The sequence below is a fragment of the Megascapheus bottae genome, chromosome 2, assembly GCF_031878675.1.
Source record: "Megascapheus bottae isolate mThoBot1 chromosome 2, mThoBot2.hap1, whole genome shotgun sequence".
Classification (NCBI taxonomy): domain Eukaryota; kingdom Metazoa; phylum Chordata; class Mammalia; order Rodentia; family Geomyidae; genus Megascapheus; species Megascapheus bottae.
The window spans coordinates 334,518-475,525 of NC_143510.1; the positions used below are offsets into that span (position 1 = coordinate 334,518).

The 141,008-nt window shown below is 42.8% G+C and overlaps 2 protein-coding genes across 4 annotated transcripts; one reads left to right on the forward strand and one right to left on the reverse strand.

Annotated features, from left to right (window-relative positions):
• The first annotated feature begins 8,095 nt into the window (after positions 1-8,095).
• On the forward strand, positions 8,096-51,163 carry Ergic2 (ERGIC and golgi 2). Its single transcript, XM_090319019.1, has 14 exons — positions 8,096-8,201; positions 18,046-18,188; positions 20,447-20,555; positions 22,497-22,543; positions 24,365-24,435; positions 27,681-27,721; positions 31,411-31,512; positions 32,458-32,553; positions 36,965-37,020; positions 42,626-42,724; positions 45,314-45,411; positions 48,689-48,851; positions 50,516-50,598; positions 50,694-51,163. Exons 2-14 carry the CDS (start codon positions 18,083-18,085, stop codon positions 50,754-50,756), a joined length of 1,134 nt encoding a protein of 377 aa, XP_090175145.1. The 5' UTR covers positions 8,096-8,201; positions 18,046-18,082; the 3' UTR covers positions 50,757-51,163.
• A 7,516-nt stretch (positions 51,164-58,679) lies between these two features.
• Far2 (fatty acyl-CoA reductase 2) lies at positions 58,680-121,429 on the reverse strand. Of its 3 annotated transcripts, none has more exons than XM_090319036.1 (12): positions 121,326-121,429; positions 75,989-76,215; positions 73,267-73,442; positions 72,002-72,181; positions 71,651-71,828; positions 71,110-71,154; positions 69,470-69,588; positions 67,834-67,901; positions 66,087-66,258; positions 63,920-64,049; positions 60,360-60,487; positions 58,680-59,015 (listed from the first exon to the last, which is right to left on the reverse strand). In XM_090319036.1, the coding sequence occupies exons 2-12, from the start codon at positions 76,175-76,177 to the stop codon at positions 58,853-58,855; spliced, it is 1,548 nt and encodes a 515-aa protein (XP_090175162.1). In that variant the 5' UTR covers positions 76,178-76,215; positions 121,326-121,429; the 3' UTR covers positions 58,680-58,852. The 3 variants fall into 3 exon arrangements, with proteins under 3 accessions (XP_090175162.1, XP_090175172.1, XP_090175155.1); XM_090319046.1 differs by lacking the exon at positions 121,326-121,429 and adding an exon at positions 80,004-80,086; XM_090319029.1 differs by lacking the exon at positions 121,326-121,429 and adding an exon at positions 79,495-79,869.
• Positions 121,430-141,008: the final 19,579 nt, after the last annotated feature.

Here is a 141,008-nt window from a genome sequence, read left to right on the forward strand (position 1 = left end):
TCATTGTCTGAGTTCAAAATCTTGGCCATTCTTGTTGGGGTAAGGTGGTATCTTAGGGTTGTTTTTATTTGCATTTCCTTTATGACCATAGATGATGAACATTTTCTCATATGCTTTTCTGCCATTTTAATCTCTTCTTCTGATAAGTCTCTCTTTAGTTCCCATGCCCATTAAGTGAATGGTTTGTTGGATTTGTGGGGGATTCGTTTCTTGAGTTCCCTGTAGATACTGGATATTAAGCATTTGTCTGATGCATTATTGGTAAATATCTTTTCCCAGTTGGTTGGTTATCTCTCTACTTTTGTGACTATGCTTTTATCTGTACAGGAATTTTTTATTTTTAGGTCATCCCATTTATCGAGTTTCTCTCCAATCTGTTGAGACCCTGGGATTCTGTTCAGGAATCTTTTGCCTGTGCCTATGAATTCCAGTGTCTCTCCTAGTTTATCATGTAGCAGTTTCACGGTTTCCAGTCTGACAGTGAGGTCTTTGATCCACTTTGAGTTAATGCTTGTGCATGGCGAAAGGCTAGGGTCAATTTTTAGTTTTCTGCATGTGGCTGTCCAGTTTTGCCAGCACCAATAATTGAATTGGACCTGGGCTCTTTTTGGTTGGCACTTCACTGATGGCTTCCGCTATCTCATTGTATGAAATTGGTTTGTTCAGTTGGCTTATCAGTTGGGTAGCCTATGTTTATTTCAAAAATCATCCATTCCTATTAAATTTTCCTATTTCTTTAAATATAGGCCCTGGAAGTAGTTATTCATAATGGACTGATTTTTTTGAATGTCAGTTATGATTGTTCCCATAGGATCTTTAATCTTGTTTATTTGAGGCACACCTGTCCTTTTTTTGATTAATCTTGCCAGGGGTCTGTCAATTTTGTTGATTCTTTCAAAGAACCAATTTTTGGTTTATTAATTGTATATATAGTAGATCTTATTTCAATCTATATTTCCAATTTTATTTTTGTTATTTTTGTCCTTGTTATTGGAGTTAAGTTTTTCTTGCTCCTCTAGTTGCTTCAATTGCTTGTTTAGGTTGTTTACCAGCTTCTTCTGTCTTTTTAACATGTGCTCCTAGTTTGATAAATTTTCCCCTTAAGACTGCTTTTGCTTTGTCCCATAAGTTCTTTTGTGATGTACCTTGTTATTACATTCAAGAAAGTTTTGGATTTCTTCTTTGATTTGTTCTGTAACCCAGGAGTTATTCAAAAGTGTGTTGTTCAGCTTCCAAGTGTTTGAATATTTGTTACCCTTTACTATGTTGTTTAGAACTAGTCTGATTCCACTGTGATCAGATAGAATGCAGGGGATTGTATCAGTCCTCTTGTATCTGCTTAGGTTCTTTGTGTAAACTATTATATGATCTATTCTGGCCTATGTTCCATGGGATACTGAGAGAATGTATAGTGTTTTGCCATTTGGTGAAAGACTCTGTGTATGTCTGTTAAGCCCAGTTGGGCTATGGTGTTGTTTAACTCAGAGGTGTCTTTGCTTATATTTTTGCTGATATGATCTGTCTTTTGGTGAGAGTGGTATATTGAATTCTCCCACTATGACTGTGTTTGAGTCTGTCTTGCCCTGTAACCCTATGAGAGTTTGCTTGACATACTTAAGTGCTCCCATATTGGGGGGTAGATGTTTATATGAATTGACTCCTTTACTAATATGTAGTGGCCATCTTTATCTTTATATGCTGATTTTACCAAGAACTTAATTTTGTCAGAGATTAAGATGGCTACTTTTGCTTTTTTTGCATGGTGCATTGGAGTGGAAAATTCTTTTCCATCTTTTCATTTGGCAGTGAGGTGGGTCTCTTGGAGACAGCAAAGTGGTGTGTTTCCTAAGCCAGTCTGCTGTTCTGTGACTTTTGATTGGAAATTTTGGGAAATTATAGAGAAGCGGTTAACATCCTTTGTCATAACTTATTTTTCCTTCTGTTTCTCTTTCTCTTTTTTTCCCCTTTGTGTTTATTGATTTATAGGTGATAGTTTCTTGATGGGGGTTCTTGCTGTTCTGCTCTTTGTTCTTGATTTTTAAATATTTTTTGTAACGTTGGTTTAATGTACATAAATTCATATAGCTTTTCTTTGGAATGAAATATTCTTGTTTCTCCCTTAAATGTAAATGCTAGTTTCACTGGACATATCAATCTGGGTTGGCAGTTGTTGGTCTTCAGGGCATGAATGGTATTTTTCCAAGCTTTTCTTGCATTTAGGGTTTGCGTGGAAAGGTTTGCAGTGATGCCTATTTTTTTCCATTGTATTATAGGTCTTCCTTTGTTTTTGCAGCATTAAGGATCAGCTCCTTACTATTCGGGTCTAATGTTTTTACTATGATGTGTCTGGGAGAGTTCCTTCTGGAGTCCTGCTTATTGGCTGTTCTGAAGCCTTGAATAATGTGAGATTTTTCCCTTTTGAGGCTGGGGAAGTTCTCTGTTATAATCTTGGTGAATAAGTGTTGCATTCCCTTGGTTTGAAACTCCTCCCCTTTATCAATTTCTATTGTACAAAGATTAGATTTCTTGGCTGCATCTGTCAATTCTTGGACTTCTTTGGTGAATTCTGACTGGTTTTTTCCAGATTGATGACTCTCTGTTCCAGCTCTTGTGCTTTATATTCCATTCCTGGAATCTTATTCTTCATCTTAGTCAATCTGTTGCCTAGCACTTCCATTTTAGTTGGCATTGTGGACATTGAGTTCATCATGTCTGCTCTGAGGGTATTCATCTTTCCATCTAAGGAAGTATAAACTTTGTCTATTTTGGTCTCCACTTCCCTTTTAAAATTGATGAACTCCTTGGTAATTTCCTGCTTATATTCCCGGAATTGTTTTTGGAGTTCTGCTTTAATCTCTTTAGTCTTGTCCTCAATCATCTACTTGAGCAGAGGCATGTCTCGAGTCTCTCCAGGTGCCATTTCTTTGGATGGTGTCTTCTCTCTCATTCCTTCACTCTTGTTTCCCTTTGGGATTTGTGTAGTGATTTGTCTCTGTGATTTCCTCATTGGGAGTTCAGGGCTTGTTAATTACTGTTGTAAGTTTGCTCTATGGTCAATAGGTGGCGGCCTTTACTTGGTTTGGGGCTGGTGGTTCTCTGGGTATCTGTATATGTGTGGTTCTCAGTCCAGTTAATTCTGTTGCTGACTTCAGGTAGGTAAATCCAGGTGTGGATGTGCACTTTTGGTGTTTCTGGGGTCAGGAGGAGTGTACAGATGATTTGCCATAGTGGCTCACAGTTATCTGCATGAGTATTTGGGATTCAGCTGGATAAAGCCATTGTTGGGGCTTGTCCACCAGGGAGTAGCTGTTGATATGAACCTTTGGTTCTTTTGTGGGGCGGGGGTAGGGGAGGGGAGCACCCAGCTGATTCCCGGTATGGTTGGGTAGCTGTAGTTGGCATGCCTGACTGTGCCTGTTCTGAATGGTGAATGGCACCTGCCTTTTGGTTGCCTGTTTGGATCTCAGCTGGGTAGCACAGCTGTGGTTGTCTTGTACACCTGGTAACCAGCAGAAGGGCCCAGCTGTAGGTGCTCTCTCTTGGTTTTTCTGCCCTTAGGTGGGTGTGTCCTCAATTTCCCATAGGAGTGAGGGCTATTGCTGACACACCCACTGGATCCCAGCTCTGCTGTAGTGGGGTGGAGTGTACTCCTGATTCTGGGTCTGAGTGTGCAGCCTTTGGTGATGTGCCCACAAGTTTCCAAAGTTTGCTGGCCCTGTTCCCAGGGGTGGGGCCCCGCGGTAGAGGAGAGCTGTGTCTTTCCAGTTCTCAGAGTGCAAGCTCGGCCTTTGCAGGTCTGCCCTCCAGTTCCCTGCTGTGTTTTGGGGTTGCTCTCCCTGCTATTGGTTTTTCCCTGATAGGGCGGAGCACATTCCTGGTTTCTGCAGGAGGTACACGGCTGTTTTGGGCTGTGCATCTTTCTGTGTCTCCGTTGGGTGATCCCACTGGTGCTGGCTTACCAGAAGCTCCCAGCTGGAGGGCGCCCCACTAGGTTTTGGCTCCCACATGCACTCACCCCCACCTGCTGTTGGGACACTGGGTCTTAGTGCCCCTCAGTCTCCAATCTCAGTGGTCTGGGGGAGGAGGCCATCAGGCAGGTGAGAGCAGGGTCACCTCCACATTCCCACTGTTGCAGTACTGGGTCTTAGTGCCAGGCTGTCAGTCTCCAATCTCAGTGGCCTGGGGGAGAGGGCCATTGGGGGGGAGGAGCTGGATTCCGAGTTCCTTGTCCCCCTTTCCCCCCCAGTGCTTGCTGAGTGAGAGGGGTCTGGGCTAAGTTCTGTAGCTTGCCACAAGCTCTGCTTTCCCAAGGCGGGAATCCCGGTGGGCTACTTACTCATCAAGAGTCTGGCTGTGAGCTGTTCCATGGTGGTAGAGGGTAGTTCACCTCCCTTCTGGTCTCAGCTGCTGTCTGTGCTGTCCTGTGTCCGGGCTGTGTCATTCCTGTATCTGGATTCTGCAACTTGCTGGAGTTCAGGGCATCTTGGCCTTTAGTGACTCAAAGACATTGTTGTGAGGGGCGGGGGAGGGGTCCTGCTATTTCCAATTCTTTGAGAACGATGGTTATAAGCTTTATCTATGTTTTTTTTCCCATTTGTATACTTCTCCATTGCTTCTTAAATTTGCAGTTGTTGAATGCTGTAAAAGGAGGCCTAACTCCTGGCCCAGTGCTCATTCCCTGGTCTTGGGACCGCACCTGGCTGAGATGGTGCCTGCCGCCTGGTTGGAAGGCTGGCTGTGGTTTGTAAGGCAACCTCTGGGATGGAACCCTTTCGCCCTCTGGGACAGCACATGCATCCTACTTGCTCAATGAGTGTATCGTATGTTAGTTAAATGTCCTCAATGAGAGAACCTCCCCCGCCCTGCCCACCTTTGTGCTGATAGGCTCCTGCATCCTATATTAGCTGAATAGATTTCCGCAATTATCGAGTTCCTGCCTTGACAGGTCTCCCTGACATGTCTGATTGTCCTCTGGTGAGGGAGGGCTGGGTGCCGGTGGTTTGTCGGCCCTCTCCTTTCTCAGTTCGTCCTGGTCAGGGCGTGTTCTCTCTTTCCCTCCTGTGGGTCGGGAGGAACCAAGGACTAAAAACTCTGACAGTTGACTCCTGGGATTCCTCAATTCTCTCTTTTTGTGGGAGAGAGCTAGGCTGGCTCCTTATTGTTTTGGTGCCATCTTCTTTCTCCTCCTCTACCTTCTTAAACAACTTCTCAGATCTATTGCCCCTCCCCCCCTTTAACTTACTGTTGATTAAACCTGAGGGAATGTATTGCCTAGTACAGAACTTGCGCAGTATTAATGCCGTCATTCTTCCTATTCATTAAGTAGTGCCTAACCCATCTGCTCTCCTTTCCCAAAGGCCTTTCTTCATGGGAAATCGTTATGAGCATAAAAATGTGAAGATAGAACAAAAGGTAATGATGTGGAAATACTAAGATAATGAATATGATGTGAAAATACTAGAATAATGGATATGAAAATACTAAATGAATATGATCGGAAAATACTAATAATTAGAATGAAAAACAATAGGATGAAATACAGCTAAAATATTTAAAGAAATATATTGCCAATACAAACTTGTAGCTAACGGCATGTGGACATGGGACATAAAACAGATGCAAGGACACATATGACTGTAATCACAGGAGCCTTCAGGAACATGGTTTACAAGATAGAGTAATTATAAAATACCTAAGAGCCCAGACACCTGGGCATAGGAGAGCAATAGCTACAGTAAAAGACCAACACATCTCTGGGCACCACCAACCAAAGAAAGAACCAATCCAAATCAAGCAAGGAGGAGTTTGGGCCAGAGAGGAACAGCCAAGAACCAATATAAGCAAATGACCCAGAATGAGGGACAGCACTTCTGCTGGCCTTAACCGAGACTGTGGTTCCAGGATCTTTGGCCTGCAGAAGCTGCTCCTTGTCCAAGAGGACCAACAAGGACTAAAACTCATTGTGTGGCACTAGAGTTCACACCATGACAGGACAGGGAACTGCGTCTAACAACTGACCAGCAGGCCTGGTCAACTTCCTGGTCCAGAAGAGATGTCAGAGAGGTGAGTCCAGTAGGTGTGCCGAATAGGCAGGATAGAATTAGACACGTTAGGCCTAGAAGATAGGAACTAGAATATAGTGTTCACTCTGCTAAGCTATGTTAAATCAATAAACTATGTTGCATCATATTACCTGCTTATTGATGAATTACTTTGCCTGCTCATGACAGAAATTTTCCTACTAATGATCCAAGATCCAAAGATTCCACTAACAGACTATCTTCCTGTCCTAACTTTCCTTAGACATATGTTATGCCAACATGCTGATCAATGCTCCCCACAGGCTCATTAAAGTCCTTTCCCTCCTTCCCCCCCCCCAATTTTGCCTCGGGATCAAGTCTTTATCAAGACCCTTAACCTGCCTGGCTTACATCCTAAGTGGACAGGCCCTCCCCAGGTTCTGCTGACCACTCCCACTGCAGTTAAGCTCAATGGATAGCCATCGTAGATTCACCTGTCAAGAGTTTCTTCTGCTCCTGCCCTTCTATACCATGGTGATTACAAGGTATACTTGCTCTTTCTGACTTACCAAACCACTGCCTTGTAAGACTTCTTTCATATTTCATCCAAACATTCATACATGTATTCACTACCAAGGAACTGTTACCACTGCCTTCTCCTAGACCTGGACAACATCTCTTGCTTCTATCTCTAATGTCAGCAGGAAGTAGCTAGAAAGAGTTGTGCCTCCTTACTCCTTAAATTCTTGCTCAACACGCCTTCATCTTGTGCAGGAAGAAGCCTGCATGCTCTCTCTCTCTCTCTCTCTCTCTCTCTCTCTCTCTCTCTCTCTCTCTCTCTCTCTCTCTCTCTCTCTCTCTCTCTCTCTCTCCCTCTCTCTCCCTCTCTCTCCCTCTCTCTCCCCCTCTCCCCCTCCCCCCCCCTCTCTCTCTCTCTCTCTCTCTCTCTCTCTGTCTCTCTGTCTCTCTCTGTCTCTCTCTCTCTCTCTCTCTTTTCCCCTGAACCACATGGGAGTTTCCCTTTGACAACCCTTACACACCTTTCTCTTCAGTCTTTTTCCCATCACCTTTACCCCTTTTGTGATTTTTTTTTGAGGACCTTTCAAACTCAGTATCCTTCATTAAGAAAACATGAGGTCAGTTGCGTGTGGTTCATATTCGTAGCCTTAACTATGTGGGAATCTGATAATCAAGCATCATGGATTGAGGCCTGCCTAGGAAGATTTTTGTTGTTGACAATTGGTCTTGAATTTAGGGTTTGGGTGCTCCACCACTTTTAGCTACAATGTAACATCCCAACCATTTTGGCCCTCCCCCAACATCCAACAATAGAACTACCAGCACTCAGTGAAACGAGCTAGAAGTCAATTTAATGGCTACTCTCCACCTTCCCGATGATAGAGAGCAGCCCCAACCTTCCGTGGGGCTGAGCTTTTACAGGAGCACGCCACACAGGTGGTCCTGTTCGCCAGGAAAACACCACACAGGTGGCCAAGTAGTTTAAGGTTTATTTGTTTATTGTCGGTAGTGGGACTTGATCTCTGGGCCTAGGCACTATCCCTGAGATCTTTAGCTCAAGGCTACCACCCTGGAGCCATGGTCCCATTTCTGGTTTTCTAGTAGTTGATTGGAGATAACAGTCTCACGGACTTTAGTGCCTGGGCTGGCTTTGAACCGTGGTCCTTAGATCTCTGAGTAGCTAGGACTACAGGTGTGAGCCACTGGAACCTGGCTGCGTTCTTGAGAGGTAAAAGTGAGATGGCAAAGGTAAAGGACCCAGTCCACTCAAGGAGACAGGGGTGCTGGCTGGAGGTGCCAATTCTGTGCCCAAAGCTCTCACCAGTTGGGAGTTGAGCTTCATTACACTCGTTCCGTTCATTGTCAAGGGGAGGAAACCTTCCATCCCCGCATCTGTGTGATCCTCATCCAAGCGGTAACATCACTGCCACTCGGCCACGCCCCTTCCACCACAGGCCCCGCCCTTTCACAACGGACCACGCCCACCTCTACATGGCCCCGCCTCTGGCTCAGTAACTCTTACGGCAGCACAGAAAATCTCGCGAGAGTTATTCCTCTTCTCCGTGACAGCCTCTTCATTCTCGCGAGATTTCCAGGTACACGGGAGCCCTGGCGACCCGGGCTCCTCTGAAACATGGCGGTCGGCTGGGGCCGCACCACAAGGTAAGAGGACTGGAGCCCTTGTTAAGCGCTGTCCAGGTTCTTCCGGAGCTCTTGGGGCGGGGAGTGGCGGAGCCGGCGCCCGTCCCACCGCGGGCCGGAGCGGCGGCGACCGAGGAGCGCGGGGCTCCGCCTTTGCCGGCAGCGAGTACCGGCGGGGAGGGCTGCGCGGCCTCGGCCCGGCCTCGGGTCTCTGGCCCACTGGTCCCCGAGGTGCCCCAGGCTTCCTCCTTCATCCGGTGTCCGGGGACCCAGGTGTCTGGACCCGGGTCTGGCCTCGGACGGACTGGGACGGACACGGCCGTGTGGAAGAGCCGCGCTCTGCTTTGCAGGAAGACCCGGCCCTGGCTGGGGAGATCCCGGGCGGAGGTAGCGGGGACCGCCGGCCCCGGCCAGGGCTGGGGAGATCCAGGAGGTCCGCCGGCCCCGGCCAGGGCTGGGGAGATCCCGGGGGTCCGCCGGCCTCCGCCAGGGCTGGGGAGATCCAGGAGGTCCGCCGGCCCCGCCAGGGCTGGGGAGATCCCGGGGGTCCGCCGGCCTCGGCCAGGGCTGGGGAGATCCAGGAGGTCCGCCGGCCTCCGCCAGGGCTGGGGAGATCCCGGGGGTCCGCCGGCCCCGGCCCCCCGCCTCGCAGCGCACGCGCTGCCTCGGCCGCCGTCGTGCACGGAGACGTGTGTTTGCCTGAGCTGTGTAACACTGTGCGGGTGGGTGTGGGTGGGCGCTTGCCGGTCCCGGGGCTAGCGCTCCACCACTGGAGACCCAGCGCCACTTGTTTTTGAAGTCAAGAATCTCTCGGACTTTCCGCCCCAGCTGGCTTTGCATCGCGACCCTCAGGCGTCAGCCTCCCGAGCAGCTAGGATTACAGATGTCGTTTATCCTTCACATTTGGGCTATAATGCTCTTGGAGACGGAAGACCAAGTGACATACCTTGTCATGCGGCCAGACGGGCTTTCAGGAGCAAAGATACAGTTACAAGTACAGTTTCTTGATTGAAGTTGTTCATCTGCTCAGTCTGCTGTTTAGCTTCTTCACTGAAGGAAGTCTTACAGTTATTTACTTTGTGTTTGACAGCCTTGGAGTTAATGTCTTCCAACTGTGATAAGAGGAAATCGAAATGAAATCACATACTAATGGTTTGTGAGGGGTTTTTTGTTTTTTTGGTCAGTTTTGGCTCACGACTAAGTTGTAATGACAGTGTCTTCATGGTATAAATTCTGGGGCTTGAACTAGAGCTCTACCACTTGAGCCACTGCGCCAATTTCAGCTTTTTTTTTTTTGCCAGTTGTGGGGCTTGAGCTCAGGGCCTGAGCACTGTCCTTGCACTTTCTCAAGGCTAGCACTCTACCACTTGAACCACAGCACCACTTCCAACTTTTTTCATGTATGTGGTACCAAGGAATTGAACCCGGGTCTTCATGCATGCTAGGCGAGCAGTTTACCATTAGGCCAAACTCCCAGCCCCATGGTACAATTTTTTTTACTTTTTTTAAATTGTATTTTATTGTTGGGGTAACAATACGTCCAGCAGTATTGTTGAGGTTACAGTTACATTCGTCAGGTACTAGGTACCTTACTTCTTGAACGTTGATACCTGTTTTTTTTTCCCCCCACTTTCCCTCCTGCTCCCCTTCACAATCATCTTGTCTTTCAAATAAGTAAACATATCCAACATACCAGGTGAGGCTCTGTCATGAAATGAGTTTGCACTGATATTCCCATGGTACAAATTCTTTTTGAAATATTTTTATTGTTATTATTAAAGTGTTAGAGAGGTTACCATTTCATAAGTCAGGCAATGAGTACATTTTAGACAAAGTTATCCCCTTCCTATACTTTCCCCAGGCTTCTCCCCTCTGACTCTGCCCACCTGTTGCACAGTTCAGTTTCTACAAGGCTATACTGAATACTAATTCTTACATAATGTTACAAATGTCTACTTAGTTATGTATATTTATTTTGCTGATACTTAGGCTTGAAGTAAGGTCTTCATGCATTTGATTCTTTCTTTGCTCAAGACTGGCACTCTACTACTTGAACCACACTTCAACTTCTGGCTTTTTGCAGTTAAAGGGAGATAGTCACCTGGATTTATCTTCTCAGGCTGGATTCAAACCAGGATCCTCAGGTTTAGCCTCTTGAGAACCTAAGGTTACAGGTGTGAGTCATTGGCACCAGAATTTAAAAGATGTGCAGAAGAAAATTAGACCTTGTGTGGAACCAAAACAGCCACAGGCATCTTTTCCTCACCTCACCATTTTTCCCCTCCTCTGGGGTTATTTTTTCGTATTTGTTCTGTCATGAGGCTTGAACTCCTTGAACTTTTTCAATAAAGGTTCGTAGTCTACCACTTTTAGCCATTTCTGGTTTTCAGGTGGTTAATTGGAGGTAAGAGTTTCATGGACTTTTTTTTTTTTTTTTTTTTTTTTTTGCCAGTCCTGGGCTTGAGCTCAGGGCCCGAGCACTGTCCTTGGACTTTCTCAAGGTTAGAGCTCTACCACTTGAGCCTCAGCACCACTTCCGGCTTTTTTCAAGCACTTTAACCACTAGGCCAAACTCCCGGCCTCATGGACGTTCTTGCCTGGGCTAGTTTTGAACTGCAATCCTTGGATCTCAGCCTCCTCGAGTCAGGATTATAGGCCTGAGTCACCAGTGCCCAGCTTTTTGCTAATTTAAATTGAAGAAATGATGAAATTTATTTTTAATAGAAATCATTTCCAGTCAGTTTTTGTGATATATTCTAATAGTTATTTAATATTTATTTCAGTTCTTCCCTTTAATATCACAGTGGGCAATTATTGAATATTTTTGTGCCTTTGCTCCCTCATTTTTAATAATTATAAAATAATACAATAATAGTTATCTCTCAGATAGGTTGTAAGATTAGATGCTTTAAAACATATGAAGCATTTAGTGCTGTGCCTGCTAGTAAACACTGGTAGAGTGTTAGTGCTGGCTACTTTTTCATTTTCCCTTTTTAACGTATGTAGTTGCAGTTGTTTCTCTGGTGCTTAGTCATAAACTAGACCAAAGATATACCAAAGAATAGACTTCTTGACACTCCCTCCCAACTGATTAATACTCTGTTTGTTAGTATGACCTTCACCTTTATCTTTAGTTGCTTGCTGGGCTTTGGGCTTAACTGTTCTGTTTGTGACTAAGGCAGCATTTCTTTTTCCTTTTAAAATATAAAGGTGATGAGCAGGGGTGGGGTTTAATCTTACAGAAGTAACGAGTACATTTCTTTTTAAACATGCACCCTTTCCTCATTTTTCTCCTGCTTACCCCTTCTTACTCCCTTCTCCCCAGGTTATATAGTTCATTTCCTATGTGAATATCCTTGTTGCATTAGTTCATCCTTTGTATTGCTGTTTCTACTTCATGGATAGTCTTGTTTTAGAGTCAGTTCTCTGGCTCTCTGCGCCTTATTAGCTCATGTTACTGCTTTTGAAAACATGCTTTCTAGTGTAAATATAGCTTCCACACCAGCAACAGTTTTTCTCTCTCTTGCTGATACTAGGGCTTGAATTTAGGACCTCATACTCTCACTTTGCTTTAATTCTCAAGGCTTGTGGCACACCTCTACTTTCAGGTTTTTACTGCTTAATTGAAGATAGGAGTCTTAGGGATTTTCCTGCCCTGGCTGGTTTTGAACTGTGATCCTGAGATCTCAGCCTCCTCAGTAGGTAGGGTGACATACATCAGTTATTGGTGCCTAGCCCTCTTATTTAATGGCCCACTTTTAGTTTTCAGGGGTAACCTTAACAAATTGTCACAAACCTCCAAAACCAGGGTGCAGGCTTGGCCTGCATAACTCCAGGAAAGCCCCATTCTGCTGCTTCTTTCTGGGCTCTGTAGATACAGGCCCCACCTCTGTCTTCACTTGGGGGACTCACCCTGATCTCATAAGGATCCAGAAAATCCCCTAAAACACAATAATCCAGTAGAATTCCATCATAACTAATTAATTTGTGTAGGCCTACAGTTGCAAGTAAGGCCCATTCACATACACCGGGGGTTAGAGCTTCAGTGTTATATTTTACTTTACCCTACATCATGGCATAGATCAAATATCGTCATGGCCAGATATATAAGTAGAAGTTGATTTCATAAACTTACGTAGTAGATGGTAGATTGTATTTTTTTGGGGGGTGCCAATTCTGAGTGCTGTCTCTGAGCTTTTTGACTCAGAGTCTGATTGTACCTCTTGAGCCATGGTGCCACTTCCAGCTTTTTGGTGGTTAATTGGAAATAAGAATCTCAGGCTCCTGAGAAGCTAGGATTACAGGTGTTAAGCTACCAGTGCTGCTAATTGTGTCCTTTTTCATTGGTGAGGTAATTAAACTTAATTGAGCAGCCTGTAAAAGTACATTTCCAGATTGTGTATTTTAATTTTGTAAAGACTTTTGCAGTCTCATTATATTTAAACTGGATATATAAAATAGAGGCTACATGACACTGCATACATTCAGTGTTAATTTTTTTTTTTTTTTGACCTGTCATGGGGCTTGGACTCTAGGCCTGGGTGCTATCTCTGAGCTCTTCAGCTCAAGGCTACTGCCCTACCCTTGTGCCATAGAACTACTTCTGGTTTTCTGGTGATTCACTGGAGATAAGAGTCTCATAGACTTTTCAGTACCTGGGCTGGCTTTGAACCATGATCCTCAGAACTCAGCCTCCTGAGTAGCTAGGATTACAGGTCTGAGCTATCACACCTAGCGAAAGTTTATTTTTATGCATTTTTTAATGTATTGTTTTGTCTCCTGTGTTATCAGTGACTTTCTGCTGTTTGTCTGTTTCTGCATGTATATAACACATAAAAGAGATTGCCAAAGAATATATTAGAAGAAAGCAGGGCAAAAGGGCAGCAGTTGAAGACTGACATAAAATTGCAATATTTAATTTTGCAAAGTAAGAATATTTTCAAAGCAAAATACTGTTGTCTGCTTTTTTAGTGTGTGTGCATGCACGTGCTAGTGCTTGAACTCAGGGCTCCCTAGTCTTACTTGGCTTTTTTTACTCAAGGCTGTCTTTCTACTGTTTGAGCCACACCTCCACTTCTAGCTTCTTTCTGGTTAATTGGAGATGAGTCTTTTGGATTTTTCTTTGCCAGGTGTCTTCAAGGCATGTTCCTCAGATTTCAGCTTTCTGATCTCGCTTGTGAGTGCTGTTGTATAGATTTAAGGTAAATGTCACTATGACAGAAGAACTGTTAGCTGTAAGTGAAAGGAGTGAGTATGAACAAATGCCATAGGATCATGAGTTCAAGAGATGATTATCGAAGCTGGTTACTGGGTCTCGTGTCTCTAACCGCAGCTGTTCAAGGAATTTGAGATCTGAGGATTCTGGTTCAAAGTCAGCCTCAGTGGGACAGTCTGTGAGACTCTTATCTCCAGTTAACTAGCCAAAAGGCAGCAGCGATGATTCAAGCGATGAGTATCATCTTTTAGCAAAAATGCTAAAGGACAGCACCCTGGCCCTGACAGGTTCAAGCCTCAGTACTGGAGCTTGAAAAAAATAGATAAGGCAGAAGAGAAGCGTCCGGGTGCTCCCAAGTGCTGAAGTGATTAAAGAAGTTGCCAGTACATCCAGATGTCAGTGGAGGATGGTAGTAAGAGCTGTGTGTGCTTTGGATCCAACTCTCCCTACTAGATATGCAGCTCTAGGAAAATGACTTGACTGTTTTTGCCCATACATGGGAATGAATATAGCATGTACTGCATGGAGAGGCAACATAGAAATTGCTTTCTATGTCATACACGTGTTAGCTGTTACTAGGAAAAAGCATTCTTGCAAAGGGAAGAAATGGTTGAGAAATATGCCCCAGATACAGTACTTTTTTTTTTTCCCCCAGTCCTGGGCTTGAGTCCAGAGCCTGAGCACTGTCTTTGGGTATTTTCCAGGCTAGAGCTCCACCACTGAAACCACAGCACCACTTCTGGCTTTTTTCTATGTATGTGGTACCGAGGAATCGAACCTGAGTCTTCATGCATGCTAGGCAAGCACTCTACCACTAGGCCAAACTCCTGGCCAGATAAAGTACTTTTTAACTCGGTGCATCTCAAAAGCAAAACAATAATTGGAAGGGAATGACATCTGGGCAATAAACTTCATAAAGAAAGTAGGTATGATGCTGAGTGCCAGCTGTAATCCTAGCTGCTCATGAGGGAGGCAAAGATCTGAGAATTGGGGTTCAAAGCCAGCCCAGGCAGGAAAGTCCATGAGACTGTTTATCTTCAGTTAACCGCTGTAAAGCTAAAAGTAGAGCTGTGGCTTAATGGTTGAGTGCCGTGAGCAATAAAAGCTCAGGGACGTTACCCAGACGCTGAGTTCTAGCCCATGACCAGCACTAAATATAAGTAACGTAGGGACTGGTTTTTAGAAAATCTCTCAAGTTAGCCAGGTATGGGGCATACATCCATATTCCTAAGCTACGAAAGATGCGGAGACCCGAGATCACTGTTTGAAGTCAGCGTAGGCAGGAAAGTCTGTGAGGCTCTTCAGTTCACCACTGAAAAACTTCCCCCCTCAGTGGAAGTGTGAAAAAGGCAAAGTATAGTACTGGCTAAAGAAAAGGCATGGGGGAGGGGCGGGAGGAAAGAGGAGAAAGAAAAGTTAGATGCTATTGAGTTCATACTGAAAACAGTGGCTTCATACACTGGCATGTGCCAGAGATGGACTGAAGTAATTGCAGGTCAGTTAATGAACTCACAGGAGTGGGACAGGACTATTAGCGTAACATGGGAGGATACGTCACTTCAGAGTGATAGCCGTGGAAAGGCAAGCTAGAAGTGTAGCTAAGTAGAGTAGTCAGACTGGGCTTTCCACAGGAGTGCTGGTACACTGGATTTGTTCTAAGGAAGTTTCTAAAACTAATTTCTTGCCATGCTTACATATTAAGTTAAAATATTTTTTTAATGCCCATAAGGAAAATTAACGACATCTTAGAAATAGAATTCAGTATTTTTATTATTTATTTGTTGTGTCAGTGCTGGGGCTTGACCTTAGGGCCTTACGTTCTTTCTTGACTTTTGCACTCAAGGCTAATCCTGTCAGATGAGTCACACTTTCACTACTGACTTTTTGCTGGTTCATTGGAGATAAGAGTCTCATGAGCTTTTTTTTCCTGCTCTGGCTTGAACGTTTGTCCTCAGATCTTAGTCTTCAGACTAGCTAGCCAGACGTGAGCCACTAGGGCCTGGCTCACTATTTTATTTCTTAGCAGTGCTAGTCAAACTGTATCCGTCAGTGTCTCCATGCTTGGATATTGTTGTGAGTAGACAGAATACTCTTGCGGAACTTGTGTGTTTACTTATGGTAGCATGAAACTGCTGTGTGTTTCTGGGGACATTTCCTATCCTCAGTAAACGTTTGTTGAATACTTGCTGTGCCAGATATTGGGGACACAAAGATCAAGGTAGACATAGTTCCCACCTACCAATCTAGTGGAGAAAATAAAAAGTGAAACAAATGATAAGAAATAGTATGATAAGATGGGCTGGTGGCTCACGCCTGTAATCCTAGCTCCTCAAGAGGCTAAGATCTGAGGATTGTGGCTTGAAGCCAGCTCAGGCAGGAAACTGAGACGCATCTCCAGTCAATCATAAGAAAACCGGAAGTGGAGCTGTGGCCCAAAGTGGCTGACTGCTAGCCTTGAATGAAAAAGATCAGGGACAGCACCCAGGCTCTGCATTCAAGCCCCATGACAGATGGTTAGACAGACAGACAGACAGAAACACACACACACACACACACACACACACACACACACACACACACACACACCGAGTGTAAAAAAGGTACAGTGTTTCAGTAGCAAATGGATTTTTGAGTGTTAAAGCCCCTTACACACAATAAGGCAGAGCTAGGGGGACAAGAGTACTAGAAGACAATCAGGATTAAATGAGAAAAAAGAAAGTGAGTAGAAAATAAAGTTGAGGGAGGAGAAATATTTTCTCTTTAGCCAAGTAGAAAATATTTCTGGCATAGTGAAAAATGCTGAGGTGTTCTTTCGTGTGGTTCCCCCCGCCCTCCCCCATTCTGGGGTTTGAGCTCCGGGCCTTGCTCTCTCTGCCTTCTTTGCTCAAGGCTGGTGATTTCTATTTGAGCCACAGTGCTACTTCTGGCTTTCTGATGCTTAACTGGAGATTAGCCATCTCACTATTTTCTTTTTTAAAACCTAAATCTGGCTTTGAACAATGATCTCAGTCTCCCCAATAGTTAGGATTACAGGCATGAGACAAGTGCGTGGCAGAGGACCAGTTTTCATAGTTGAAGTATTCAGCTTTGGACATGGTGAATTTAAATTTGTCTTTGGATTGTCTAAATGGGTTAGAAACAAGGAGATAAATGTTTGCAGAGATGTGGGTTGACTCTGTATATTTGGGAGAAATCCATGTATAGATATAAGCTGAATGAAGTGAGAACTGCTTGGAGAGAGAAGGCTGATAGGAGGGTGAGTATGCAATCTGAGAGCAGGTGAATCTACAGAGAAGGAGGGTCTTAGAGGTAGGAGAAGTACACTACAGGTTGAAAAGTTCTTACATGAATGTTTGGGACCAGAAGTTTTAGATACAGATTTTCTAGTTTTGATATACTTGTGTAGGCTTTAATGGTTGATTGAGCATTTCTAATTGGAAAGTCCAAAATACAAAACTTGAGCATTATATCTAAGCTCAGAAGTTTTAGACTTAAAGCTTTAAAAATATATAATTTTGGGGGGAGGGAAATGGGGACCAAGACATGAGAAAGGGTATCAATGTTTGTGAATTAATGCACCTTCTATCTGGTGAATATAATGTAACTCTTCTATTAATTACAATAAAAATATGTGGAAAATATGGAATTTTATTGTCATTAAGGTGTTATATAGAGGGGTTTCTGTTTTATAAGTCAGGTAATGAGTACATTTCTTTTTGGACAATGTTGTACTTTATCTTCTCTTCTCCCCTCCTGTCCCTGCCTACAAGTTTCATAATTCATTTTCACATAGTGTTTACTGAGTTCCATGCTGCATCTGTTCATCTTTCCTCTCTCCATTCTTAACCGCTAATAAGGCTTGAACTCAGGGCTTGGATCCTGTCAGTTCAAGGCTGGCACTCTATCACTTGAACCACAGCACTACTTCTTTCTTTTTGCTGGCTAACTGGAGATAAGAATGCACAGACTTCAAACTCTGCCCAGGCTGTGTTTGAACTTGAATCTTCAGATCTCAGCCTCTTGAATATCTAGGATGACAGGCAAGAGCCACCAGTGCCTAGCATATATTCTGTTTTTGTTAGACTATTTTACTTGTTTGTTGTCCACCATTGGCAGTGTATAATTGGCAGTCATCAACTACATAAGACAAAAATCACATTGTTTTTAGTTTGCATGCTTAAATATTTAAAATGTGATTGTCTCTTTGTTTTTGTTTTGTTTTGCTGTAAAATGTGTGCATGCGCCAATTACCTTTTTTTTTTTTGTCGGTCATGGGACTTGAACTCTGGGCCTGAGCGCTGTCCCTGAGCTTTTCAGCTCAAGGCTACTTACTACCTTATCCCTTGAGCCAAAACACCACTTCTTGGTTTTCTGATGGTTAATTGGAGATAAAAGTCTCACGGACTTTAGAGCCCAGGCTGGCTTTGAGCCGGTATCTTCAGATCTCAGCCTCCAGAATACAAATTACCTTGTTGTCAGGGTGGAAATGGGGAAAGGAAAAATGTAGCTGTGCGTCTTGTGTTGTTTTGCTTGTCCTTTCAGGGAACCTTGGGAACACCCAGTCATTCTAAGGGAGTTTTTCAGTTCTCTTAAAAGAAACATTCTATCTCTTTGGCAGATTTATTTATGCTTGACTTATCTATTCCTTAGCATGACTATATGAAGGAAGAGGAAGGTTTTCCTGAAGATGAGGCGACTGAATCGGAAAAAAACCTTAAATTTGGTGAAGGAATTGGATGCTTTTCCGAAGGTTCCCGAGAGCTATGTGGAGACCTCAGCCAGTGGGGGTACAGGTGAGCTGGTATTAAAATTTGTAAGCGGTGCTACCAACTGCCATCAGTGGCTTGTGCAGTCACGGTTTTTTAAGTTTATTTGGTATCATTTCTTTGTGTTTGGGCAGTCCTAGGGCTTGCACTCAGGACCTGTGTACTGTCCCTTAGCTTTTTCACTCGACGCTGATGCTCTACCACTTGAGCCACACCTCTGCTTCCAGCTTTTTGATGATTCATTGGGTAAATAAGAGTCTCCTGTACTTTCTTGCCCCAGTTGGCTTCAAACTGTGATCCCGAGTACCTGGGGTTATAGATGTAAGCTACCAGTACCTGGTGTTCGCAGTCACTTTGTAGGCAGTCTTTCTCTGTGTCAAGATTTGCCCTGGTTTCATTCATACTTCTCCATGGCATCCAATACAAGGCTGTCTGCCGTCAGCAGTGCTTAAAGATGGGAGTGCAGTTTTATTGTGCTGAAACTCTAGTATAATTACCTTAAAAGATTGCCAAATGTAAGCAGAATTGAGTTTAGATTTTAGATCCAGTCTTGGATTTAGATCCTGCTTCTCTTTGATCCGAGGAAATTACTCCAGTCTGTCTATTGAATCTCTTCTGTGAAATGAGGACATCTTTATTTGCTTTTTTTTTTTTTTTTTTTTTTAACACCAATGCTGGGCTTGAGCTCAGGGGCCGAGCAGTGTCCTTGGACTTTCTCAAGGCTAGAGCTCCACCACTTAAGCCTCAGCACCACTTCTGGCTTTTTTCTATGTATGTGGTACCGAGGAATCGAACCCGGGTCTTCATGCATGCTGGGCAAGTACTCTACCACTAAGCCAAAATCCTGGCCACCTTTGTTGGCTTTCTAGGGACACTGTATCTATGAAATACTTGGATGCAAGATGTTTAGAATGGTTTCTGGTACAGATAGAAATATTTGTTAAAGTATTCTTCAAAGACAATGGTGATATTTCATGTATTTCTAGAGAAGACTGACATTTGTTGGATAAAATAACGGTATGCTTATTACTTCCAGTCCCTAGTGATTGTTTTCTTAATGAATACAATGAAAATTATTTTGCAAAAACATTTTCAGTGAAGCCAATGGCTTGTCATAATATATGAGCATTTCTTTTTCTTCCTTTTTTTTTTTTGGCCAGTCCTGGGGCTTGGACTCGGGTCCTGGGCACTGTCCTTGGGCTTTCTCGAGGCTAGAGCTCTACCACTCTGTCACCTAAGCCACAGTGCCATTTTCAGCTTTTTCTATGTATGTGGTACTGAGGAATAGAATTCAGGGTTTTGTGCATGCTAGGCAAGCACTCTACCACCAGGCTATGCCCTGACTATTTCTGTTTTTGATCAATGTTTTTTGGTTTCAATTTGTGAATGAGGTAACATATATAGGAGATGGCAAAGTAAGAGGATGTTTTGGATTTGGGACTATTTTAGTTTCTGGCATACAAATTATTGTGCTTTTCAGGATCTTAGAGTATAGGTTAATGCTTTTTAGATTATGAATATGGTGTGTTTTTTTGTTGGTGGTGGATGTTTTCTTTTTTGTTTGCCAGTACTAGGGCTTAAATGCAGGGCCTAGGCATTTTTGCTCAAGGCTGGTTCTCTACCACTTGAGCCTTAGCTCTACTTTCAGCTTTTTTGGTGGTTGATTGGAGTTAGGAGTCTCATGGGCTTGCTTCATTAGCCTTTGAATTTGGCATAAGACAGTGGCACCCTGGTTGCTGCTGCTGTTGTTTTTTTCCTAAATAATGAAATATTTTCAGTTTGTAAAACATGTTTACTTTCATCATTTATCATGTCTGACACTGCTGTGTTTAAGAAAGTAGAAAACTTTTGTTTTGTAAAATTTTTGCCAATCTATTTAGTGAGATACCCTTAAAACTGGAGAAATACAATTGTTTCTCATTTCATTTCATTTTTTATTTATTTTTTTGGTGAGTCGGGCGCTGTCCCTGAGCTCTTCAGCTCAAGGCTACCGCCCTACCCTTGAGCCAAGCCCCATTTCCCATTTTCTGGAGGTTAATTGGAGATAAGTGTCTCAGGTCTTTTTGTGCCTGCTCTGGCTTTGAACCTTGATCCTTAGATCTCAGCCTCCTGAGTAGCTAGGATTACATGTGTGAGTCACCACGCCCAGCTTGTAATACAATATTTGATGGGAAAATTTACTGTTTGAAGTAGCAATTGTAGTAGATTTTTTTTGCTAATTTTAACTTAAAAGAATTTGTGGTTTAATTTTTCTATTGTTTTAATCTTATTTTTTTGTTTTTCAGTTTCTCTGATAGCATTTACTACTATGGCTTTGCTAACAATAATGGAATTCTCCGTATATCAAGATACATGGATGAAGTATGAATATGAAGTAGACAAAGATTTTTCTAGGTAACTTGCCTAAGCTCTACTTTTGTTGTGTTATTTTAGTTATGACAAATTCTCATTTTGTGCATTGAAACACTTTTTTTTTTTTTTTTTTTAAATCAGTTGTGCAGCTTGAACTCTGGGCCTTGGCACTGACCTTAAGCTCTTCAGATCAAGACTAGTGCTCTACCTGTAGAGCCACAGAGCCATTTCTGGTTTTCTGGTTGTTAACTGTAGATAAGAGTTTCATGGACTTTATGCCTGGGCGGGCTTTGAATTGCAATACTTAAATATATGTGAGCCACCAACACCTGACTTGAAAAATTTTTAATAATTTAAATTCTATTTAAATTATGAAGCAGATTCTCAAATATAATATGTACTTACCTTTCCATGGATACTGTAGCAAAGTTTGACATAGTTACTTGTTAAACCTCTGGATGAGCTTAAAAGCAAAGAAGATAATTCTGGGGCCGGGAGTTTAGCCTAGTGGTAGAGTGCTTGCCTAGCATGCACGAAGACTCGGGTTTGATTTCTTGGTACCATATATATATATATATATATATATATATATAAGCCAGAAGTGGGGCTGTGGCTTGAGTGGTAGAGCTCTGGCCTTGAGAAAGCCCAAGGACAGTGCTCAGGCCCTGAGTTCAAGACCCAGGACTGGCCAAGAAAAAAAAAAAGATAATTCTATAAATTATATCTAAGCTAAGCTAATATTTGGTATGAATGGCTTCACGTGCAAACTCTTGAAAAGTGATTAGGAGATAAAATTTGCATTTATTCATTCTATTGTAGTTTTGAAATTTTTTTTTTTTTTGTGGCAGGTCACAGGTTTACAATATTAGGCTTGTGGTAGGTAGTTTTAGCTGTGCATTCAGTCCCAGCTCTGCCTTTTTACCTGCTCTGTGACTTTAGGGAAGTTAGTAACAACAAATGTGTTTCATATCTGCATCTATTCCATAAGACAGAAATAAAAATGGTATGGCAGGGTGTTTCCCCCCACCTGGGACTTAGCGGTTAAATCAACATTTATAGATTGCTGTGTATCCTTGGGCAAATCATATATAGGATTAGGTCCTTAGTTCCGTCATCCATAACATGACTATGTTTCTAGATTGCGTTAATTATTGGGGACTGGTTGCACTAGTTATTGGGGACTGGTTGCACTAGTTATTTCATTTGTTTTTCTTTAGCACTTGTAAAAATCTTTTTACATTTTTCCAAATATGGTCTTAGGTAGTTATCTATGTCAGCACATGAATATGGATCCATACTTAGAAGCCTTCTTTTCTGCCTCTTACAGATGTCCTGAAAGTGCACACTGTGGTTGAGTACAGTGTGAATTGTAGGCAACTTTAAAGACAATTAAGCCCTTAATTTTTGAGGGCTTAACAGAAGCCCCAGGGCTTTGTGCATGTTAGGTGAGCACTCTACCACTAGGCTACACTCCCAGCCCTTGATTTGCTATTCTTAAGGTAGATGTTTAGATATTGTTGAATTTCTCAGAATTTTTGACTATAGAGCTGCTACCCTGAGGTTAAAAGGTAAAGTGTTAAAAATGTGAGAAGCTAACAAGATTTGAAAAATAATCGACAGGGCCGTGTGTTTGGCTAGTGATAGAGTGCTTGCTTAGCATGCACGAAGACCCGAGTTTGATTCCTTGGTACCACAAACATAGAAAAAGCCAGAAATGGTGCTGTGGCTCAAGTGGTAGAACTCTAACCTTGAGAAAGCCCAAGGACAGTGCTCAGCCCTGAGTTCAAGCCCTGGGATTGGCAAAAAAAAAAAAAAAAAAACTCAAATAGAAATTTTTAGAAATGCCTCTGTTTTTACTATAACAAAGGTAATGTGAGTTCTATTTAGTACTTTTTTTCTTTGAAATCCAAGACTTCCATAGATAGACTGATTTATATTGCTTATTAATTGCCAGGTACTAATGTTTACTTTTTTGTCTTTTAGTAAATTGAGAATCAATATAGACATTACTGTTGCCATGAAGTGTCAGTGTAAGTAAACCGTAAGCTTGGCCTATTTCTATATGGTACTGTGGAACTTCAAAACCACTGTCTGTAATGTGACATTTTTTCCTTTAGAATATTTTAAATATTTTATCAGGTTGTTTAATAGTACATTTGTTTCACTTCAGTTTCGGTCAGTAAATTTCTTAAGCCATAAAGGAAGATTTAGCTGGATGCCGGTGGCTCATCCTGCAATCCGAACTTCTTAGGAGGCTGAAATCTGAGGATTGTGGTTTGAAGCCATCTGGGCGGAGAAATCCTTCAGTTTCTTATATTTGATTTAACCACCAGAAACCTGGAAGTGGTACTGTGGCTCAGAGTAGTAGAGTGCTAGCCTTGAGTAAAGAAGCTCAGGGACAGCACCTAGGCCCTGAGTTCAAGTCCCATGACAAAGAAAACAATAAAAGGAACGTTTAGCTGGGTGCTGGTAACTCATGCTGGTAATCCTAGCTACTTGGAGGCTGAGATCTGAAGATCAAGGTTCAAAGCCAACTAGGGCAAGAAATTGTCCATGAAACTATTCTGTTTAATTAAGCAGCAAATAGCTGGAAGTGGTGCAGCTTAGGTGGTAGAGCTAGCCTTGGATGAAAAAAAAAACAGGAGAATGAAAGGACATGAGTTCAAGCTCCAAAACTGGCACTAGGAGAGACAGGAGAGACAGAGGAGAGAGACAGAGAAACAGAAAGAAATAGTTTTACCCAATTAAGGTAATTTGTTTCTAATATATCTCATCACATAGCATTTATAGCTCTTCCTTTTACTTATTCTTCTTTCTGTTAGTAGTTTTAAGAAAATTGGTATTACCTTAATATTTAAATTTTGAATTCATACTAGTGGCAAATAAATCATGTTGTCTTATTTGGATATTTGAATGACATTACAGTGTTAGCCTTTTCAAAGTCTTGGTGTGTGCGTGTGTTCATGCATGCATGCATGCACGTATGCGCGCATGGTGTGCGTGTGCGCGCCGTTTCTGGGTCTTATACTCAAGACCTTGACCTCTCACTTGGCTGAAGGCTGGCTCTCTACCACTTGAGCCATGCCTCCACTTGCAGCTCATTGGTGGCTAATTGGAGATGAGGGTGTAAGGCTGGCTTTAACTGCCGTCCTCAGATGTCAGCTAGGATTATTTGTATAGACATGAGCTACGCTATTTAGCTTGACTTATTTTGAAAAAACATCAGCTTAATCAGCTTTTAATCTCTGAAAATAACTTCCGTAGCTAATATTTTGTTCAGCCATTTAGTACTTATGATTAGGTTTTTGCCAATTTTTACGAAATCTCCCATCCTCCCTTCTTCCTGCGTGGAGCTTGAACTCTGGGCCTGAACATTGTCCCTGAGCTCTTGATCTCAAGGCTGTCTCTCTACCACTTTGAACCACAGCGCCACTTCCAGTTTTCTGGTGGTTAATTGGAGATAAGAGTCTCAGGGATGTTTGTACCTGTGCTGCCTCTGAATGGCGATTCTCAGATCTTAGCCTCCCGAGTAGCTAGAATTACAGGTGTGAGCCTCCTCACCCGTCAAAGTTTAATTCAGTTAAAATTGTGCTTTTTACCCTGGGACTCCCTGTCATTTATTTTTCAGAGCAAGAAATTGAAAAACCAAAACATTTTTTAACTTTCAGAATACTATTTGTCGAAGCTACATAATGCTACTATTTTAATTTTGAACAAATAAGCAGTATATAAATGTGATACTACACACTTTTTTCTATTGTGTTAATTTGTTTAATATGAGATTTAGTTTTGATCTGCATAGGTTGTGAAATGTTTGTGTTTTTTTTTGTTTTTTGGTTTTTTTTTTGCAGATGTTGGAGCAGATGTATTGGATTTAGCAGAAACAATGGTTGCTTCTGCCGATGGTCTTATTTATGAACCAGTAAGTTTGATTTAGTGTTTAAAATATATGCTTTAGGAATTGAACCCTTGGAATCACTTTGAATTGGCTAGTAGTTGGTTATCTTTATTACAAATATTTTTTCCTATTTCAAAAGTAATCCATATTCTGTGGAAAATTTAGGTGGGAACAGGGTTGAGCATTGAGACTGAAATGAAAAAAAAAATGACTATTAACATTTTAGAAATACAAGAAATAACTATTAACATTTTAGATAAATACTGAATTCTTTTATATTCATATTCATTTTTTTTATTTTCTTTTGTGCTGATACTAGGACTGGAAGTTAGAGCCTTGGGTTCTCTCTTGTCTTTTTCATTGAGGGCCTTACCAGTTGAACTACATTTCCGCATTCAGCTTTTTGCTGGTTAATTGCAGATAAGAGTCTTATGGATTTTGCTTCTTCGGCTGGCTTTGAACCAGGATCCTAAGATCTCGCCTTCCTTAGAAGCTAGGATTACAGGTGTGAATCACTGGCTTCTGGTTTGCTTTACTATTATTGTATGGTTTTCATTTTCTTTTTGAGCTTTCTAATAGTTTCCAGTTTCTCTTTTTTTAGTTGTCACAGTGGTGAAATTTTTGTTTTTCTAGGAATTTGGAAATGTATCTTACACTGCTTCTACCAAATTGAAAGATTGTTTAAAAATACTTGAGTTGTGGCTGGGAGTTTGGCCTAGTGGTAGAGTGTTTGCCTAGCATGCATGAAGACCTGGGTTCGATTCTTTGGTACCACATGCATAGAAAAAGCTAGAAGTGGTGCTGTGGCTCAAGTGGTAGAGCTCTAGCCTTGAGAAAAAAAAAGTCCAAGAACAGTGCTCAGGCCCTGAGTTCAAGCCCAGGATTGGCAAAAATAAAAATAAAATGCTTGAGTTGTAATGTTTGACACACTCAATTTAACATTTTAAGGTACTCCAGAATGGGCAGGCTGGCTGACCTCCCTCCCTCCCTCCCTCCCTCCCTCCCTCCCTCCCTCCCTCCCTCCCTCCCTCCTTTCCTTTTGTGCCAATCCTGGGGCTTGAACTTAGGACCCAAGCACTGTCTCTGAGCTTTTTCTCTCAAGGTTAGTGTACTATTTAAGCCACAGCTCCATTTCAGGTTGTTTTGAAATAGATATTTCTATAGAAAAATAATTATTGACATTCTAACCCTGTCTTTCTGACATGGTTTCCCCCCTAGCAAATTTGATTTTATAATAATTTTTCATATGAAGCTAGTCACTTCTAAATTTATATAAAATGTTATAACAATTGTACTATTATCTGGAATTTTACATCTAGTAGCTGATTATTAGGTAAACATATTAAAAATAATTGAGCTGGGCACTGGTGGCCTACACCTCCCTTCCTACTTACTCAGAAGGCTGAGCTCTTAGGATCCTAGGCCAGAAAGTCCATGAGACTCCCAATTAACCACCAAAAAGCAGAAGTGGGGCTGTGGCTCAGGTGATAGAGCATCAATTTTAGTGAAAAAGATGTGCAACAATACCCAAGCTCAAGCCTCAGTACTACCACACACAAAAAAAAGAAAAATAGTTGACTTTTAACACTGTATTATTGTTTCCATTTCCTTCCGTTTCCTAACATTCTTAGGTTTTTTTAATCACTTTGTGGAGTGACTTAACATTTTTTTCGTTTTGGCCAGTCCTGGGCTTGAACTCAGGGCCTGAGCACTGTCCTTGCACTTTCTCAAGGCTAGAGCTCTACTACTTGAACCACAGTACCATATTCAGCTTTTTCTATGTATGTAGTATTGAGGAATTGAACCTGGGTCTTTGTGCATGGTAGGCAAACACTCTACCACTAGGTCAAACTTCTGCGCCCCCTACCCTTTTTTTTTGTTGGTTGTAGGGCTTGGACTCTGGGCTTGGGCGCTATCGCTGAGCTCTTTAGCTCAAGGCTACTGCCCTACCCCTTGAGCCACAGAGCCATTTCTGTTTTTCAAGTGGTTAATTGGAGATGAGTTTCATGTTCTTTAGTGCCTGGGCTGGATCGAACAACGATCCTCAGATCTCAGCTTCCTGAGTAGCTAGGATTACAGGCATGAGCCACTGTGCCTGACCCAGCCATTTTTTTTTTTTTAACAAAAATATATGGGTTGTGATTTATAGACTTCTACCATGACTGCCCCTGTGGCTCATGGGAAACCTGCTTGCCATGCAAATGCAAGTTTGGCCAAGGAAAGGATTCTTTCGTGCTGCTTCTTATCAAGAATCAGGGCTTTTAGTTGCTTGGATTTCATACTTGGTTTTTCTCTTCAGCTTTCTCTCATAGTAATGATGATAGCATCAGTTAGATGATTTTTAAATCCTAAAATACTATTTTGCACATGCAGCAGATTATTAACTTGCATTTGTTCTAATAATGGTAAATAACTGATCAGGGAATCATACATGCTTGGTATAATTTGTTATTTTTAAGTAAAGTTCCATTAAAGGGGCGGGAGTTTGGCCTAGTGGTAGAGTGCTTGCCTAGCATGCATGAAGACTGAGGTTCTATTCCTTGGTACCACATACATAGAAAAAGCCAGAAGTGGTGCTTTGGCTCAAGTGGTATAGCTCTAGCCTTGAGAAAACCCAAGGATAATGTTCAGGCCCTGAGTTCAAGCCCCAGGACTGGCATCCCCCCCCCCCCCCAAAAAAAAACCCAAAACCCAACCAAACAGAAACAGATTTGATCTGTACAGTTTGATCAGTAGAAGATGAATACTAATCAGGTGTGTCATTTTAGTAACGCTCTGCATTGCTCTTCCCTCTGCTAACTATTCAGGTTGAGGCCTGACAATGGAGGTTCTCGAAGCCAGGCCCTGAGTTCAATCCTCATGATCAATACACACATACGCGCACACACACGAGTTTTAGGTTTATCTTTGTGATTGTTGTTCTTAACGTACTATGTGAAGCTATTTCTTTTCTCTTCTTTCCCCTTATGGTTTATTTCATGTTGTTACTGTATCTGACTTTGTTACTGGGTATATTGTATATACATTTACTTTTTTATTTGAAAAAGGGAAGGTAAGGGAAAAACAAACTGAGTGGGGGGGGAGGTGCAGGGAGGGAAAGTGGGAGAAAAACATGGGAAGGGGTAACAGTGTTCAAGAAGTAATGTACCCACTACCTGATGAATATAACTATAAGCTCTCTGTACCTCACTCCGATAATTAAAAAAAAATTGTGATGTGTGCAAACCCAAGGAGATTTGACAGTGCTACTGTATTTTCTTTCGTTTCAGGTAATATTTGAACTTTCACCACAGCAAAAAGAGTGGCAGAGGTAAAGCTAAACTATTAGCATCTGTAGAAATCTAAATCTTGGATCTTGTTTTGTCTATTATAAACTTTTTATTGCTTAGCATGGTTCTCTGGTTGAATTATCAAAAATTGAAAACTATCAGATATTAGGAAAGTCATACATCTTTTTCCCTAATTTGTATCATAAATTTTAAAGTGAACTATTGATATATAATATTTTTCTGTTTGTTTGAAAATATACTTATCTTTTTTCTTAATACTAGTATGTAGATTGAAAGTCCATTTTATAGATTGACTAGATTAATTGTATTCTTATTGGTGGACATTTAGATTGCATCCACAAGTCTAATGTTCAAATCGATACCAGTAAACATTTGAATCCAATTACATTTTTTATGTTTATTTATTTATTTCTTTTTTCTTGGCAGTACTAGAGATTAACTTGAGGCCTTGAGCTTGCCAGGCAGGCCTTTGAGCCACACCCCTAGCCCTTGTAATTTATATTTTGGATGCAGACTTGCAGTTCAGTTCGGGGCTAGTCTTACATCCTGTGATTATCACTGGATCTCGGGCTGACTCCCCACCACCAGGCTTGTTTGTTAAGAGGAGATCTTGCTGACTTTTTGCTTGTGCTGACCTTGAACTCATTCTCTCAAGCCCTGCTTTCCAAGTCACTAGGATTCCAGGTGTGGGCCATTGTAGTCAGTCTCTGAATTTCAGACTGTGTACATAGTGTTCTAAATATGTAAGTGGGGGAAATTCCTAGAAATAGGCATTTCTGTTTCAGATGATCGCTAACGTAATATTGTCATACATGATACATATATTCTTCCAAATATTTTTTTTACTTATATAGCTTAAAGCCATGTGAGCCCACAATGAGTATAACTAAATTGGAAAGTCTGTTTTTGCAGTGAAATGGGTGAAAATTAATCATTGAATTTAGTGTTTATGAATCAGTTGAAGATCTTCTAAGCTCCCCCATTGGGATTTAGTTCTTATAAAAGTACTTGATCTTGCTGTATATTGGTTGTTTTCTTCTTTATTTTTTATTATTATTATTTTATTTATTTATTTATTTATTTTTTTGCAGTTCCTGGGGCTTGGATTCAGGGCCTGAGCACTGACCTTGGGCTTTCCTTAAGGCTAGCACTCTACTACTTGAGCCACAGTACCACTTCCGGCTTTTCTATGTATTGGTACCGAGGAATTGAACCCCGGTCTTCATGTATGCTAGGCAAGCACGCTACCACTAGGCCAAACTCCTGGCTCTTGTTCTTTATTTGTAAAAACCTTTTGTGTTTAAAAGTACATATGTTTGTCAAGTGTGCTGGCTCATGCCTATAATCCCAGCAGTTTAGTGGGCTGAGATATATGGATCTTGAAGCCAGCCCAGGCAGAAACACTGGAAGTGCAGGTGTGGCTCAAGTGGTATAGAGTACCAGCTTTGAGTGAAAAAGCTAAAGGACCTTGTCCAGGCCCTGAGTCCAGTACCAGCACCAAAGATGACTTTCTAACTTAAATTCATAATATAAATTTAAAAAATTTAAATAGGTCTGTTTTACCTGTGAACTAATTGTGTGTGTGGCATATATATATTTTATTTCCTACTTACATTTCTACAAAACTCTTAATGTCTAATTTTTTCCAAGTGTGTGTGTGTGTGTGTGTGTGTGTGTGTGTGTGTGTGTTGCTACGTTCTTTTATATAGTTTGCAGCAGAATTGAACTTTTAGAAAGTAGGGTTCTCCTCATTATACTATAGCAAAATCCATAGAGCTCATTCTTGGTGTGATATGTCTTGTGAGTTGACACACATATAACATGTGTCTGCTGGTAGCATCTCATCAGCAATAGTTACTGCCCTGATTTCTCTGTTCACTGTATACATTTTACAATTAAAGATACATAATTCAATGATACACTATTAAATGGGGATTGACAGATCAAGGGAAGAGATGAATTTGATTGGGGTACTTTATGTATGTGTGGAAATATCATAATAAATATTCCCTTCCCACATGTACAACTATTGGATTCTCATAAATATCTTTATTTATTTTATTAAAGAGTTTATTAACATTGATTTTTACATCATATTTCAAATGACATATTTAACAAACAAGTATTCAAGAAGGGAATCTATACAATCACTGGCACTTAGATTTTAGAACATAATTAAAATTAGGCCAAGGGTTTGTATGTCATATATACATACTAATCTATGTAATAAAACATTATGTCTATACTGTCATAAATTTTTATGTGTGTGTAGTTGTGTTTATATTTCCAGTACCATGTCCATAGCATTGGGTATGCAAATATTGAGTCCTCACTCTTGTACTGTTTGGATCTAATAGCCACATATTAAGGATACCATGCGCCTTTTGTTCCTTTGGTCTTGACTTGTCTCACTCAACATGATTCGCTTTAGATTCATCCACTTCCCCGCGAATGCCATTATTTTATCTTGTGTGTTGGCTATGTAGAATTCCATTGTGTATGTGTGTGTGTGTATGTATATGTGTGTGTGTGTGTGTGTGTGTGTGTGTGTGTGTATGTATGTATTCTCTCTATATATATCACATTTTCTGCAGTTGTTCATCTTCAATAGGGCATCTGGATTGTTTGTTTCCATCGCTTGGCTATTGTGAATAGTGCAGAGATGAACATAGCTGAGCAGGTGTCCTTATCATATCCTCGTTTATGGTGTTCAGGATAGATGCCCAGGAGGGGTATGGCGGGATCATAGGGAAGGTCTATTTTCAGTTCTTCAAGAAACCTCCACACTGCTTTCCAGAGTGGCTGAACTAGTTTACAATCCCACCAGCAATGCAGTAGGGTTCCTTTTTCTCCACAACCCTGCCAGCATCTGTCATTGTCATCTTGGCCATTCTTGTTGGGGTAAGGTGGTATCTTAGGGTTGTTTTTATTTGCATTTCCTTTATGACCATGGATGATGAGCATTTTCTCATATGCTTTTCTGCCATATTAACCTCTTCTTTTGATAAGTCTCTTTAGTTCCCTTGCCCATTTAGTGAAGAGTTTGTTGGGTTTGGGGAGATTAGTTTCTTGAGTTCTCTGTAGATACTGGATATTAAGCATTTGTCTGATGTATTCTTGGTAAATATCTTTTCCCAGTTGGTTGGCTGTCTCTCTACTTTAGTGGCTATGCTTTTATCTGTGCAGAAACTTTTTATTTTTAGGTAGTCCCATTTATTGAGTCTCTCTCCAATCTGTTGTGACCCTGGGATTCTGTTCAGGAATCTTTTGCCTGTGCCTATGAGTTCCACTGTCTCTCCAACTCTTACTGTGTAGCAATTTCAATGTTTCCGGTCTGACATTGAGGTCTTTGATCCATTTTGAGTTAATGCTTGTGCGTGGCGAAAGGCTAGGGTCAATTTTTAGTTTTCTGCATGTGGTTGCCCAGTTTTGCCAGCACCAATAATTGAATAGGCTGTGTTTGTTCCACTGTATATTTTTGGCTCTTTTGTCAAATACAAGTTGACTATACGTATGTGGTCCACCCTTCTCTTTTCCTGCTTTCGTGGTAATGACCAGAGAAAACTGGATACACTTACTTTTGGAATAAAATCCTATAATAAAAAGCATACTTTTTCAACCAAAGCAGCTAATCGTTGTGTTTGAATCAATTTCAGCTGTCTCTGGATGCCTTGCTATTTTTCTGAATTATGGTTTATGTCAAATTTAGGATGCTGCAGCTGATTCAGAGTAGGCTACAAGAAGAACATTCTCTTCAGGATGTGATATTCAAAAGTGCTTTTAAAAGTTCATCCACTGCTCTTCCGCCCAGGTGAAGTATCATGGAATTATTACGAATTTCCTAAAAACTAGTCCTATTTGTTGTAATGTTAAATGTAAACTAGTCTACTTGATTAATTTTATCAGTATTTTTCTTTGAAGGAGAAAATAGATTCGTCTTGTACCATGACAGTGGTTTAGTTAATAAATTTTGGGATTTTTTTTAAAACTCTGGATTATTTTGAGTATATTCTTTCATTTTTATTTGATTAACTTTTTTTTTTCAGTGTCAATACAATACTGAGGATTGAACTCGGGGCCTGAATGTCATCCCTTAACTTTTTGCTCAAGGCTGGAGCTCTTCCCCTTGAGTCACAGCTCCACTCTCAGCTTTTTTGGAGGGTAATTGGAGATAGGAGTCTCATAGACTTTCCTGCCTGGGCTGGCGGTGAACAATAATCCTCATATCTCTGCCTCCTGAGTAACACAGGTTATGGGCCTGAACTATCAGCACCCAGTCAGAATTACTGTTTTGTGTGTTATCATTCTTCCCTTGGGCTTAGGCCTTTGGTTAGATTCAGATTTGTGTTAAGTACTTGTGTAGATGTGTAATTATGATATAAAGTCTGGACATTTTGTAGAGGTATGATTCTAATAACTGTGAAGTTTAGGCAGTGGCTGCCCTACTGCTGTCTTTCCTTGTCTAATAGGTACTTTTTTTTTTTTTTTTTTTTTTGCCAGTCCTGGGGCCTGAGCAGTGTCCTTGGGTTTTCTTAAGGCCAGAGCTTTACCACTTGGGCCACAGCACCACTTCCAGCTTTTTCTATGTATGTGGTACTGAGGAATCGAACCCAGGTCTTCGTGCATGCTGGGCGAGCACTCTACCACTAGGCCAAACTCCGGGCCTGGATTTATAGTACTTTTTATCTTCTGTGGTGTTTGCAGCATAGAATGGTAACCTTTGGATGTATTCAAGCATCATAACTCTGTCTTGTAGGGAAGATGACTTGTCCCAGTCTCCAGATGCATGCAGAATCCGAGGACATCTCAACGTTAATAAAGTAGCAGGAAATTTTCACATAACCGTGGGCAAGTATGTCCTTTTCCCTTATGAAAGTTCCTTAGACAAGGATGCAGCTTCATTAAAAGCACATTCTCTCCTAAACAGATAACATACAGCTAACTACTAAATGCCTGCCTAAACTGATGTGTTTTTCTGATGTCTGAAGATTGAGATTTGGAATGTCAGGTTATTTTGTATATTAAAGTAATGATCTGCATCACATATGAATTAAAATCTGTTCCTTGGTAAGTTTTAAAAGTAGCCAGAGATCTCTTACCTCAATATTTCATTAATGTGTTCATTGACTTATGTTATTAGGCATTTTAAAATTACATCTTTTACTTTAGAATTTGGTTTTATCTAACTTTCTTGTTTATATCAAACTACTACAGTGGCTGGCTAGCTTTAGAAGAATATTTTGATATAGTTAGAAATTATTAGTGTCTAGTATAAAGTTGAATTAGGTAAAAGTTATGGAAAAATTATGAAACACTGTGCTCTCTCTTTCCCTAGTACTGGGGATTGAAATCTGGACCTTATACATGCTAGACAATGCTATCTACCATTTGATCCACATATTACAGGCCTCTCCTGTTTGTTTGTTTGTTTTTGTGGGTCATACGGCTTGAACTTAGCCTCGACACTTTCCCTGAGCTCTTCAGTTCAAGGCTACTGCCTTACCCTTGAGCCAAGCTCTACTTCCGTTTTCTAGAGGTCAATTGGAGATAAGTCTCCGGTCTCTGCCAAGCTCTGCCAAGCTCGGTGGCTCACTCCTGTAATCCTAGCTACTCAGGAGGCTGAGATCTGAGGATCAAGTTCAAAGCCAGCCTGGCACCAAAGGACCTGAGACTCTTATCTTCAATTAACCTCTAGAATATGAAAAGTGGGGCTTGGCTCAAGGGTGGGGTGGTAGCCTTGAGCTGAAGAGCTCAAGGACAGCGCTCAGGCCAAGTTCAAGCCCCAAGACCCCACCTCGCACAAATCCCCCCACCAAAAAAAAGTCTCAGGTCCTTTGTGCCTGGGCTGGCTTTGAACCTTGATCCTCGGATCTCAGCCTCCTGAGTAGCTAGGATTACAGCCATGAGCCACCCTGCCCAGCTCCTGTTGGTTTGTTCTTGAGCTAGAGTCTTGTTAACTTTACCTGGGATGGATTTGAACTTGTCATTTTCCTGCTTCTCAAGTATGTGGGATTGCAGGCATAAATAACACTTGTGGCTCAAACCCTTTATTTTATTTTATATTTTCCCTGTCCCTAGGCTTGAATTGATGCCTATGTACTGTCCCTTAGCTTTTTCAGTGAATATTTTGCTCTACCGCTTGATCCACACCTCCTCTTGTATTTTGTTTGTTTGTTTGTTGTTGTTGTTTTGGGGTTTTTTTTGGAGGTCAGTTGGGGATAACAATCTTATGGACTTCCTTTCCTGGGCTGGCTTTGAACCATGAGCCTCAGATGGCTGCCTCCCAATAGCTAGGATGACAGGCGTGAGCCACTGCGCCCCTCTCTTCCTATATCAGTTCTCAGAGCAGCCTGTTCTCCACTGAACATTCCCTGGGACTGGATTTCCAGTCTGATGGGTTAACAATGCAATGTGCCAGAAACTGTCTAGATGAATTCATTTGACTTCATCCTGAAGGATATTAACAAGTGTCAGAACTACTAGAGAGTGACCTAATTTGAATTGTAACTTAATTTTTTGAGAGAGTTAATTTTTTGAGATACTTATTTATGCTGCTATTTTCAATTTTTTTTTTCTATTACTGGGGCTTGAACTCGGGATCTGGGTGCTGTCCTTGCACCTTTTTGTGCTCAAAGGTGGTACTTGAACCACAGGTCTACCTTCAGCTTTTTGGTGGTTAACTGGAGATGAATCTCATGGACTGTTCTACATGGGTTGCTTTGAAGCATGATCCTGAGATCTCAGCCTCCTGAGTTGCTAGAACTGAAAGTGTCAGCTACCAGCATGTGGCTGTTTCCAAAAGCTCTAAGGATGTCTTTGAACAAGAAAAAGGGTAAAGTAGTTATTTATTTCTCTCTGGTTAAAAGGGAAGCCATTGAAGTCATATATAATGTTGCAATTTGATGATTTAGAAAAGATTGCGAGTTATGGATTCCTGGGTATGTTGCTTTTCTGAAGCAGAAGCAGGATCCTGGGGAATGAGGATCTCAATAGAGACCGGGATTACCTGGGACAGGGTATTCTTGCTAGTAGTGAGTCTGAGGTCATAGGGGTTGTCTGGAGCACAGATGACTGTACTGGACTTTAGAGGACTTTGGATGGAAGTGCACTTCTCTAATTTTACATGTTTACACTAAGGTTTTCTTTTTGTTGTTGTTTTGATGCCTCTATTGGGCCTTGGCATTTTTGCTCAAGGTGAGTGCGTTACCATTCTACTTCTAGCTTTTGGTAGTTTCTGGAAAATGAGGGTCTCTCTGACCTGCCTGGGTTGGCTTTGAACTGTGATCCTCAGATCTCAGCCTCCTGAGTAGTTAGAATTGCAGGTGTGAGCCACCAGTGCCTGATCATAGCTTTTTTGGGGGGGGGATTATTTTTAAGTGCTTGCACAATATGAGTCGTTAAGGTCTACTAGGAGAAACACACTATAAAATGTAGCAGTTGGCAATTAGAAAACATGGCAGACAGTAGATTGTATCCCTTAATTTAGGCAGAACTCAAATTCTGTACAGGCAGCAATGAAATTAACCATGATGGACTCTACCTGATGCCAGGAAAGAAGGTTTGCTTGAACAAAAGTCCAAGCTTTGTGAAAATAGGAAGTGTTTAAAGCCTGTGGATATTCATTCTTTATTAGCAGTAGTTTGCAGTAAGTATTTAAATGTATTATATGTTTTTAAGTAGGACCAGGAATTTCATTTGCTATCAGACTTATTGTCATGTCCATAAACCTTGGTGAAAAATGTAATTTGGGTAATCCAAAGTTGCCAGCCCCATGATAGATATTTTTCTGGATAAGGAAAGCATAAACCACTGTTAGTAAACACTGATACCTTTGGAAATTTAAGTTTTGTACATTCTTAATAGTGTTTCTGAATGAATTTGGCCTAACATTATGAGACAAACAAAGGCTGTGTTTATGACTGAAACTCGGAGGGCCAGGAGTTTGGCCTAATGGTAGAATGCTTGCCTAGCATGCACGAAGACCCTGGTTCAATTCCTCAGTACCATATACTTAGAAAAAAGCCAAAAATGGTGCTGAGGCAAGTGGTAGAGCCCTAACCTTGAGAAAAAGAACCCAAGGACAGTGCTCAGGCCCTGAGACCAAGCCGAGGATTGGCCAAAAAATTTAAAGAAACAAAAAGAATGAAACTCGGTGTTTGAGTAATTTCACTAACTGTTAAGTGACAGTTTTTTGGGGTTTTTTTGACCAGCCCTGGGGCTGGCCTGCGCACTGTCCTTGGACACTTTTGCTCAAGGCTAGCACTCTGCCACTTGAGCCACAGCACCACTTCTGGCTTTTTCCTGTATATGTGATACCAAGGAATCAAACCTAGGTCTTCGGGTATACTAGGCAAGCACTCTACCACTAGGCTATGCTCCCAGTCCCAGTGACAGTTTTATGTTGTGTGATTTTTGGACCTGGAATCTGGTACAAATGAAATCTTCTTTCCTAACTCATTAACAATGTAATTTAAGAAGTTCTGCCTTTGCTAAGAGTTAAATTTGTACTGTAATGACTTCATTAATGGAGAGTATAAGAAAGGCTCTGTAGACTTGAAATATCTTTGAAGCAGTGAATGTGTTTAAATCAAACATGCACAGATTTAATTTTTCAAAGATGATACATGTAAGATTTCATTAGTGATCACCACTAAACAGATAATAATTAAAGATGACTTTTTTTGTTGTTGCAGTCGGGCACTGTCCTTGGACACTTTTTGCTCAAAGCTAGCACTTTACCAATTGAGCCACAGTGCCACTTCTAGTCTTTTCTGTATATGTGGTACTGAAGAGTCAAACCCAGGGCTTCTTGCATGCTAGGTGAGCACTCTACCACTAGGCCATGCCCCTGGCCCTCGAGGTCACTTTTGAAAGCAGAAATTCTTAGCTCTGAACCTCAGTAAGCCAAATGTACTTTTTCTGCAAAACTGATGGACTGTGTATTGACTATTGTCAACACAGTTGTCAGTTATTGGATTTTCAATTTCTTCAATAGAAATTTGTGAAATCTGTATTGTTCTTAGGAAACTATAGTAGCCTTGATTTTGCATCTTGGCCCACAAAGCTTTGGAATAGTGACTAGCTGGCTCTCCATTAAAAAAAAATTCCGGTCCCTATTTTAGGATATTGCTGAAATGACAGGAAGGACATGCCATGTGGGCATTACATTATGTTGTACTCCAAACAGTGCATCTTAGGATGCAAATCCTAAGTTACTTGTGAATTTTAATGTTATTACTTTAAAATCCTTTTCCTTCTTTCAGGGCAATTCCACATCCTCGAGGGCATGCACACTTGGCAGCACTGGTCAACCATGACTGTAAGCACTCGTGAAATGCTTCTTTCAGTGTGGATAGCTGAGTGTGTGTGTGTGTGTGTGTGTGTGTGTGTGTGTGTGTGTGTTGCTACTGTGGAGTAACACGGGTATGGGGAGGGACACCCGGGGCCAGCCTGAAGTCCCCTGGAACCGAGCGAGATGGTAAGTATCCATGACCCAGCCCTCCCCCAATTACCAGGGAGAAAACAACACTGAGCCAGGAGCTGTGTTAGCCATGAAAGCGCAGCAGATCTCAGGTTTATTGCGTCAGGCACTTAGTTATATACTGTTGGGGAAAGAGAAGGTGGGAACTGGGAAGCTAGCCAATAGGAAGAGGGCCACCGTGCTATCACTAAGGGTCCGGTCCGGGGCAAACTTTTAGGTACTAGGCGGGACCAGTGCAGGAAAGCGTGTGAGACCTGCGCTGCTGGGGTGGGGGCTCTTACACAGAGATGCCTTAAGAGAGGTATGCAAGGAACTCGAGCAATGCCTGGCCAAAGCCCTTTAATGGCCCCTGAGCCGGAATGATGAACAGGCCTCAGAGATGAAGGTCAGGCCCCAACATGTGTGTGTACACAAGCGTGCATAGACATAAAGCTATAAAAGTGAGCTGTTTAAAAACAACTTTATTTCCTTAGATTCTTTTTATTTCCTGTTGGTTGTGGGGCTTGAACTGAGTCTGGGCGCTGTCTCTGAACAGCTCAAGGCTACCACCCTACCCCTTGAGCCACAGTACCATTTTGGGTTTTCTAGTGTTTAATTGGAGATAAAAGTCTCATGGGCTTTAGTGCCTGGGCTGGCTTTGAATGGCAATCCTTAGATCTCAGCCTCCTGAGTAACTAGGATTATGGGCGTGAACCACTGCCTGGCACCTCTTCGATTCTTTAAGCTACCTATATTCGCATTTAATTTTAGCTCCAACTTGCAAAGATTAGGAAAGAAAATATTGATTCTCCCTTGTGGATGATGCAGTCTATTTTTGTAGGTAATGAAGAGAATGTATCAGAGTTTTATTTCTGCTGGTAAGCCTAAATGTACATATTCCCATACACACATGAAGTTATTTTGGTATAATGATGGTCCCAATTTTTTATATTAATGAAGAAAATGTGTCCGAGGTTTACTTTAGTTTATGACCCTAAATGTGGACATATTGCCATGTACAAATAAAGTTGTTTTGATGTAATAATAGTTATAAATCTTATGAAAATTTACTTTAGAAAATGAAAATAATAAATTTTATGAAAAATCACTTTGGTCATAGGGATAGTGTCTTTTGAAAATCTATGTGGCTACATTTCTGGTTCTATTCCACTGTTTTTTATGCTGTCCTTGGGCTTTTTCAAGGCTAGAGCTCTAGCTCTTGAGCCACAGCACCATTTCCAGCTTTTTCTATGTATGTGGTACCGAGGAATTTGAACCAGGGTTTTCTTCATGTGTGCTAGGCAAGCACTCTACCTACTACTAGGCCAAACTCCCTGCCCTCCATTGTTTTTAGTATTTATTTTTCAACCAGTGCTGTTGCTTTTTGTTACCGTGGAATTTAAAGTCTAGCATTATGATACTTCTAACATTGTTCTTTCAGCTCAGGATTATTTTGGGGACTTGAGCTCCTTTTTTTTTGCCATGTGAATTTTAGAACTAATTTTCCTATTTTGAAAAGAATTGACTTTAAGATTTTGAATCTGTAGATTGCTTTTAGTCATCTGCCCGTTTTCATGGTATTGATGGCAATCTGAGCATGAGAGATCTTTTAACCTCCTGGGGTCTTCTCTAATTCCTTTAAGATTTTGTGGACTCTTATTGTAGAGGTCTTTTACCACTGTAGTCAAGTTTATGTAGGGTTTTTTTTTATTTTTTTAGGCTATTATGAATGGAATGTTCTCATTTCTTTCTTAGCCTGTTCAGTGTTCGTAAGTTACTGACTTCTATATGTTGATTTTATATCTTTTTTTTTGAGGACCTAGGAAATTTGGGGTGGATCTTTTTTTTTTTTTTTTTTCTTGCCAGTCCTGGGGCATAAACTCAGGGCTTGGATACTTTTTGCTCAAAGACAGCACTCTGCTACCACTTGAGCCACAGGGCCACTTCCAGCTTTTTCTGTGTATGTGGTTCTAGGGAATCAAACCCAGGACTTTGTGCATACTAGGCAAGCATACTACCTTTAGGCCACACACCTGGCCCTTGAGGATCTTTTTAGAACAACATTATATTATCTGAGAATGGGGATAGTTCTACTTCTTTCTTGTTTGAGTCTGTTTTAAGTTTTCATTTTTTTTTTTATACCTCTGACTAGGAATTTTAGTACTCTTAAGAGTGAGAAGAGGGCTGGGAGCATAGCCTAGTGGTAGATTGCTTGCCTAGCATGCACAAAACCCTGGGTTTGATTCACTGGTACCACATACTCAGAAAAGGCCAGAAGTGGTGCTGTGGCTCAAGTGGCAGGACACTAGCTTTGAGCAAAAAGTGTCTAAGGAAATGCCTAGGCCCTGAGTTCAAGCCCCAGGGCTGACAAAGAAAAAGTGATAAGAGTGGACATTTGTATCTTGTTCCTGACTTTAGAGAAAATGATTTTGGATATTTCCCATTTAGTATGATGTTGGCTATAAGTTTGTCTTAAATAGTCTTTATTATACTGAGAGATTCTATTCTTAGGGGTTTTTTTTCTAAGCTTTTATAATAAAAGGATATCAAGGGTTGGTGTTGTTGTTGTTGTTGTTGTTGTTTTTCCTTACAGTTCTAGGGTTTGAACTCAGGGCCTGAGCACTATTCTTGGGTTTTGGTTTGTTTTGTCAATTGTGGGGCTTGATCTCTGGGCCTGGGCATTGTTCCTGAGCTCTTTAGCTCAAGGCTACTGTCCTACCCCCTGAATTCTTGTGGTTAATTGGAGATGTCTCCCCACTTTAGTGCCTGGGCTGGCTTTGAACTGCGATCCTCAGAGCATAGTCTCCTGAGTAGTTAGGATTACAGGCATGAGCCATGTGCCTGGCTTGTTCTTGGGTTTTCTCCAGGTTAGAGCTCTACCACTTAAGCCTCAGCACCACTTTCAGCTTTTTCTATGTATGTGATACCAAGGAATCCATTGAACCCACATTTTGTGCATGCTAGGCAAGCACTCTTACCACTAGGCAAAACTCCCAGCTCAGGATACTGAGTTTTGTCAAAGGCTTTTTTTTTTTTTAACATGTGAGATGCTCAGAGATCTTTGTCCTTAGTTGTCCATGTGCCATGTTGCATTTATTGATGTATATATGTTGAAAAAGTGAACTAAAAATTTCAGAAATGAAAAACTCAATACCAAAAACTCAATTGAAGGCCAAAACAAAAGAATGGAACAAGTTAAAGAAAGAGTATCAGGGATTGAAGTAAAATAAAAATTAGCTATATCAGGCAAAAGACAATCTTTAGTGTATCCAGCAAAACTTGAAGGGATCTTACATGAAAAAAAGACAAAGAAAGTAGAAAATAAGGAAAAAATAAACTCTGCTAGTTGAGCACATTAGCCAAGGAGGAATAGGGAAGAAATTGGCCTCTTACAAATTGATGAAATATAATGTAATTTTCAATATTAAACTCTACTATTCAAAGGCATAGAACAGCAGATTAGATTAAAAATAAACAAGATGCAAGCTGGACATGGTGGCTCAAGCTTCTGGAGGCTGAGATCTGAGGATGGAGTGTCAAAGCCAGCTTGGGCAATAAAGTCCATGAGACTCTTATCTCCAGTTAATCTCTAGAAAAGGGGAACTGGCGCTATGGCTCAAGAGGTAGGGCAGTAGCCTTGAGCTGAAGAGCTCAGGGACAGCACCCAGGCCCGGAGTTCAAGCCCCATGACCTACCAAAAAAAGGAAAGAATCCACAAATGGGGGAATAACAATTGTTAACATATATACACCAAATACTGGCCCACCTAAGCTCATTAAGCAGACTTTTCTGGACTTACCAGAAGATTTAAATGCCCTCTTTCACCAACAGATAGACTTACCCAGAGTCACCAAGAATCCTTGGCACGAAATGATATTCTATATACCAGGTCTTTAAAAAATATATATATATATGTAAATTTTATTTGTTTGTTTGTTTGTTTATTGCTTGCGAGTCCTGGGCCTTGAACTCAGGGCCTGAACACTGTCCTTGGGCTTTTTCCTCAAGGCTAACATTCTACCACTTGAGCCACAGCACCACTTCCAGCTTGTTTCTATTTATGTGGTACTGAGGAATCGAACCTGGGTCTTCATGCGTGCTAGGCAAGCTCTCAGCCAAACTCCCAGCCCACTAGATGGTCTTAGTAGACTTCTGCAGACTGTTTTATTCAGCAGCTGCACAGTGAACATTCTCAGTAGCTCATTGGGCACTTTTCTAATCTATTTTAGCACACACAACAAGTCTTATCAAACGAAAGTTAAAATAACTCCTTTTCTATCAGATCTTAATGGAATTAACTAGAATTCTACAACAAAAGGTACTGTAATGTCTATATACCTGTATATATCTATGTAGAGTATAGGTATATCTAGATAGATGAGAAGCTATGGATAAACCCAGAAAGTGTATAGATAACTCCGGGTATATTCAAATGCATATCAACTGGAAAAATATAATGTTGCGTGAGTAACACACAAATGTTTTAGAATGTGATGAAAATGAAAACACAAGCTATCAGAGCCCTCGGGGTTCAGCAATGGTGTGGTCTCCAGTGGTCAGTTTAGGCTTTGGGCTCGGGGCTGCTGTTTGGTGGAGGTAGAGCAGGTCGCTGTCTACCAAGAGCCTTTGATGGGCATGTGTTTACTTGTACCCACAGGACTGGGTAGTGATCTTTGGGGGTCTGGCAGTCGCCAGGACATGTGCCAGTCATACAGGCTGTGTGCTCAGCTTCTTTTCTCCTGGGCCACACCAGGGTAACAGCTGCTGACTGTTTTTCTCCAACTCCTATATGGTCCCAGCTGTGGGGCCCTTGGTTGGCTTATTCTGCCCCAAAGTCCCTTGTGGATACCTGTTTGCCAGTACCTGCTAGGCTGGGTTCTACACTCTTGGGGAAATTTGTTCAGTTCTTGAACTGCGCCTGAGGCTCAGCTCCGACTGGGTTTCCCCAACCCTAGATGTGGCCTGAGTGTGCAGAGTTTTGGCCAGCTCGCTCTGCTGGTGGGCAGCTGTTTTAACTTGTATCCAGTGCCCTGGGTAGGAATCATAGGTCATAGGAAAGTGCCCTGTCCCCCCTCTTCTGTGCCATCCTGGTGACGTAGCCAAGGAGCTGCTTTGTTATTTCTTTTGTAGATTTAAGGTTTCGTCATGCATCTAGATCATTATTGTGCCAATGCATAATGTGTACCTTTCTGTGTAGCCAGGTGTCTAAGCATTTACTTCTGCCACATAGGGAACTGAAATGGAGTGTAATCCTCAGTATTTTCACAACTTGTTTCTTTGGAATTAACTTATACTCATCCATTTCTTATTTATATGCATTTCTGTCAACATAATGCTTGAAGTACTTTATTACTATATGTGCAGATGTAAATGCTTTCACTTCAGAACACATGAATTTAATCTGATTTGTAACAGGTACTTTTGAATAATGAAATTTCTCAGTTGTCTTGTTTTTGCTTCTTAGCTTACAACTTTTCTCACAGAATAGATCACCTGTCTTTTGGAGAGGTTGTTCCAGGAATTATTAATCCTCTGGATGGAACTGAAAAAATTGCTGTAGATCGTAAGTATGAACTGGGAAATTGCACTCAGAACCTTGATATTAGTACATTTTAGACACTATTCTTCCTTTTAATGCCCTTGTAAATTGAATCTTAAATGACCAGTTAATGAGTTCTGTGTGTAGAGAGAAGAAATTGAAATGTGTATATTAAATGTGTATATTATAATCCTGATTACTCCAGAGACTGAGATGTAAGGATCTGCTCCAAGCCAGCCTGGGCAGGAAAGTCCCTGAGACTCCTTATCTCCAGTTAACTACCGAAAGTTTGAAGTGGCGCTGCCCCTCAAGGTGGTAGAGCATTAGGCCTGAGCACAAAAGCTCAGGGACAGTGCCCAGGCCCTGAGTTCAAGCCCTAGAACTGACACCAAAAGATGCAAGTTACCCTATTTACTCAGGAGGCTGAGATTTGGGGATCATGATTTCAAGACAACTGAGGCAGGAAAGTCTGAGACTCTTTACTCCATTTAACCAAAAGCAAAAGCCAGAAGTAGAGCTATGGCTCAAGTGGTAGAGTGCTACCCTTGAGGGAAAAAAGTTCAGGTTTATAGGCCCTGAGTTAAAGGGCCAGGAAGAGCAAAAAAAGCCAGTATTTTGAATTAGTGATTACACAATTCTCATAAATATTTAATATACAATAACTTGTATTTAAGAAGCAAATTTAGTATATATCTTTGACGCAATGAAATTTGTACATTAGAAATCAAGTCATAGAACAGAGTAAAAAAATTAGAAGTAAAGGCAGGCAAGAGCAAGAGAATATGAAAAATTGGGCTCAAGTGGTAGAGTGCTTACATAGCAAGCGGAGTTCAGTCCCCTGTACCACCATGCATAAATGAATGTTCTCAATATATGAAAAATGTATATGTTCAGTGCTTTGTACTGCCATAATAAATGAGTAAAAGAAGTAAACAAAATATTCTAACTACATGAAAAGTTGATGTATTAATGGAACATAATGGTACCTCCAAATAATCAAAAAATGAACAAAAGAGTATCAACATAGTAAGAAAATTGTTCATTCTTGTTACAGGTTAAATGTCAAAATGCATCTGTGGTATTTTAAAAACTTCTTTAAGCATGAGCCCATCTGCTTCAGAATCGTTGTTGTTGACAGAATTGCATCTTCGTAGCCAGCCTGCCCATTTGAGATAGATTGCTTTGAGGGAAAGACCCCAGAGTTTTAATTTAAAGAAGCTGCTTAGGTGATTAAAAACAAAACAAAAATCAACAAAAAAAAGCAAAACTACTGTCACATCCTCTACTATGTGTTTGAGATTAAAAATAGTGAGGCCTCCTTGCTTAGATGAAAACTGAACATTTAGAATATAGACTTAGAGAAAACAGATTTTCTCTTATATGAGCTCTTATTGGTAACTTACTGGTGTTTATAAGTTCTAACAGATGCCTAATGGCTATAAAAGACATTAGTTTTGATCACCTAGTACTCCTTGAATGACTTGTTCTGTTAGTACCTATTCCTCATATGTATTCAGTGTCTGGGTAGTTCAGTTTTGGTTTACTTGTGGAAGTTGAAAACTGTGGTTACTGGGTACTGGAGGCTCGTGCCTCTCAGGAGGTTGAGATCTGAAGATTCTGGTTTGAAGCTAGCCCATGCAGGGAAGTCTGTAATACTCTTATCTCCAGTTAACTAGCCAAAAGCCAGAATTGGAGGTGTGGCTCAAGCTGTAGAACACTAGCTTTGGGGAAAAAAAGCCAAGTGCGACTGTGACAATCTGAGTTTAAGCCCCAGTATAAGCAAACATTTTTAAAAATTTGTGATATCCATCACAAATTTATTTATCTTTTTATTTTTTATACTGTAAAGAAACATTCCTTTTATTTTTCCACAAAAAATAAGTTAATGAGGGGGCCAGGAGTTTGGCCTAGTGGTAGAGTGCTTACCTAGCATGCATGAAGGCCCAGGTTCGATTCCTCGGTACCACATACATAGAAAAAAAGCTGGAAGTGGTGCTGTGGCTTATGTGGTAGAGCTCTAGCCTTGAAAAAAGTCCAAGGATGGCACTCAGGCCCTGAGTTCAAACCCCACGACTGACAAAAAAAAAAATAATAAATAATGATGTAAGGTTAAGCAAACTGAACCACTGGCTCATTTTTAACATTCTGTGTGTGTATGTGTGTGCACACATCCACAGGTGCATTTCTATTTTATACTGCCTAGCACCTTGTTTTACCAAGTGTAATTATATCACTGTTATACATTCTTTTTCCCTTTTTTTTTTTAGTGTGGTTACTGGGCTTGAACACAGGCCCTTGGGGCTTTCCTATAGCGTTTTCCCTCAAGGCTAGTGTACTGCCACTGGATCCGCAGCTCCATGTCTGGCTTTTTGATGCTTAATTGGAGTTAGAGTTAGCAACTCCTCATTCTTTCCTACCCAGGCTGCTTTGATCTTGTCACCTGAAAAGCAAGAATTACAGGTGTGAGCCACAGGTACCTGCTTTTGTTTTTTTAATCTGACATTAAGTGAAATATAATATAAAATATCAGGTTTAACTTATTGGCAAAGGATATATTTGGCAGTACTATTGTTGATAAAGGACTGATGAAAAAAATTTTTTTTCTTATTTTAGACAACCAGATGTTCCAATATTTTATTACAGTTGTGCCAACAAAACTCCAGACATATAAAATTTCAGCAGAAACACATCAGTTTTCTGTCACAGAAAGGGTAAGTGAGGTCAACTGATAAAACAATTTTTATTAGCATGTTATAGCTGTTCAGTTATAAGATAAAGTTGGACTTTGGAGAGGTGTTGTCATCCTTCATTTAAAATCAAGAAGTCTTGCTGGGCGTGGTGGCTCACAGCTGTAATCCTAGCTACTCAGGAAGCTGAGATCTGAGGATTGAGGTTCAAAGCTAGCCCAGACACTAAAGAACCTGGGACTCTTGTCTCCGGTTAATCTCAAGAAGAGGGGAAGTGGGACTGTGGCTCCAGGGGTAGGGTGGTAGCCTTGAGCTGAAGAGCTCAAAGACAGTACCTAGGCCCAGAGTTCAAGCCCCATGACCCATCCCCCCCCCCAAAAAAAATTGAGAATTCTTGAAATGAATTGACATTTTTTTAAGTAGAAAAAATAAATATTTGTATGTTCTAGGGCAAAAAAAATTTTTTTTAAATCCGAAGGGTTCCAATTCACTTAGGACTTAAAATTGTGCAATTATGATTATATCAGTGATCTTATTAGCCTCATAATCTGTAATTTTTTGGGTGCCTGTACTGGGACTTGAACCTGGCCTTGCACTGTCTCTTGGCTTTTTTACTCAAGACTAACACTCTACTTGAATTTGAGGGGCCTGAGCACTGGTCCTTGGGCTTTCTCAAGTCTAAAGTTCTACCACCAGAGCTGGCTTTTCTATGTATATGACACTAAGGAATCGAACCCGGGTCTTCATGCATGCTAGGCAAGCACTCTACCACTAGGCCAAACTCCCAGCCCTAACACTCTGTTTTGAGCCACAGCTCCACTTCCAGTTTTTCTGGAGTCAACTGGAGATAAAAGTCTTGCAGACAGTTCTACCCAGGCTGCCTTAGAACCATGGTCCTCACATGTCAGCCTCCCGAGTTATCTAGGGTCACAGGCATGAGCCAGTGGCACCGTGTCATGGATTTTATCGCATTCTTTGTCTTAAATTACAGCAGATTTTTCTCATGTCTGTGTTATCTGTGTTGCAGCTAATGTTCCTACTCTGGACCACATGAGGTTGTTGAAGATCACATAGCACCCCAGTTCATGCTGAACATTGTTTGATAGACAGGAAGAGAGTTTACAACCTCACAGAAGACAGGCAGATCAGTCAATTGTCAGTCAAAGACAAGAGTTTTTGAGTTAGATGGTTAATAGATCTCTCATCTCTTCTGAGTTTTCTTTCTCTCTTTTTTTGTTTTTATTTTTGGTTTATTTAAGACTGATAAATAACCACCAGTATCTAGAATTCCAGGACACATTTTAAGTTTTTTGATTTTTTTATGTGTGTGTGTGTGTGTGTGTGTGTGTTAACTGCTTTCTTCCATATGTAGGTTTCTTGTACTACTGTTATAACTTATTATGATTAAGTTCTCAGTTATCATAGAATTTTCCTTGTTCTTCTGAAATTAGGTGCCATTTTGAGGATATACTACAAAATGACTAACTTTCCATATGGTTTGAGAAGTAAAAACTAAGTAGATAATTGTGCATGTATGTGTATGAGTATACACACGTGTATGCAGAAGCTAGGTCACACATATGCATACTATGCTCTTTAACATTTCTGAGAAGTTAGAGAGACATCATCTCTCTTCTGTAAGTTGACCAGCACTTGAAAGATAGCATGTTCAGAACACATCTCTTATAGAGACTTGGCAGCATCTGGAAAGGGATAGCACATTCACCATTGACCCCGTGGTCTCTATCCTAGGGCATCTTTCCCAAGATACAATGTGATAAGTACAAAAAATGGGGTAACTATTATTACTTACAATGGTAGGAGACTAGAAATATTCCACATTATGTATCTACAAAGGAAGAACAAGAATGAGGAATTACGTGGTATTATAGCCATGACTTATTTGACAGTATAAAAAAAGATAGAAGTTAGCTTGACTCCAGTGGCTCACAACTGTAATTCTGCCTACCCAGGCAGTTGAGATCCAAGGATCACGGTTTGAAGCCAGTTTGAGCAGGAAAGTCCATGAGACTTTAATGATCAGTTAACCAGCAAAAAGTCAGAAGTAGAGCTGTAGCTAAAGTGGTACTAACCATGGTTGAAAAAGCTAAAGGAGAGAGTAGTCCTGAGTTCAACTCCTAGTACTTGCATAGCAACCACAACAAAAGAAGTAGCACAGTTTTAGGGTATTTACCTTTAAGGCAAGGCAGATGTTTGTGCTGATAAATAACTAAGACAGTTATGCTTTATTTATGAAAGAAATGGAAAATTGATTTCATACAGTGAAGGGTAAGGAGGTATGGAGGCAAGGGCTGCTCTTTACAAAACTCTCAGTACCCTAAGTAAGCCATTATTAGTCTGCTTTAGATGTGCAGTACAGTCATAACTTGCAGGTTTGAGCATGTCAAGAGGCAGAGTGGAACCTATTGTACTAATAGTAGGGGAATAGGTTTTTTAGTACATTCCATGAAAACATTATAGTGTTCTTTTAGTAGTTAAAAACTAGTAAATTTACTGTTTGTATTCCTGACACTTGTACTTTCGTTATAGCTTTGTCAAATTAATTAGACTCGGGCTCAAAAGTTGCAATTGCGTTGTAGTTTGGATCTGTAGTAGCAATTTATCAGAAAGTTTGGGAATTCGATTATTGAAGTATAAAGAGGATAGAATGAAATAAAATTGCTTTTCATCCATGTGGAATTCATTACATTTTTTTTTCTTTAAAACTAGTAGCTCAAACATGGATATCTTCCAACTTAGTGCATTAGGTTTTTTTTTTTCTATCTTGTATGTCATATAGTTTAAACAAGAGATAGTGAAATTAGTTGTTTTAAAATCCAATCACTTAAGTAACAAAAATCATTACTATTTTGTAAATTCCTAAAAGAGTCAAAAATTTATCAGAATACTAGTTTTAATAGATTTAGTCATTCAAGAACATGCCATAGTGTTAGTTGTAAGCTTATGGGAGTCAGTAGAAAACTTGAAAATAGGAAAGGTTTTCATTGTGTAGCCCAGGCAGCCTCATCCTTGCAATCCCTCCTGCCTTATGCCTCCAGAGAGCTGAGGTTATAGGTATGTACTAGCCTGCCTGGCTCTGTTCTGTTGTGTAGGTCATGCAAAGCTAACCTCAAGAGGGAAACTGAATAATCAATTGTCTATGAAGAATTTCACATCTAGTAGTTGATGAAAATGGGGGATCTTTCCTTGTACCATAGAGTCATGAAGCTTAACATAGAGTCTCTGTGTTGGTAACCAAGTGGCAAGAATTTGTTTCTCCTCCCCTCCCCCCTTTCTTCAGGAGCGCATCATCAACCATGCTGCAGGCAGCCATGGAGTTTCTGGAATCTTCATGAAGTATGATCTCAGCTCTCTCATGGTGACCGTGACTGAGGAGCATATGCCATTCTGGCAGTTTTGTGTGAGACTCTGCGGTATTGTTGGAGGAATCTTTTCAACAACAGGTCAGCATGCGCTTCTTGATCTAATTTATAGGCGTGTCCATTCTACTTCTTACGTGCATCGAGGCTGGGCTGCGGGTCAGTGGTAGAGTGCTTGTGTACATATGTGTGGCTCTGCGTTCAGTACCGAGCCCTGTGAGAAGCCACTTCTCAGAGGGGCAACACATCTACACACAGTCATTTTAAGATTTGGACTATGTTACTAGTCCCTAAACATAAGTGATTTCATATCATTTAGTAATTCGGGGAGATGAAATGGTAAGCTTCACCTCTCCAGCTCGGCCTTTTGTCTGGTGGGCCAGCTGCTTTATCTGGAATTTTCTCATCTGTAAAATTTGGAATCTAATATCTAGCTTTTGTGTTGTAGGGTTAAACAAAATGCTTAGAACTGGTCGCTTCAATATTAATTTTGCTTTCTATTTATGGTCTTTTTAGCTAAGAAACGTATAAAAGCTAACTCAAGGGTACTCTGAATTTGCATCCAGTCTTTTTGATTTTGGGGCTGAGATTTTGGAATACACTAAAGATCATTGGGAGAATTGTAATTATGAACATTTGAGAAGTCCAGTATATAAAGAAACTGATGCTGTTTTATTTTATTCCCCATTTACTATTTATACAGTTGGGTAATTTACATACTTGAAAACGTGTGGTTTTTAGAATTATAACTTTGGAAAGAATGAATAGCTTTTCTTACGGAATTTCCTGTTATTTCGTCCTTTCCATTTATTTGTTTTCAATACCATTTGGTTTAAAAAGTGTGAGCTAACCTTGAAAATCTTGTGCCATGTCATGTATTATTGTTGGTTCTGTGATTTTGAAGATGCATTTGTTAATAACTCTTGAGGGTTTATTGTTGTTGTTACCTTTAAGTAGTTGTACAAAGGGGTTTGGGTTTCAGTTCAGCATGTCAGCTTATAACTACATCTTGATCAGTATTACCCCTTGCATTGTTCTCCCTGTCTCTCACCCCCAGCCACTCCCTTCAAGTTGCCTGGTTCCATTTTCACATATGTTGAATCTTTGTTGTTGTTGGTCATGGGGCTTGAACTCAGGACCTGGGAGCTATCTCTGAGCTCTTTTGCTTAAGGCTAGTGCTGTACCACTTTGAGCCACAGCATCACTTCATTTTCAAGTGGGTAAGAATCTCTTGGGGACTTTTCTGCCCATGCTGACTTTTTTTTTTTTTTTTTGCCAGTCCTAGGGACTGTACTCAAGGCCTGAGCACTGTCCTTGGGCTTTCTCAAGGTTAGCACTATGTCACTTGAGCCACTTCCCACTTTTTTTTCCCCCTATGTATGTGGTACTGAGGAATTGAACCCTGGTCTTCCTGCATGCTAGGCAAGCACTCTACCACTAGGCCAAACTCCTGGCCCCATGCTGACTTCTAATTGCGATCCTCAGATCTCAGCCTCCCAAGTAGCTAGGATTACAGGTGTGAGCTACTGGCACCTGGCTGTACATTCAGTTGGTGAATGCACTAAGTGTTGGTGCATTTGTTACCCCCCATCCTTCTTTTGAGTATTTTAAACAATAAACAAATGATGCAAGCTAATTGGTTTCCTTTCTTAAGGTGATCCCTTATGGTTAGGTGAGTTCTTTTTATTCTTATTATAGCAATGACAGAAGGAATTTAACTAAAAAACCTGAACTTATTTTTATTGCAGGTATGTTACATGGAATTGGAAAATTTATAGTCGAGATAATTTGCTGTCGTTTCAGACTTGGATCTTATAAAGCTGTCCATTCAGTAAGTGGAATGGCAGGCTTATGCCTACCTCCAGCTCAGTGTCCTTGCTTGGTGTTAGAGGGAATACCATTAATGCTTTTCCCCTTTTTCCCTAGGTCCCCTTTGAGGATGGCCACACAGACAACCACTTACCTCTTTTAGAAAATAATACACATTAGCACCTCCTGAGGGGAAAGAGAACAACTTTTTTTTTTTTTTTTTTTTTGCCTGAGACCTAAAAACCTTTTTTTAATAATCAACTATTGTGCAATATATACAAAGAAAAGTATGAATGAGAAACTGGGAACATACTTATTTAAAAAAAAAAAAAAAGGAACAAAAAAACCCCAATGTGAAATCCTGTTGATATTGTGTCTGTCACAAGTGTCCTAGAAGAGACAACGCCACAAATCAGTGACGGCGCCGGCTGGACGCCGGTGTCAAGATGAGCCTCTGCTTCTCTCACACCCAGGGACTCTTGTCCAGCAAGAAAAACCACAGCTAAGGAGAAGGCCTTTATAAGTGCAAATGTCACCTGCTTCTGTTTTTACAAACCTGATGTGAGAATAAAAGGTGTAAAACATAATGGACTACTAGTCTAGACTTTGCAAAGACAAATGTCACCAGGTCACACGGTTAGTAAAGACACCCGGCCCAGGCCTTCTGTAGCCATACTCATGTTAAGCCATACGGACAAGACCACTTTTATCTAAACTTTGGTCTTAAGCAGGCAGCTACTTGTCTTTGAACTCTGGTTATTGACTTTTCTGTTGCAGTAGGATTTTAGAAGACAAAGGTGAACTCTCCTCCAGGGGCACTTTGCTAAGTGCTGTGATACAACAAGGCTATCACAGACTTTGCAATGGAGACCCTATTGTGGGAAGAAAGCAGGTTCTAAATCGATAGGGCTATAGTTTCCTAATCACACCATTATTGGGACACTCTGGGGAATAGAAATAAACAGATCCACCTGTAATGGTGACAATATCAGTTCCTAAATTCTTAGAGGGGAAAAACTAGATAGTACTTTATACATGTGGTACCTGGGGAATGGGGCACCTAACTGAAACAGCGTGAAACCTGTAGTCTGACAGGATCTGAGAGATGCTGGGTGCACTGCCCAGTGCCCATTAAATGAGGAAAAGGATTGGGAAGGACGTCTTAACTCCAGTGGGTCCTGAAGATACGGATACTGTACTTGGTGGTGTTGGTCTCATTTTCATGCCCTTGGCTTTAAATTTCCATGATAAAAAAGTGGGGCCAGAAATTTCATTTGAAATTTACTTGGAACTGCTTGGGTTCAGAAGCCATTTCTTTCAGAAAGAAACATGGGTATACTTAAACTGACAGTTACCGTGACCTTGATGAAATTCACCATTATACAGGATCATTCAAAGTCATGGAATTTTATTTGGTTATGAAAACAATGGTTGGCACATCCTGTGCAATATCTAAATGGAATAATGTGATACCACATGCACAGAAAAACTAGAAGTGGTGTTGTAGTTCCAGTGGAGAGCAATAGTCTTGAGAAAGCTCAAGGACAGTGCCCAGGCCCTGAGTTCAAGCCCCAGGACTGGCAAAAATAAATAAAATTAAAAAAAATAAGCTATGTGCTGGTGGCTCACCCCTAGAATCCTAGCTGCTCTGGGGGCTGAAAAATCTAAGGATCATGGTTCAAAGCCAGCCCAAGCAGGCTAAATCCATGAGACTTTACCTTCAATTAACTGAGAGCCAGAAGTGGAGCTTTGGCTCAAATTGTAGAGCTCTAGCCTTGAGCCGGAAGCTCAGAAAACAGCACCTGGGTACTGAGTTCAAGCCTCAAAGACCAGCACATAAAAAGAAAAGGATTAAAATGATGAAAAAGAAGAGTGATTGATCAGGTGCCATAACAGACGACTTGGAAGATATATGCCAGTATCTGCTTTGCTTTTGTAATAATGACAGGAGATGAACCATCCACCCATCTTTACAGTTCAAGCCATTTAGGGGAATGGAGAAATGAGACTAGGAAGGTGAGACAGAAAGATTCATTCTCAACAAATAACAAGACTTCATTTACAATTAGATTTAAACTGGTTTTAGCACAAGGTCTTGGGCTTAATTCCAATACTGGCAAACCGGTGGCTGTGGAGAATGACAGGTGTCACCGATTGTTGTTTTAACCTACTTTCTAATGATTATAACATTTTAAAAGACAATAAACAGTAATGATGAAAGGAATCATGATGGAAAGATTGTTACGTATGAATTTTACAGAAAATACTGAAGCTTCCCCTGGGTAAAATAACTGGCATCAATAAATACTGGTAAGGTGAATCAATTCATGTGTTTTAAAACTTTTTTTGAATCAAGGAATTCCAGAAGATTTATTCTTCTATGAATTTTTCCTTTTCCAAATATTTGTAATGAAATTAGGCAAGGAATGAATAGAGCACCTCAGAGTTTGAACCAGAGAGAATCATAATGAAAGACTGAACGTTGCTCTTCTAAAGCTACTTGTTAGAAAATGGGATGCTCTGCTGTTTATTTTTTGTGTGGGGGTGGGGTTGGGGAAGTGTGTGGATTTAGGATTACTTTCAGGATTATAGCTGTGGAGTATCTTTAAACAGATTTGAAAAGTATTTTTGATACTCATGGTTTTGAATCATTTCCATGTTTTCTAAATACAGTATTAAAATTTTATTGAAATGAATCTGTGTCACTAAAACTAATTATAAAGGACAAGTGGTTTTTCTTTTGGTAGTACTGGGGCTTGAACTCAGAGCTTTAAAAATATATATATATTTTGTAATCCTGGGACTGGAACTCAGGGCCTAGGCACTCTCAGCTTTTTACTCAAGGCTAGTGTTCTACCACTTGAGCCACAGCTGTGCTTCCAGCTTTTTTGGTTAGTGTATTAGAGAGAAGAGTCTCACAGTCTTACCCAAGCTGGCTTCAAACTGAAATCCTCATACCTCAACCTCCTGAGCTGCTAGCAGTGAGGCATGGCCCACTGGCACCTAGCAAACCCAGAGCTTTGTCCATAGTACAAGGTGCTCTACCTGTGTAGAGCCAGACTATAGTATTGCTGGGTACATCTTCTATGTAGCTGGAGCGTCAAACATGCCCGGCTATGGGTTAAAATAGGGAAATGAGGTCTTGGGATGAGGCTGGTTTTGAACCACAAATCCTCAAGTCTCAGCCTCTGCAGCTAGAATTACAGGCATGAGTCACTCCACTCAGTTATAATTTGTTTAAAGCAAAATCCTGCTTTGCCATTGATTTTCATTTCAAAACTTAAAAAAATTCCATCTTCAAATAATGTAAGAATTAATGAAAGGATTCAAATACGGAGCAGCTTTTTTTAGTACTGAAACATACAGATAATAGAATTCGTTGAAAAGTTTTTGTCCTCACCCTCTTTCTTGTTGGGTCCTGGCAGTAGGTCATGAACTACCTGTCATGCGGCTTCTCCTTCAGCCATTTCATCTTATTAGAATATTTAAAGTAACTATATGTGAATGTTCAGGCCTCTATAATGTGTGTGTTTGTAAGCAAATATGCCAATATTGGGATTAAACTTGGGGCCTGGGGCTTGAACTCAGGACCTGGTCAGCTAGCTTTTTTGCTCAAGGCTGGTGCTCTACCACTTGAGCCACAGCTCCATTTCTGACTTTTTGTTGGTTCATTAGAGAGGAGAATCTTCTGGACTTTCCTGCCTGGGTTGTCTTCAAATCTCAGCTTCCTGGGTTACAGGTGTGAGCTTCCTGTACCCAACTACTGTGGGGGCCGGGGGGGGGGGGGGAGACAGGTTGGTACATTTCAGCTTATATTTTTTTTCATATATTTTTTATTGCAATTAATGGAAGGGTTACATTGTATTCACCAGATAGAAGGCGCATTACTTCACATACATTGATACCCTTTCTCATGTCATGGTCCCCATTTCCCTCCCCCCTCCCCTCCCACCCCGCCACTCATGTTGTTTTCCTCCCTTCACTATTCAATTTCAAATAACCAATCAATTCAGCTCATACTTCATCAGCAATGCTCTCCAGAACTGGAAAAAAATAAATCTCACCAAGTCCCCAAATGAATTTTTTAACAGCATAAAATGGTATTATTTTAACTTCTTATAAGGCTTATCGCAATAAAGTGGCATTTTATATCCAGATAATTGATTTTTTTCTCTCTCCTGTGGAGTTTTAGAAAGCAAACAGAAAGGAAAGAGTATAATGGGGCTGGTGTGATAGTGAAGGGCCTCTGGGCACACAGTAGACTCTGCTTCTCTCAGTGTTCCCAGAGGACAAAGCCCCTCTTGTGCTTAGCACCGACCTGATGGAATTGTGATTAATACAGGCCCTCCGCACTAAAGGCTATTAGCATTACCCTCTGTCACTAAGTTGGTCCTTTAAATTTAGGAGTGAGTCCGGCACCAGTGTTTTCATGCCTGTAATCCTAACTACTCTGGAAGCTAAGGTCTGAGGACTGAGTTTTAAAGGCAACCTACACAGGAAAGTCCATGATTAATAAACTGTCCAAAAGCTGGAAGTGGAGCTGTGGCTCAAATGGTAGCATTGCTAGTATTGAGGGGGGGGAAAAAAAAGCACCCAGGCCCTGAGTTCACACACACACGTACTTCCATGGAGTTTGATAATTCTGTTCCTTGAATACCCAGGTGGTTGTTTCTGCTTGGGAAGGCACTTGTCATTACTGTGTACTTGTCACAGAATGAGGCAAGCAGCAGAGTAGCAGAATTGAAGATTGGAGCAGTTTCAGATCCTCCAGCCCTCTCATCTTCACCTTGCATAAGGGCAAGAAGTGTGACTTACACGTGGGAGTAGCTGTTCTAGCTTTGTTTTGTTAGTCCAGAACTAGAACTTAGTATCAGTGTTTGCTCTTGATCATTGGCTGGCACTCTAGCACCTGAGCCAGCCTTTAACCACCGGTTTTCTTTATCTTTTTTTTTTTTAATTGGTATATACAGGTATGTACAGAGAGGTTACACTTGTATAAATCAGGTAATGAGGATATTTCTTTTTGGACAATGCACCCTTTATTACTTTTCATTTTTAAATTATTAAGTGGTGGTCCAAGAGGTTACAATTTCACGTTGTGGTGTTGAGTACAGTTCATTTTGATCAATGCCATCTCCCTTTTCTGCCCAGCTGTATTTTTCTTTCTTGAACTCTAGACCTTCAGCGAGTCTAAGTCAACCTTTTTCAAAATACTTATGTGCTCCCTGTTGATGGAACACTTAAGTAGCCTTTTATTCTTATTGTGATGTCATCAGTTTTTCTTCCTTTAATGAAGCATGCCTTTACTAATGAAATCACCTTGCTTTGTGTGTTTGTGTGCACATGTGCATGTGTGCTGGTAGTAGGGCTTGGACACAAGGCTCTCCCGTGACTTTTTCTCTGAAGGTGCTTTGCCACTTGAGCAAATGGCATTTCCAGGTTTTTTGCTGGTTCATTGGAGATAAGATGTGTGTACCTGGTTTGCTTCAAACCACAACCTTAGCCAGCCTCCTGAGTAGCTAAGATTACAAGTGTAAGCATGCCCCTCTCCCCGTTTTTTCTAGAATTGATCCAAGCTTTCCTCCCATACATTTATCTACTCAGAAGCCAACTCTAGCCTAGAATCAGCATTTCAATAAAATTCTTTTCATCTCCAGCACTTATGTGACCACAGAGATGTCTGGGCCATCTGAGGTTAGCACCTTAATCATTGGCTCCTTTGCAGGAAATTCCTCTGAAGCTAGCCACAACCACAGCCACTTTTTTCTTTTCTTTTAAATTCCTTAAGAAACTATGCTAGGAAGTAGGCAGTAAGCATGGTCTGTGCTTGTATGTGGGGTATTCCTAGACACGGTCAGGATAACTTCCAGAAGAGTGTCTCAAACATTCTTATGGCTTTCAAAAGTTACTGGTGTAACTGGGCTTTTGGCTTCACTTCCCAAAGACCCTGTTGCCTGTTCACTTAGAGATCTAAACAACAGAAATGGAAGTGCTGTCAAGTTAGCACAGGAAGTGTTTTCCTGAGTTGTGCTTGCCTACGCTGGGTTTGTTTAGTACTTTCGTAGGTAGTGACTGTCTTGTACTTTTGTCTATTTGATGAGCTGTATGTATCTAGTGTTCATGTGGGTGGAGACAGATTACCAAGACACTGAACTTTTGTGTGCTTCATCCCTTAAAAAAAGTTCCAATGATTTGAACATGGGGAGGATTCAAATAATTAATTGGTCCTGAGGGCCATCTGCTGGGGATTTTCATGTTGTTAACCTTTTTTTTCCCCTCTTCCTAAGGGAGCTCTATTTGTGACAAATTTCCGATGCCACAGATAGGCCCCACACGTAAAAACAACCCTAGAAACAAATCTAGGCATTTAAAAAATGTTAATCAGATTCCTGCGATTTGATGAGATTTGAAAGTTCTTCCAAGGTCATCTCTTTTTCCCTGGTAGGGTTGTAGCATGTTCTGCTGCAGACAGGATCTTCAACCGGAAACAAAGATACAACTGCAGAAGAGAGGTGGAAACAGTGGCAGAAGAGAGGTGGAAACAGTGTTACTTTAAAGCTCACTCACTCACGGGTGTGGGTGCCTCTGCATGTGATAGTACTGGACTTGAACACAGAGACTCAAGCTCTGGCTTGTCCTTTTCATTCAAGGGTTGGTACACTACCACTTGAACCATATGTCCATTTTTGACTTTTTGCAGATTCATTGGAGATAAAGAGTTTCATGGACTTTCCTGCCTGGTCCTCAGATCTCAGCTTCCCCTGTGGATGGATGACAGGTGTGTGCCACCATGCCTGGCACATTCTTGGGTTTTTTTTTTTTTCCTACTAACCTTTTGTGCCTGTTTCTTACCTACTTGTATGGCCTCAATGCTTACGGTTTAATATTCCATGTTGCAATCCAACATACACTCAACTCAAACGTAAGTGTTATTTTAGACATTTAAGAGGATTAAAGTTTGTATTATATATAAAATATGGAAGAATAAAAAAAACTACCCTGTTGTCTAAACTTAGAGGTAATGAAATCCACTTTTCTGCCATGCATCGTTACGCAGTTAGCCTGGTATAACTGGAATGAATGAAATTCTGATAATTCTCATGGTCATAGAGAATGATTCCCCCCAACCTGCTGCAAGAAGCTGGGGTTATGCAGCTATGAATTCTAGTCTAGGACCTTCTCTCTCCCTGAGAGCCCCTCTCAGCAAGGCCTGAGCGGAATAAAGTATCAGGGCTTTGCAACAGCACTGAGAAAGAAGGAAGCTCAAGAGAAGGTCCTTGGAAAAACTGATTATTAGAAACTTTTGAGAGTTGCTAAAATTAAGCACATAATAAGCTATAGAGAACACTGAACTGCAGTTACAGTTAAGCTCTCTTAAACGTCACTGTTTACAATTCCCTATCCTTTTTTTTTTCTTAATAGGTTTAAGCAGTGGATATAATCCAGAAAAAAAAATGGTAAATAGGAATCCCATTTTTCTACTCCTGGAAAGATGAAAGGAGATGCATTTCTAGTGGGAGATGATTTCTCTTACAGCATTTGTGAAGATTTTATAGTGTTCTTATCTTGATTTTGGAGTCATTTTCCTTGGTATTCCAGAATGCTTATAAAAGCAGCTGTTTTTTTTTTTTGTTGTTGTTGCTGTGTTTTGTTTTTGGTGTGACTGAAGTTTGAACCTAGGGTCTTGTTAAGCAAATGTTCTAGGGCTTAAGCCAGCCCTCTTCCCCCTCTTTTACTTTAGCTAATTTTCGGGTAGGGTCTCCAGTTTTTACCCTGCCAGCCTGAACTGTGATCCTCTCATTTACACCTCTCTCACATAGCTGGGATCACAAACCCTGGCAGGCTGACATCCCACCCAGTGTGACCTTGAACCATCCCTGTGAGTACCTAATGTGACAGGTGTAAGCCATCAAGCCTCAACCTTTAGCTTATTTTGCTTTCCATCAAGTTTTCCTTGCTTATTGAGTTGTTCCTCGGGGGAAAAGGTAAGTGAAATGCAGAGAAATGTGGGCACTTTCATGCCCAATATACAGGAGCATACAATAGGACGCTAAGAAATAATTCAGAAACTTCCCTTTCCCCAAAATATGTGACGATAGAAACTAGAGCTTTCCTTTGCCACTGGAATAAAAAGAATACATAGTTAAGTGGGAACGAATGCATAAGCATTCCACTGCTTGGGTTCCTTCTTATTTGCTAATCTGAAGAATCACAGTTCGTTGATTTAGAGGTATCTGAGGAAAGAGGTTCCAGAGAAAAGGAAGTTGTTGATGTTCTCAGGCCTTGGGGGAGCTGGAGGCCCTGAAGTAAGAGAGGAACTTGTAACAGAAGCTCACGATGAATAGCCAGATGTTTCGAGCTATCTGAGACCGGGCGATGAGAAGGCGCCAGATGATAAGGAAGACGGCTGTGTTGAAGAGGTAGTGAATGTTTCGGAGCCTGAGGGAAAACAGACAAACTGATCATGGTATCCAGAAACCGCTGTACTGCTTCAAGCACACACATCTCCTGACGGGATCGACAAATGTTTATGCAGTAGCCTGAACCCATGGCCTTCGCGTCTCCTGTCTCATTCCCAGACCACCAGGGAATCTCTCCAACTCTTCCCAACTAGAAATTATTTTACAAGCATAACCAGGCTACTAAAGTGCTCAGCCTAGGTTTTCTATTCCTCTTTGTCACCTTGTGTGCCCACCCGTATCTCTGGGCTCCCAGAATTATTCCCTGCATGCTATAATTCTTTATCTCTCTGGACTTGTGATTGGAAGAGATTTACAGAGGTGGAGGAATTGAGCAGTGGCTAAGTGGGTCCCACCCAGATTCTGCAGCAGGACCCAGTACCCTACACCCTGCAGTCTGAGTCCCTGCTGTGACCCTGTGTGATAGAGGACATAGGAATGTGGAATGCATGTTCACATAGGGCACCTGTAGGGTCTACTCCTTTCTTTGAGCCTAAATACTTTCTATGGTACAAATAAGAAAACAGGTAAGGTGCCAGCGGCTCACACCTATACTACTAGCTGACATATATCCGTGGATTTCTCGTTTCCACTTAACCAGCAGAAAGCCAAAGGTGAAGATGCAGCTCGGTGGTAGAGTGCCAGCCTTGAGCACATAATCTATAGAAGCATGCAAGGCCTTAAGTTTGAGCCTCATTACTGGCATGCACACAACACCCACAATAAACAGAACTACAGAAATCATACCTGCCTCCTTAGGATGTAGTGAAATTTAAAGGAAACCATACATCACAGAGTGAATCCCTCAAGAGCCTGCTCAAATTTTATGTCGTATAAGGTCAGATACAAGGGGGAAGGCTCCAGAAATATTCCCTGGAATGATTAGACTTATTAGCAGTATTTTTTTTCCTTTTCCTTTGTGCCAATCCTGGTGCTTGAGCTCAGGCCCTGCCTGCCCTTTAGCTTCACTTCCTGCTTTCTGGTGGTCAATTGAAGATGAGTTGTTGATCTTCTTGCCTGGGCTGGCTTTGAACCAGGATCCTCAGATCTCAGCCTCTGGAGTAGCTAGGGTGGTGGGTGTGAACCACTACAGCCCAGGATGACGATGCTTACCCCCTTATTTTTTTTCAGTCCTGGGGCTTGAACTCAGGGCCTGAGCACTGTCCTTGGGCTTTCTCAAGGATAGAGCTCTACCACTTGATCCACAGCAGCATTTCCAGCATTTTTCTATGTATGTGGTACTGAGGACTTGAACCCGGGTCTTCGTGTATGCTAGACAAGCACTCTACCACTAGGACAAACTCCTGGCCCCGATCATGCTTACCTTTTTAAGTGTTGCCTTGCTTCTGGGATCCCATCCATATCTTCTTTCAGTAGGTACTTCTTAACTCCCAAGACATAATTTTCAGTGTATTCCAGCCAATTCAGCTGGCGCACATCAAAATTGAATACCTGTAAGGAGAGAGCATGATGCTGCCAGAATCTCCGCAGTGAGTGGTGGTTACTGACCAGGCTCCTACTAAAGGAATGGCATTCAACTTGGGACACGTGGGTTGGATTGCCTCCAAAGAGGAGATTCCGGAGCTGTTATGTTGAAGCTTACTGACAATAAAGATAAGTAGGTTAGCAGATTTTTGTGTGTGGGGGGGTCATGGGGCTTGAACTCTGGGCCTGGACACTGTCCCTGAGCTCTTCAGCTCGAGGATACTGCCCTATCCCTTGAGCCACGGGCTCACCTCCTATTTCCTAGTGATTAATTGGAGACAAGAGTCTCAGGGTCCTTAGTGCCCGGGCTTGCTTTGAGCCACAATCCTCAGATGTCAGCCTCCTGAGTAGTTAGGATTTATAGGTGCGAGTCACTGATCCTGGCTCAAGGTGGATATTCTTAGGAAAGGAACGCAAAGGTGCAATGCCTCTGTGCCTCTGACCATACAAAATAGTATTTATCTAAATGAATTCCAGGGAGTGGAAAGAAGAGGTGAGCCGCTGTGCCTGGCAGTTAGTAGAATTTATATTTAAAATGCAAGGGTTCAGTGGTGAGAGAAAAGAGACTCCTGAATGGAGGTGGAAAGCAGACACCATCATGCTTGTAATCCTAGCTATTCAGGAGGCTGAGAGGTAAGGATCTCAGTTCAAAGCCAACCCAGGCAGGAGGAAAGTACACGAGACATTTATCTCCATTAAAACCACCAAAAAGCGGGCATGATGTGGCTCAAGTGGTAGAGCACCAGCCTTGAGTGAAAAAGCTACAGGAAAATGATCAGGGCCTGAGTTCAAATCCCAGTATTGTGACAGTGTTTCCTAAACCTTACCAAGCTGAGAGTTTGTCTAGGGAAACCTGACTCTTCCCTTCTGTCACTTTTCTCTCTCGTTGGCCTTTTTGCTGTTCAAAGCCTATAGTCAGAATCTTCCTCCTCTAATTTGAAGAGAGATGCTTGAGGAGACTGATTAAACTTCTACAGAAAGGATTTTCCATCTTACCAGCAAAATCAGCTGAGTGCAAGGAAATGATGTTAACACAGAAGGCATTTAATAATAAATATTTGCTGAGTACTTGAGAGAGTCATAGGCTTTCAAGTTAACTAGAGCATGAGCTTTTTTGCTCAGGAACAGCAGTCTACTACTTGAGACACACACACATCCATTTTTAGCATTTTTTTGTGGTTAAGTTTCATGGACTTGCTTTCCCTTGCTGGCACTGCACTGTAATTCTCAAATCTCAGCCTCCTGAGTAACTAGGATTACAAGAGGGAGCCAACAGTGCCTAGCTCAAATTAACTTTCTAATAGTAGTATTTATATTGAGTGAAGAGGTAACGTTGTCCAAAAGAGGAATTTACTTACTATGTGAATTGTGAAATGGTAACCTCTATAGACACCTCAGTAATAGTAAGAAATTCTATTTTTTAAAATATTTGTTTTGAGGAATGCTAGAGATGAACCAAGAGCATTGTGTCCGCTAAGCTACATTTTCTCCCTTAGTTACCTTCCCAGCCCTTAATATGAATTCGTACTCATTTTTAATTAAAAAATATTTTGTGCTAGTATTGGGGTTTGAAAGAAGTCTCTCATTGTCCCTTAGTCTGTTTTTGTTGTTGTTGTTGTTGTTGCTCAGGGCTGACACTATACTACTTGAGCCATGCCTGTACTTCCAGCTTGTTGGTTGTTAATCTGAGATAAGGATCTCATTGGCTTTTCTGCCTGAATTGGTTTTGAACCCTGATCCCCAGATCTCAGCCTCCTGAATAGCCAGAATTACAGGTAGCTCCTGGTTGGCAGTGGGGTTTTGAATCCAGGGCCTTATTGTATAGTCTGAGCCATTCTTCTGTCCCCACTTCACCTCTACTTCTGATTTATTTTTATTTCTTTTCAGATGGAAAGTTATATTTGAACTGTCTGCCAAAGCTAGCTCCAGCTGTGATTGTCCTTTTGGGGCTTTCCCAAGTAGATAGATTAGTAAATGTGAACAGTAGTCTGCTCCTTCATATTAGCGTGGGGTTTTTTTGTTGTTGTTTTGTTTTTGTCGGTCCTGGGACTTGAACTCTGGGCCTGGGCATTGTCCCGAAGCTCTTCAGCTCCTTGAGCCATAGCACCACTTCTGGTTTTCTGGTGGTTAGTTGGAGCTAAGAGTCTCATGGACTTTAGTGCCCAGGCTGGCTTAGAAACCATGATCCTCAGATCTCAGCCTCTTGAGTAGCTAGGCTTACAGGCGTGAGCCACCTCCCCAGGCTTCTTCATATCACTTTCTAAAGCTCAGAGTGTCTTTCTTGTGTTATATAGCAATTTCTTCTAATATTTGCTCCTTAAAAGAGATGTATATGAAGGTGACCTCTTTAAATGGTTTTCTTTGCTCAGAGCTTGTCTTTGATGGAGGAGATTATACCAAATAAAGGAGACACTGTTAAATTCTAAAAGCCAATCACCACTAACTATAAGTTTATCCACTTTAAAACAGATGCACTACTTTCTGAGAATGTCTTGTTTATTTTATAACTTGCGCCTGTTGCTTATGACTGGCCGTTTCCTTTTATCTTGAGAATATTAAGCTTCTAACAAATATAATTCAATTTGATACCTTAAAGAATGAGTAGTTCTCTAGAGCTATTTATTTTGCCTCTTTTATGCGAAAGTAAATGTTAAATATTAGTCACCAAGAAACAATCATACCAAAGGAGGAAATTATTAAATATTAGTGGACCTGTCTAATATTTGGGGCACTCAATACACATTAATTGGTGGGCCATGCCAGTAATTCAGAAGGTGGAGTAACTGAGGATCAGCAAAAAGCTAGAAGTGGAGGTGTGGCTCAAGTGGTAGACTACTAGTCGAGCAAAAAAGCTAGAGTGAAGCACTGAGTTCAAGTCCCAGTAGCAGGATTTAAAAAAAAAAAAAAAGATGGGTTAACCGGAACTGAGGGCTTCCTCAAAAGATAAATAGTGAGGGTTTACAAATTGAACTGCAGCATATGAAATATGAGTGGAGAATGGTAAAAAAAAATTTATGTCCAAAATGTAGGTCTCTTTCCTATATAGAACTTGTTTCCTGTGATTGTAGATAAACATGGCCTGATTTTCTTAGCTGACAAATAAATAACTGTACAAACAAAACTTTCTTCCCTCCCTCCCTCCATTCCTCCCTCCCTCCTTCTTCCTTCCTGTACTGGGACTTGAACTCAGAGCCTTCACATTTCTGTTATGTCCTGGGGCTCTACCACTTGAGCCACAACTCTGCCTCTTGCCTTCTGGTAGTTAACTGAAGATAAGAATCTCGTGGAATGTTTTGAACCTTGATCTTCAGATTTTAGCCTCTGGTGTAGCTAGAATAACACCTTCTTCAGCTTTCCAGGTGAAATAATTGCAAAATCCAAGTCGAGAGCTTCCCTTACCTTCTGGTCTTCAGGACTTAGCTCTGACATCAGCATTTCCGTGTTGTTTGTGCTCCACTCCCAGCTTCGGTTGATGAAATACTCCAGCATGGAGATGGTTCTCAACAGGCGATTCATGAGCTTCGTCATCCTGACCGAGCAGAGAGGAGGAAATGGCAGGCAGTGTTCAGGGGTGCAAATTTACCCCTCATCTCTTTCCCCCAGCTCCTTAGAACTTCCATCAGACACTTTAATACCACCAGACACCTCTTCTTTTCTATTATCTTTCACAACTAGCAGATCTGTCTGTCTGTCTGTCTGTCTTTTTGTGCTAGTACTGAGATTTGAACTGAGGGCCTCCCACTTTCCCTTAGAGATTAGTGCTCTACTATGTGAGCCACGCCTCCACTGTGGGCTTTTTGGTGGTTAACTGGAGAGAAGAATATCTCAGACTTTCTGCTAGCGATGGCTTAGAACCTCGATCCTCAGATTTCAGACTCTTGAGTACAGTGGATTACAGGTGTGAGCTATGCTTTTATTTTTGCCAGTCCTGGGACTTGAACTCAGGGCCTGAGCACTGTCCTTTGGGCTTTGTCAAGGCTAGAGTTCTACCACTTGAGCCACAGCACCCCTCCTAGCTTTTTCTATGTATGTGTTACCGAGGAATCGAATCCGGGTCTTAGTTCAAACCCCAGACCCCCCCCCCACACACACACACAGATTAATGTCTCCTTAATCCAGAAATCACACAAAGCACACCCTACATATAGTGACACACTGTACAGTCATGAACTGGTAGTTGTCATCTCATTCTTGATAGAAAAAAGGGCTATACTTGGTGGAATGTCTCAAAGCACAACTACACTGATCAACGCCCATACATTTATGTAAAGGCCTTGTTGCCGACACACAAGGACACTGAGAACAAAAAAGCCTGGCAAGGCAGTCACAGCAGAGGCCCCTCCCAGAGCGGTTCTGCATCCTCACTACATAGGACTTAGGATTTTACCTTTTCCTTCCATAAAAAACAAAATCATTGGTAAAAATTCCTATCAAGAAAACAGAAAAACTACTTTTTCAGTGCAACTCACTCCTTCCTTCCTTCCTTCCTTCCATCCTTCCTTCCTTCCTTCCTTCCATCACTAGATGGCAGCAGAGTGGCCTGGGCATCAGTGGGCTTCTTTCTCTAAGTGGAGTAGTAAGTGGAGCTCCTCATGCTACCATGGATACTCAGCGTTCTCCCTCCTGTCACTGGGGCATCCTGACATTCCTCAGACTTGTTCCTTCGCTTTTCTTCCTTAAGATCACTATGCAGTATTCGTAGCTCTGTGCGCGAACTGTTAGGACTGCTGTAACGTTTAAGATGGCACCCTATTCAGAAAATCCCTGCGACAGTTTCATTTGCTCTTCAACTAAATGACTACTTTCTGAAAACTTCAAGCAGATTTCCTTTTTTGTCTTCCCTTTCTTTCTCTCCCCTCCCTCCTCTCCTTCCCTCTCTCTCCTCTTCTTTCTCCCTCCCTCCCTCCTTTCTTTCCTGTGTTGTTTTTTTTTTTTTTCATGCCATCCAGAGGCTTGAGCTCAGGGCCTGGGCGCTGTCCCTGAGCTTGTTTTGCTCAAGGCTAGTGCTCTACCACCTGAGCTACAGCTCCACTTGCTGCTTTTTTTGGTAGTTTAGTGGAGATAAGAGTCTCACAGACTTTTCCCCCCTGAGCTGGCCTCCAACTATGATCCTCAGATCTCAGCCTCCTGAGTAGCTAGAATGACAGGCATGAATCATCTGTGCCCGGCTGAAGGAAGTAATTATTAAGACATTTGCTTGAAGCTAGGTGCTGGTGGCTCATGCCTATAACCTAGCTACTTGGGAAGCTGAGATCTGAGGACCAAACCCAACACAAGTACACATCTCAAATTAACCACTAAAAAGTGGAGCTGTGGCTCAAAGTGGTAGAGCACTCGCCTTGAACAAAGGAGTTCAGGGACAGTGCCTAGGCCCAGAGTCCTAGTATTGGCTGCCAAGTGTGTCACACACACACACACACACACACACACACACACACACACACACACACACACACTTTGTAGAGGACTTAGGGAAATGGTGCCATCCTTGCCTCCTTCCATCGTGGGCTGCAGGGAGGTCTAATACCTCTGGATGTCCCCTTACCCCATGTACCCGACTTCTCACCTGGGTTTCCTGCCGGTGAGTCGCAGATAGAAGTCATACATGATGGCTGGTGCCCAGTGGCTGACCGCATTCCAGTACTGCACTGTGAAGGTGCTGGTGGTAAAGTCAGCGTACGGTCTTCTGAAAGCTTTCTCAAACGGGACTTTTTCAAAGGTTGACAAAACTTGGAATCCTAGGAGCAGGAATGGGAAATAGCAGGGGTGCAAAGTCCTAACGCTGAGCTCCGTCTTCTGTTAGCACTAGGCATTAGCAATGTGTCAAAACAACTGAGGATTTGCTCTGTAGACGCTCTGGTGGCTCACACCTGTAATCCTAACTATTTAGCAGACTGAGATGTGAGAATTGTCATTGAAAGTCATCCTGGTCAGGGAAGTCCTAAAGACTTCTATCTTCAATTAATTACCAGGAAAAAAAAAAGCCCAAAGTGATAAAGTGCCTGCTTTTAGCTCTGGGACATGCCCTGAGTTCAAGTCCCAGGACTGATGCAAAAAAAAAAAAAAAAGGTGCAATTTGCAATTTCCACTACACACTGGCTACTTTCAAGCTTATATTTGCTTCAAACATGCAAGACAGGTGAGCTTCATGACTCAAGAACCAAGAAAGATTATCATCTGATTTCCTAAGCCGTTGATCCATTTACATTCTTTGTACTGCGCCATGAGGAAAGAGCAGTCACACCCCAAAAAAGGGAAGAATCTGTCACTAATATAGTTGGAAATGCATAACTTTTACTAAGTTTTCTTATTTTTTAAAATATTGAGGACAGTGTACCCTTGATCTTTTATATTATACTATAATCCCTGATTTCTTTCTTTCATATACCACAGAGCATTCTAGTGAATTTTAACAATTTACAAGTTAAAATTACTTTTTCCTCTCTTTTCTTTTCCTTTCATCTTTTTTGTTTCTCTTTTGCTCTTTCCTCATTCTCCTCTCTTTTCTTTCTTTCTTCCTTCCTTCCTTTCTCTCTTTTTGCTGGTCATCGGGCTCGAACTCAGGCTCTGGGTGCTGTCCTAAGCTTTTATGCTCAAGGCTAGTGCTTTACCACTTGAGTCACAGCTCCACAAATGACTTTAAAAAAAAGGTTTATGGAGGGCCGGGAGTTTGGCTTAGTGGTTAAAGTGCTTGCCTAGCATGCATGAAGACCAGGGTTCGATTCCTTGGTACCACATACATAGAAAAAAGCCGGAAGTGGTGCTGAGGCTCAAGTGGTAGAGCTCTAGCCTTGAGAAAGTCCAAGGACAGTGCTCAGGCCCTGAGCTCAAGCCCAAGACTGGCAAAAAAAAAAAAAAAGGTTTATGGAGATAAGAGTCTCACCGATTTTCCTGTCTTCTGGCCTTGAACCACTATCCTCAGATCTCAGCCTCCTGAGCAGCTAGGATTACAGGGGTGAGCTGTCAGCACTAGCTCTTTTGTGTGTGGCTTGAACTCAGGGCCTGGGCACTGTCCTTTAGCTATTCTACTGAATGCTGGTGGACTACCACTTCAACTATGCTGCCACTTGTGGCTTTTTGCTGGTTAATTGGAGATGAGTTTCACTGACTTTCCTTTGCAAGCCACCTTCAAACCATGATCACTATATGTCAGCCTTCTAAATACAGCTAGGATAATAGGCATCCAGCCTGTTTCCTCTCTTCCTATTCTTTGTTTTTGATTTTCCCCATTAGCTTTTAATTTCCATAAGTCACTCTAATCCTCTCCCCCCAAGTACTAGTAACTCTGAAGTTCCATTGCCAAAGACACTTACCCATCTTGACCCATTGACATGGATTGAGATTCCCGGATGTACAGTGGTAGATTAATGTTGTTTTAGGTCTGGAGGATGACATAATAGTTAGAATATTTAAACAAAATGAAAAAGTAGTGAAAGAAAGAAAACAACATTAAGACAGTATGACTCAGCTGGGCACCAGAGGCTCCCATCTGTAATCTTGGCTACTTAGGAGGTTAAGATCCGAGGACTGTGGTTCAAAGCCAGCCTCGGCAGGAAAGTCCGTGAGACTCTTATCTCCAGTCAACCATCAAAAAAGCCAGAAGTGGAACTGTGGCTCGAGTGCCTATGCATGTGTGTACACACACACACACACACACACACACACACACGCGCGTGCGCGAGTGAATACAGCAATCTGTGAAACACTTCCACTTTCATATCCTTTTGGGGTTAAAATGAAAAACAGAAAAAGACAAGCAAAAATGTACGTGTGTGCGTGTGCGTGTGCGTTCACATAAGCCCACAACCAGGTGAGACATATTGTAGAACACATGTATTTTAAGTCACATAACAACATTTTAATTCTGGATATCATTTACAAATATAGAAGTCACTATTTTGTGCTGGTACTGGGACTTGAACTCAGGGCCTCCAGCTCTCACTTTTTTTCCCCAACCACTTGACATCCTGGTTCCTAAGCCACTTATATTTGGCTTTCTATTTTCCTGCATGTGGTGATTTATACTTGGCATCTACCAGGAACAACAAATACAAAATATTATCCATTATTTTACTTATTAGTTTACTAAATACAAAATATGCTGTTATTTAATCAACTTTTTTCTCTTTTGACTTATAAAAGGAGTGTGTATTGTAGGTAACCGATTGGAAAGAAAAGTTTTTTGGTTATCAAGAATATTTACATAATCAGGGACCAGGAGCATGGTCTGGTGGTAGCGTGCTTGCCTAGAATGCACACAAAGTTTCATTCCCCAGAACCACATACACAGAAAAAGCCATAAGTGATGGTGTGGCTCAGGGGAGCAGGGTACTAGCTTTGAGCAGAGAGTGTCTAAGAACAGTGCCCAGGCCCTGAGTTAAAGCTCCAGGACTGGCAAAAAAAAAAAAAATCAGGTGCCAGTGGCTCACACCTGTAAGCCTAACTACTCAGGAGGCTGAGATCTGAGCATCGTAGTTCAAAGCCAGGAAAGTCCATGAGACTCATCTCCAATTAACCACCACACTGAGATCTCAGCATCAAGGCTTAAGATCAGCCTGGACAGAAAGTTTCATGAAACTCTTATCTCCAATTAACAACCACAAAAACCAGGAGTAGAGCTACGTATGGCTCAAGTAGCTGAGCAAACCAAAAGCTCAGGGACAGCACCTGGGTCTTGAGTTCAAGTCCCAAGACCAGCACGGCCGTGCACGCGCGCACACACACACTCACACACACACACACAAATAATAAATAAAAATATTATTGTTTAATGATTCCTGTTATATTACTTAATGGTCAAACAATCCCAAGTAATATTTATACAACCCAATACAAAGATGATAGTATACTGGCAAGTACATAAAATGTTGAACAAACCCATGGTCACTTTGGCAGTGAAACACTTATATTTTGCAAATGAGGAGGTCTCTTGCCCCTTGCCATTCTCACCTGTGAACTGCAGTGTACCACCCAGCCGCTAGGGTGAGGTTCACCACAGTATCCACGGGAATCACATCCGCCACAGCCTTGGGGTTTGCACGAATGGACCGCAGAAACCCCTTCCCAGCCTTCACAGGATGAAGCCCAGAACACATTAGACCGCAATAGTAAATACGAATATAAAACCATACTATTATGTTGGGTGATAGTTGTTCTTAATGCACTATGTTATTTCTCTTCTTTTCTTGCCCTTTGGTTAATCTCATAGTTACTGTATCTGACTTTGTTACCTGGTTTATTGTATATGCGTTTATTTGAAATAGGGAAGGGAAGGGGAGGGAAAGATGACGGGGGGGGGGGGAGGGGAGGTGTGGGAAGGGAAATGGGGAAAAAAAACATGAGAAGGGGTCTCAACATGTCAGAAGTAAGGAACCTACTACCTGGTGAATGTACACATTACCCTGATATTGAAAAATAAAAAAAACATACTATTAAATTTACCACAGTTTTTTGTAATATGAAGCCATAATATTAAATATTAAACCTAGCTAGGGCTAAATTTAAATTCTACAGTTAGCACCAGTACTAGCAGGAAAACAGCAACTTGGATTTATGGCTTCCTAAATTCTTGTATGATGTCTGACCTCTCTGTCAAGTTCATAGCGAGAGCCAACATTGCCATGAACATTAGCACCTTCTAGATTTCTTTAGGAAATAAAGTGTCTCACATGTGGGCAAAATCAATGTACTTAGTTCAGGAACCAACACCAGAGCTGCAAAATGAATTTATAAGATTTTTGTCAGACGTGAGTCTTGAACTCATGGCCTGGGCTCTGTCCCTGAATGATTTTCTGCTCAAGGCTAGCGAGCCCTAACCACTCTGAGCCACCGCGCCACTGGTTTCCTGGTGCTTAATTGGAGATAAGAGTCTCGTGGGCTGTCCTTCCCGCCCTGGCTGGCTTAGAACCATGATCCTCAGATCTCAGCCTTCTAAGTAGCTAGGATTACGGGTGTGAACCACAGGGCCTGGCCTCATGAGCTACTTTAAGGATTAGGGCTTCCTGCCAGGTGCTGTGGCTCCTGCCCGTAACCCCAGCTACTCAGGAGGCTGAGGTCTGAGGATGCCAGTGAAGGCAGCTCAGGCAGGAAAGTCATGAGACTTCTCTCCAGTTAACCAGCAAGAACCTGGGAGTGGAGGTGTGGCGCCAGCACGGAGTGCAAAAGCTAAGGGACAGTGCCTAGACCTTCGGGTCAAGCCTACAAAAACAAACAGGCAACAACAAAAAACCTCAGAACAAAATAAAAAATTCAAACCCAAACTAGCAAGATCTAACTCCCATCCTGCCATAGGGAAAGGAAAAATTCTTGGTATTCAAAACACATTGAAGGCTGTAACACATTGCCATGGTTACCTTTTTCTGTGTCTGAACAGATAATGAAGCTCTCCTAGATATCTAGGGTGACACCGCCTGTAGTCTACATCTATATCGTTCTCAATAGTAAAACTTAGATGCTTTGCTCTAATCGTTGCTACAGTGACATTGATGGCGGTTTTTGTTTTTGCTTCATTAAATTTTAAGAGAAGGAGAAATGCTGTCATTCCTTCTGCACTACATCGCAGACAGTGATTTTCTCCTCATCATACATACAGCAATGATTAATCCACTGGGTCCGTTTATGTTATCAACCCAACCCTGCAAAAAAAAAAAAAACACGAAAAGGAAATTTCTACCGGTTACACATTTCAGAAAAAAAGCATTAACTATAATAGCTATATATCAAATATTTGATATAGATCTATATATGCTCTATATCAAATAAATGCACATAGTATATGTTAATAAACATATACACATATTTAGTGTGCACATAGTACATAAAATATGTAATAGCATACATTATAATTATGGTATATGGTATAAAGTATAGGTGGTATAAATGTGTGGCATAAATCATATCTCGATGTACATATGTCATTAGTTATGTTACACACATAAAGTGTACTGATAGAATAGGATGGGGTCGGCGGGGGGGAGGGGGAGGAGGGGGAGGGCGGGGGGAGGGAGGAGGGGGAGGGCAGGCGGAGGGAGGAGGGGGAGGGCAGGGCAGGAGGGGAGGGCGGAGGGAGGGGGAGGAGGAGGGCGGGGGGGGGAGGAGGAGGAGGGCGGGGGCAGGAGGGGGGCGGCTCACGGGGAAGGGCTCCTGCCAGGTGGCGCCCACGATGGACGGCCGGATGATGGCCACGTTCAGGTTCCGGGCCTCCTGCTGGATGACGATCTCCCCCAGGGCCTTGGTGTAGGTGTAGGTGTTGGGCCGGTCCCCGATGAGCTTGGGGGTGATCTCCTCGATGATGGTGTCGTCTAGCCACCTGGGGGGAGGGGACAGCGCTGCCCAAGGGGCCGGGGGAGGGGGCGGGGAGGGCCCTCCCCGCGCCGCCCCGCCCTCCCCGGGCCGCCCCGCCCCCCGCCCCGCCCTCCCCGGGCCGCCCCGCCCCCAGCCCCGCCCCCCCACCCGCCCCCCCCACCCGCCCCGCCCTCTTACTCCATGGAGGCGATGATCTTCTTGGGCTCCACGGGGCACGGGTAGATGACCTCGTCGATGTGCTCCAGGTTGCAGTTGGAGAAGGCGGTGGAGATGTGGATGAAGGCCTCGAGCTTGGGCATCTGGGCGGCCATGTGCATCAGCTGCTGCGTGGCGGTGACGTTCAGCTGCACGGCGTGTCTGCGGGGGAGGGGGAGAGGCCGCCCTGCTCAGCCCCATGACCGCCCATGACCTCCCCAGACCCGGGGGGGGGGGGGGGGAGAGGGGGAGAGGCCGCCCTGCTCAGCCCCATGACCGCCCATGACCTCCCCCAGACCCGGGGGGAGGGGGAGAGGCCGCCCTGCTCAGCCCCATGACCGCCCATGACCTCCCCAGACCCGGGGGGGGGGGGGGGGGAGAGGGGGAGAGGCCGCCCTGCTCAGCCCCATGACCGCCCATGACCTCCCCCAGACCCGGGGGGAGGGGGAGAGGCCGCCCCGCTCAGCCCCATGACCTCCCCAGACCCGGGGGGAGGGGGGGAGAGGCCGCCCCGCTCAGCCCCGTGACCGCCCATGACCGCCCATGACCTCCCCCAGACGGGGGGGGGGGGGGGGGGGGGGGAGGGGCCGCCCTGGGGGGAGGGTGGCTCACGCCTGTAATCCTAGCTACTCAGGAGGCTGAGATCTGGGGATATCAGTTCAAAGTCAGTCCAGGCACAAAAGTCTGTGAGACTCTTATCTCCAGTTCACCACCAGAAAACCAGAGTGGCACCGTGGCTCAATGAGGTAGAGTGGTAGCCCTGAGCTGAGTTCAAGCCCCAGGACACACACACACAAAGGCAGGATGTGTGCTGTCAGCGATATTCAGTGATTGTGTTTGGTGGTGAGATTAAGGAAACATTTTGCTCATCTGTAATTTTCTTTTCATGTAAGGTATGTACGTGTGTGTGTGTGTGTGCACATGCACATGCGCATGCATATGTTTTGTTACTAGGACTCAAACTCAGGGCCTGGGTGGTGTCCTTTAGCTTTTCTCCTCTACCACCTGAGCCACAGCTCCACCTCTGGCTTTTTGATGGTCCTCTGTGGTTCACTGGAAATCAGAGTGGCATGGACTTTCCTGCCAGGCCCGGCTTTGAACCAGGACCCTCAAATCTCAGCCTCCAGAGCAGGTAGAATGACAGGCTGGCCCAGCGGCCCTGTAGCTGTGATTTTTACAGCAATGCTGAAGCACGCCCCAGGCAGGAAGGTGTGGGGGGCGGGTAGGGCGGGGAGGCCTGGCCACACCTGAGGCTGTCATCAAAGCGCACGGTGGCTGCACAGTGGAAGACGATGTTGGTGCAGGACAGCAGCTCCTGCAGGTCCTCCTTGCTGAGGCCGAAGTCATTTTGGTTGAGATCAGCAGAGATGGGCACAATCTTCTCGTGGACGTCGGGACAGGCTTCCTTCACTTTCTCAAAGAGCTGGAACGGCAACAGAAACCCATGTGCACAGAGCCACAGCCTGGGCTACCATCGAGGTCCTGTGTGCCACTGGCTCTGGACCCCAGGTGATTCCTAGGGAAGGTGGTTTCTGTCGTGGGGACTGAAATCCTTCCTGCTCCTTCTACTTAACCGGAATGGTTAGTTCTAGTAACCAACAGGCTGCATATTTTTTTGTGTGTGCACCAGACTCACTAACCAGTCCTCAGGCTTGAACTCGGGGCCTGAGCCTTTTTGCTCACTGCCAGTGCTCTATCCCTTCAATCACAGCTCCATTCACAGCTTTTTTCCCCCCCAGTGGTTAAGTGGCCATGAAAATGTCATGAACTTTCCTGCCCCAGCTGGCTTTGAGCTGTGATTCTCAGTCCTCCGAGTTCCTAGAATTACAGGTATGAGCCCCTGGTGTCTGGCTAGGTTGAGTACATTGACCTAGCCTGAAGGACAATATTTACTCACATCTGGCCTTGATCCATCCCAAGGCTGGAACGCTGAGACTCACAGCTCAGTCTGCTTGCTTAGGGCTGGTACTCTACCACTTGAATCATACCACTAGACTGGCTTTTTGCTGGTTATTTCGAGATGCAGACTTGCCTGACCTGTGCTGGCTTTCAGAGATCTTTCAGATCTCAGCCTCCCTGAGTAGCTCGGATTTACAAGTATGAGCCACTGCCCCAACCCACCTCTAGTTTCATGTTTACAAATAGGGATCACTCCTACTGAAACAATTTTGCTTCAATACAAAATTATCAGCCTTTCCCAGCAACTTGTTACCTGGCTCGGATGTACAAGATGTTTTAGCAGCACAAACAGAATTTTTAAAAAGTCAAGTAAGCTTTAAGGAAGCAGAACGCCTATGGATTTTCATTCTTGCCTAAGGTAATGAATGTCTAGTGTAAGACCTGATTTTTAACCTCTGAACATAACACTTGAGCCAGGAACTGGTGGCTCACACCTGTAATCCTAGCTACTGAGGAGGCTGAAATTTGAGGTTTGGGGTTTGAAGCCAGCCCAGGCAGAAAAGTCCATGAGACACTTATCTTCAATTAACTAGCAAAAAAGCCCTAAGAGGTGCTATGGCTCAAGTGGCAAAGCAGTGGCCTTGAGAGAAAAAGCTACATGTGCGTGAACCCCACCATCTCACAAGAACCTGTCATTAATTCAAACCTCTTCCCTTCCATATGATACATCTCTTTACATGGTATAAAGTACTAAGAAATAGCTACAGATATGAAAAAAATCCAGTTTTCTGGTTGTGTATGACTAATGGATTTAAAAATGAACAAAAAACAAGAGAGCAAAAAAGGAAGGAAGGGAGGGCAAGAAAGAGAACGTGCTATACTTAACAAATAATTGTTGAATGAACAAGTTCAGCACATGACATTTTCTCTCTTTTTAGATAATCTCATACCCAACACACTGCTCTTCTTTCTTGTAATTCTTTCCGGATCTTCTCACTTGTGTTTCTTATTTGTGAAGTTTGCCACTGTCCGTGAAGCATGGGCTTTCCTTCTTCCATAGCCTCTGAGTCAACCAACAACTGACCCTAAGGCCTGGTATAGTAGCATATGCCTGTAGTCTCAGGAAAATAAAATGCATTGATAGGAAGACCACCGTCCAGATCTCGACCTGGAGGGCGAGGGGAGTTTTAAGACCTGAACTGAAAAATGCTTCAGGCAAAAAAGGGATGGAGTATGGCTGAATTTAGAGCACCTGCCTAGAGAGTATAATGTCCAGCTTAAACTCCATTCACCAAATGACCTAATCAACCCACCAACAAACAAAGCAAACCCAACTTTAAATATGAACACACCCATTGGTTCCCAGGCTTCAGAATGAAATCTAAAGCTGCACATTCCTCAATACTCACCACCTCTGGACAGCTCCTGGGGGGAAAAAAGTAAAGAAAGAACCTTCTAGAAGGTTCCAGAAACTTGGAGCCATTAGCCCCAATTCCAAAAAAGGATTGGGAAAAAAAAGAGGTTTCCTCTCGCTGGAGGCTATGCAGAGAAGCACCACCTGACTGCTTGAGAAGGCCCCCTTAGTCCGTGACAAGTAAATTTCCTAAGAAACACAGCTCGAGGTTATGGAAAAGTTTTCCTGCTTGTTGGGTGCCATCCTGCCTTTCTGATGGACAGGCGTATTTGTTCCATCTTGTTTATTTCTTCATTTTGTGTGTGTCTCTCCTGGGGCTTGAACTTGGGGCCTACATGCTGTCCCTGAGCTCTGTTGCTCAAGGCTACCACTCTACTACCCGGGGCCACAGCACCACTGTGAGCATTTTGTGGTTAACTGGAGATGAGCATCTTGTGGACTTTCCTGTCAGACTGGCTTCGAGCCTCAATCCTCAGATCTCCACCTCCCAAGGAGCTGGGATGACAGGCGTGAGTACCGGGCCCTCAGTCCTCCACGTCCTCTGTATTACCCTAGACCCTGCGTCCCTTGACGTGTGGGATCCCACAGGGATTGGTTCTGGTCCCTGAGTAGCTGTGGCTCCCGGCAAGCCCTGTGGGCTGGGGTGGGGGACTAACCTTGCTGTTGAGGATTTGTAAGGTTCTCTGCTGGAGGCTCTGGCCAGCCTTGGGTCTCACGAGGATGTAAATGACTCTCAGATCTGGGCTGGTTCGCAGCAGCTTCTCCATAAGCACCTTACCCAGGAAGCCAGTGGCTCCGGTGATGAGGATGGACTTGTTGCTGTAGAATGCTGCGATCAAGGACATCCTGTCTCCTTAGTGCTGACAGACCCTGGAAGACGTTCCTGAAAGCAGAGAAGCAACAAAGCTTAGGCTACGTGCCAATTGCCAAGGGCTAGAAACTTCCGGAAGACAGGAACGCAGGAGAGAAAGGTCAGGCAGCCAGGCTGAGCTCAAGGCTCCAGCTCATACAGTTCAATTGCAGAACAGCTTTCCAGGTTTTTCTTTATATTATTATTATTATTATTATTATTGCCAGTCCTGGAGCTTGAACTCAGGACCTGGGCATCGTCTTTGGGCATTCTCAATGCTAGCACTCTACCACTTAAGCCACAGCACCATTTCTGGCCTTTTCTGTGTATGTGGTATCGAGGAATCGAACCCAGGTCTTCGTGTACACTAGGCAAGCACTCTACCACTAGGCCAAACTCACGGCCCCTCTTTACATTTTTGTTGTTGGTGGCGGTGGTGGTTGTGGGGCTTGAACTCTGGGCCTGGACGCTGTCCCTGAGCTCTTCAGCTCAAGGCTAGCACTCTACCACTTGAGCCCCAGTGTCACTTCTGTTTTTCTGGTGGTTAATTGGAGATAAGAGTCTCACAGACTTTTGTACCCAAGCTGGCTTTGAAACGCGATCCTCAGATGTTAGCCTGCCAAGTAGTTAGGATTACAAGTGTGAGACGCAGGCATCCAACTCTTTTTAAGTAGTTGTCCTAAGGGGTTTCAACTCAATCTGTTAGTGGATGAGTACAATGCAATTGATAAACACCACTCCTCCCATCCTTCTCCCCATCTCTCCCGCCCAGCCATCCGTCCAGTCACCTGGTTCCATGTTCACATGGGCACACTGAATAACTGTGCACACCCACCTTTCTTTCTGTTCATCTGCCCACATACACCTCAACCTCACTCCCACAAGTTCTACCCTCCTGGTATTCATTTTAGACTGTAAGTTAGCTCCTCAAAGGAGTTACTGGAATCCTCCCCATGTAGAGCATATATTATTAATTTGTGTATACATGCATATGACACTCCATAGGTTTCCATATATGCTTATAATTTAGATCTAACTTCCACTTAGGAGAGAAATCATGCATCTCCTGTCTTTCTGAGCTTGACCTACTTAAAGTCTTTTCCCAGATCTATCCATTTCCCTGCAAGTGACAAAATATTGTTCTTCTTCCTCACCGATGCACAAACTTCCAACTTGGTGTGCGCGTGTGCGTCTATCTTCATCTATCTGCCCATCAATGGAGTTATCAATTGATCTGAGATATTTCTACAACTGCACTATTGTGAACAGTGCGACAGTGAGCGTGAGTGTGCAAGTGTCTTTACTATATTCTGACTTGTAAATGTTTTTTGATAAATGTCCAAGAATGGCATGGCTGGAACCTAAACATAGTTCTATGCTTAATTCAGTTTAGCAATCTGCAGATTGCCTTCCATAGTGGTTGCACTAGCTCACATGCCCACCAGCAGTGCAATAGGCTCCTTTGTCCCTGCACCAGCATTTGCTGTTATTTGAATTCTTGACGCTGGCTATTCTTCCTAGGGTGAAACGATGATCAAAAACTATGACATAATCAGGACTTCATTGCAGATTTACCTAGAGGTAATATTAGTGCAAATAACACAGGTCTTCTCCAGCCATTTCCAAGTGTCTGTGACAGGCCCCTTCTGCAGCTGCATTTACCACTCCTGTTGCTGTGCCATTTGCAAAAACCAAACCAACAAAGATACTGGAGGCTGATGAAGGGTGGCCCAGAGCACAGCCTTCAGGGCTCAGCAGCAGCAGCCACTCAGATTTACGTATGGGCAGCACAGGACCCTTGTCGGGGAAGCGGATGGAGTCTATGGCTGCCACAAGAAGCACCACCGGCTGGAAAGAGAATCTCCAGGTTTTGTCTCTCCAGTAAGCGGGGATAGCTGAGGACTGGGGATTGCGGGCAGGAATGCATGGCTTGAACCCATTTCTCTCCACCAGCAGGGAGCGCCTGCCCGCCTGCCTGCCTGAACGGTTGGTTAGTCTTAGTAACCCTGAAGATGCAGCCCAGGGGATTTAAAAGAGAAAACAATAACAAAAAAAAGTAGAAGAAAAGAGAAAACAGCCTGCCTGTTTAACTCTGGTCAATGCTAGTAACTCTTCAAGAATGATTTCTTAATCATTTCTATATCTGGATCGATCTATCTATATGATCAATGAATATATATATACATATATATAATTTATCTTTTAGTTTTTTGTTGGTCATGGGGCTTGAATTCAGGGCTGAGTGCTGTCCTGAGCTTTTCCTCTCAAGGTTGGTATACTTCCACTTGAGCCACATCTCCACTTTCAGCTTTTCTTTGGTCAATTGGAGTCTTACAGATAACTTCTGTTAGGCTGCCCGGAGGAACACCTGGCAATCCTCAGATCTCAGCTTCCTGAGTAGCTGGGACTTTAGACATGAGCTACAGGGCCCAGAGGCAAGGAGCAGATGTTTAACGAGCTTTGTCATGGATTCCATGACTAGGATTTGTGAGTTACTCTTGACACAACTTCTCAGGCTTGCTCTGATGAGATACCAGCAGTTTATCACCGAATATCAGTCCACTTCGCTGAAACTAAGTCGGGTTTCTTGTGCTATAAAATGAGAACACTAAATCTATCAGCTTCATCATAAAGGTTAGCTCCAGGATCTTAGAAGTCGAGACAAATTCTCCATAGCTGTTGTTCTACTTACTGTCACAAAAACACACATCTGGCCCTGAATTCAGCACACACACACACACACACACACACACACACACACACACACAATGTGTATGTGAGCTACCAGTTCATCAAGTAGTGAAAATGATATTCTTCATTTTGTTGCACCACTTAGCAATCTTAGATTCTTTACCAGTGAGCTTATTATAAAATAAGGGTTTCCATCAGAAAACTTGGTGGTGGAATCCAAGTCCAAAGGCCTGCAATAATTGAATTAGCCAAACTCCATGGTCAAGAAAGACCAAACTAGCAAAAGTCCCAGCTGGAAGAGAGAACCCAGGCTGGCTCTAAGAAGGCTAAATTCAGCAAACACTCCAATATTTTCTTCCTATGTGATTTCTGTGATGCAAGGTATCATTGTTCCTAAGAAGTCATTTGAGCATTTGTTCCATGTTAAGGATTATAAAATGATATCCAGACCGCCATCTTGAAATGTCCATCTCCACATTTCCTCCCTTCGCTGGGTGGTTTACATTGAGCCAGTGTAATGCTCAGTTGAGCAGTAAGCCAAAGAGAACAGGAATAAAACTGAATGAGTAGGAAGTAAAAATTTTTCATACTTTACTAAGACTAAAAGACTTAAAGACTTACAGTGATGACATAGGTTCTCTTTCTTGTGTGTGGTGATATGTACTGGGATTTGAACTCAGGGCCTTGCACGCTTGCGTGGCTTTTTCACTCTCCCATTTGAGGCATACCTCCCCTCTGGCTTTTTGCTGGGACAGATGGCCTTTCTGTCCAGGCTTGTTTTGAACTGAGACTCTCAGAACTCAGTCTCCTGAGTAGACAGGAACACAGACCTGGGCCACCTCTTTGATTTGCTCTCTACTGATTTAGAGTTCTCAAGAAAAACCACCAAGAGGATTTTTGTGGGTATTGTAATTGCATGTATCTGTCTAGTCCAGTGATAGAGACAGAGACAGACTGACAGAGACATAAAGAAAGAGGCAAAGGGAGACAGACACAGAGAGACAGACTGATAGGCAGAGACAAAGGAAGACAGAGAGAGAGAAGAGAGAGAGAGAGAGAGAGAGAGAGAGAGAGAGAGAGAGAGAGAGAGAGAGAGAGAGAGAGAGAGAGAGAGAGTTAGTTTAAGGCACCTGTTCCCCTGTTCCAACAATAATGAGTGTTTGGCAAGTCTAAATCCTGCAGGATGGAGACCCAGACAGGGGCTGAAGCTCAGAACCCATGGCTCACTGTTGACAGAATTCTTTTTGTTCTAGAAGGTGTGGCTTTATTCTACTGAGAACTTCAGTGAGCTGTGTGAGTCCCACTCATACTCCTGTTTGGGAGGGATAATCTGTTTTATTCAGACTTTAACCATATAAATATTCATCCCACACAATCAACATCTCCACAGAAACATCTAGAAATAATGTGCGACAAAATATCTGTGTAGACAACTGGACACCAAAAATTAAGCACCACAAGTTCACGACTTGGTAACTTGGTTCCCAATATGCATCTCTCGAAATCATGTAGAACCATCATTCAAAGCCCATAACCAAGATCCCAGCAGACTCTCTCTCTCACAATCCCAAATGTACCCAGCTTTCCCCCAAAATTCCATAATTATCTAATTGCTAAAATGGAAAGCTATTGACATCACATTGTGACATCAATAAATCTTATGCTACAAGTTAAAGGGGGAAAAAAAAGAGAAAAAAGAAAGGGAATAGCTATCTAAGCTGGGTGCCAGTGGCTCACACTTGTAATCCTAGCTACTCAGGAGGCTGAGGTCTGAGGGTCAAGGTTCAAAGCCAACCCAGGCAGACAAATCAGAGAGACTCTTGCCTCCAGCTAACTAGCAAAATTTAGGAAGTAGAGTTGTGGCCCATCTGATAGATTACCAGCCTGAACGGACAAAGCAAGGAAGAACGCAAGGCCCCAAGTTCCAGACCTGGTTCGGACCCAAAATACAAGTTGAAACAGTGGATTTTTTTGAAAATCCATCAAGATAAGTTAAACTGGGGAAACTGTTTAGGAACAAAATCATTAGGATGTGTGAAGAATTTAATAAGGCCTTAATTAAAGAATTTGACTTAACATCATGAACCTAAGACTCTATCGACTCATAGAATAACATTAAAAAACTTGCACAAATTATTATTTGTACAAAAAAGACTATAGTGTTTTTCATTTGGGACTCTCCTAGCCGAAGATTACGACAGCTCAAAGCTTAGGTACATAAGATCGTATAGGATGAGACTCAATGAAATGATCTCTAGGGTATGGAAACTAGAGTTTTATCTCGAGTGATTGTTCGTAATGTACTATGCTATTTCTTTTCTCTTTTTTTGCCCGTATGGTTCATCTCATATTGTTACTGAATCTGACTTTGTTATCTGGTGTATTGCATATGTTTATTTGTTTATTTGAAATAGGAACGGGAAGGGGGGGAAACAAGATGATTGGGAAGAGGTGGGGGAGGGAAACGGGGACAAAACCATGAGAAGGGGGAATCAATGTGTGAGAAGCAATGTACCTACTACCTGACAAATGTAACTGTAACCCCTCCATACATTATCCCAACAAAAAAAAAAGACTATAGTGTTTTACATATAAATACATACTGGGGAGGTGGTGCTTGTCTCAAATGGTAGAGTGCTAGCCTTGAGCAAAAGAGCTCAGGGACCGGCTCAGGCCTTGAGTTCAAGCCCCATGACTGGCAATAAATAGGTAGATACATGAATAAATATATTGGTTTTTTTCAGGTAATTGGTTATAAGAATTTATTAATGTGAAGGACAAGATAATTTATGAACTGTCAATCAAAAGAAAATGTTGGGTACGTCTGTTGTGCAGTGAGATTCTAGGAACAGAGCCATTGCCCTGTGTCCATATTTTTTGTGCCAGTCCTGGGGCTTGAACTCAGGGAATGGGTTTTGCTGTCTGTGAGTTTTCTGAGCTCAAGGTTACTGCTCTACCACTTGAGCCACAGCTCCAGTTCTATCTTTCGATGGTTAATTGGAGAGGAAAGTCAGAGACTTTCCTGCCTGAATTGGCTTTGAATCACAATGATTAGATATCTCACTGTTCTGAATCGCTAGGGTTCCATGTATGAGCTACCAGTGTCTAGCTTTAATAATTATTCTGTGTGTGTGTGTCTGTGCTAGTATTGGGGCTTGAACTTAGAGCCTCACATTCTAGATAGGCTGGCACTCTCACTTAGGCCATATCCCCACTTCCAGCTTTTTGCTCATTAATTGGAGATAAAAGTCTCACAGACTTTCCTTCCCTGGCTGACTTTGAACCATGATCTTCAGATCTCAGCTAGGATTAGAGGCATGAGCCACTGGTGCCCAGATAAATAATTATTCTTTAAACAGTTGGGAAGTCATTTTTTGGAAGTCTAATATGGAAGATGCTTTATGTGCAAATGGAATACTGTGGTAAAATAGAAATCTTTTGGAGGGGGGGGGGGTCATGGGGCTTGAACTCAGGCTGGGCGCTGTCCCTGAGCTCTTCAGCTCAAGGCTATCACTCTACCCTTGAGCCAAGCCCCACTTCCCGTTTTCTAGAGGTTAATTGCAAATAAGAGTCCCAGCTGGCTTTGAACCTTGGTCCTCAGATCTCAGCTTCCTGAGTAGCTAGGATTACAGGTGTGAACCACCTGGCTTTTTTTGTCTGCCGTGGGGCTTGAACTCAGGGCCTGAGTGCTGTCCCTGAGCTCTTTTGTTGAAGGCAAATGTATATTTAAATGTATATTAACTTCATCTAGACCTTTCTTTTATAAAGCTAATTAAGACAGCCTCTCCAATGTCACTTTTAACAGCATTTAACAGAACTGACAATCTAGTTTTCTTTTCTCCAGTATGAGGTTTGAACTCAGGTCCTCACCCTTGCTCAGCTTTCTTGCTCAGCTGGCGTTGTACTACTTGAACCATGCTTCCAGCCTGGCTTTTTGCTGGTTCATTAGAGATTAAAGTCTCTCGGACTTTTCTACTTGGGCTGATTTTGGACTGAGATCCCCCCAGGTGCCTATTGGGGTCCTTCCATTTCTGAGCCACACTTCAGCACTAATGCCTCAGCGAGTGTCCTGGGGACATTAGGGTGATCGCTTTGTACAGCCATCCTCCACTTCTCCCACATAACTGCACTATAATGAAGTCTTTTCATGGCTGCACCTAAGAAACAGGACAAGCCAGGAACTAAGAAGAACCATTCTCATAAAATAGAACTTTGACCCATAACTCACAGCAGCTAGCCCAGGAAGTTATTATTGGGCCCCAATTCAATTCAACAGCAATTAGCAACAGCTCGGCATCTCTTTAGGGTTTGTGCTCACTTTCAAAGTAGTATTAACCACGGAATGCTGATAATACAACTTCTAACCAATCTCACGGCTCCCCCAGGCAACAACCCACTGAGGCTTTCCTCATTTCACTACCCAGCTTTCCTCTCGGCCGGCTGGTCTGCCTCTCTGTCTGTCTGTCTGTCTGTCTGTCTGCCTGCCTGCCTGCCTGCCTACCCACCTGTGAGTTACTAAAACACAAATGCAGAGAATGGAGCTGTGAGTCAAGTGGTAGAACATCAGCCTTGAGTGAAATAGCCAAGCAAGAGTATGAGGCCTTAAGTCAAGCTCCAGTAGACAGACACACACACACACACACACACACACACACACACACACACTACTGTTGGGAGTCTCCAAGGAGAAAATCTGAACCATGTAACTCATGCCCACAAGGAGACAATTGTCATATGCAACCTACAAAGAAGGCTTCAGTTTGGCCCGATGGTTTGTGATCCTGGGTGATAATCTGGTGACATTTGGGTGCCAACTTTCTTCTGGAAAACCAGAGCAGAGGTCCCGGCCTGTGCTCCCACCAAGCATCCCACAGTTCTCACAGCCTGAGACACAGCTCTCTGCTCCACTCATCTCACGGGCTTTCCCCAGCCTTCACCAGCATCCAGGTTGAGATACTATTTTCTCTCCTGTAATCCTAACTCCTAACTCCTAATCCTAATCTCCTTTTGAGATATGATTTTCTCTCCCCAACTATTATAAGCCATTATATTATTTTCTTTTTTTTTTTTTCCTGGGCTTGAGCTCAGGGCCTGAGCACTGTCCTTGGACTTTCTCAAGGCTAGAGCTCTACCACTTGAGCCTCAACACCACTTCCGGCTTTTTTCTATACGTGGTACCAAGGATTTGAACCTGGGTCTTCCTGCATGCTAGGCAAGCACTTTAACCACTAGGCCAAACTCCTGGCCCCCATTATATTATTTTCTTTGCCAGTCCTGGGGCTTGAACTCAGAGCCTGGACTCTGTCCTTGAGCTTTGTTGCTCCACGCTAGCACTCTACCACTTGAGCCACAGCTCTATTTCTGGCTTTTTGCTGGCTAATTAAAGATCAGAGTCTCACAGACTTTTCTGTCTGGGCTGGCTTCAAATCATGATCCTTAGATCTCAGCTTTCCGAGTAGCTAGGATTACAGACGTGAGCTACCAGAGCCTTTTTTAATAGACTCCCATCCCTCTTGCACCTTAGGCTTATGTCTACACTTGTCTTTGAATTTTCTCTTCTCCACGCTCTTCAGTCAGCTACACAACTGAACGCTTATCCATCTGTCCCAAACTATCTTGCCTGACAGCTTGGGATTTCCTCTTAATGAATCTCTTCTGCCTAGACTTTACCCCTGAGCTTCAGATCACAGCGAATGCATAATTGCTTTTTTTTGACACTTCCCCTCAGATCTTAGCAGGGCCCTTTCAGCTACTGATTCTTGTCCCCAACCCTGGTCTAATTCCAGATTATTCTGTTGTCACGAATGCTACTCTGTGTGTGTGTGTGTGCGTGTGTATGCAGTTCTGGGTCTTGCACTTGGGGCCTGGGTGCTAGCCTTTCAAAGGTGGTACTCTACCACTTGAGCCACAGCTCCACTTCCAGCCTTTTGCTGGTCAATTGGAGATAACAGTCTCACAGTCTTTCTTGACTAGATGGGCTTTGAATTGTCATCCTCAGATCTCAGGCTCCTGAGTAGCTAGGGTTACTCCCCTGAAGGATTTTCAATCTAAAATATGACAAAAGAAAATGATCCAACCAATGGGGTTAGAATTGTGGCTCAGCTGGCAGAACGCTAGCCATTGAACAAAAGCATCAGATACTCAGTTCAAATCTCGGTCTCAGACTAAAAACAAAAAGAGAAAGAAAAGGAAGAATAATGAGTCCAAGGAAGGTCTCCACATCGGTGGATTGAGCAGAGACAACAGAAGGAACAGGCAATGGCTGAGTGTTGGTAGTTCAGGCATCTGTTTGGAGACATAATATGTGAGGACTAACTGAGATACACTAGTCCTGTGCCAGGTGGGGCTTCAACCAATCAGATCACTCAGAAGACCAGCGTGTCTAAGCAAAGCACACTTTTGGAGATTATGTTTTGTCCATTGCACTGAAGAGGCCCAACCTTGGCGGCTGCGCATAGGACACTGTTGTTGAAGTACTGAGGCGTGTCTTGGTTAGCTGGTTCCCATTTCCAAACTGATCCCAGCTAAAGTCTGACAAAGACTTGTGGGGGAGAGGAATGGATGTGAATGTGAACGCATGAGTGCTATGGAGAAACTCAGCAGTCTAATTAAGATTAGAAGGGAAAGTCTACTTAAGACTTAAGTCATGACAAACGTAGGAAAGCGGGCATCTGGAAGATATTCAGGGGAGAGACATGAGGACTTAGAATAGGGGAATACGAAAAGGAGGCTTCAGAGGCAGCTCTTGGTGGGTCACTGGTGGCCTCATGCTTGTAATTCTGGTACTCAGGAGGCTAAGATGTGAGGTTCATGGTTTCAAGCCAGTCCAGGAAGGAAAGTCCATGAGATGCTTATATCCAATTAACCACCCCAAAGCCAGAAGTGGAGCTGAGGGTCAAGTGGTAGCATGTCAGGTCTGAGCAAAAGATACACAGAGGCAGTGCCTAGGTCCTCTGTGACTGTGTGTGTGTGTTCCTGTCCTGAGGCTTGAACTCAAGAGCCTCTGCACTGTCCCTGAGCATTTCTGTTCCATGCTGTCACTTTACCTCTTGAGCCACAGCTCCACTTCTGGAGTTTTGGTGGTTACAGTTAAGAGTATCACAGACTTTGCTGCCTGACCTGACTGGCTTCGAACCAAATATCTAAAGTAAATGTAATGGGAAATTCGATTTTCCCAATATTCTAAAGCAAGCCAAAAAATTCAATTCTTAAAAAATAACTTGTATTCTATTTTTTGTTTGTCTGACTTGGACTCAAAATGACTAATGTGAAAGGGTGATTTCAGACTATTAAAGTATTTTGCTGAACAGAATGTAAATTAGGTGAATAACTAAAAGTTGGAAAAGCATCACTTTTATTAAACAGAGGACCCCAAGTATTTTAACTTCAGCAAATTATTCTGAACTAGCATTCATGTAGAACTGAATGGATTTTATTTACCCTAGAAACTAAATGCAACACTAAAATTCTTAGGATACGAATGCTGTTGTTTTTCATTTTCATTTGAGACATTTCCCCTATGATGTTTGAAAACTGGTTATTAAAGGCAACCTACCTGAATAAAATAGCCTGGAAACAAACAGGTATAATGAACGAGGATGACATAGAAAACCTTGGCACAAATTCTAATCCATAGCCAATAATAGATTAATATATAAGCAAATTCTAGGGAAAAAATAAAGAGATCCACTTCTATTGAAACAATTGCTTTCAATACAAAATTATCAGCCTTTCCCAGAAACCTAGGAACTTGTTAACTGGCTCAGATGCACAAGATGTTTTGGCCACATAAACGTAATTAGAAAATTTAAAAAGTCAGGGTTGGGAGTTTGGCCTAGTGGTTAAAGTGCTTGCCTAGCATGCACGAAGACCCGGGTTTGATTCCTCAGTACCACATACACAGAAAAAGCTGGAAATGGTGCTGTGGCTCAAGTGGTAGAGCTCTACCCTTGAGGAAAGCCCAAGGACAGTGCTCAGGCTCTGAGTTCAAGCCCCAGGACTGGCAAAAACATAAATTATCTTTAAGTGATTATCTTTTAGGTACAAAGGAGTAGAAGGGAAATCAACATGTCAGTTCCTAAGTGCCTCCCATCCAGACCAGGGTCAGCCCTCCATCACCAACCCTCGCTCCCACAGCCCCACTCTCTGCTCACATTACACAGTTCCATTTTCACATGTATACATTTATTATTATGAATGTTTTTGCCCACCCTTCTTCTCCCCTCCCTCCCCTTGACCTCAATACAAACACCATCCATCAAACCAAATGCGCGTGTCTGGATCCTTGACTGACCTTACAACCTCGTGAACAAGAACATCCCACACAGTCTTCAAGGAGGTAGTAGGCAGGACAGTGGCCCCTGGAAGTGTAAGCACCTGAGTAAGCGTGAGAGTGAGATAAGGAGCTGGGCTGCCTGTGTGAACTTTGGCCTCAGTACCTGAGTTTGGAAATGAGGAAAGCTGCAATCGTTGTTAGAACTGAAACACTGTGAGATCTTGAGCTGCCTCAAGGTTCACTGATATGACTATGGTTGACCAAAAGCAGGGGCGGAACATTGGGACAGAACTCTGCTGTCGCTAATCTACTGACTTGTCTTAATGGTTTCCACATCAGCTTTTGTTCCACTGTCTTACCGGGCTGCCAGGAAGGGAAGGCCTATGAGTTCTGTTCATATACAACTACAGATCGTGCATGTGAATTTGACTCACAGAGACATTTGTGTGAGTTCTTACTCGGTCCCGGGGACAGTCAGCATACAAAGATTCCAGAATGCCTGTAATCCTAGTTATTCAGGAGGCTGAGATCTGAGAACTGAGGTTCAAAGCCAGCCAGAGCAGGAAAGTCCGTAGGACTCTTATCTCCCATGAAGCACTAAAAAAGGCAGAAGTGGACGCGTCAAAGTGATACAGCATTAGCCTTGAGTACAAAGTTCAGGGACAAAGTCTAGGCCCCGAGTTCAAGCCTCAAGACCATCACCAATAAATAAATAAATAAATAAATAAATAAATAAATAAATATAAATAAATAAATTCCAGAGTAGTGTAGACTATTCCAGAGAGAATGACTTTGCCCTTGAAGGAACTAGAGCTGTCCTGTACTTACAAGCTTTGATCAGCAATAATGGTAATAATATAAAAGGGAACGAGATAACTTGAAGGGGTAATGGGGATGGGACTGGTGGGAAGAAAGAGAGAGAGAATGATGAACATGATGACGCTGATTAAGACACATGTTCTGTCAGCCCTGGTGACTCATGCAATCCTAGCTCCTCAGCAGGCTGAGATCTGGGGATCGTGGTTCAAAACCAGCCCTGGCAAGAAATTTCACAACGTTCTTATTTACAATTAACTAGCCAAAAGCCAGAAGTGGAGTTATAGCTCAAGGGGTAGAATCTAGCCTTGAGCACAAAAACTCAGGGATAGCACCCAGGCCCTGAGTTCAAGCCCCAGTAACAATACACACACACACACACACACACACACACACACACACACACACACACACTCAGCAAGGGCAGAGGGTAATAAACATCCACTGGTTAATATTCCCTTGAATTGCTCTGGATAATCAAACAGCTTCTGCACTGCTGTACTAATTCCATTTTTGTGATTTACATGCACTATAAATTTTTTTTTGCCAGTCCCAGGGCTTGAACTCAGGGCCTGAGCACTGTCCTTGGGCTCTCTCAAGGCTAGAACTCTACCAGTTGAGTCACAACACCACTTTTGACTTTTTCTATGTATGTGGTACCCAAGAATTGAACCTGGGTCTTTGTGCATGCTAGGCAAGCACTCTACCACGAGGCCAAACTTCTGGTCCCTATGAATGCTTTTATGAAACCAAGTGAAAGATTACAGAAGAAGGAACTATTCCAATTTCCCCCTACCCTACACAGAAGTGGAACAACTGGATTCCAAATACTTTAAAATCAGTTTGTCAATAAGCCCAAAAGATAAAAAAAAGTTATTGCCAGATATAACTGAAATGTATAAGCTTTGCTCTGAGAATAAAAACTCAGTGCTGCTTTTTTCTTTTCTCCCCCCACCCCCCGCCCTGCCCTGCACACCTCGCCCCAGTCCTGGATCTTGAACTCAGGGTCTGGGCACTGTCCTTCTGCTTCTTTTACTCAAGGCTAGTGCTCTACCGCTTGAGCCACAGCACCACTTTTGGTTTTTCCTGTTTATGTGGTCCTGAGGAATCAAACCCAGGGCTTCATGCATGCTAGACAAGCACTGTACCACTAAGCCACCTTCCCAGTGCGAGTTCTGCATTTTAACTGAGCGTTTTATTATTTTTTTCTAGGCAAATTCAGTAATAAAATGATTGCATACAACTGAAATCCTATGATCTTCTCTGGGATTCCAGTTCACTTCTCCCTCCATCTGCACGTGAGCCCCAAATGCAAACCTTTAGCCTGTGGTGACCACCAGCTGTCTCAAAACTAGATCTAGGGCACAGCTGAGCTGCAGAGCCTGGAACCTCTGTCCCTTCCCCACCTCACTCCCTAGGCCCCTCAAAAAGACTCAGCTTTGGCTGGGCCCTGGTGGGTGAGCCAGGTGACAGTGGCTCACACCTGCCTGTAACCCTATCTACTCAGGAAGTTGAGATGTAAGGATCAAGGCTCAAAGCCACCCCAGGCAGGAAAGTCTCTGTAACTTCAATAATCTACGAAAGAAAGAAAGAAAGAAAGAAAGAAAGAAAGAAAGAAAGAAAGAAAGAAAGAAAGAAAGAAAGAAAGAAAGAAAGAGAGAGAGAAAGAAAGAGAGGAAAGCTGGATGTAAAGCTGTAGTTCAAGTGATCAAGCAATAGCCTTGAGCAAAAGGCTCAGGGACAGTGCCTAAACCCTGAGTTCAAACCCCAGGACCTGCATAAATTAACAAAAATCAACAAAAGCAGCAACAGCAGTAGTAACAGAAAAGCACCAAGGATTCAGGAAGCTGCCATGCACTTTTCCGATTTCACTTTCATTCAAATGTTAAATCACTTACCACAATTATTTTGCTTTGATTTCACAGCTCCAGGGGACTAAGTATTCTTTTTTTCTTATGCCTGTACTGGGGCTTGAACTCAGGGCCTACCTTCTCACTTGGATTTTCTGCTCCAGGTTGGCACTACCACTTGAGCCACATCTCCCCTTGCTGGCTAACTCGAAATAAGAGTCTTGCAGACTGTCCTGCCTACGCTGCTTCGGAACCCAGATCATCAGATTTCACCCTCCTGAGGAGCCAGGATTACAGGTGTGAGCCACTGCCACCCAGCTGCAAGTACTTATTTAAACCAATGGAGAATATTCCATATTTCTTGATTTTTGCTCCCTAGGAAATAATCCATTGATTTCTTAGGCCCAATAAGTTCTGCTGAGCTTTGATGGATTGGGTACAAGTATAAATAAGAATACATAAATAAATAAATGTATATATATCCCCAGAGACACACCTCTATTGTCAATTCTAGGTAAATAGTCTTAGCCACCCCCAGCACTCCACTTCTTGTTTGTTTTTCTCTTACCTTGTCTTCTTTTTCTTTCTTTCTTTCTTTTTTTTCTTTTGGTGTGGCTCTTAGTTTTTCTCCCCTGTGGCTTTAGTTTTCTCTACAACCAACAGGAATGAGTAAGAGCTAGGTAGCCGAAGTGGCAGGCTTCCTCAGCGCAAGAGGCTGGCGCCCACCCCACCTCAGAGCAGGGGCTGTGTTCGGGGAGCTCTGGACCGTCCTTGGAGGATGGCTTCTTGTATAGTTCTATCCCTGGCTGAACCTGGAAGGCAGTGTGGGTTGTCTTCCTACACACCCTGCAATCACTTTTATGTTGTGACACCCCAGTTGTGCCACCACCACAGCACAGGGAAGTGTGAGAAGCACAGCACACCGGAGCTTAAGAAACACAGGTGATCTGAAACTGAATAGAGTCACGTGGTAAACTCAGCCTGCTGTTTAACCATCCAGGGAAGTTGTGGATGGCTCATTCTGTGCTCAACTCACATAAAAGATTGCTGGTTGGGCACTTGTGGCTCATGCCTATAATCCTGGCTACTCAGGAGGCTGAGACCTGAGGATCACGGTTCGAAGCCAGCTGGGCAGAAATGTCTGTGAGACGCTTATCTCCAATGAACCATAAAAAAGCTAGAAGTGGAGCTGTGGCTCAAGTGGTAGAGTGCTGGCCTTGAGCAAAAACGGCTCAGGGACAGCACCCAAGCCCCGATTTCAAGCCCCAGGACCTGCACACACACACACACACACACACACACACACACACACACACACACACACACACCAACCACCTTCTTAGGTTCCAGTCCCAGCTCTGATATACAGTAACTGGGCTCTATGCTTTAGTGTCTCTGCCTGTAATCCTGGGAAAGAGGTAATAAAAGAATTTCCCTCCATAGATTTTAGAAAGGATTGCATTGATTAGCATATCTAAATGACTCAAGATAAAGACCAGTAAATAATTAGGTCACTAGAAATGTAAGCATTTCCTCACCTAATAAGGTTGATCAAATTTCCTAGAAATGATTTGAGTAGATTTTCTGAAAGCAAACGTTACTTGGCTGAGATATTTTGCTTGGATGAAGACAGTTGGCATTAGCCATTCTAAATAATGATAAAGCTTATTTTTCTGGGGCTGTAGCAGAATGAATATGGCTCGCAGATTGTTTTCCCTTTATTTTCTTTTGTGCAGGTCCTAGTCTTGAACTCAAGGCCTGGGCACTGTCCCTGAGCTTTGGTGCTCAAGGTTAGTTGGGTACCACTTCACCAACAGCTCCATTTTATGCTTCTTGGTGGTCAATTAATTATAGGTAAGAGTTTCTTGCCCAGGCTGGCTGTGTGCCAGGCACACAGTTAAGTTTTAATACCTTATCAAACAAAATGCATCTTTTATAACCAAACCAATATAAGACCAACACCTCTACTAGTCTTAATTGAATAAATCCTAAAAACAAAAAAGCATTGATACCCTACTTGAACACACTTTAGTCAAGACTCCCTGAGCTCTTTCTAAATCAGGCCTTTACTTTGACCTGCTGAGCCTGGTGTTAACAGTAAATCCTTCCTCTCTCATTATCTACCCAAGTTTCTGTCCGGTATCTTAAGCTAGATCTTTAGTAAATTTCTATCTTCTTCCTATTGGCTCCAGTTCTCCCCCTTTGTCTGTCTTGGACATGTTAATTCATATTCTAGTTGTCTTTGAATAAATGCTTCTTTGTGATTTTAAAAACAGCGTCAGCATAATTTCTCTTTAAGAATCTGAAAAGCAAGCAATGCTGCGTGCTTCTGACTCACTCTTGTAACTTCACTCAGGAGGCTGAGATGTGAGGACTGAGGTTCAAAAGGAACCTAGGCAAAAATATTCCGGAGACTCCTATCTCTTGTTAACCAGAAAAACCCAGAAGTGGAGGTGTAGTTCAAGTGGTAGAGGGTCATCCTTGAGGAAAAAGGCCAAGCACGTGTGCGCGCGTGTGCGCGCATGCACACGCACACACGCATGCGCGCGCGCGCACACACACACACACACACACACACACACACCCCTGTTAGGATTAGGAATAAATCTGATTTATTCTCTACATAGGGCAATAGGGAAAATTTGAGAAAGTTAAAAGAGGTTTTCTGATGGTAGGAAGGGATGAATGTGAAGAGAGGCACATTACAAAAGCAGCAGACAGAAGCCAAGGGATTTCCCTGGGGAATCATCTGATACCATATTTACCATTAAAAATAAAAGATTGGAGTTCAGCTCAGGGTAGCACAGAGGCAAATTCTTTTTCTGAACTAGGTTGTAATAACAATGATCCTCCACTTTTACTTGGGAAGAACGGTCTGTGAGGCATATCCATTATCCAGAAAGCAACTGTCAAAAATAACTTGACAGTGGCTCTCCCACCTGTAAACCCTAGCTCCTCAGGAGGCTGAGATCTGAGGACCAAGTTTCAAAGCCAGCCCAGTCATGGAAGTCCACGAGACTCTTATCTCTTAACTAGCAAAAAGGCAAAAATGGAGGTATTACTCAAATAGCAGAGCACCAGCCTTGAGCAAAAAAAGTGAGAACATGAGGCCCTGAGTTCAAGCCTAAGTGACAGCACCAAATAAATAATACATAAAATAAAATAACTTGACAGACTGGAAAGGCAAAAAATCAAATATATGGTGCATCATTTTATGCAATTTCTGTTCAGTGCCAATGTGTGTACAAGAAGGAATTACTAAGTAATTATATATGTGTTTTTTCCAACTGAAAACAGTTGCTTGGTATATCATCCAGATTCCCAAACTTGGACTTAATAGATGAGGGAAGATATTTTGTAGCTAACATTGTTGAATAGAAAAAAAAAAGATTTTACATCAATTAGCGAAAATGATACTTTGTTGTTTAGTCTTTTTTTTTTTTTTTTTGGTGTCAGTGCCTGGTTCTGTCCCTGAGCTTCTTTTGCTCAATGCTGGTGTTCTACCACCTGAAACATGACTCCACTTCCAGTTTTCTGATGGTTAATGGGAAATTAGTGTCTCAGGACTTTACTGACTGGACTGTCTTCAAACCATGATCCTCAAATCTCAGCCTCCTGAGTAGCTAAGATGACAGGCATGAGCCAACAGTGCCTGGCTAAATTAAATACTTTGAGGTAATAAACAATAAGAAAAATACCAACATATTAAATGGAAAATATGTCTAAAACTGCATTTCTGCAGTTTTTGGAACTAACAGGATATTTAATTTGGATTTGCATTAAAACCATACATAGTCCCATGTATTACTTTCAATTATTTTCCTGGTCCTCTTGACCTTGACCCACATGCTACTCCTGAGCTCCTTTTGCTCAAGACCACTGTTCCACCATTTGAGCCACAGCAACACTTGTGACTTTTTCTCAGCATATTGGAAATAAGAGTCTCAGGGACTTTTTTGCCTAGGATGGCTTTGAACTGCAGTCCTCAGATCTCAGCTTCCTGAGTAGCTAGGATTGCAGGTATGAGCTGTCAGTGCCCTGCTATGTTCAACCTTTTGGGTTAGGGAATCCCAGATTATGTGAAAACACATACACATTTAAGGGCTGCACTGCATGTAGTAAGGTATTAGCAACCTCCCCTCCCCCCACACACACAATGTTCAGGGACATCGCCCAGGCACTGAGTTCAAGCCTTAAACTGGCACAAAAATAAAAAAGGAAAATCTCCAAATCATCTGTTTTTATGTTTTGTTCTAGAGTTTGTAACAGACATTAACAGAAAACAAGCTTGTTTTAAAAGAACTAACATTTTTCATCTGGGTGCTGATGGCTCACACCTGTAATTCTAGCTACTCAGGAGGCTGAGACATGAGGATCGAGGTTCAAAACCAGCCCAGGCACATGAGACTCTTATCTTCCATTAACCACCAGAAAACCAGAAGTGGCGCTGTGACTCAAGTGGCAGAGCACTGGCCTTGAGCTGAAGAGCTCAGGGACAATACCCAGGCCCAGAGTTCAAGCCCCATGACTGGCCAAAAATTCTTTTCATTACAATAACCATAATTAATTTAACAGTAAAATAATTACTAAGAATGCCACTGTTGGTCAAAATGTATGGCAATTGGAGCTGTTGAATTCTTGTGTTTTGTGTGCCAGGACAGCAATTTGAATTCAAGTCCTCAAAATTCTCCCTGATGCTCTCCCACTTGAGGCATGCCTCTATTCCAGCATTTTGCTGGTTAATTGGAGATACAGTCTCACAGACTTTTTTTCTGCTAAAGTTAGCTTTGAACCATGTTCTCCAGTTTTCTAAGTAGCTTAAGGGGTCCAGCCCAGCTAATTCTCTTCTTCCCAAGAGAATTTGAAATATTGCTTTTTCTTAATGTCTAGAGCATTCAAGAAGCTGTTCAGCAGTTAGTAAGCTCTTGTTCCTACAGTGTCTTCTAAATACACCTCACCAGCCTTCTCCTGTCTCTGATTTGTACAGAACAAGGACCTTGCTTCATTTATATATAGAACATCTAGGGCAAGCTAGCAAGTCAATTATTTTAGGAGAATGAATAATTCATCGGGGAAATGGGAATGGAACGTGGCACACACGCATTCTTCCTTTGCCTAAAGCTATTTATTTCGGTTCTTAGAGATGTCTAGCTGGAAAACTGAGCTCATTTGTGACTGCAGAATTACTACAAGTGGATTCAGTGGAGAACATTCACCAGTATCGAGGGCTGGATGGTGTTGGTAGCTTTGTCTATAGCGACACAGTTAATTACAGGTGACCGTCTGAGACATTGATGACCGCCTGGCTTTGAATTGTGATCCTCAGATCTCAGCCTCCTGAGGTTCTAGGCATGAGCCACTAGCCCCCAGCTCCTGGCCCAGTCTTAAAAATAAGAAACAATAACAACAAAACAAGAGGAGAAATATAAACATGACTAACTCAGTCCAAACCACAGTAATAAGCAGACTGATGCCACAGCGATTCGTATTTGTAATGCTGGAAATGCCAGACTCCAGTCTCCTCCTCCTGTTCGGTGCTAATGCAGCCCTTGTGGGGCCTCATACATTGGCTTCACTTCATGTTTATAAATCCCATTCTCTAGGAACCACTAGACCTCTATCTGAGAGAAGTAGCATTTACTATAATGTTGTTTACACCTACTTTCTTCCAACGAAAGGTTCCCAGCAGGATATAGACTTGAAAAGTCAGGAATGATAGAATGGCAAAGAAATTCTCTCTTCTTTCTTTCATTTTTTTCTTTTGTCAGTCATGGGGCTTGAACTCAGGGCCCAGGAGCTGTCTCTGAAATATTTCGCTCGAGGCTAATGCTCTACCACTGGAGCCACAGCGCCCGCTTCCAACTTTTTTGGAATTTCACTGAAGATAAGAATCTTATAGACGTTCCTGTAAATCACAATCCTTACGTCTCAGCCTTGTGGATAGCTAGAAGCTTGAGCCCTGGCCGCCTGGCCTCAGAGAAGAAAGTCTTAATCCTCCAGCTGCAAGAAGTATGGTGTTATGGCTGAAGTTATCTCATTGTTCTGGGCAGAGGAAATAAGAACAGGAAAATGACAGAGGTCCCCTCCCTTACCATGGCCTGAGCAGACCTGTGTGCAGACTCCTAGACATGCTATGACTATGGCCTTGAGCAGTCCCATAGGTTTGCCCTGGCTGTCAAGTCATGGCCATCCACATGAATCTCGGCTGGCTGGGCCCCAGAGAAGTGTGCTGGAGCAGGCGTCCAAGCAGAGTGGCCGGGGTCCTCCACAGCCTGCGAGCTGTCTGCTGATCTCGAGAGCAGAGTAGCTCTCTCCTCCAGTGGCCTTTAGGTTAGCCCTGCACACAGAGGCCCAGGCGCTGCCCTTCCAGGGAAACCCTCCTGTTGAGTCAGACCTCTGCTTAGACTTTTCTCCAATACATTTTGACTGTCTTGCTTTTCCCCTCAGTGCCTGAAAACTCATTCTTTGGGACAAAGCAATGGCAGGGTTTTAGTATTCTAAGTCAGCCGAATGTGTCACCCAGGTTCCTTGGTCTAGTTTTCAAGGCTGTTAGACAACGACAACAAACAAACAAATGAAATGTGATTTCATGCTTTCTCTCTTTTGCACCTCCTTCAAACAACTCTGGACCATGACCAAACAAATATTGCTTCTTGAAATTTTTTTCAGTCTTTGGACCCCCCCACTTCCCACATAAACACACACACACACACAGACACACACACACACACACACACACGCGCGCGCGCATTTTAGATAGATATATAATCTGGCTAGCGTGATTCCACTTGGCATTTGGAAGAAACCTCCCCAAAGGACCTCTTACCCAGGTTAAGAGCCGCTGACCTCCCCCAGGCTCCAGAACTATCTCATCCATCCATGACATCTATCCTACTGCCCTTTCGGATGCCAGGCACACCTCCTTCCACAAATCCCACAGTGAGGATGGCTCATGGAAGCCACACACTTTTTTTCAAGTCATTTCTTTGTCATTATCTTCTTTTATTCTGATCACATTCTCTATTCTTTAATTTCCTTAAATAATTGCTGGGTCTAAATTCCTCAGATAGAACCACAAATGTGAAATCCCCTGATGCCTGGCATGTAATTGGGGTGGGGAGAGGGCCTCCATAAACATTTCGGGTTGTCTGAATGATTCAAAGCTATGAAACAAAGCCAAACTCTCCTTTTATCCATGACAGCTGAGTTGAGTTGTGTGGGGCAAGTCACATACATATACACACAGATACACACACACATTCACATTCACAATCACATACCCCACAGGAATGTAGGTGGTTCCCAGGGTCTGAGCCTCACGCCAAGTTGAACACAAGCCCATGTTTAGGAAACTGCAGTGGTTTCTCAATCAGTCTTAGTCCTAATGAGCCAAATATTTGTGCCAGGTAAACCTTATTATCACTTTTGGAATACAGTATCTTGCTTGATCCTCATATCAAAAAAGCTGTGTGCGTGCGTGCGTGCGTGCGTGCGTGCGTGCGTGTGTGTGTGTGTGTGTGTGTGTTGGCACTTGGGCAGGGAAATCTCCTTTAGCATTTTCAGTGAAAGTGGGTACTCTTTACCACTTGAGCCACAGCTCTACTTTAAGCCTTTAGGTGGTGAATCAGAGATAAGAATCTCATGAGCTTTCCTGCACAGGCTGGTTTTGAACCTTGACTCTCAGATCTCTGATTGTGACAGTCTAAAAAACAAAAATAAAATCAGCTCAGATAGGGAAGAAAAACCTAATGAAGGGCAAGCTGCTTGGTTTCAATTCTGCCCAAAGTTTTGTAACACTAGTTATCAGTGTCTTGGGAAAGCAAATCAAGTGACCAATTGGGGTAGAAATTGTCTCATTGGCTTTGGATACCATCTCTTACAGAATCTAAAGTACATGAATTGGTAGCTCCATTGGAAAAAATGGAATTATTCATATGCTTCTACTACTCAGTAATGATCATTAGAAAGATAAACTATACAGCTCCTACTCAAAGGAAGGAATTGATTTTTTTTTTTGCCAGTCCTGGGCTTGAGCTCAGGGCCTGAGCACTGTCCTTGGACTTTCTCAAGGCCAGAGCTCTACCACTTGAGCCTCAGCACCACTTCTGGCTTTTTTTCTATATATGTGGTACCAAGGAATCAAACCTGGGTCTTTGTGCATGCTAGGCAAGCACTTTAACCACTAGGCCAAACTCCCGGCCCAGAATAGGTAGATTTTTAAAAAGGCACTGGTTGCATAGCATGTGTTTGTGTGTTTATTTTTGCAATTTGCTACTATGCTCAGATAGTAGAAGTGTCTGGGAGTGACTGTGCTGTTTCCCAGGTTAGTGATCGCAAAAACATGTTAGGTCTTCCTAATTTGAAACTTGCAGAACGACTACACTTTACCTCTGACATTTACCTCTCACATCGAAGTCACAATCTTCTGCAATTGTTGAGCTTCTAGTGGTTATCAACAGCTCCTCAAGGCTAGAGATCTTTACTCCTAATCTGACCTCCAGGTTCTGCTTTATTTGTTTATTTTTCTGAAGGTAAAGCAACACTGAGCAAAGTTAAAGGTCTTCAGTGATCTCAAAGGTGAATGAATTCCATTGTTATACTTTTATCTATTTACTTCGGTGCTTGTACTGGGGATTGAATTTAGGACCAAAGCATTCATCCTTAGGTTGTTTTTTTCTTTTTCACTCATAGATGGTGCCCTACCACTTGAGCCATAACCTCCACTTCCGGCTTTTTGATGGTTAATTGGAGATCAGTATCTCATAGACTTTCCTTTTCTGAGCTGCTTTTGAACTGCACTCCTAAAATCTTAGTCTCCTGAGTAGCTAGGATTATAGGTGTGAACACCAGAGCCTGGCTTTCATTGCATTGACATTGGAGTCATTTTGAGCCCACATGAAAGTAGGCAGACACCTGCTATACATTAGACTTCACAGAAGGACTTTACTCAGAGGTGATTTGCCCATTGATCCATGGAACAAAAGGAAACTCTTGTCTCTGTAATTCTCCTTTGGGAAAGAGATTTTCTTCCCTGCAGAATACTAAAGGGTAAGTAGCTAAGTAGCAGACCTGTCTTCATAAGTTATCTTTATAATGAATAATGTCTCTTCCCCCTCCTCCTCCCCTTCTCCCCTCCTCCTCCTCTCCCCTCCTCTTCCTTCCCTTCCTCCTCTTCCTTCTCCTCCTCTTCCTTCTTCTTTTCCTCCTCCTCCTCCTCCTCCTCCTCCTCCTCCTCCTCCTCCTCCTCCTCCTCCTCCTCCTCCTCCTCCTCCTTCTTCTTCTTCTTCTTCTTCTTCTTCTTCTTCTTCTTCTTCTGTGGTTGCACTGGGGCGGGCTTGTTAATTAGAAATAAGACTCAGACTTTTCTGTTCAGGTTTACTTCTAATTGGGGTCCTCAGATCTCAGCCTCCTGAGTTGTTAGGATTACAGGCATGAGTCACTGGTGCACAGCTTAGAATCATCCTTTTTTATTAGCAAGGTCAGCATGAATAGGTAAAAATATGAATTATATCATTATACATTACTAAGCAGGTCATCTGACCACATATCTCACAATAAACTTGCTAGGAAATAAAGTTCTTTCTCTTAGTAAGTCTATTATTTGACTTATGTTTATGCTAATTCTAGACTGCTTGTAATGATGGTTTGGTGCAATTATCTGAAATCAGGATAATTCATTCTTTACTTAACCAAGAAGATGGTAGTGTAGACAGAAATGGAGTGAGGCTCGATTGGTAGAACACTAGGCTTGATGTGAAAAAGAAGGGAAAACAAAAGCAAGTGAGAGACAGAGGCCCTGAGTTAAGCCTTAGTGCCTGTGCACACATGCACGCGCACACACAAAGATGACAGTACATGAAGGAGACTTACATTCCCTCTAATGCCTCCTTCTAAAGGAATTGATATTCCGATGCTAATGTACGTGCACAAGGGCATCTAGACAGCAACAGACATCTCAGAGAATTGTGGTCAGTCAAGAACGATGGGCCGTGTGAAGAGGGGCTGTGGCTCAAGGGGTAGGGGGTAGCCTTGAGCTGGAGAGCTCAGGGACCGCCCAGAGTTCAAGTCCCACCACCGACAAAAAAAAAGAATGATGGGCTTTGTGAATGGAATATGATTGTCAATCAAAGAAGTTTATTATAATCTTCCTCAAAGGGATATCATAATGTTAAGTATGTCAAGGACAGACAGTTGTGGCTATGAATAGACTAGGATATGATGGGAGGAAAACTGTATTGATATCTAAACCAAGAACTTAGACAGCCATCAAGCATAAAGAAAGTAGACAGACAGGAACATATAATGCTCACAGTATAGAAGGCTGGGAGCTGGGCAGTGATGAGAATCAAAGCACCTTCCAGAGGCAAAGAGAGAAGCAAGCCACTGCTGGCAAACACCTGGAATCCTAGCAACTTGGGAGGCTGAGATCTGAGGATTCAGGTTCAGTGCCAGCCCAGGCAATCTGTAAGGCTCTTATCTCCACTTCAAGTGGAGCTGTGGCTCAAGTTGTGGAGCAGTAACCTTGAACAAAAAAGCTCAGGGACAGCACCCAGGCCCTGAGTTCAATCCTAACGATGGACAAAAACCAACAGAGAGGCAGGAGAGAGCAAGCATACAAGCTTTCGATTAGCAAATCTTTTCCAGCCACATTCACTGGACTTTTGAATCACAAAGTTGCAGGGCTGACCATTCTCACCTGAAACTCTAAGGTTTTTTTTTTATACTGCTGGGCCACACGGGGTGTGCCTGCTGCTAGAGATGCCAGTAACTGGCCAAAAGTAACAGTGACTTTGTAGCCTACTCAGTGAGGCATTCTGTAGATCACACAAAGGCATCATATGGCCAAGAAGTCCCCCATTTTGTCCTCTAAGAAGGAAATACTTTTCTTTAGGGCCACTGTAGTCCATTCCTGATTTTCATGTTAATGGAATTATCAGTGGTTTCATTCATGCACAGAACTTCATGCTGCAAACGTCACCAACAGCTCTTCATCTTTGCTGTTATCCATAGCCCAGACTTCTTTCTTCAGTTTGAGATTTATATTTAATTGGGGCTTCCCCACTGGCTCAGCGCACCACCAACATACCTTATAACTAATGAATTAATCTCCAACCTCATCTAATGTTTCCTCTAACAAGAAATGTTTAGGCTATGACTATGGATCTTTATTCTACTCACGAGAGTGTCCTGTGCATCTTAGAGATTTTGGATTCTGCCCCCACCAACTGTTCTGTGTATATCCTGTTCTATTCTTACTGTATTTGCTCAGGATCTCCCAAGGCTTTCTCTAGCGGTCTGCCATCTTTTATGTGAATCTTATCCATTCTTCTTCCACCATTGCTCCCTATGAGTTCTTTCTCAAAATTCATTCATTACCATGCCAACCTCCTAAGTTTCTGACCTTCTGAATTTTGATATTTCTGAAAAATATTGCTATTTTTTATGCCAGTCCTGGAGCTCAAACTCAGGGCCTGAGTGCTCTACCTGAGTTTCTTTTGCTCAAAGCGAGTGCTCTACCACTTGGAACTACAGCTCCATGTCTGGCCGTTTTTGGTGGCTCCTTGGAGATAAGAGTCTCATGAGCTTTCCTGTCTGGGCTAGCTTTGAAGTGTGATGCTCAGATCTTAACCTCCTGAGTAGTTAGGGTTATAGGCATGAGCCATCAGCATCCAATTTCTAATTCTTATGCTTTATGAATGCAGCGATTCTGATTATAATTTGAATTCCTAATCACGACATTCAAATAGTGTATTTGAGTTCTTCATTGCATGCATTTCAAATCATTTTCAACTTCTACCACTTTTCCCAACACCAGTGTCTTCTTGGGTCATACCTATTGTCTTTGGCTTCCTTAACAACTCCAACTGGTAAAGACGAGGTAAATGGCCTTTACCTTTCAATGTGGCATTTGACAAAGACACTGCAAGAGTTTGCAAATCTGTCCACCCCTTCAGACTTTAGTACTTTGATCACAGAGATCTGATTGTATCTCTCCCATGTCCCTCATACCTGGCACTCTGAACGAATGTCTGACAAGTGGATTGATGCTTAATGCAAGAGAAGAAAAAGGGAGACAGTGAACAAACTTCAAGTGCTTCTGGGTAATATGAGAGGTGGGAGCAGAAGAAATGGCTGTGATGCAGAGCCAGCAGATGTGGGCAGAAGTTTAGTGTGGATTGCATCATTCTTTTACAGATAATATTTTTATGTATCTCCTAAGAAATACTTTATAACTGGGCATGGGCGAATCACAACTAAAATCTTAGCTGAGTAGGAAGTTGAGACTTGAAGTTCTCAGTTCCCAGCCTGGGCAGATAAGGCTGAAAGACTCTCATCTCCAATTAATCAGCCAAATAGCAGAAGTGGAGGTGTGGCTCAAGTGGTAGTGTAAAAAAAGCTAAGGGGAGAGTGAGAGGCCCTGAGTTCAAGCCCCGGTACTGGCATGCACACACACACACACACACACACACACACACACACACACACACACACGCACTGGAATTTTTCATTTAATATTTTCAGTCTAATCTACATTTACATTTGAGGTCAAGGAGAATGTCATTTCATGTGAGTCTTCACTCTAGCTTTGGGGTTCAGTGTTCTCCTATGTGTTCATTCAGAGTCTGCCTGAAACAGGGACCTCTCACCTACACTGTTAAAGCCACAAAACCCACATTGTTCATCCACTTTCAAGCAGTTTGAAAATAAGCAGTCAGCCAGGTAACAGTGGCTCATGTCTGTAATCCTGGATACTCAGGAGGCTGAAATCTGAGGACTTTAGTTCAGAGTCATCCTGGAAAAACAAATCTGAGAGACCCTTATCCCTAACTAACTAGTCAAAATCCAGAAATGAAGGTGAGTTCAAGCCCCAGGACCGGAAAAAAAAAGATACAAAGAAGTGTGATCTGATTCCTTCTCTTTTCTTTCTTTTACACCATTCTCAGGTCTGCTCTTCCAGGAAAGCAGTAGAGAAGCAATCAGTCTGGAACATTCTATATGTACTATGGATTCACCTATGGAAATCCACATCAGTTTTGGGAAGGCAGGCTGTTCTAACTCTATGGAATGAGCACAATACCAAATGAAGGTAATACTAAACAGGAGGTCTCTGAGAAGGCAGAAACAATCTCTTTGGTACCTAGGGAGAAATTTGCATCTAAAAGAAACTTAACAAACTGAATTCTAGCTTTCAAGTCCACTTTCTTAAGTTTATAGATGGAAATCTATCCCATTGAATCTCCTCAATGTTAAGGCAATTCCTAAACTGAATTTCAGGGAAATGGAAGTATGGCTCAAATAACAAAGTACCATTCTTGAACAGCAAACAAGGGAGAGTGTCCAGGCCCTGAGTTCAAGTCCCAGAACAGGCACAAAACAAACTCCATGACTGAATTTCAGCAGCTGAGATGTTGAAGATGAGTCTCTGCAATGAGAGAACTCTGATGATGGACTAATAGAAGAGGCTTTCAGTGTTTGCCGTGTGTGTGTGTGTGTGTGTGTGTGTGTGTGTGTGTGTGTAAGATAGTGAATTCAGGGTCTCTCACTCTCCCTTAGCTCTTTGCTTTAGGCTGGCCTAATTTGTCTGCCTGAGTTGCCTTTGAACCATGCTTGTCAGGCCTTAGCCTCGCGAGTAGCCAGGATTATAGCATCAGCTCCCAGGGCTAGGCTCTCTCCTGTGTTTTCATGCCTACTAAAATGCCTGAGATCCAGAACAGACTGCACTGGGATGTGGAGGAGGATGTCGATGTTGAGCAACAGGAACCCTCATGCATTGCTGCAAGGAAATACACAACTCCACTAGTGCTTGCTCATCGAGTGAAACACACTCGTATTACATGAGTAAGCCCTCTGATGTCTTGGTATTTACTCAAAAGAGCTGAAAACTTATATCCATGCCCCAAATAAAAGCTATGTACGTAAATGTTGATAATATTTTTGTTCAAAATTGCCAAATTAACCACAATGTTTTTTTTTTTTAAGTAAGTGAGTGGATAAGCAAATTGTGGTGCGGCCAGACATTGGAATCCCATGTAATGCTCAAAAAGGAAATAACCCTCAAACCAGAAAAAGGTACGGAAGGCACACTAAGTACACCACTAAGTGGCAAGTCTGAAAAGACTCCAAGACACATGATTTCACACTGGGGACACTACAAAAAGGGAAATCAAAAGAGCAATCTGGGCTTGGATCAAAAAGGGGTTAATCCAGGATTTTAGGTGGAAGACCAGGATTTTAGGATAGTGAAAAGATTCTAAATAATATTAAGACGATATTACACATGGTGTATCCATAATAACTTACAGGAGGTACAAAACCAGTGCTGCTCCTCATGTGGACTATGAATGTGGAATTCATCAATGAAATAGCTGACGCTGCACGGTGATAAAGGCACTGTATGCATGGTGGGTTTGGGAACGTTCTGGAACATGGGTCCCTGTGTTTTGCTGTGAACCTAAAATTGTTCTTTAAAAAAAAAGTAGGCCAGGTGCTGGTGCTACATAGCTGTCATCTATCATCCTATCTACTCAGGAAAGTGAGATCTAAGGATTGTGGTTCAAAGCCAACCCAGGCAGGAAAGTCAGTGAGACTCTGTGTCCAATCAATTACTAAAAACTCAATGCTGTGGTTCAAGGGGTAGAGCACGAGAATTAGCACTAACATGCATGTACATACACAGAGACACACACACATGTGCATGCACACACACAAAGCCCCTATTCTAATAATGAATCTCATCTCTTAAATAAATGCAGGTATGGTAGTTGATGCTGTTAGGGCATGTACAAGTGAAATCTGTGTGTGTGTGTGTGTGTGTGTGTGTGCGTGTGTGTGTGTGTTAGTGGGGCTTGAACTCAGGGCATAGGTACTGTCCCATTCAAGGCTGGTGCTCTACCACTTGAATCACAGCTCCACTTTTGGCTTTTTAGTAGTTAATTATTATTTTTTTGCCAGTCCTTGGCTTGGGCTCAGGGCCTGAGCACTGTCCTTGGACTTTCTCAAAGCTAGAGCTCTACCACTTGAGCCTCAGCACCATTTCCAGCTTTTTTTCTATGTATGTGGTACTGAGGCATTGAACCCCGGGTCTTCGTGCATGCCAGGCAAGCCCTCTACCACTAGGCCAAACTCCCGGCCCTTAGTAGTTAATTAGAGATAAGAGTTTCACAGACTTCCCTACCTGGATTGGTTTGAACCTGGATCCTCAGTTCTTAGCTTCTTCAGTAACTACGATTAAAGGCGTAAACTACCAGTGCCCAGTTAAATGCATTCTTTCCTGGAACCTTACAGCTATTGGGTAAAGATATCACAGATATTATTTTTCAAACTAGAAATCTGAGCATGTTTAGATGCTGTTGAAAGAACTCTGAGGATATAAAGTTATCCACAAGTAAAGGTCTATGCTGGCTCCATCAGTGATTAACTGTGATTGGCAAGTCATCTCTCATGTGGAGACTCTCAAAGGAGATACTATACATAACCACCCTTCACATTACCTAGCGTACAGAAGCTGCTTAGCAAATGTCAATCATTTCTCTTGAATCTTGTGTGGTTCAGTATTCTGAAACTCTGTAGAGGTTTCCAGCATCTAGTCAGTCCGTCCTTCCTTCCTTCCTTCCTTCCTTCCTTCCTTCTTCCAGCACTTCTTTCTTCTCTCTTAGTGCGCTCCCTCCCCCTCCTCTCCCCTCCCCCCTTTCCATACCCTTAGGTTGGGGATCAAACCCTTGGCTTCCTACAATTTAAGCACGGAATTGTAATCCCAGCTCCATTAATATCTCTTTTCTTAAATGCTAAACAGGGAGTATTCAAATATGCACAATCAGAAAAGAGCAATTTATTGTATTTAGTTCCTGGAGATCCAATACATTACAAAATGGTGAAGGGAATTATTTGTTGTTATGTGTTCCTTCGTTTCTTACTTGGATGTGAGGAAGAATGAAAAGATGTTATTTCTTACAAACAGCTAGTCCCGGGGCCACAGCTCCTTCTCTGCTAACTGGAAGCCACAGGGAATCCATCTGCTTAGCTAAAGAAGTAGTCAAGACACTGACTTCCTGAGGATCCACCAGTCCACTATTTACTTGGAAGGGATAGTTGTCTCCTGAGAAGTGGGAATCCAGTGGCTGGGCTCGGAAAGGTCTGTTAGCAGGCAAGCTCTGTGGAGGTACACAGGAGGGCTGGGAGGGAGTGTCTGCGCTTCTAAAAGGACTGAATTCCTCAGCGTCAGTCCAAGTGAATTCTCCCTTTGGCCTAAACAAAGCCACTTTCCTACACCAGGAGAATGTGACAGTCTGTCAAGACCATGTTTTGGTGGAACTTGTAAATGAATCAAAGATCAAGTTTCAGATAGAGTTCTCATAGCAATTGTAAACTAAGCCATTTAGCACTTCCATGGCAATGGGTCCTGAGTCCTTACCAGCAGAGAAAGCTTTCAGTTTTTCTGTGCTTGTTCTGGCTATGGTGTTGCATGTATTGCTTGGCACAGCTAGACAAATCAGTGTTCTTGGCTCATCAGTGAACTGTTTTCGGACAACAGCTTGGTCACGTGCTGTCAGGTTGCATACCATCCATTTCAATTCATAGCATCACACATACATACTTGTCTGAGCTCAGATGGTTCAGGTCTGCAATCCTAGCTACTCAGGAGGTTGAGATAGGAGGATTGTGGTTCTAGAACAGATGAGGTAGGGGAATCTGTGAGATTCTTCAATTAGGCACCATAAAAGCTGGAAGTAAAGCTTGAGTGAAAAAAACAAGGGGAAAGCTCAAGAAACTGCGCTCAAGCCCTAGTATTGGCACGCACAGGCACGCTTGTGCATGTGTATGCACACACACACACACACACACACACACACACACACACACACAATCTTGTGATCATTTAACTTGCCTGAACCTTCTTTATTTAAAGTGTGTCCTATTATCACTCCAGAACTGCAGATTCAAATTGATTTCTGTGGCCTGCATAGACAGCAATCCCAGCTGAGTTCTGTAAGGTTCTTTATGGTAGAGGAAGATCGGCCTCTCTGAGATTTTTGACCTTTGTGTTGAAAGTCTTAGGTCAGGCAACAAACCAGGTAAAAACGTACAGTTAATTCAGTGGCATTTGGTAATTCACAGTGGCATTCAATCAAATTAATCAAGCTCTCAATCTGTGGTATATACAGAGGTAGGGTCACCAAAGGTGTTTTAAGTATTTCCCCAAGAAATAAGGAGAGGACATGGACTCTGAAAATCAGAGCCTCTTTGTAACCATTCATTTTCAACTTAATGTAGTCGGCTAAGACATATACGGAAAAGAAAAGTAAATTTGTGGGCTTGATACACAAATGATAATAAATTTTGAGTGCCATTGCCAACCAAGGTAAAATGCTAACTAGAGAATGTTCTGCTTGAACTTATAAAGAAATACATAAAGATATGTTATATTTTGAGCCAGGCTGGGCTGGTGGCTCAGAATATAATGTAATTCTTGTGACCTGGGAGGCTGAGATCTGAGGATAAGAGTTCAAAGCCAGCCTCAGCAGAAAATCCCATGAGATTCTCCAATTAATTATCAAAAATGCTGGAACTGGCGCTAAGGATCAAGTGGTAGAGTGCTAGTCTTGAGCATGGAGTATGAGTGTGTGCATTTATGGATGGAGGGTAGGTGCATGAATAAATGCATGGATCTAGAAGTGGATGCAGGCACAAATGCATGTGTGCATGGATGGATGGATAATAGATGCATGAATTGAGATGCAGATGCATGCATGGATGATAAATAACTACATAGTGGATGCTTTGTGGTTCTATATTGCATTTGCACATTGCTATATAGATACCTATATATTTGCATGCATATGAGTGGATAAAGCATAGATTCATGACTACATTGTATGGAAGGATGAATGTATGGGTTTGTGAATGAATGGGTGCATGAGTGGACTTTTGGATGCATGAATCAATGCAGTGAAGCAGGGCTGGTCAATATATGAATGGGTACATAGATCAATGCATGGACACATGTACTTACACTGCATGGGTAGAGGTATGCACACATCAATGCAATGTTGCATGTGTGCATTGGTGCCTACATGCATGCTATATGTATTCACCCCTCTGTGTATATATATATATATATGTATGTATCACCCACCCACACATTCATGGGGAAATGAGAGATGCATGAATGCATCATGAATGGATTCATGAATGGATGTTACAGGGATCCACTGATGGATTTGTGAATGCACAGATCTATGCATGGGTTTCATGAACGGATGCACAGATTAATGAGTGGATGCATGGATAAATGACTACACAGCAAGCTAGGTGCATGTATAGATACTTGGCTGCATTTGTGAATTACTGCACAGATTTCATAGATGCCTGTATGTATGTATGCTTGCATGCATGGATGATACATGCATTCATGTAGGGATAATAAATGCATAAGTGAATGCATGTACACATGAATGGGTGAATGCATGAATGAATGTATGGATGCTTGCACAGAAGTACAGATCATGGATAAATGCACAGATACCTGGATGCATGGATTAATGCATGGTTTGATCCATGGTGGATGATGCATGGATAGATGGATGGGTACATAGTGCATAGATTCATAAATTGATAGATGTACTCATGATTGGATACACAGGCACAAACACATGAATGAATAAGTGGCAGATTCATAGTTGCATAGATTGATGCATGGATTGATGGCTGCATGGATGGAGAACGAATTGGATGGATATGCCCATGGAATGATACAGCTGATAATCTTAGGCAAATACATGTAATTAGACGAAAGGAACAATGATCAGATAAAATATCTCTAACAAGAAGGCCTCCTGAGGCCCTGATGATACTATCAGAAAATAATGAATTCCAGCTAAGTATTCGCTGTGTTCCAGAGAGGGTGGTGTGTCACATGTCCGGTCTCTCTCCAAATACTTTCTGACCAAAGCCTAAAGCAGCGACTGAGCTCTATCACATAACAACCTTCAATTCTTCCTGAACTGGTTCTTTACAACTGAGGGTTCAAGACATATAGGCACAATGCGTGGCACGTGTGTGTGTGTGTGTGTGTGTGTGTGTGTGTGTGAGTGTGTACTGGGGCTTCAATTCAGGCCCGTACACTCCTCTTTGCCTTTTGAATTCATGGCTGCCACTTCTCCACTTGAGCCACGTTTCCACTTCAAACATTTTGCTGGTTGAATGGAGATATGGTGATTCGTCTGCCTGAGCTGCCTTCCAACCATGATCCCCAGTGTCTTGAGTAGCTGCATTTACAGGCGTGAGTCACCGGCACCAGGCTCCTTATCACAGTTCCGTACAGAGGAAACTCATCTCACTGTCCCCAGCAGTGAGGTGATCTGGAATGCCATTAGGATAATCCTCGCTTGCCACAGTGCAAGTTGTCCCGGATACACTCATAGCATCATAAATAGTAGCAACTTGTGTCAACAAAGGGCTTAATTATCTTCCTTCCTTTTATGGAACAAGGTTAAAGTTCAGTAACTCCCAAATGGTCTTAGGATAACTAGAGCAGGAAAGACTTTTCCCTTCCTCTCGTTTTCCTTCCTTCCTTCTTTCCTTCCTTCCTCCCCTTCCTTCCTTTCTTTTCAGGGACTTGAACTCAGGGCCTGGGCACTGTCCCCTAGCTTGTATTGCTCAAGCTCTATCACTTGAGCCACAGCTCAAGTGGCACAGCTGGCATTTTGCTAGCTAATAAGAGATAAGAGGCTCATGGATTTTTCTGCTCTGACCTTGTAGCTCAGCTTCCTGAGTAGCTGGGATTATACATGTGAGTGACTGTGCGGGTTCTGTTTATCAGGATCCCATTCACTCCCACTTCCTGATACTTGAATACAGAAATCATCTTGTATTTCATCTATGACAGCATTCACATTTGTCTTCTCTACACTTTTTACTTGTGATCGCTTTAAGAATCTCATTATTAACCAGATAATAATGTTCATCCCTATAATCCTAGCTACTCAGGAGGATGAGATCTGAGGATCCCAGTTCGAAGCCAGCCTAGGCAGAAAAGTCTGTGAACATTATTCTTCAACCAACCAGCACAAAACCAGAGGTAGATCGGTGGATTGAGTAATAGAGCACATGCCTTGAGGGAAATAAAAGCTGAAGGAAAGCAAGTAGGGCCCAAGTGCCAACACACACACACACACACACACACACACACACACACACTCCTCATTATTAGTAACTAATTGTAAGGACTTTCCTTTCATGGCTACTACTACTATTTAAAATTCTTGTTTCTTCTATGAAGTTTACCAATTAGGGATCAAATATCATCCAGAGCTGTTGATTCAAGTGAGAAGTTACGGCCATTCATTCACCCAAAGCAAACTTCCTTGTTGAGTGAGTGAGTCACCATGCATCTCCATTCAAGCAAGTCACGAGAAAAAAAAAAGTACCAAATTATGTATCAGGACAATTCATAAGCTATGAGTCCACTGTAGACAACTCCGTGGAGCCACCGTTGACTTAGTCTGACCTCTGGGAATCATTTTGTTATAGACAGCAGGATGAGAATGCTCACATGGGAACAAGAAAAACACAAGGCTATAAAGAGTAGAGTGTGAAATGGGATTGCAACAAACAGCAGAGCTTCAGCAGGACAAGGGACCTAGCAGGCAAGCTATATAGAAAGCCCACAGATCAGGAGAAGATCTTCACTAGCCATACAATAGACAAGGGCCTCATATCTAAAATATAAGAAATTAAATTTCCCCAAAACCAACACCCAAAGAAAAAACCTCCCCATTAACAAGTGGGCTAAAGGCTTAAAGAGAGACTCCTCTGAAGAGGACATATGAATTGCCAAGAGATACATGAAGAAATGATCACCATCTCTGCTCATAAAAGAAATGCAAATCATGAGCCAGGAGTGTGGTCTAGTGGTAGAGTGCTCGCCTAGCATGCACAAAGCCCTGGGTTCGATTCTTTGGTACCACATATACAGAAAAAGCTGGAAGTGGTGCTGTGGCTCCAGTGGTAGAAAAAAGAAAAAATAAATGCAAATCAAAACAACATCGAGTTTCTACCATACATCAGTTAGAATGGCTATCATCAAGAAAACTAATAACAACAGATGTCGACAGGGATGTGACCAAAGGTGAAAGCTTCCACACTATTGTTGGAAGTGCAAACTTGTTCAACCACTCTGGAAAGTAGTATGGAGGTTCCTCAAAAGACCAAACATAGAGCTCCCCTATGACCCAGCAATCCCACTCCTGGGCATTTAACCAAATGACCACAAACAAGGCCACACTCAAACTACCAGCACAAGCATGTTCATTGCAGCCTTATTTACCATGGCTAACATATGGAGCCAACCCAGATGCCGCTCTGTAGATGAATGGATGGAGATGATGTGGTATAGATACACATCAGAAAGAACGACACTTCCCCATTCATAAAGGAAAAGAAAGACCTGGAAAAAATTATACTGAGTGAAGTAAGCCAAACCCAAAGAAAAATAGATTGCATGGCTTCCCTCATTTGTAAGAACTGGAATATGCCTATGATTTTTTCTTTTTCTTTTCCTTTTTTGTGACAGTCCGTGTTGAGCTCATGGCCTGAGAACTGTCCTTGCACTTTCTCAAAGTTAGAGCTTGATCACTTGAGCCACAGCACCACTTCCAGCTTTTTCTATGTATGTGGTATCGAGGAATTGAACCCAGGTCTTCATGCATACTAGGCAAGCACTCTACCACTAGGCCAAACTCCCAGCCCCTAGAATATGCCTATGGTAAGTGGGATGGTGGAGCTGTGGCTCAAGTGGTAAAACACTTGTCTTGAACAATGAAGCTCAGGGACAGTACCTAGGCCCTGAGTTCAAGCCCTGGGACCGGAACACACACACATACATACACAGAGAAAATAAACATCAGGCCTGGGAGTTTGGCCTAGTGGTTAAAGTGCTTGCCTGGCATGCATGAAGACCCGGGTTCGATTCCTCGGTACCACATACATAGAAAAAAGCTGGAAGTGGTGCTGAGGCTCAAGTGGTAGAGCTCTAGCCTTGAGAAAGTCCAAGGACAGTGCTCAGGCCCTGAGCTCAAGCCCAAGACTGGCAAAAAAAAAAAAAAAGAAAAAAGAAAATAAACATCAAACTCTTTCTTTCATTGATGTTTTTGGTCAGGCAAAAAGGATGCTGATTTCCATATAAGCATGTATAAGCCAAAGAACATGGGAATTGTTTTGTGTTTTGTTTTGGTCATAAGGTTGGAACTCAGTTATAGGGCTTATGAACTGTGCTTGGGCCATGAGACCAGACTGGGCACTGGACTTTTTGGGTACTCTGACTGTACAGTGTTGTCCCACTGGTAAGAAAGACTTTCTTTTGGGTTGAATCTTGTGTCTGGTGGTCTTGCTTACAACTCTCGCACGTGGAATCTCACCACTCAAGAGGATGAGATCTGAGGATTGCAGATCAAAGTCAGTCTGGGCAGGAAAGTCCATGAGACTCTTAGTTCCAATTAGCCAGATAAACATTGGAAGTGGAGTTGTAACTCAAGTAGTGGAGCACTAGCTGAGTGAAAAAGATAAGCAAGAGAATAAGTCCCTAAGTTCAAAGCTCCAGCCCTGCCTCCCCCCGCCCCACACATACATAATGTCACCCCTGCCCTGGTGAACTGTCACATTTCAAGATTTGTAGTCAAAGGTAGTGCTAAAACTAGAAAGTTTTAGTGCCCCACCCGAGGGAGCCAGTCTCAGCATGCCCAGCTAACCACATGATGACCTGGTGAGCATGCTCAGAAGTTAACCTCAAGGGATTTTCAAGGAAGGACATGAGACAGCAGCATGGGGAAGCAGGGGACAGCAGAACACCTTTCCTTCAGAAAGCAGAGGCTGCATTAACAGCGTGGAGAGACCGGCTGACCCTCAGCTTACCTTGCAGAGTTGTTCTGGGGCTCATAAATAATTCCTCTCACATCTCTCACACTTGGAATCCCAATTACCCTGGAGACTGAGATAGGAGGACTAACAGTTTTGGCAAAAAAAAAAGTCTATGAGACTCTTATCTCCAAAAAGCCCAGAGTGGAGCTGTGACAGATAAGCTCAGGGAAGGCTGGAAGCTGGTGTCTCATGCCTATAATTCTGGTGACTCAGAAGGTTGAGATCCAAGGACTGTGTTCAAGGCCAGCCTTGGAAAGTCCACGAGACGCTTAATTTCAATTAACCATCAGAAAACTAGAAGTGGTGCTTTGGCTGAAAGCAGAAAGTAAAATGCTAGCCTTGAGTGCAAAAGCTCAGAACAGTGTCCAGGTCCTGAGTTCAAGCCAAAGCCCCAGAATTGGTGGAGAGAGAAAGAGAGGAGAGAGAGAGAGAGAGAGAGAGAGAGAGAGAGAGAGAGAGAGAGAGAGAGAGAGAGAGAGAGAGAGAGAGAGAGAGAAGAAAAACTCAGGGACAGTGTCCAGTCCCAGAGTTCAAGTTCCAGTACTTTCTCTGTCACACACACACACACACTCGCGCGCACGCGTGCACACACACACACTTAATGCAAACTCTTTAGTATTTTTCTCCTAAAGGTCTGAGAGAGAGCTTGTTGGGTGCTTGTCTGAAACCACAGATAAGGAAGTTGAGTAAGAATAGTGAAGGAAATTGAAGTCCTTCAACCGTCAGAGCTTCTGGAAAAGCTGTCTGCCAGGTTTGTGTACTGGTTTCTCTACATAACAATGTCCACACAGTGACCTGCTGACATGGTCTCTGGCCCGTTTCCATGGTAACCATTGTACACTAGAATATTAGGACTCTGGAAACAAAAAAAAAAAATTGGACTTTGCAAGAGGGCTCTGACTCATTTCTAATTTTGTGCTCCAACACCAAATATTTATCTGTTGGGATAACTATCTTCCACACCCATGATTTAGCTTCTGAGAAAATTGCTCATTTAAAAATGAACATTAAGCCAATAGTATGGTCTAATGGTAGAGGGCTTACCTAGTATGCACAAAACCCTGGGTTCCACTTCTCCATACAACATACACAAAAAAGGCTGGAAGTGGTGCTGTGGCTCAAGGGGTAAAGCATTAACCTTGAACAAAAGAAGCTCAGGGACAGTGCCCATACCCTGAGTTCAAGTCCCGGGACTGGCAAATAATAAGCAAATAAACTAAAATAAAAAATGAACATCAAGAATCAGGTGATGGTGGCTTATGCCCGTATAATCCTAGCTACAGTGCAGGAGGCCAAAATCTGAGGATTGCAGTTTCCTGCCTAACCTGGTCTGAGCAGGAAAGTCTGTGAGACCCTTATCTCCAATTAAACAGCTGGAAATGGAGCTGTGGCTCAAGTAGAACAAGTGTCTTGAACAATGAAACTTAGGGACAGTGCCTAGTCCTAAGTTCAAGCCCTGGGACAGGAACATACACATATACATACAAAGAGAAACACATCAAATCATTTCTTTCATTGATGTTTTTAGTCAGGCAAAAAAAGATGCTGATTTCCATATAGGCATGTGTGATCCAAAGAACAGGGGAATTGTTTTGTGTTTTCTTTTGGTTGGAACTCAGTTACAGGGCTTTGAACTATGCTTGGGAGGTAGATGTCCTTCCACTGGAACCATGTCTCCAGGCCCAAAAGGGAATGTTTTAATATCAAAGGTAATTTTTTTAACATTTTTGTACCATCAGTGGGACTTGAACTCAGAGCCTGATGCTCTTACTTGGCTTTTTTTGTTTTTACTCTAGACTGGTTCTCTACTACTTGAGCCACAGATCCATGTCCAGCTTTTTGCTGGCTAATGGAGATAAGTGGACTTTCCTGCCCTGGTTATCTTCAAACCAAGCTCCTTAGAACCCAGTGTCATAAGTGGGTGGGATTACAGGCAGGAGCCACTGATGTCTGGGTCTGAAAATATTCTTTTTTTTTTTTTTGCCAGTCCTGGGCTTGAGCTCAGGGCCCGAGCACTGTCCTTGGACTTTCTCAAGGCTAGAGCTCTACCACTTGAGCCTCAGCACCACTTCTGGCTTTTTTTCCTGTGTACGTGGTACTGAGGAACTGAACCCGGGTCTTCGTGCGTGCTAGGCAAGCACTCTACCGCTAGGCCAAACTCCCAGCCCCTGAAAATATTCTTTAGTCCACTTCTTAGAGTAGACTCTTGCGCTAGAAGTTTCTCACGCTTCAACAGTGATCACGTTGGATCCTTTACATCTGCCTCACAGCTATGTCCTCATCTCCATGGGTCTTGGATGCCACCTGTACATAATGTGTCAGCTCCGTGATTGACGGGGTCATTGTTTTTGTATAGAACTGTGCACTTGTAAAACATTCACAGAGCAATAACGGTGATCTTCATAAGCCCTGACTTCTTATCCATCAGTTAATGGTTGGAGTAGTTCCTTCCTTCCTGTGTGTGCACATGTGGCCAGGGCCACAATCAAGACAGGAAACAGATCGCAGTAGGCTGGAGTCTGAAACCACCATCAAGCACACATGCACACCCCCCCCCCAACCTTAAAAGAAGTCGTGTCAGCGGGTGCTCACACCTGTAATCCTAGCTGATGAGATGAGATCTGAGGATCTTGGTTCCAAGTCAGCTCAGGCAGGAAAGTCAATGAGACTCTTATTAAGCACTAAAAACAGAAGTGGAGCTGTGGCTCCAGGGGTAAGGCACTAGCCTTGGGGTGGGGGAGAGAAGAAGCTCAGGAACAGTGCTCAGGCTCAGGATTTGTTAAGGCTCATGTCACATCCGACAAAAAAATAGAAAAACAAAATGGAGATCTAAATTTACCTAAACCCAGTCCTGCACCCAGCGTACTTTGCATAAATACCGTTTTGGCAGCAGAGGCCCAAAATAGCAGGAGGAAAAAAAAAAAAAGAAAGAGGCCAGAAATATTGTAATCTCACTAAAGGAAGTAATCCTGACACGTACAGGGTGCTACTCGTTTTGGTTGAGAGAAAGGAACACATTTGAGCCATCAAAGATTTCTGCTGCTTTGAAAAAGCTACCATAAATGGGTTTCCAGGGTCTGAAAGCTCCTTGGGTGAAAGAACAAATGTCTATCTTTGTTTATCTGCAGGACAGAATGTCCTGAAGTGCTCATGTAAACAAAACACAGTTGTTATGAGGTTGAATTCACAATGAGAAAGGAGTAACTTAGAAGAGAAAGAAAAAAATACAAATATGTTGGGTGTTGGTGGTTCATATCTAGAATCCGATTCACTTGGGAGAATGAGATTCCGACCTTCCAACGATTGGATCTTAATGGCCAATAAATACCTGGATTCACTGGTAAATAACAGTAATGTCAACGATGAAATTTAAATGACTATCTTCAATTCACTTACATATAGCAATAGAATGCTAGCTATTTCACTCATCTAGTTTTAAACAGGGCATTGTCACAATAGTGCCAATAATAAGTCAAGTTATCTACTTGCCCATCTTACCACTAATATACGCATCAGATGAAAAGCAAAGCCATTAGTGTTACTCGCGACTGGTAAATTTAGTAACCACTTTTGTTGAAAAGATCAGCGGTACATCAACAAGGTTTTGAAAGTCAGAATTACCCACTATTTCCAGCAGCCTGCTTCTCAGGAGGCTAAGGTAGGAGGAGGAATTTTTTGAAGCCACCTCAGATAGAAAAGTCTGTGGGGTTCTCATCTCCAATTAACCACACTAAAGCCAAAAGTGGAGTTATGTGTGGCTCAAGTAATAGAGCATCAGTCTTGTACAAAAAAAGCTAATGGGACAGTGCCCAGACCCTAAGATGAAGCCCCAGTACTTTCTTCTCCACCCGCCCCCCCCCCAAATAGGAAGCTTATGGTTGACAGAGAGCTCTGGCTATTAAAAGTTTAATCTATTAATATAGGACAGTGTTTCCCAGAGGAGGTTGTGCTCAATGCTGAATTTGTTAGATACCAGGAAACAAGCATTTCAAGGTCAAAGGAATTTGGGAAATGGGACATAGAATGTGTGTGTGTCTCTCTTTTTAACTGATTTTTAATATGCATTAGAATAGTAAAGGCACTGATCATTCCTTCAATAAACGGGCTTATGTTAAATCAAGTATTTTTCAGGATTAGATGTCTGTTCTGGAAAGCTTTTCTGATTTACTTAACCAAGAGTTAATAGCTCAAAAAACTAAGGACCCCCAAACACACTGTTTGAAACAGTCGATAAGGAGAAGAGAGGTTGGACAATGATATCTCCGGCCTGTAATCTCAGGTAGTCAGAAGGCTAAGATCTGAAGACTGAAATTCAAGACCAGTTCAAGCAGAAAAGTGAGATTCTTATCTTGAATTAACCATCAAAAAGCTGGAAGTAGGGGCTGGGAGTTTGGCCTATCATGCATGAAGCTCTGAGTTTGATTCCTCGGTACCACGTACATAGAAAAAGTCAGAAGTGGTGCTGTGGTTCACGTGGTACAGTGCTAGCCTTGAAGAAAGCCCAAGGACGGTTCTCAGGCCCTGAGTTCAAGCCCCAGGATGGGCAAAAAAATAAGCTGGACATGGAGGTATGGCACAAGTGGTAGAGCTCCAGCCTTAAGCAAAACATCCCAGTAACTTACTTTCAGAAAGGGGGAAAGAAAATAGGGGAAAATGCTTCCCCTCCCACACTCCCACCCTGAATAGTATTTTCTTTACCAGTTGAATTTTTATTAAATTTAAAATTATTTATGTATTCAGTTATTTTTGTGCAGGCTTTAAATTCAGGGCCTCATGCTCTTCCTTAGCTTTTTGGCTTCAGGCTAGTGCTCTACCACTTAAGCCATATTTCCACTACCTGAATTTCTTTCAAGGTATGATTGCATTACATGATTTTTTAAAAAGTTCTTACCACTATTTTCTTTTTCTTTTCTTTTTTTTTTTGCCAGTCCTGGGCTTGAGCTCAGGGCTTGAGCTCTGTCCTTGGACTTTCTCAAGGCTAGAGCTCTACCACTTGAGCCTCAGCACCACTTCCGGCTTTTTGCTATGTATGTGGTACCGAGGAATCGAACCTGGGTCTTCGTGCATGCCAGGCAAGCACTTTAACCACTAGGCCAAACTCCTGGCCCTTACCACTATTTTCATAGCTGCTCTTTTTCTAAGGGTGGGGGCAGGGGATAATGATATGTCATTTTGTGGCATTCCCTAAAATGGCAAAACTCAGGAAGAAAAGTCTAACCCTCACCAGAGAGACTGTTCTAAGATAGCATTTATTTCCTTGTTCAAACCATTTCCCTCCCCCTTCCTTCACTGATACCATAATTAGTTAACACCTTAATTAAAGGATTAATACCCTACTTAAGAAATGCCTTAATTACGAAACATCCTAATTAGAAATCAATAGCTCAGTTAAGACCAGATAGCTTCCTGTTCTGGCTTGCCAATGAAGTCGTAAGTCATTGCACCCAGGACTAGACTTGAGGCGCTTTGCCACCTCCCAATCCTGGACAGCCATCTCCATCCTTCTCAGGGCCCCATTGTAAGACCCAAATATGGAAGTCTGATCCAGTTCCTTCTCCTCTGTCTGTGGACTCAAAACTTTCGAGCTAGTCTCCAGCTTTGGGAACACTGGGTAAGGTACTTCTGACATCAGAGAAAGGCAGTTCTGCATGGAGTGTGGGCTTGGAGGAAAGTGTTCCAGGCTCTTCTTCACTGGGTTCCAGAGCTAGAGAGGAGTTTGGTAGGGAGAGGCCAGTTTTATCTCCTTTAGACATCTCATGGATATTTTAAAAGGTGACTTGATTAAGACTTGGAACATATGATTTACTTTTTGTGCTGTACTGGGATTTGAACTTGGGGCCTTGCACTCCTCTGTGGCTTTTTCACTCTGTGACCCTCCACTGTGTGTGTGTGTGTGTTTTGTTGTTGTTGTTGTTGGATAATTAGAGATAAGAGTCTCACAGTCAATGTACCCATGAATGAGGTGAAAACATTAATTTAATTTAGGAAGCATATTTGAGACTTAAAAAGTCCTGACTTAGAGCTACTAGCCCGGTCCAGATAACACTGAAGGGATGTTTAAAATACAGCTTACTCCTTGACTCCTACTTTGTGTTTGATTTCTGTGTTCATGTAGTATGTGCCGGTGGCTCACGGCTGTAAGCATATCTACTTGGGAGGCTAAAATCTGGAAGATAATGGATCAAGGTCAGCCCAAGTAGAAAAGTTCTCGAGATTTCATCTCCCAAATAACCAATTAAAAGCTGGTCTGGAAGCATTGCTCAAGTGATAGAAAGTGCTTGCATAGCACTCTGTTTCTGTTGCTGTCTCTGACTTAGTCTCTCTCTCTCTCTCTCGCTCTCTTTCTGTGTGTGTGTGTGTGTGTGTGTGTGTGTGTGTTCCATGGATTGTAAAGGTTCTGCAATTCTCCTCAACCTACTTCTGAAAGATGGAATAAAAAGGGTAAGTCTTTAACAATAACATCTTTGTTAGCATGAACCCATTTAAGGTCACTAGATATGATTACAATTATTATCTTTTTTCTTAAAGATAATACAACTAAGAAAAATGGAACATATTGTATGTTGTGTTAGGTTTGTCAATGGGGAAGTTGAGATAAAGAAAGGCTTTATGAGGTGTCTCAGGACACCTGAATGATGTGAAAGTCCCAGTTCCTTCTAGAAAGCTCATCCTGACTCATGCCTATGATCTGAGCTAATTAGGTTTGAATTCAGCCCAGGCAGAAAAGTCCATAAGATTCTAATTTCAAATGAACCAGCCAAAAGCCAGAAGGGGAGATGTGGCTGAAACGGTAGAATGAAAATGCCGGGTAAGACTGTGAGACAACTACACACACACAAACACTCACACACATGCACACTCTTACACACACACACACACACACACACACATACAGATTCTTAAGAAGAAATAAATAAGCCCACAAAAGCCACAATGCCAAACACTCATGCTAGCTATGACATTTAGGAAGAAGTGAGTTTTAATGACAACATGAAATTAGAAAACAAAAGATTCTTAAGGCGGACCAAATGTTACCAATAAATGCATCTTCAAGAAAAGGACAATGGTTTCCCTCATTTGTAATAATTAGTACACATCTAGGACTCTCCTAGCAGAGGATTACAATAGTGCAAAACCTAGGTACATAAGGTCATATAGGATGAGACTAACTGAAATGAACTCTAGGATATGGAAACAAGAGCTTTATCTTGTGTGATTGTTGTTCTTAATGTACTATGTTATTTCTCTTCTCTTTTTTTTGTCCTTATGGTTCATCTCATATTGTTACTATATCTGACCTGGTATATTATAGGTACATTTATTTGTTTATTTGAAATAGGAAATGGAAGGGGGGAAAGCAAGATGATTGGGAGGGGTTGGGGGAGGGAAATGGGGACAAAACCATGAGAAGGGGTATCCATGTGTGAGAAGTAATGTACCTACCATCTGGGGAATGTAACTGTAACCCCTCTATACATTACCCCGACAATAAAAAATAATAAATACATAAATAAATACTAAACGGTTGCTGAAAAAAAAGAAAAGGCAAGCTGGTGCTTGTAGCTCAGGCCAGTAATCCTAGCTATTCAGGAAGCTCAGATCTGAGGATGGTGGTTCAGAGCCAGGCCAGGAAGGGAGATTCGGCAGACTCTTATTTCCAAGTAACCAGAAAAGAGCTGGAGGTAGAGGTGAGGCTCAAGTAGTGGAGCACCAGCTTCCAGAGAGAATGGTAAGGGGGAACATGAGTCCTTGAGTTCCAGCCCCAGTAATGGCACAAAGAGATGGGGAGGAGAGGAGGGGAAAGAGGGGAGGGGAGGGGGCGGGAGACAGACGGCCAAGATGACATATGATAATAATAATAATAATAATAATGATGATGATGATGATGATGATGATGTTGATGTCGCCCTCCTTGTTTGCCCGTCGCAGGACTTGAACTCAGGATTCCTGCGTGCTTGCTCCTACTCACCTATGTATAAGTATTCACATATTCATCACCCCCCCTTCAATGGTGACAGCGGCTGGCAGGTGGGACACATTCTTCGGGTCTCTAGAACATGGTTTTGAATCGCGATTGCCCTGGGAATCGTCCTGGCTCGCCGTGTGCGCGCCTGCCTGCGGGGGGGCCTGGAACCCCTGCACCCCACCCTCCCCTCCCGCTCCTCCGCTCCCCCAGACTGCGGCCGGCGAGGGCCCTGGCCTCGCGGAAGGCGCTGGTCCGGCTAGGGGTGGACGCCGGGCCGGGCAGGGCGGCGGAGCCGCGCGCGCGAACCCTGGAGCCGCCCGGGTACCAGGACGCGTCCGGGATGCGGCTCCGGGAACCCCGCGCTCTCCACTCGGCCCCGACCCCGAACGTGCCACGGAGGCCCGAGCGCGGGGCCCGGGCAGCGGCGGAGCCGCCTCGCCGCTCGCCTTTGCGGGGATCCGCCGCCCCCTCCCCGCGCGCCCTGGCCCGGGAGGCTCGGCTCCCCGCGCCGCGTCCCGAGGCTCCGCTCCCCGCGCGCCCTGGCCCGGGAGGCTCCGCTCCCCGCGCCGCGTCTCCAGGCTCGGCTCCCCGCGCCCCGTCTCCAGGCTCGCTCCCCCGCGCGCCCGCGTACCTGCTCCGTGCGCGGGGCGATGGGATGGCAGCTCACGATCGGCTCGACGCCGACGCCCTCCGGTGCGGGAGGAGCTCCGGGCCACCGGGAAGCGGCTGTGCTCCGGGCTTCCCCGGTGACTCTATATATCCGCCGGCGGCCGGGGCGTGGGGCGGGGAAGCCGCCGCCTGTGACCGTCCGCGCGGGGCCGCCGCAGCCCGCGCCCGCCTGGGGCGGGAGGAGCGCAAGGCTCGGGCTGCTCGCTCCGTCCGCGGCGCGGCGCGGGCCGGCTGGGCGTGGGGGGGGGGGAAGCGGGAAGGGGTGGGCGGGAGGGAGAGGAAGAGCCCGGAGGGGGCTCCCCCCCATCAGGAAAGACAGCCAGGCATGGACCCCAGTTTTGGTTTGCTTGCTTTGTCTTTATTGTCTATGGCACACCACCAGAGACACCCTGAAACAACCCGGGGGGGCCCAGGATTAGAAAACAGTCACCCCAGGGGTGGAGACAGGGTGGGGAGATGCTGGGTGCTGGGGAGTTTCTCAGGGCCAGGTCTGCCCAGCCCCCTGCTCCCCAGTTAGAATGTGGCCTTTGTTCAGTGTTAAAAGGCACACCTGGTGCTGGCACAGAAGACGTGGTTAGACAGATGGATAGACACAAAAAGTAGAGTCATTTTTCTAAACAAGGTGACATATAAATATGCAGTATTAAGGAAAATCAGCTGGAATCCCAGCTACACAGGAGGCTGAAATGGGAGGACTGCGGTTCAAGGCCAGCTCACTTAGTAATTAGTCTGGGATGGAAGTACACCTGCTATCTTCATACATCCCCATCGATACGTTTGAAGATGTGTGGCTGGAGACCAGGTCAAGTTGGAGTCTTTGCTACTCAAAAGGCTGAAGTCTGGGACCTGATTCACAGTCAGTCCAGGCAGACAAATACAAGAGACCCTTCTTGCCAATTAAACTGCAAAAAATTGGACCTGTGGGTCAAGTGGTAGCGTGTCAGCTTTGAGTAGAAAAACTAAGCAAGAGTTTGAGACCCTGCGTAACCAGCGCGCACGCGCACGCGCGCACACACACAAACAAAAGACTATACCATGTGGGTATTTTAATAGAATTCTCTTTAAAAGTGTGTGTGTGTGTGTGTGTGTGTGTGTGCAAGAGTACTGAGGTTTAAACTGAGAGCTTCAAATGCTTGCTTGCCTTTCTTGCTCACGGCTGGCACACTCTACAATTTGAACCATGCCTCCAGCCTGGCTTTTGGCTGGTTAGCTGAAAATGGAATCTGTAGGGTTTGGCTGAGAGGAGACTGCCACATGATTTATTGGTGGGAGAGCAAAGAGTTTATTGGTGGGGAGAGCAAACTGACAGCCTGCACAAGATGGAGGTGTGCAGGAGTGCAAAGGAAAGGAAGGGAAGGGGGAAGAGGGTCAAGGGAATGGCTGCAAAGGTGCCAGGGGGCAAAACAAGAGCAGAACTAAGGATGGAGGGAGAAGATGGGGAGAATGGATGACAAGGAAAACCTCAGAGTCTGGGGGACCTCCCGCTGCCCCCTTCCTGAGTTACAAATGCTGGGCTGGGGGCTTCTAGGAAGGGGCCACGCGGACACTCAGGAAAAACAATGGGAAGAACATTTTTCCTAGGCAGACCTAACAGTCCCCCCTTTTGATAATTATAAAGGGATGCGATTCTCTTTGACTACTTCCTGCTGGCAAGGGGCTGGACATTAGGGATAGAAGGCAGAGTTGTTATTCCATCCGGGAGAAGGCAGCAGTGGCTGTTCCTTACTAGTGAACTTGTGTATGTGTCTTTGGGATGAAATCTGAAAGAAATCTTACAAGGCAGGGGCTGAACAATAAGAAAAAATATTAGAGGGAACGCAAATAGCAGAAGGAGAGTTCAGGTATAAAATTAAAAATGAAATGGCTTGGCTAGTTCCCAACTCCTGTGTTCTAGATAGTCCTGGAGTTGGTGGAAAATGTCCCTAGCTACTTCTGACATGTGGTGGTCAGTAGTGGAGAGGACGGCAGACTGGTTAAAAACAAGCAGTGAGAAGCTGGGGCTGAATTGATTGGAGTGGTTGCTGGCCTGGTGGGAGGATTTGGTGGATGCCTGGATTCTAGGGATGGATGGCCTCCCAGAAAGGTGCCAGGACTAATTCTCCTGAATCGAAGACTCACTATAAGTCCCTGTCCAGTTTGCAGGCAGATATGAACATCAGATAGGCATACTTACTATTTCCTTTTGATCTCCTGGCTCTGGGTACTTTTGAAAGGGCAGGTACAAAGTGACTCCATTTAAGATGTGACACTATTTTCTCTTACTCCTCTCCATGATCCATCATCACCAGGACTAGCTTTGTCCTGGGGGTCTAGGCGCTTGTTGCTAATACAGCTTGTCCCAGTTGACATATTTGCTCATTGGCCTGGGTGCTGTCCCTGAGCCCTTTTGCTCAGGCTAGCACTTTGAGCCACAGCACCACTTTCAGTCTTTGAGTGGTTAATTGGAAATGAGAGTCTCAGAGGGACTTTTCTGGCCAAGCTGGCTTCAAACTGGCATGTTCAGATCAAGTGAGCTTTTGCCACAAAATCCTTTTTATTCCTAATTGAAGCAACAAGATCAATAGAAATAGTAAGCAGAGCTTACTGTACCTTGTTCAGAATTGACCAAATAAATAATTTGCCAGAGTTATTTATCTCTCTGTGGGTCTGACAAAACTCAGTAGACATGATGAGAGTTTTCAAACAGCCACTGATTAATTGAATGTAGCACTTTAGGACACTATGTAAGATTGAGGCCATTGTCAGCTCTGGATCCAAGGTGGCGTACATACTTGGGAAATGCAAATTAAAAACTTGAAAGCTTAATAGTGCACAATTACTTTCCTAGATGAACATAAAAAATGGCATGCTGGTTTTACATCCCTGTATTAATCTTGACCTCATTTAAATCACAGCAGACTTAGTTATATACCAACTTTACTCACTAGCCTTACCTTATAAAACTATCAGGCTCCCCCCGTTCCCCCCCCACCTTGACCTATACCAGAAAACTTTTAAAACAATTTTGGTAGAGACACATTAGCTACAAATTAACCTTTGAACACCTGCTAGGCAGGTGAGGGGAGGGGTCACATGAAAACCCACCATAGAACCAAGATGGCCAATTCCTGGGTTAGCATACAAATTGACCTTTGAGCATGAAAACCTACCATGTGGCCAAGATGGTGAAAACCCAAGTCTGGATGGGAAGAAAAGGTGGTGGAGCTTTACCAAGTAAGTAAGCAAGCAAGCAGACATGAAGCAGACAGACAAGCCAAAAGGCAGGGTGCACAGAGAGGCCGCTCTCGAGGAGAGACAGAGAGACGGGCAGTTTTAGTCAGGATGGCTAACCTTCAAGAGGGAACTCAGAGGGGGTCCACAAGACTACGCGCCTGTGTCTCAAGCAACTCTCAAGGGCACAAGTTGGGTGGTGAGCGGGGAGGGAAGAGAAGACAAGGAAAGTTTCTAAAGGAGAGGGCTGAGAGGCTTATAAGACAGGAGACAGTCAGAGAGAGGGATGAGCATGGAAGGCCAGAATGTGTAGAACTTCTGACTGTTTACCATTGCATTGGTAGAAACTATGGCAATAAAAACAAAGTGTGTTGGCTTTATAGACAGCATCGGAGACACTCAAAGGAGTGCCCCAGCTTCGGTGTGACTGGCGGGGCCCCATCGGAAGGAGAAACCTGGGGAGAGAGCCTGGTCCCTCTACAGAGGTTACAGATGGAAGGTGTCCCTAGCCACCTGAATCTCTTTCAGAGTGAGGCATCCCTGAAATGGGAAGTGACCACCCAGAGAGGCACAGGAACCCTCTGGCATGGCATCCGTCTAAAGAGACAGAGTGGGTCTTAGAGTAGCATCACCAAAAGTAGAGGTGAGGTGTGGATGCAAAGCCAGCCGCAGTAGAGGTGGGAAGTCCGAGGTGGGGTGCCTCTGGCTTTTGTCAGTCCAAGCTGGGGCAGGGTGGGCAGGAACAGAACGTTTCCCCAGAAAGAAAGAGGACAGGATCCAACGACTCCTGACACTACCCCCTTCCTGGGTCTGGGCACCCCAGGAAGTAAGGTTTGGCTGAAAGGAGACCACCACATGGTTTTATTGAGGGAAGAGCCAACTGCCAACCTCCACAGGGTGAAGGCATGCAGGGAGGCAGGGGAGGGGAAAGAGACAGGAAGGAGGACAACAAGGGGAAGAACTAATGATGGAGATAGATAAGGAGAGGGCAGGGAGGGAGTGGCTGAAGTGAAGACCTCAGAGCTTGGAGGCCCACTGTCCTCAGGTGAGCCGGTTGCTTGGGTTACAAATGCTGGGTGGGAGCTTCTAGGAAGGGGCCGCGAAGACACTGAGGAAGAGCAATAGGGATTGTGGGACTGGAACTCTGGCCTGGGCGCTGTCCCTGAGCTCTTCAGCTCAAGGCTACCACCCTACCCCTAGAGCCACAGTGCCACTTCCTGTTTTCTAATGATCACTTGGAGGTAAGAGTCTCACGGCCTTTAGTGCCTGGGCTGGCTTTGAGCAGCGATCCTCAGATCCCGGCCTCCTGAGTAGCTAGGATTCTAGTGTGAGCCGTTCCCACTGATGACAGGCAGAGTTGTGCATCTTCACGTGTGAGCAGCGCTCTCTGCCCAAGTCTTACATCCAGCTCGCTCTGTGCTGATGCTGTATTTATTCAAGCGAGGCCTTCAAGACCCAGTGTAGGCTCACAGTCACGCTGAGAAGCGAAAATTACAATAATCATGTCTACTTCCTCTTTTCAAAAAAGTGAATGAATTAACTAATTTTTGTGCCAGTCCTGGGGCTTGAACTCAGGGCCTGGGTGTTGTCCCCCCCTGATCTTTTTGGCCCAGGGCTTGCACTCTACCACTTAAACAGCAGCTTGACTATTGGCTTTTATTATTACTATTATTGTTAGAGATAAGAGTCTCTTGGACTTTCCTGCCCCAAGTGACTTCAAACTTGGGTCCCTCTCAGATCTCAGCTTCCTGAAGAGCCATGATTATGAGCCTGTGTCACCAGTGCCCAACTTAAATGTCATGTTTAAAATGATCCTTAAGGAGTTATATAGAGGGGTTTTAACTCAGTATGTCAGCTTATGAAAACAATGCATCTTAATTTTTCTCATCTCTCCCAACCTTCTCCATCCCCTCCATTTTCCTATTTCTACATAAGTACATTCTTCCATTCTTCTCTCTTTGTTTGTCTCTCCCTCCCAAATCCCCTCCCCCGCCAACCACAAGTTCCAGCTACTGAGTGTGCATTTTGGTAAACTGTAACTCAGTTGTTGTAGATAATTATACCATTGCAATCCTCTCTGCACTTATCATACTGTAAGTAATATTTGTGCATATATGCTTATGCCTATACACACACAGATGTGTGTGTGTGTGTGTGTGTGTGACTTTCACATATCAAAGGAAACATGTTACCTTTGTCTCACTGAGCCTTATTATACCTAACGTTTTTCAGGTACATCCTGGAAACGATTATATATTATATATGTTATGTAACATATTTTATATTATATAACACATTAAATAAATATGAATGTAAAATATGTAATGTGTAATGTATTTATATAAGTATATAATTCTATGAAAGATACATATTTTGTATATTCTATATCACATTTTCTTGATCCATTTGTCCACGGAAGGGCTGCTTCCATACTTTGGCTATAGCAAACATGAATATGCAGTTATCTGTACTGCAGCCTGACTTGTAATTTTTTTGGATAATCACCCAAGAGTGTATTCCTGGATCATAGGACGTTCTTCATTTAATATTTTTGGGGACTCTCCGTACTTCTTCCCATAGTGCTTGTAGTAGTTTACAGCCCCACCAGCTGTGTTACCGGGCTCTTGCCCTCTTACTTTCTAAGTCTTTTCTCCCTTGCCATTCTTTAATTATTTTCCATTTCCTTCAGCTCCATGGAAGGATTTTTTTTTGTTACTCCATCTAGAGATTCTTATTCACCCCCCTCCATATATACACACACACATATATATATATATATACCCCTACAAAACATGAATAAAACCTTATCTGTGACATGGAGTCCTTTTCCAAGCTGTGCAATTAGTTGGAGAGATTTCCTTGCTGGTGGCTATAAAGCTTTGGGGTTCATTTCCTTGTTGGCTGCTGGTCAGGGCTGCACTAGCCAGCAGTCTCTCCCCACCTCTCTCTCTCTCTCTCTCTCCCCTCTCTCCATCTGTAATCGAAAGGAGTGCTATTATTTCCTAGTACTTCTTGAAGGACAAGTAATATTTCATCTAACTGATACCATCTCAAACTGATAACAGAAACAGAGCTTCGATTTTTATCTACAAAAGACTCATAAAAATAGAGTGCTTTGTGAGAAGAAGGCTAGTAATTGGGGCTCCCTATCTCATTTTATGGAAGGAGGAACTTCCTTGTTCGAGGTCCTTGTTCCCCATTGCATCAATCAATTACCACAGCTGGGTGGCTTAAAATAATACTCAAGTATTATCTCTAAAGCTGCAGGACAGCAATGGCACAGGACGGGGCAGGGCTCTGTGCTCTCAGGCGGAAATGAGAAGCTCAGATCAGGCCAAGACAAGGGGTCCTCTTCCAAGCTGCTCAGTTAGTTGGAGAGAATTCCCTTGATGGTTGCTGTGCAGCTCTGGGACTCTCGTTGATTGCTGGTCAGGCCTGTGCTAGCAGAGAATTTCCACCCGGGGCGTGAGGCCACACTCATGACATCCTTTCTGTCACTTGGCCTATGGTAGCATTCTGAGTGCTTTGTTGTCCAATAACTGCTTCTGCATAAGGAAAATCATGTTTGTTTGTTTTTTAATTATTATTTAGCCATTTGTGAAGTGGCTGATTGGGGATACTTATGTAACATCTTTCCTCCTTGTCTTCTTTCCTTTGTATCTATGCAGATGTTTGAACATGATACAATTTGCTGGGTACTGGTGATTCGGGCCTGCAATCTGAGTAACTCTGGAGGGAGGCTGAGGTATGAGGATTGCACTTTGAAGCTAGTTTAGACTGAGAAATACAGCCACTTTTCTGCAATTAACTAGCAAAAAGCCAGAAGTGGAGGTGCAGTTCAAGAGATAGAGTGGCCGCTTAGAGTTGAAAAAGCTAAAGAACAGTGTCCAGGCCCTGCTGAATTCAAGTTCTAGCGCCCTCTCTCTCTCTCCCTCTCTCTCTCTCTCTCTCTCTCTCTCTCTCTCTCTCTCTCTCTCTCTCTCTCTCTCTCTCTCTCTCTCTCTCTCTCCTCCCTCCCTCCCCTCCCCCGTCCTCCTTCCCTCCCCACTCCAAAACTAAGAACAAAATAAAAACATCAGGGTGCTAAATGTCAACCACTCCATCCAAACAACAAACACATAGCTGGAAAAAAAATGAAACTCTTGTTTTTGTGCCAGTACTGGGACTTGAACTCAGGACCTTGCACACTTGCTTGGCTTTTTCACTCAAGGCCCTACCATTTGAGCCACCACTCCATTTCCAGCTTTTGGGTGGTTCATTGGTAGCAAGAGTTTCATAGGTGGGGCTGGGAGTTTGGCCTAGTGGTTAAAGTGCTTGCCTAGCATGCATGAAGACGCGGGTTTGATTCCTCGGTACCACATACATAGAAAAAAGCCGGAAGTGGTGCTGAGGCTCAAATGGTAGAGCTCTAGCCTTGAGAAAGTCCAAGGAGACAGTGGTCAGGCCCTGAGCTCAAGCCCAGGACTGGCAAAAAAAAAAAAAAAAAAAAAAGGAAATTCATAGACTTCCTTCCACTGCCTTGGAGCTGAGATCCTCGGAGCTCAGCCTCCTGGTGGCTGGGAGGCAGGTGGGAGCCCTGGGGCTGGGCTTGTCTCCTTTGTTCACCCGGTCTTTTGGGATCTCAGCTGATTCTCTCCCTCCCAAATCCTCCTCTCTGTTATTTGCCTTCCTGTGCCACACTAAACAGCATCAGCTCTGAATTCACCCCTCCATTCCCCAGCCTCCCAATTCTTCCTGGGCCTCCAACTGGCCTACTTAAATTCAGGCCACATGCAGTATTAAAATATCATCTGAGGAGCACAGCATTCGTTTTCAAAGTAACACAAACAGACTTCTCCACTTCCCCAAATAATGAAGACTCCTCATACACACTGAAAATGCAATCTGGTCCCATAGCCACCATTTGTTGAAGAAGGGGTTTAAATATATTTAATTATAATAATTTAATAGATATATTAATATATTTTATGTTTTAATATATGACATGGTACATTATGTGCAATATTATATTTTATAAATGCACAGTATTACATATAGTTATTATATTTATATAACATGTTTATAATTATATTAATATATTAGGATGATATATACTGTGTAATATAAACATATATCACATATAAATATGATATATATGATATATAAATATATCATTCATATAATATATCAAATAAATATATGTCCCATATAATTTTACAGTAGATTTAGTATAATGTATGATGAAATTATATATTAATATACTATATAATATACATGTTAATGTAATAAAGTTATATTTGATTGAATTTAATTATATTGATACATATGAATTAAATCAATACATCACATGTACTTTTTTTTTTTTTTTTTTTGCCAGTCCTGGGCTTGAGCTCAGGGCCTGAGCACTGTCCTTGGACTTTCTCAAGGCTAGAGCTCTACCACTTGAGCCTCAGCACCACTTCCGGCTTTTTTCTATGTATGTGGTACCGAGGAATCGAACCCGGGTCTTCATGCATGCTAGGCAAGCACTTGAACCCCTAGGCCAAACTCCTGGCTCCGAGTATATTTTTGAATGTTGTGACAAACTTTTCTCTCTCCATTCATCTATCTCTTCTCTTGACCTCCCTCTACACATGTGCCAGCTTCCTGGTAATTATTCTTTTATTTTTCCTTTTTTTTTTTCAGTTGTGGGACTTGATCTGTGTGCTCCTGGGCTTTGTTCCTTTGCCCCTCAGCTCAAGGTTACCGCCCTACCCCTTGAGCCCCAGTGCCACTTCTCTGGTAATCATTCTTTAGACTGTAAGTCAGTTGCTCAAAGGAATGACACCATCGGAATCTTCCCACGCAGACCATACTTCAGTCAATTTGTTTGTGTATATGTGCATGTGGCTTTGGATATATTTCATATATTTTATCATTTAAATCTAACTTCTACATATGAAAGCAAGCAATAACATCTATCATTTTTTCTGATGGGTAAGATTCATATATATATATATGTGCCACATGTATGTGCCACACACACATACACACATATGTAAAAGTATATTTGTAAGTAGACCAGAAAATGTGGCATACACATATCTACACATTTCTGCATGTATAGATAGGTATGTATACATATCTACACATATAGGTATAGGCCACATTTTCTGACCCTGCTCATCCAATTTAGGGCACCTGGGCTATTTCCGCAATTTGGCCTGGTGGGTGTGCAGGTGTCTTTACTAAAGACTGACCTGGAATGTTGGATAAATGCCCCGGAGTGGCATCTTTGGATCGTAGGGCAGTTATACATTTAGTTTCACAGTGTCTTCTCCATACTGCATTCTGTAGTGGGTACACTAGTCTGCATTCCCACCTACAGTATAATAGGGTTTGAGAAAGGCTATCTTTATTATGCCTGCAGTTCTACTTGCTGTTGGCAATATCACCTCATACATACATGCCCTGGAAAACTCTAGAAATATCTGATGCCTGAAAGTCCTTTAGCTTTTGGATGAATAATACCCTTCAAAAATACTTATTGGTTATAACACGATTGTAAATACTTTTCATGTATTTGTTCATCTAGACAAAAATTGTATGAAGTAAACACTACTATTATTCTCAGTTTACAATGAAATCAATTGGAAGAAAATAGTTGTAACAAATTGTATTTAAAAAAATAATAACATGGGCTGGGAGTTTGGCCTAGTGGTAGAGTGCTTGCCTAGCATGCACGAAGATCTGGGTTTGGTTCCTCAGTACCACTTACATAGAAAAAGCCAGAAGTGGTGCTGTGGCTCAAGTGGCAGAGTGCTAGCTTTTGAGGAAAAAAAGCCCGGACAGTGCTCAGGCCCTGAGTTCAAGCCCCAGGACTGGCAATAAATAACTAAATAAAAACAAAATTGATGGCGGTGAGTAGTTGTGACCTCTCAACTTAGAATGATGCATGTATTTGGTCTGTGAGTGAATGCATGTGACACTGCATTTCCATATTCCTGAAATTCTTAATCTCTTACAAAACGGTCTAACAACTTTTCTGTTTTCTTTCTTTCTTTTTCTCTTATCACTGGAGCCACTCTGCAACTTCTGGCTTTTTGATGGTTAATTAGGGATCAAAGTGTCATAGACTTCTCTGCCAAGGCTGGCTTTGAACTGTGATTTTCAGAACTCAGCCTTCTAAGGAGTGAGGATTACAGGCACGAGACACCAGCACCTGACCTCTCCTCTTCTCTATTGTTTTATTACTGTATAGTAATTGTACAAAGTAATGGTTTCATTGTAACATTTCATCTATGCCCACATCATACTTTAATCATATTCCTCCATTACCTTGTCTCCTCTTATTTATCTTCTATATTACTTTAAAATATCTCTATTATCTTTAAGTCATTGTATACAGGAGCCATTATTCATCAAACCAGTTTCTGAATAAAATATGTCTTGATCAATGCAACCCCTTTCCACATCCTCCCTTCCAACCTACCCTCCTTCTTTCACTTTCTTTTTAAAATTACTTTATTTTCTATTACCCTATGGATTTCCTTCAATTCTACATGGAAAAAAGAAAGAGTGTTTGTCTTCATGCATCAGGCTTATTTCACTTAAAGATGAACAATGCCACCCATTTTTCTTGCAAATGACATAAGGTGCCACAATTTTCTTTAGCTGTTTATCTGCTGAGGGTTACCTGGACTGCTGCTGTAACTTGGTTCCCTCCCTCCCTTCCTCCTTCATTTCCTTCCTTCCTTCCTTCCTTCCTTCCTTCCTTCCTTCCTTCCTTCCTTCCTTCCTTCCTTCCTTCCTTCCTTCCATGTTTCTTTCTCCCTCTTCCTCCTGTTCTTTGTGTATGTAGTCTGTTTTTGACCTATGTGGCTTTTTCCCCTTTTCTCTGGAGGGTATTTTCCACCCTGACAAATTAAAAGAAAAAGTCTAAGCACTTTAGTTCTAAGAGTTCTCAATATTCAACTCAAATCAGTTGTTATTCATGTCAACAAGCTTAAGAAATTATTTAAACAACTTCCTTGACAACAATTTGTTCTGTATTTCGTCAAGAAACATAAATGCAAACACTCAATTGTTAAATAAACATTCAAATTAAAGTCAGCTGCCTGAATGGCCGCACTGACACTTGGCTTTAATGTCTCCAAAGAACCTATAACAGCAGAGAGATTGCTTTCCTATGTTTAAATTTTAATTTATTAGAAATAGCTCTATTACAAAGGCCAGTACTGGTGGCTCACCCCTGTAATCCCAGCTACTCAGGAGCCTGAGATCTAAGGATCAACGTTCAAAGCCAGCCTAGGCAGGAAAGTCTCTGAGACTCCTATCTCCAGCAAGAAGCCAGCACTAGAGCTGTGGTTCAAATGGTAGAGTGCCAGCCTTGAGTGAAAACTCCAAGGAACAGTATGAAGGCTCTGAGTTCAAATAGTGGTATATGTACACACACACACACACACACACACACACACACACACAAGGGCAGGTTGCAGGGATGTCTGAAAGCAGGTGAGGAGGAATCGTCTCTGAAGCCATGGGATTTGGTCATAGCACAGGGGAAAGACAGTCTACACAGAAAAGGAAACTCGAGGACTTTTCTCCCTGGGCTGGCTTTGAACCATGATCCTGGGATGGCGGCCTCTTGGGTAGCTAAGGTCACAGCTGTGAGCCAGCCATGCCTCTGGTCACTTTGACTCAGGTGATTCTACCCCAGCCAGACCTTCTTGGAGCAGACGTGTGAATCCCACATTCTCTGCAAAAACAGCTCCTATCCTCACGCTGAAGATGATTGAAAACAGAACAAGCTTGACCAGAAAGCGCTTACTATTATGACAAAGAAGATAGGAGCTAGCTCTAATTATAGGCCCTCTGCAGTCTCCAACTCATGCCATTAACTGAAAAGAAATAACATCGTTTCATGGAAAGATGCTCAGAAAAAAAAATAGATTAGTAGGCCATCTTGCAACTTTTGAGATGGGGACTTGCCTTCTCCCTTCCCTTCACTCCCCTCCCCTCTCCTCCCCTCCCCTCTCCTCCCCTCCCCTCCCCTCCCTTCTTTCTTTTCTTCTGTGCCAGTCCCAGGGCTTGAAATCAGGGCCTGGGTGCTGTCCCATTTGAGTCACAGCTCTACTTCTGTGTTTTTGGTGCTTAACTGGAGACAAGAGTCTCATGGATGTTTCCTGTCTGGCCTGGCTTTGAACTTCAATCCTCTGATCTCTCAGCCTTTTGAGTAGCTAGGATTACAGGCATGAGCCCCTTCTTTTTCTCTTAAGCAAACTGCCTTCTGTGTAATAAAATTAACCATTTTGCACTATTCCCATTTTATTTTTTTCATTCACTTGTAAATACAACATACATACATACAAATATAGACATAAGCATGTACACAAACACAGATGCTGTGGTTAATAGAGGTTTAAGAGTTCAAACCTAGTACCAGTACACACACACACACACACACACACACACACACACACACACATTAAATTCTGTAATAATGTAATTAAATCTGCATTAATATATACAGAGCTGTAACAATGAACTTCCTCACTATATAACAGGCATGAGATAAAAAGAATACATATAAAATTAAAATAGGAATACATTGCCAGATGCCTGTGGCTCACGTTTGTAATCCTAACTACTCAGGAGGCTGAGATCTGAGGATCACGATTTGAAGCCAGCCAGATTGCGAGTCACTTATGTCCAGTTCAATGCCAGAAAACCAGAAGTGGAGATGTGGTTCAAGAGGTGCCAGCCTTGAGCATACGAGCTTAGGAATAGCACTTAGGCCCTAAGTTCAAGCCCCATAACAGGCACAAACAAACAAAAAAACTGAAAGAAGAATATATTGATTATTACAAGTCACCTCCAGAGGTCTCCCTTAGCTAAAGCACTGAGCTGTGAAACTTCTCTTCCCAAATCCTCCCCTCCTCCCCATCCCCTTGTGGTCTTTATTTCTCCTCCCCACTCTCAGCCTCCGTCTCAGCCTCTCCCCCACCTCACTTACCCCCACATCGAGTGAATTCCAGTGGACACAGTCCATCCTTGTGTTTTATCTCTGTACTCTGGGTTGTCACTCTAGTTCTCCTTAACCGTAGCCTTTTACCCATGTTCCTTTCCTCATGGATTCTGATCCACACGGTTCAATCCTGCCACCAAAGGGCTGTTTTGATTGTTTGGTATTGTGTGCTTTGAGGGAGATGAGTTATCCTGGTGTAGATATGTTGGGGTAGGAGCTGGCACTGGCTTCTCCCCAGTTCACTCCCTTCCCAGCCCTGTCCAGACACCTCAGGGTCTGGCATTCATATGTTCTCATTTGTGTCTTGTGATCCTGTGTTTTTCCATGCCTCGTTGAATATACCTTATATTCCCTCCTCCTCCTCCTCCTCCTCCTCCTCCTCCTCCTCCTCCTCCTCCTCCTCCTCCTCTTTTTCCTTTTAAAATTTGGTTGTTTGCTTTTGGTGGACTTGAAGACAACAGAGCAGAGAGAGTGATTTTCTGGTGGTTAATTGGAGCTAAGGATTCTATGGACTTTCATGTCCAGGCTGGCTTTGAACCGAGATCCTCAGATCTCAGCCTCCTGAGTAGTGAGATTATAGGCGTGAGCCACTAGTGCCTAATTTTCAACTGTGCTCTCAAAAACATTCAGATGAATCATAAAAGTCTCTAGCAGCGGGTTATTTTTTTGTGATATGATGAGGTCACCAAGTTATTCCTACAAAAGGAGAGAATACTTTATTATGTTGTCAAAACAAATAACAGGTGCTGGTGGCTCACATTTGCAATCTTAGCTACCCGGGAGGCTGAGATCTGAGGATTGCGGTTCAAAGCCAGCCCAGGCAGTTAAGTCCTGTGGATCTTATCGCCAACTCACCACCAGAAAACTGGACATGGAGCTGTGGTTCAAGTGGTAGAGCATTAGCCTTGAGCAAAAGAGCTCAGGGACAGTGCCCAGGCCCCTGAGTTCAAGCACCATGACTAACCTGAAAATTATGAAGAGGGGTGGGGTGGACGATATGGGGAGATGAGGAAAGGGGAGATTGATCAGGATGCATCTGCCCTTACTTCTTTTTTCTTTTGCTACCTCCTGTTGTCACTGTTTTTGATTTTGGCACCCTTTGTATTGTACATGTTTATCTGATTGAGGGAAGGGAAGGGAAATCACAGAAATGGTGAGACAAAGGTCAAAAGGTGAACCAACCCAACGAAGATACAAGACACTCTGTGGGAAATGAACCTTACAACTTGTGGGGGGCAGGGGGCAAGTCAGAGAAAATGAGGGGGGGTGAGAATGTTTGTCAAGAATTGTACTCATTTTCGTATTTATATGGCTATAACTCCTCTGTATATCAACCTTACAATAAAAAGAAAAGAAAGACACATTGTACTCAGAAACTGACATGTTGAATTAAAACCCCTTTGCACAAAGAATTTTTTTAAAATTAAAAATTATTAGGGGACACCTAGTGGTGGTTTGTAGAAATGCACCTGGTTTCCACCATAGTGGATTTCTGTGTTAACAGCACCCATCCCAGCATCTTGTCATCAAAAGTAAATCTGCAGGGTAACGTAAACAACCATGAACAAAATCTGATCTGAAGTCTGACAGCATCAACCACACTGGATAACTCCTATAACAGACAACTCGAAAATTCCTTTTTTTTAAAAATTTTCTTTTCAACTCTGGTATAGGGGCTTCAACTCAGGGCCTGGGGCTCTCCCTTGGCCTTCACTCAGGCTGGCACTCTATCATTTGAGCTATGTCTCTACTTCCAGCTTTCTTCTGGTTAACTGAAGACAAGGATCTCACAAATTTTCCTTCCTGGGCCGGCTTTGAACCACAGTCCTCAGATATCGCCTTCTGAATAGCTAGGATTACAGGCATGAGCCACCAGTACCCAATTAGAAGAGATATTTATTGTATAATCCCGAATTTACATTTTAATCTATGCACAGAACTACTTCTGTCTACAGTCATCCACTTCTTAGTAAATAATGCTGCATGCCTCAAATCTACCACATAGTATTTATTGAGTAAATTTAGACAAATGTTTCCTCGTTTATTAGGATAACAATCTATTCACAGTATCTCTGATTGCCCATTAACTCATCCATTCCTTTTGTCCCCCTATGCATTTAAAATGGCAACTCACAGGCTAGTGTATATATGTGAATAAACTGGAATGCTACATACTTGGGAACTTCATTTTCTTCTAATTTTTCTTTAATGTATTTAAATTTGATATATGTCTTGGGTGATTTCTGTGGTAGCTTCATCTGATATTTACTTGATACTGCCTATGATAAATTCTGACTCAGGGCTTGAATTCAGCATCTCATGCTCTTGCTTGGGTATAGTGAGAGACCTGATAGTATCTAATAGTGAAATAGGATGATTGAACAAACCCTTCACTACACTGTATTCTATACTTTAATACACCCTGAAAAATGCTCTTATCCTCCTTCCTCCCTCCCTCTCTGCCCCATCTCTTTTGTTGGTCGTGGGGCTTGAACTTTGGGCCTGTTCCTGAGCTCTTCATCTCAAGTCTAGTACTCTACCACTTTGAGGCACAGTGCCACTTCTAGTTTTCTGGTGGTTAACTGGGTTAGTTGGAGATAAGAATCTCAGGGACTTTCATGCCCAGACTGGCTTTGAACCGTAATCCTCAGAACTGAGCTTCCTGAGTAGCTGGGTTACTGGTGTGAGTCATTAGCTCCTGGTCCTCTTCTCTTAAAATATTGACTTGCGCCAGATCCTGGTGGTTCACTCATAATCCTGGCAACTCTGGAGAGTGAGATATGAAGATTGTGGCTCCAAATCAACTCAGGCAGACAAATCTGAGCCTCTTATCTCTAAGTAATCTTCTCTTATCTCAGGAACAGTTAGAAGTGGAGGTGTGACTCTAGAGGGAAAGCTCCAACTGAAAAGCTGAGTAAGTCATCAGGTCCTTAATTCAAGTTCCAGCACTGGCAAAGGACACCTCGGACTCTACTGAACCGCTCGGGGTGACAACGTGACTGCATGGATGGAACCCGTAGCTCAGGCATTGTGTCATAGCTTTCCCCTTGTGACCACACTCATGGAACACAATCACATGTGTGATGTGGCTGCATGGCTTAAGCTGGCAGTGGAGAAAGTTGAGGATTTTTTTTTGCCAGTCCTGGGGCTTGAATTTGTGGGTGCATGTGCACGTGCGCGCGCGTGTGTGTGTGTTGTGTGCATGTGTGTATGTGTATGAACTCATATATTTGTGTGTTTATGTATGTAAACAAATCAGTGCACATGTATACCTCTGTGTATATATGCATAGTTGTATATGTACACATACATGTCTGTGTAAATGTGTATGCAGGTATTTCAGCATGTGTATACATATGTTTATGTAAATATATACCAAAATACCCAGTCAGAATCCTCTCACACTTCATTTGATCTACAAAAGCAAGAGAGCAGAATAACTTAGGTCACCAGGAACTGCATGAAATAAAAGCTAATGTTATGGCAATGGAGATGTTTATCACACGTGTTTCTGACCGTTCATCTGTTGAGAAGGAACATTCCCATCTACCCAGAACAATGGGCATGGTGCTAAAAACTGTTTGTAAGTAGTTTGCAAAAAATACCCTTTTTTCCCATTATTACTGACTCTAGTTGGTTTCAATAATTATATCCACCACATGTCACCTCAAAGAAAGCATGGTGTGGAGATTAAATTCAAGACATCCTTCTACAAGTGTAAATATCTTTCTTCTCTAAGCGAGAAGAGAGGAATTATCTTACCTCAAAAACTCATGCACACTCTGTGGCTCACAGGATGTGATAAATAGTTTTGCCTACTGCTTTGATCCCTCAGATAATTCTCCCTCTCCCTCTCCTTCTCCCTCTCTCCTTCCCTCCCGCCTTTCCTCCTTTCCTCTCCCTATCTCTCAGCCCCACCCCCACCGCCATGCAATTACTGAGACTTGATCCAGGGTCCAGACATTGTCCCTTAGCACTTTCATGCCTGGCTGGTGTTCTACTACTTGAGCCACAGACCCATTTCTGGCTTTTTGCTGATTAGTTGGAGATAAAAGGCTTTGAACCATGTTTCTCAGATCTCAGCTTCCTGAGTAGCTAGAATTACAGGCACGAGCCTGTCAAGTCTAGTCAAGAAAATATTCTCAATAGAGGTTTTGTTCTCAAATCTATTTCTAAAATGGAATTCATATGGAGCATTGATCTAACAACTCAACCACTGACTATATTTATGTGTACATTTGAACCCCTATTTGTTAGTGCTCAGGGGGAAGGAAAAATAATTTTCATTTCATTGTATTTTCTCATCAGTGATCTAGACAGCCCAGATGTTCCATAGTAGATGAGTGGATAAAAAAAAAGTGGTACCTATATACAATGGAATTTTACACAGCCATTAAAAAGGATAATATTATGTCATTTACAGGCAAATCATGCTAGGTGAGGTAAGCTAAGCTCAGAGAGACGAATGGCACATGTTTTCTAATACAAGCAGAAGCTAGACCTAAAATACACGAGGACATAATAAATTATTGCAGGACTCTAGGCATTCACACACAGAGACATCAAAGATGGATATTCTTAGGAGAGGAGCGCAAAGGTGCAATGTCTCTGTGCCTCTGACCATACAAAATAGTATTTATCTAAATGAACACCAGGGAATGGAAAGAAGAGGTCTTCTTTGTAGCTGTTTTGGTTTTCTTTTGTTTTTGTCTTGTTTCTTTGTTTATCTGTCTTTGGGAAGGTAAGGGGAAGCACAGAAATTAAGGGATAAAGGGTGAAAAAAATGCAGCAATGATACTCCCTGGACACTATGTTGAACATAAAGTGTACAACTTGTGGGTGGAGATAGGAGGGACAAACTGGGAGGGGGGAAGGGGTGACATTGTCCCAAAAGAAATGTACTCGTTACCTGACTTACGTAACTGTAACCTCTCTGTATACCACCTTTATAATAACAAGAAGTACTTATTAAAAGATATGTATTAATAGTTACTGTGTGACCATGACATGAGAAAGGGTATCAATGTATGTAAAGTAATGCATCTTCTATCTGGTGAATATAATGAAACCCTTCTATTAATTACAATAAAAATATATGAAAAAAATAGTTACTGTGTGAACACATCACAGCACAGAATCACCGTCTCATCACTTGTACTTTTCTGACTCGTCACTAATGCCTGAAATCCAACGAATGTGAGGCATTTTAAGCATTGTAGATTTTTCCATAAAGACAAATAGTCTTCTGGCAAATTGCCAGTATATCTCGTGTGAATTAATTTGCATTCTATGTATAACTAAGTATACAGCTATGAGAATGGAAGCCCTTTGCATAGTATATAAAGATTGATCATTTAAAGAAAGATACAAGAGGTGGAGGAGGAGCAGAATTCTCTTCTAAGGCAGAAGTGGATCTATAGCTGTCTTTCCTCTTGGTCCTGTTGGATAGTCTCATGAAGAAAGTCTTTGAAAAAAACTCTGTGTGTGTGTGTGTGTGTGTGTGTGTGTGTGTGTGTGTGTGTACATGCGCATGTGTGTGCATGTGCTTCTGTGTGTGTGCTAATATTAGGGCTTGGAATCAGGGCCTCATCTTGGTTAGCTTCTTTGTTCAAGGCTGATGCTTTACCATGCCTCTACTTTCTGCTTTGTTCCTGGTTAATCGGAGATAAGAGTCTCCAATCGCTGGATTAGAACCTGGCTCTTCCTTAGTTGCTGGGATTACAGGAGTGAGCCACTGGCACCTGTTCAAAACATGTTTTTAATAGTTTTCTTTGTTGTTGTTATTTAAATTTCAAATCGAATTCCAAAATGAACTTGCTCAAATTTAAGGCCTTTCTGGAATGTGGTAAGTATTGGCAAGTATATTTTCTTCAACCCTTTCTTCAACTGGCCAAATTATTTGTTGAGAAGCAGCTAGATTTGTCTTCACCACATTAAACCATTTGTCATTCTTCCGTCCATCTGTGGCAGGATCTGTTGTTATGGCTACCTTGACAAATCAGTCCACTTGAGGCTTTCCTCATTGAAGCTTCAAATGGTGACATCTGGTCTTCATCATCAAAAATGGGTCATTTTCCTGAAGGGCTAATGATGGCCAATTTATTCCCAAACTGAAAATCAATATGCCTCTAACCTCATGTGGCCCAGATTGGAAGAATAACATTCATGGTTTCATTCAGAAATGTTCCACCTTGCTTTCTTTCTTGGAAAAAGAGAGTTCATTCTATCTTTTGCTTTCCAGATGGTTCTGTCTTCAACCAGCCACCCAGCAGTGTGCTAGACTACCTCAGAAGTGTCCCCAGGCCTGCCTGGCCCTTACGATGACACTAAGGATACCCGTGCATGGCTTGCGATGTGGGGACTGCTGGCAGGCCTGTCTCTCCAGCTGGCTATATTGAAGTGACCTCAATTGCTCATTTGTTTTCTTGTCTAACACCTGAGAGGTCTCCA

Bases quoted from the DNA above. Each gene is read 5' to 3' on its own strand.
- Ergic2 (XM_090319019.1), top strand. From the start codon at position 18,083: ATGAGGCGACTGAATCGGAAAAAAACCTTAAATTTGGTGAAGGAATTG. The intron at 18,189-20,446 runs GTGAGCTGGTAT...TTTGTTTTTCAG, and splicing joins CTCAGCCAGTGGGGGTACAG to TTTCTCTGATAGCATTTACT. The intron at 42,725-45,313 runs GTAAGTATGAAC...TTCTTATTTTAG, and splicing joins TGAAAAAATTGCTGTAGATC to ACAACCAGATGTTCCAATAT.
- Far2 (XM_090319036.1), bottom strand. From the start codon at position 76,177: ATGTCCTTGATCGCAGCATTCTACAGCAACAAGTCCATCCTCATCACC. The intron at 73,443-75,988 runs GTTAGTCCCCCA...TTGCCGTTCCAG, and splicing joins TACAAATCCTCAACAGCAAG to CTCTTTGAGAAAGTGAAGGA. The intron at 59,016-60,359 runs GTAAGCATGATC...GTTTTCCCTCAG, and splicing joins GCAAGGCAACACTTAAAAAG to GCTCCGAAACATTCACTACC.